We start from the raw sequence: 144,179 nt of genomic DNA, 5'->3' as shown, positions 1-144,179 counted from the left end.
GAGTATAGGACTAATGGACTCACTTAGGAGGTGGAGGATTCTTGGTATTCTCCCCTTTGTTATAATTTTTTTAGCACTCCTTTGCTTCATAGATGGTATAATTGTATATAACATAAGGGATCTCCATGTGGGACCTATTCCTGGGTGCAATTACGGTGTCACTCCCTGGGGTTGGCCCCCTTTGCTTTCTAGGCTGTGGTCAAGACTACAATCTTGCAGAAATGCACCTTCGATATCATGTTTTGAGAGTGTCCCTCTTAAATTTGAGCTTATTGTTATATAAGGCCTCAGTTTTAGACTCCTTTCTTGAAGAGGAAAACACTTTTCAGAACTTAATTAAAACCATTGTAAATACTTTCAGTTTAACTAACTGATGGATTTGTGGGGCGGGGAGGGGGTGGCTCAAGGATTGAGCATGTGGCCATGGGTGCTGGTTCCACTTGAAACTGTTTGGTTATTGAGTAAGAAGTCCTTAGTACATAGTGGAACTGGATTTTGGAATGGGAAGGAAGAACACCAATGGACACTGGCAGAATCTGTGACAGGGAGATATTGCCTTAACCAAACTGGGAAGGGACTTGGACTTAGGACAAAGTAGTTGCAGGTGGACTTTCTTTGCTAAGGATGACAATATACAATTAGTTCCAGATTGCAGTAGGTACCAGGCCCTTGTGATAGGAACTGTGTACAATGTAATGATGGCACCTGAGTTAGATATCATACTGGGTTCTTTATTATCTTTTGGAGTGCCTGAAATAGAGGTGGAGAACCTTGCATTGAGAGATGTAGCTGGGAGGAAGGGCCACAATTGTGGAAATGCCAGTACAAAAATGATGAACAGATGAGGTGTGTCAGAGGCCCTCTAGGGGATGAGGAGATGCAGTATTACCCTGTAACAGAGTATAATCAGACCAGGATTTTCCATAAAAAGAATCCGGCTCTAAAAGGGCATTATTGGGTATGTGGGCAAACAATCTATACACACTTCCCACTAAATTGGACAGGGATCTGCTATATAGGATTAATTAGACCTACGTTCTTTTTCCTCCCAGATCAAATAGGAAGTTCTTCAGGTGTTTAATTATATGATGTCATAGGAAACCAGAAATGGGCTATAGATACTTCTCTAATGATGACTGGAGATGCTAATGTTTGGGAGAATGCCTCGCCCCCACAAAGGATATTTAAGGAGTATGATCCTGATACGTGGGCACAAGATGGAAGTTGGGGATACAGGACACCAATCTATATGTTAAATAGAATTAGGCCGTAGTGGAGATTATAATTTATCAAACGGCAAAGGCACTGGACTTATTGGCAGATGAGATCACCCAAACTAGGGAAGCTGTACTACAACACAGATTAGCGTTAGTTTATCTGTTGTCTGTGGAAGGGGGTGTTTGTGGAAAATTGAGTTTGTCCACTTGTATGAAAATCGATGACAGTAGAAAATTGGTGAAGGAGATCACTTCAGAAATTAGAGAAATAGCCCATGTTTCTGTCCAGACTTGGAACTCTCCCTTTAATACTTCATGGTAGTCTTGGTTCAGAGGGAGCTGGTGGCATCAATTAGTGTGGTACGGACTTCTAGTATTAGGAGTCTTGATAATCCTCCCTGCCTGTATGCCATGCATGATATGATTGGTTACTAGTACAGTTCATAAAGTCCTCCCTCAAGTACTTTTGGCTGAAAACCAAGCCTAAATGCTGATGTTAAGGAGAGAAGGTTGGACTTCTGTGAGCCAACATAGTGGAGATGAAGAAATTGACAGCATTGTGAAGAATTATTACAAAAATTCAAACAGAACAGGGGATAGAGTGTGAAAAGTCAGCAGAGAATATAATAAATAAGAGGAAGGATTGTGAGGGGCAAAAGTGCTAAATTAGTGTAAGCCATAGGCCTCAGTTTCTATTTCTCAAGAATCAGGTGAGAGTGAGAACCCAGATCTCTGGCTAGAAAAAATTATGTCACTCTAAACATATTAGATGTAAACAAAAACAGACACTCCTGGGAAAGCTTAGGTATACTCTCTTTCTCTTTGGACCATCAAGTTTGACCAATTGTAAAAGTCAGCAGAAAAGAGGAGGGGAAGGGGGTTGTGGTTTTTCTGTTTTTTTAACCCTGCTTCAGCTTCTGTAATTTGGCTTTTCCTACTCTCTCTCTCTCTCTCTCTCATAGTGAGTTAGGAATTGCCCCACTTCTTGCAAGAACCGAAATAAATTTTAACTCTTTGCTGCCACTTTGAAAGGATGCTGAGTAGTCATTTTGGGTTAGGGTCTCAATACCCCGTACATACCCATATCCTTTAGGTTCATTCTCTTCAAATATATTCTACCATCTAATTATCCTTAGAGAAACAAAGTTCTAAAGAATTAGAAGTTTTATATCTCCCCTTTAAGCATTGTATGTAATTTGAAAGTTGACCAACATTCCTTTCAAACAGTTTTGGTTTTTCATCCCCTTTTCATTTACTTTTTTTATATAACACTTCAGTCATGTTTTTGGTGACTGAATTCTCTGTTCAGTACTGGTCTTTGTGTCAAGATATTCTGGAAGTCCTCTATTTCATTGAACATCCATCTTTTTCCCCTGACAGTATATGCTGAATTTTGCAGGGTAGAACATTCTAGATTTTACTCCTAGGACCTTAACTCCTTTAAATATGTTATTCCAGGTCTTCTGATCCTTCCGTGTTGAGACTGTGGTAGTCTGATTGTTTCCCTTTGTCTTTCATTTTTTCCCATTTTTCTTCTTCTCTTCTTCAGTTTTTAAATTCTTTTATAAGCTCTTCTATGAGCTTTTGTACTTAAGTTCAATTTATAAACTGTTTTGAAACTTCTCCTGTAGTGATTTTTCACTGCTTTCTTCTTTAGACATGGCATTGCTGTCATCATTGACTGTAAAGAAGCTTTCTATAGGGAGTATTCTTTTAGCTTTTTCGTTCATCTTTGCTGTTTTCGTTCTGCCCCTGGGGTATATGGAGTATAGATCTAAGCTTTTTTTTTTTTTTTTTCTGGGGCTGGGATCTGATTTCTGGCTTGTTTTTGGCCAAGATGTTGGCTTTACAGTCCAGACATTGCCTTTGCAGGAGTTTTTGTTCTTTCCTTTATATCCAGGTTCTGACAAAACAGAGGATTTTTCCCAACCCAGTCCTGTTTTTTACCTTGGTGTTTTCATGGGTCAGACTTTGTTTAGGGTTTGCATTCTCCCTGTTGATTTGCTATGTAGCTGCGGGGGCCTCTGCTGTTGTTAAGCTGTTGGAACTTGTATTACATTATGGTTATGGGCTTCCTGCTGGCTTTTCCCACTCTCCTGCCTTGTAGACTCTAGTTCCTCCTTTTCCCCCCACAGAGACAGACTTTCATAGAAAATCCTCCATTTGAACACTTCTTTGAATCTTCAATGAGACCTTCAAGGTGTCTCGATATTTCTTCTTCTGACTGCCTTGTCTTGTAAGTGCTTGTCCTGTGTGAGTTCTCCATAAAATGGTTTTTACCAAAAACATGGAAGACACTGGCACAGGACTGTCCATCATGGCATGCCCTACTCAGTGAGGGTATTGCCCTTTATAAGAAAGGCAGAATTGAAGCAGCTCAAAGGAAATGTGACATCCATAATTTTCGAGTACCCATCCCATTTGTTCACCTGGGCTATTTGTGCCAAACTGTGGTGGAGCAGTCTGAGCTTATATTGATCTGATCAGCCACAGTTGGACACCCTGTAATTTATCTCAAACATAGTTATGTCATTTTGGTCTTCTTCTTCAATAATGAAGGACAAGAATGAACCAACTAACACTTGATTGTAAGGAATGGGAGACACTGTATTTGGACCATCTAGCATAGGATGTCATGGTACTAAGTTTTATGAGTAAGGCAGGATTAAATTGAGTCAAAGGAAACTGAGACACATGAATTAAGCACCCTAGATTTTCTTCTGGGCTTTTTTCTCAAGAATAATAGTGTCATCTTTTCCAATGGAAAGACCAGAATCAACAGCCTCTAAATTCAATCTCTTCAAATATATTCAACCCTTTAAGCATTCTGAATTAAATACAATTTTCAGGAGTTGCAAGTGTTATATCTTCCCTTTTAGGGTTGTATGCGATTTGATGTTCTTGACTGCCATTTGTTTTGTTTTTGTTTTTTTTTTATCCTGGAATCTCTTTCGGGAGGAGTTCTATGTTTTCATTCAAAAACTATTTTCACTTCTTGCTCTAGCAGATTTGGACAAGTTATCCTGGACAATTTCCTGAAAGATGTTTTCCAAGTTCTTATTTTGATCTATACTTTCTAGAAGTCCAACAATTCCTAAATTATCCCTTCTGGATCTATTTTCCAAGTGGTTTGTTTTTCTTAAAAGGTATTTCATGTTTTCTTCAATTTTTTTCAGCCCTTTTTACTTTGAAGGAATCTTGTAGTCTTGTAGATTTATTGTTTTCTATTTGTTTAACCCTAATTTTTAGGCTTTTGTTTTCTTCAGTAGCTTTTGTGTTTCTTTTTCTAATTGATTAATTTTACTCTTTACTGAGTTGTATTCTTTTTCTAGATAATTATTTTTCATTTTAAAGGAATTGATTACTTTGGTCAATTTTTCATAATTTTCCTGCATTACTCTCATTTCTTTTTCCATTTTTCTTCTACCTCGCTTTTTATTTTTTTTTAAATTATTTTTTAAGGGAGGCTAGGTGGCACAGTGGATAGAGCACTGGCCCTGGAGTCAGGAGCACCTGAGTTCAAATCCGGCCTCAGACACTTAATAAGTACCTAGCTGTGTAGACTTGGGCAAGCCACTTAACCATTTGCCATGCAAAAAAAAAAAAACCCTAAAAAAAATCTTTTTTAAGCTCTTCTATGAGATTTTGGATTTGAGTCTAAGTTTGTAGATTTGTTTGAGACTTCTTTGGTAATTTTTCATTGTTTTCTTCTTCTAACATGGCATTGTTATCATGTTTATCTGCATAGTAGCTTTCTGTAATGAGTGTTCTTTTAGCTTTTCTGCTCATCTTTATTGTTTGACCTCTGTTCCTGGGATATAAGGAGTATAGATGCAAGCTTTTTTTTTATGCTAGGGATGGGGTCTGATCCTTGGCTAGTTTTTGGTCAAGATGTTGCCTATGCAGTCCAGGCCTTGCCTTTGCAGAGGTTAATTTCCTGCTTTCTGCCTAGGCAGTGCATTGTCACAACTCAGTCCTGTCTTTTGCCCCAGTGTTCAGAACCTTCCCTGATGACTTGTTATATAGCTGCCAGGATTTATGCTGTTGTCAAGTTTTTGGGACCTGGACATGCATTGTACTGTGGCTAAAAGTCTCCCCCTAACTTCCTCACTCTCCTGCCTAGTTGGACTTTACTTCCTTTTCCCTCGCAAAGAGACAGACTTTCACTGAAAATCCTCCAGGATGATTAACATTGAAAATTCTTTGGATCTTGTCATTTTTTGGTAGAGAGGAATCTGGAACTTTAATGTCTGTGCAGAGACTTTATCTAGATTTGTGTAGGGAAAAGCTCTAGGAGCATGTTAGCTTCATGCTGCCATCTTGGCTTCATGCCACCATCTTGACTCCACCCTGGAAGTCTCTGACTGCTTATTTATAATATAGTTTTAGATCTGGTACAGGCAGGTCACCTTCATTTGCTATTCTGTTTTGAGAAATGATAAATAGAATTCCATCAGTAAAGAAATTACATGAGCAGTTGCAAAGGAAAAAATGTATTGTAAAAATATAATAGCAATGCTATAGGATAATCAGTTGTGAATGACTTACCCTTTGTCATCATTGCTATGACCCAAGACAACTGTGAAGGACTTATGGAAAAAATTCTATCTGTTCCAAAGATAGTGTTAATGGTGTCTGAAAGCAGATAGAAGCAAAATATTTTTTAACTGTATTTTTTTTAGGTTTCTCTTTTCTTGGGTGGTGATTATGTTGATTCATACAACATGACTACTGTGGTAATGTTTTTCATAACTACACATTTCTAATCTATAACAAATAACTTGCTTTTTCCAAGGAGGGCATTGGGGAGGGAAGAGTTTTAAAACTCATGATTTTATTTTTATTTATTTATTTAATTTTTTGCAAGGGAAATGGGGTTAAGTGGCTTGCCCAAGACCACACAGCTAGGTAATTATTAAGTGTCTGAGACTGGATTTGAACCTGACTCCAAGGCTGGGGCTTTATCCACTATGCCACCTAGCTGCCCCTAAAACTCATGGTTTTAAAAGCAAATGTTGAAATTTGTTTTTGCTTGTAACTGGAAAAATAAAAATAAATGCTATAACACAACATTCCTTTGAGTTTTTATTTTGGAATCTCTTTCTGAGGGTGACAAGTGGATTCTTCCAAGGACTATTTTAGCTTTTTTGTTTTAGATATCAAAGCAATTTTCCATGATAATTTCCTGAAAGAAATATCCAGACTCTTTTTCTGATTGTGATTTTCAGGTAGATTAATGATATGTAAATGCTCTCTCCTGAATCTATTTTCCAGGTTGAAATTTTTCTAAGAGGTCAATTTTCCTAAAAAAGGTACTTTTCATTTTCTTTTATATTTTGGTTTTATTTGATGGAATCATAGAGCCATGAGATTCCATTTTTCCAATTTTAGTTTTTGGGTTTTATTTTCTTCAGTTAGCTTCTGTGTTCCCTTTTCCAGTTGACTAATTTCACTTTTTCATATAGCATTTCGTCTAAACACAGCCATCTTTTCTATGCTCCAAAGGTGGGCTCCTGTTCCCTTTCAACTACAACTACTTCTGTATAACCTGGAATATCTTTGATTAGTTGTTCAGTTTTCCTCCCAAACCTAGCCATTAGGCATTTCCATTGTTTCTGCCATGTTAGTCATCTCCAAGGCTCAAAGTTGGTGCTGTGAAGTGCTCTCAGTCAGTCCCCACTCAGGGTCTACATGTTTCTCCTTCTGTACTTCTAAACTTCCCAACACTAGAAAATGACTCTGAAACTTTTTGTTTATTATCTAACTCAGATTTCAACTTGACATGGTGTTTAAAGTTGTTCAGTGGTGTAGTTTTGGGAGAGTTTGGTGAAAATGCCAACAGCTCCATCACTGTGACTCCTCCTGGTTATTACTATAGAACTGAATATTTGTAGATTAAAGTCTATGCAGGATCAAAAAGAAATGAAATTACCTAGCCAAAGAAAAAAATACATTCCAAGAGCAGTCTACATTATTCTATCATGATCATCATGATCTAGAAGAGAGCATGATAAAGATTTTTCTCACACTTCCTTTATTACTCCAGATTAGGCATTGAAGGAAAGGAAAAAAAGGAAATAAGCATTAATTAAGCTACTTTGTGCCAGGTTTTGTATTAAGTGCTTTTATAATGTTAAATCATTCAATCCTTAAAATAATTTTGATTCATGGAAGCTATTATTATCCCCATTTTTCAAATGAGGAAATTGAGGTAGTAACATAATGAGGTTATATAACTAGTTTGGGTCTAGATTTGAATTAAAGTATTCTTGACTCCACTTCCATTGCTCTGTTCACTTGCCTCCTACATCAAGAGAAAGAAGCAACTACCTCAGAAATCATGTTGTCTAATCCTCTTATTTTAAGTTGAAAAACATGAGAACCAGGAAAAATATATGATTTGTTGAGGTGCAAATAGGTAGTAAGTATCAGAAATTAAATTTGAACTCAGTTCCTTTGACTGGAGAGTCAGAGCTTTTTCTTCTACACCATATTGTTTCCTTCAATAATGAATTACCTCTTTTTCTAGATATAATAAATAAAGTAGAGTGCATACAATTTATTCAATAGTCAGTTACAAGAGAACTGTAAATAAGGAGTTTTATAATTGACAGAAATAGGGAAATTCTTACAATATCATACAATTGGACTTGAACAGAAAAAAAAAATTTAAAACAAAGACCGGTGAAGACATTTCTGACATGAGAAAGCAGGGGTGTCAATCACATCTATTTTTATGTGTATTGCACTTTAGAGGTTAATTAAAAATTGAAACTTGAGACAGAAATGGGCACTTACATGAGCTAGTTTTTATAAGAGGATTTCAAAATGATTTAAAAGAACTTGCTGTCCTTGAGGGGGACAAAGTTTTGTTGTTGTTATTCTCTCTCTCTCTCTCTCTCTCTCTCTCTCTCTCTCTCTCTCTCTCCTCCCCTTCCATCTTTCTCTCTCTTCTTCTCTCTGTCCATCTTTGTCTCAATCTTTTTATCTCTTCCTTGATCTCTTTCTCTGTCCTCCTTCCCTGTTTCTTTATATTAATCTCTCTCTTTCTATTGCTGTCTCTATCAAACTCTTTCTGTCTATGTTTTTTATTTCTGTTTTTCTCTAATCTATTAAACTCTTTCTCTCTTTTTCTTTCTCTGTTTCTCTAGTTGTCTCTATCTCTGTCTCTGTGTTTGTCTCTCTCTCCATCTTTATCTCTTTCCTTTTATCTCTTCCTCTCTGTGTGTTTCTGTATATCTACTTGTCTCTGTGTTTCTTTCCCTTCTTTTCTCTGGGTTCTCTGTCATCTCTCTCTGTGTCACTGTCTCCATCTCTCTGTCTCCTCCTTCCTCTCTGTTTCTGTCAATCATTTTGTTTCTTTTCTCCTTTCTTTTATGGTCTATCTATCTCTGACAATCTCTTTGTGTTAAAAATAGGATATCTGGAAGGATATTCACACTATTTTTCGTGGATTTTTTTTTATTTCTTATGTGCCTAATGTATTTCAATCATTATAAATACAAAACCAATAAATGAAACTGGCCTTAATTACAAGGTATTTCTAACATTTTATGACAGTAGGACATAAGTAATTATATACTAAATAAATGAAATGAATAAAAATATGAATAAATACAAAGTAGTTAAGTAAAAGATTTCAGATTATGAGAAGATGGAGTAATTTTCAATGTGACTGGAAAGCTATATTGTGTCATATCATAAAGAGTTTTAAAAACTAAATTTAGGGTTTTATACTTGATTCTAGATGCAATATGAAACCACTGGAGTTGTTGAGTAATGGAATGACATTGTCAGATCTAAATTTAAGGATAATCAATATCTAAATGTAATAAAAATTTGGTAACATTATGGAGGGTGGATTATAGTGGGGAGAATGTTGCAGCCCTACTTTTATATACACTTTTCCTACAAATTATTACTATTTAAACCAGTCCAAATCTTTCCCAGTTCTGTGTGTCTATACCTTCATTGACTAATTGCTATGAACTTCAATTGTTTTTCCATATTTTTCTTCTGTTTAAAAATATTATCTTTTTTTTCATTAATTATTTAAACTTTTTTCTAGTTAATGAATTTTTTAAAGCAATTTAATTTAATTTATTTTTTTCCACATTAGCATAATAGTTATGTTGTAAAAGTAAACCTAATCCCTCCTCCACAAAAAAGAGAAATCACCAGAAAAATATAATGAGAGAAAAAAACAATTCTTCATTCTGTATTCAGATATTATCAGCTCTGTCTTTCGGATGAATAGTATTTTTTATCATAAGTTCATTAGGAAAAAATGCTTCAATATTTTTCCCACAGTTGCTATTGCTAGTTGTATTTCCCTCCATCCTATTCTCCCCTACTCCTATTTATTCTATTCTTTCTCTCCTTTCTCCTTGTTCTTCCACAAGTGTGTTGTTTCTGATTACCCTCTTCCGTGATCTTCCCTTTTTTTTTTTACCATTTATCCTCACCCTTCCCCCTCCCCATGTCCTGTTTCTCCTAACCCTTTCTTCTCCCATTTTCTTTTATGGTAAGATAGATTTCTATACCCAATTGAATGTGTATGTTATTTCCTCTCTGAGCCACTTCTGATGCGAATGAAGGCTCACTCATTTCCCCCTTTCCACTCCATTGCAAAAGTTTTTTCTCTCCTTTTTTAAGTGACATAACTTAGCCCATTCTACCTCTCTTTTTTCTTTCTCCCAGTATATTCCTTTCTTGCCCATAACTCCTTATTTATAATATCTTAAACCTTCATATTCAGCTCTCTCTCTCTCATACCTCTTTTTATATATGCTCCTTCTAACTGCCCTAATAAATGAGAAGAATTATCAGTATCATCTTCTTATGCAAGAATATAGGTTCAACATCATTAAATCCCTCATAATTTGCTCTTCCCATCCATTCTCTCTCTGTTTCACCTGAATTCTATAATTGAAGATCAAACATTCTGTTCAGCTCTGGTTATTTCAATCTGAAATTTGGAAGTTCACTATTTCATTGAATATCCATCTTTTCTACTCAAAAAGGATATTGAGTTTTACTGGGTAGTTGATTCTTGGTTGTAATCTAAATTCTTTTGCCTTGCAGAATATCATATTCTAAGTCTTATGAGCCCTTATTGTTAAAGTTACTAAATATTGAATAAGCTTGACTATAGCTCCATGATATTTGAATTGTTTCTTTCTGACTGCTTGTAATATTTTCTCCATGATTTGGGAGTTTTGGAATTTGACTATAATATTCCTGGAAATTTTTATTTTGAGATCTCTTTCAGGAATGTGATTGATGGATTCCCTCTATTTCTATTTTGCTCTCTACTTCTAGCATATCAGGGAAATGTTCCTGGAGAATTTCTTGAAAAATTAAATCTAGGCTCCTTTCTTGGTCTTCACTTTTGGGTTGTCCAACAATTTTTAAATTATCTCTTCTGGATCTGCTTTTGAGGTCAGTTGTTTTTCCAATGAAATATTTCACATTTTCTTTAAATTTTTCATTTGTCTGGCTTTATTTTATTGTTTTCTTGATTTCTCACAAAATCATCAGTTTTCCTTAGCTCCATCCTTTATTTGAAGTATTTATTTTCTTCAGAGAACTTTTATATCCCCTTTTCCAGGTGGCCAGTTCTACTTTTTAGGGTATTCTTCTCCTCAATAATCTTTTGAACAAAAGCCATTTGACCTGAACAGGTTTTTAAGATTTTATTTTGTTCAGTATTTTTTGTAATTCCTTGACTAAGCTCCTGACTTAGTTTTCATGATTTTCCTGTATTCCTCTCATTTCTCTTCCCACCTTTTTCTCTACCTCTTTTTGCTTTTCAAAAATCTTTTTTTGAGCTTTTCCATAGCCTGCCAATTCATATTTTCCTTGGAGTCTTTGGATACCGAAGCTTTGACTTTGTTGTCTTCTGGGAGTATATTTTGATCAAGGAACCAAAGTAATTGTCTATGATTAAATTTATTTTTCTTCTCTTCTTTGCTCATTTCCCAGCCTATGATTTGATTTTAACTCTTTGTTAAGTTGAAGCTCAGCTTTCATGGTGGAGGACATATTGTCCCAAGATTTTGAGTGTTTTCGCAACTGTTTTCAGGGACACCCACAGGGACCTCAATTCCTTCAAGGTCTCTTGAGAGTCTCTGCCTGTTCTCCTCATCTGTGCTCTGTTATGGCTATAAAGTTCGACTGGAGTTCTAGGTTTTGACCTGCCTCTGAGTATGGGTAAAGTCACAGAGGTATGCCTCAGGGAAACCTAGGAAAGAAACCTCTGTAGTTTTCCTTAAACTACTTACTGTCCATGGACTAAGCTTTGGAAGCATCTGCTGGGTAGTTCCTTGCTGGGTAACTCCACAGACTTTCTCCTGGTTCCCTGGATGGGGCTTCATGGAGGCTGGCATTTGGACTGGGCTCTGGGCTCACTTCAGTGTGTCAAAGTTTTCCTGTTGACCTTCCAAGTTGTCCTTGACAATCTTTGGGCTGAGAGGTCAGGAAATTGTCCTCACTGCCATGAACCAAGGCACTGACAGGAAGCAAGGCACCCTGTAGGCTCTTGCTGGATGGTTCGAGTTGGTTTGTTCAAATGGCTGGCACCAGTTGAGCTGCACTGTTGTCCTTTCTAATACCGGTTTAATAGACCTTCCCCATGGATCTTCCAAATTTTCTTGGGCTGGAAAATTGTTTTACTTGGTCTTTCTGTGGGTTTTGACACTCTAGAATTTGGTTTAAGTTGTTTTTTAGAGATACATGGAGTGGTCTGGAGGAGAGCTTCCAGGATTTCCTTCCTTCACCTGCCATCTTGGATACCTTAATGAATTTTCTTTTACTAAGTCAAGAATAAATTTTTGAAGTCTTCAAGTAATGCCTCCCTTTACCCTGCCCAATTCCAGGATTTCTTTTTTTGTTTGTTTATACACTGATATGTATATAGGCACAATACATATAGTCACACAAATACACATGGCAAATATTCACATGTACATGAACGCACAAATGCATACAAATAAGATTGCTATATTTATATTTAAAGTGCAAACATGTCTATAATATACATTAATGCTGGAGAAAATACAGTAACTATAGTAAAAAAAATTTCTATGAATCTAATTGGAGCTAAGAACAATCATGCAAATAAATTGAAAAGGGATATTTCCTGATTTATATAATACAAGTCTTAACTTGGCAAAAAACATGCTGTTTTTCTGGGGTTCAATCAATCAATAAATAGAATTAACTTGTGATAGAATGTTGTACATTTGTGGTATTTGGAAAAAAACATTTAATGACACATTGAGAAACAGTAAGAAAACATTGTGTAACAAAGTACTTGGTCAGAAATGAGTAGCGTTTTATATACTATAGCAAAATCACTGTATGTATGATCTGATTTTTAATTGCTTCAGAAGTAAACTTACAATGCTTCAAGCACTGACATGCTTATTGTCATGGAAGAAAAATATATTTGCAACATCACTGGGAAAATATTGACTTCTTAAGGCATCAATAAAGAATTTTAAGGACAAATTCCTTGATGTCCACAAAGGGACTCACAAACCATTAAGTAGGAACTACTATTTTAAGAGGACTGTATTAAACAGATTAAAATATTTCACTAATAATTTTAATCTAAATTTCTTAGTAGCTTAATGGAAAAGAGAAATAAACTGTGGGTTTCATTTTCTGACAACAAGAATAAAAAGTCAAAACAAATACTATTCCTGGAACTAAATTCAAACAGGAATTCATCCTATTGATCTTTGCATAAAGGCCATTCAATGAGAAGGTGGATACTGTCTTTAAATACAAATTTATAAAAGATTAGGTTTTGTTCAACCAAATTACCTTTTACAAGACAAAAATTACAAATAAAGAAAAATATGATTTTATTGTAATCACTATGAAAAGAGAGCTAAAGATGACTTTAGACAAAAGTCTTTTGACAAAAGTCTTCAGACAAAAAGACTTTAGACAAAATGATTTTTAGACAAAAGTCATAACTATTGTGAAGTGATTGGGGCTTTATCAAAAAAGTTTAGCCTTCCTTTCTTCTTTGGTCTCCCCGTTAGGTCATCAGCTGGTACTCTGTAGGTTTCTTATTCACTACAACCCCCATCAATTTCACTTTCTTGCCTAGTACTGGATGATTGACTAAGGAGTATCTCACCAACTCCCCTACTCAGTAAACTCCATTGACTTCCTATTACCTCCAAATTGTTGCTGTTCAGTTTTTTCAATCATGATTGGCTCTTGTGAATCCATTTTGCAGTTTTCTTGGCAAAGATACTGAAGAAGTTTGCCGTTTCCTTCTGTAGCTCATTTTTACAAATGAATAACTAGGGTCACACAACTGAGGCTAGGTTTGGTGAATCATCCTAATTCCAATATATATGCTCTACCCACTGTACCATGTGCCATGTGCCATCATCTCTAAGAACAAATATAAAATCATCTCTTTGGAATTCAAAACCCACTAAAACCTTCTCCTACCTTTTTATTTACACCTCTATGTGTAACTTCTTATTTATTCTTCTCCATATTTCATTACTATGGAATATGTATATCCTTTCTCATTTTTTTATCATTGATCTCTGTAAAATGAGAAATGGGATCTTTGAGTCAGAGTATATGGAAATGTTACTACTGTTCACGAATAATTCTAAATTTTTTCTAAGCTTAGACCAATTCACATTTCCACTACTAGCACATTATTGTGTCTATTTTCTCAACTTCTTTCAGAATATTGAAATTGAATATTCCTAATTTTGTATTCACTTCCAATATTCTGAATAAGTCAAATTTATAGTTATTTCAATTTTCATCTCACTTATTAATGAATAAGAGGAAAGTTTCCTGCAATTGATAATGACTTGTCATTGTTTTTGGAAACTGGTTATTCATTTTCTTTGAACACTTATTTGTAGGATGATAAATTTTGTTTTTTTCATATTTCTTCATATCATAAATAACTATATAAATTTGTTACTTTCAGAAGTCCCCCTGACCAAGAAATCACCTTTATTTTTGCACTAACAGATGTTCATCCTTACCTAAACTTGTTAACCATCAACCAAATAAATTTACTGATTTGTCTTCTAAACTATATGTATATATCCATGCCGCAATCCAAATATAGTTTCATACCCTAACTTGATATTGAGCAGGGAAAGATTAAAGAGAAAGAAAATCTCAAAGGTGATGCATTAGTCACAGCTTATTACTTCAAATATACTTTTGACAAAGATATAAAGGAAAATGAATTTAAAAATAGTTGTTCTTATCCATGAGAAATTCCTTCTCATAAGCCCAAAGTTGCTTCTGGGTCATGACTTCCCTCACTCTCTACCCAGACACTAAAACTAGTGACCCTGTGGTGAGAGACTACATAAACCAATTACAAATCCCCAATACACTCTTTTATGACTTGTTTTTTTTCAATTAATCCTTCCCCTCCTCCAATTAGAAAGAAAAATAGAGGGAGATGCTGTTACTTCCAATGCTTTCAATTTCTAGGCATTTCATATGCTTTATGTAATATCATATAGAAATTCATATAACTGAACATATGGAAGATTTGAATGTAATAGAAAAGCTCTAGACAAAATAAACATACACAATATCTAAAGTTTAATTCAACTTCCCTTCTCCCAAAATTACCTCAAGAAGTCCTGAAATCATAAGTTTGAAAGCAAATTCCTTTTGCCCAGCTGCTACACTTTGGAGAGTTGAATGGTTTGACTCAGATGATAGAAAGAAATAATGAGACCTCTAGTTCTTTTCTATGTCAAAAGTCCATGTCAGAGCTCCATGGGTTTAAGTGCCAGTGAGGTGTCACATTACTATGTCTATTCAAATGTTTTAAAAGTATATAAATATGAAAACTTGGTTGCAGATGGGGTGAATGTGAGTTGTTTTCAAGATTAAAACTGTATTCTCTGATCCCAGAGGGTATTACTGGTAGCACTAGATGAAATGTTAAAGAAGATTCTCTCTTTACCTTGATCCTGGAGCCATTTCTACAATAGTCTAACTCAAATCAGGAAAAGGGAAAAACAAACAAACAAACAACAATGATCCTCCCCCTCTCTTTGTGTCTATTTTAGGTAAATAAATTGTTATTTACAATATAACTGTATAGAGTATAACTGTATAGCCATTTCCAACAATATTTAATCATTAAAAAATCAGCCTTAAACAGTAGACAAATGCCAGGAAGTAGGAGCTTCTGACCTGAACATTTTTGCCTTCTTTCCTTCATTCGCAGGATGAACATGGTTGATTAGGTTGATTTATTTTATTTTTTTTTATTCTCATTTTGTACAATTTTTTTACATTAATAAAATGTTCTTGTTTAAGAGTAAACAAAATACCACCTTCCCCCCATAAATATAGACTTGTTTGAGTAATAAAGTGAAGGGGAGAGGAAAAAACTAAAATAAAAAAATAATAGTAATAATTGTAGGTATGGCCAGGTGGCACAAGGGACAAAGCACCAGCCCTGGAGCCAGGAGCACCTGAGCCCACATCCGGCCCCATAGACCCAACAATCACCCAGCTGTGTGACATGCAAGCCACTCGATCCCCACTGACCTGCAAAAACCAAAAAGAAAGAAAAAAAAGACCCAAAATAAAATAAAATAGTAATAATAGTAGGGGTGGCTGGGTGGCAGACAGAGCATTGGCCCTTGAGCCAGGAGCACCCAGGTCCAAATCCGACGTCAGATACCCAACGATCACCCTGCTATGCGTCTCCAGGCAGGGCACCCAGCCCCATTTGCCCTGCACCCCTCCCAAATAATAATAATAATAATAATAATAATAATAATAATAATAATAATAATAATAATAAATGTGCTTCAGTCTTTGTTCCAACACCAACAACTCTGTCGTGGGCAGATCACATTCTTTATGATAAGTCCATCGCTAAAGTTACTTCCATATTTTTCCAATGTTACCATTGCTGATTGCAACTCCCTCCTTTCTTATTTCTCCACTACCATGTACTATATTTTCTCTCTCCTTTTACTCTGACTCTGCTGTAGGGTTGCTGAGTGGCGCAGCAGACAGATCCCTGGTCCTGGGGCCATGAGGCCCTGAGCCCCCATACCTCCCCTTAGGCCCAGCATCCACCTGGTCCTATGGTCCTGGACAGGCCATCCAATCTCAGCCCCTTGCAAGAAGTAAAAAAGAAAATGTGTTATATCTGACCACTCTCCCCCCATGGTCCATCCTCTCCTCCTTTATTCACATTCCCACCCCTTCCCCCTGCTCCCCCCTCCTTCTTACTCCAGATGTCTATACCCCATTGAGTATATATGCTGTTTCCTCTCCTAACCACCTCTGATGAGAGCAAAGGTTCCCTCATTCCCCCTTGCCTCTCCCCTTCCATATCATTGCAATAGCTCATTATAATAAAGAAAAATCTTATTATATGAAATATCTTGGCCTATTCCCCCTCTCCTTTTTCTTTCTCCCATTACATTTCCCTTTTTTTTTTCTATTGACTCCATTTCTACACCATATTTTATCTTCGAATTCAGCTTTCTCCTGTGCTTCAACTATAAAAGCTCCCTCTACCTGCTCTATTAACTGAGAAGGATCATATGAGTATTATCAGTATCATTTTTCTATGCAGGAATACATGCAGTTCATCACCATTAAGTCCCTCATATTTTCCCCTTCTCCTCCACTCTCTATGCTTCACCTGAAGATCAAACCTTCTGTTCAGCTCTGGACATTCCAAAAGGAACATTTGAAATTCCCCTGGTTCATTGAAAATCCGCATTTTTCCCTGGAAGAGGACATTCAGCCTTGCTGGGTAGTTTCTTGGCTGCATTCTAACCTCTTTTGCCTTATGGGATATTATATTCCAAGCCCTACGAGCTTCCAATGTAATTGCTGCTAAGTCCTGTGTGATCCTGACTGCAGCTCCACGATCTTTGAACTGTGTCCTTCTGGCTGCTTGTAATATTTTCTCTTTGACTTGGGAGTTGTGGAACTTGGCTATAATATTCCTAGCAGTTGGTTTTTTGGGATCTCTTTCTCAGGGGGGATTGGTGGATTCTCTCCATTTCTATCTTGCCCTTTGCTTCTAGAATATCAGGGCAATTTTCCTGTAGTAATTCTTTGAAAATGATGTCAAGGCTCTTTTCCTGATGATGAGATTAGGTTGATTTAGTGAAATACTTGCATTATTTTTTTTACACCTTATGCTAAATGATCAGTGTAAAAGAAAAAATGAATATATATATATATATTTATTCCTTTATAGTTTTTTGTTTTATGAACTATATTTACTTCGAGAGATAAATCTCTGTGTCTGTTTCTGTCTCTTTTTGTATCTCTGTATCCCTTTTTCTCCATCCCTTTTTCTGCCTTCCTCTTTTTCTTTACCACTATCTCTCTCTGTGTCTCTCTGTTTTCTCTCTGTGTAATCCATCTTATCTATCCATTCTTCACCCCTGTGTAAATTTTACTTAGGCAACATCTTTTACATCACTTCTGTACATATTGAATGCTTAATAGTTTTTTTTTTTTTAAAGTAAGGGTACCAGGCAGAACATGACTTAGATACTTAGAAAATGATTCCGAAAGGGTATTTCACAACAAATGTAAATGATAGTTTTCAATTCTGCTTTCCAGATTTTTAAATGAATGGAAGAAATGAGCTTGAAATGGATCAAATCTGTAGCTACATAGATTTTGCCTTGGTTTAGTCCAGGGGAATTGAACTTGGTAGTAATGTGATATCTCTTCCAGCACTGTCCCACAAAGTAGGAAAATTGAAATGACAGACCATTTTTCCTCAGTCAAATGTTTGCCTTTATTATTATAAAATGCTAGAATGTACACACACACACATATATATGTCTATATACATACAAATAAGCATGCTTTGGGGGAACATTTTATAATATACTTTAGACATTTTCCACTCTATTGGGTCTCCATGCCTTTGTTTGACTAAAGATTTTTCTGTAGAATAGAACCCTATTAGTTATTTTATTAAAAAAAAACATAGCAGAAGTCCTTAGTTCTAATTTTCCTCTGTGACTTCATTCAACAGATCTAGTAATTTTTCAGCATTGAGTTATGGCTTTTTACCTCATTCACCACATATGTTAAATATCAACTAGTGCCAAAGGCTACTTCTTGGATTTCTTCTGTAAATTTCTAATTTAGGAAATTGAATGTAGCACCGTTCTTTTCCTATTTTACACATTCAATGCTTTTGTTCCTTTAAATTCTCAGGACCATTCAAGGAAATTTCCAAGATTTTTTGGTCACTTTGGTCATCAAGATTGAAGTTAATTTGCATTTATACCCTGATATAAGAGAGCGATACTTCTTGAAAATTTATATACATTGTTTTAAAGACAAAAACAAATTCTCTCTTAAGTCTTCCTCTTAGTACCCCTTCTAGCCCAATTCTAAAACTACAAAGCTGTGAATTTTTTCTTTTCTAATATCCCACCATTGTTTCCCTAATTTTGTATAGTAAGATTAAGAAGTTAATCCATTCCCAGAGAAAAGCTAGGAAGACAGAATAAGAGATGGAAAATCAGAAGATAGATAATAACAATACAAATAAAGTAAAAGGTAAGCAGAATACTTAACCAAAGCATCAATCCTCATTTCCAGTTAGAATGACAAATAAGTTTTTTGTTTTGTTTGTTTTTCAAAAGACATATGTGTTCTACTGGGGAAAATCTTCCCCTCCTATGTAATGAGAAAGATAATTATAATTTTTCATCATAGATATGGTATAAGATAAGGAAGATTTGAGTTAATTATTGTTCATTATTTTTATATTTTTTAGATTTATAACAAGTGAGACAACAATGAGGAAATTCTTCAAAGACTTCTGTTTCCTGAAATGAAGGCTGAAAATCTTCTGTGTTATAGAGCATCATAATGACTACCCTAGTGTAGTTAATTTTGTAATTATAATTTTGTACTAGAGAGTGAAACTTCCCTCCCTCTCAATTTTCTCAGTTTCTGAATCTAATGCCAGTTTGTATATAAAACTTGTTTGTGCAAGAAGTATGTGAAGCTTGTGAGATAACTGGGCAAGAACATTTTTTTGTTTTGATTCTTTCATCTGTGTAACTTTAGGTATGTCAATTCACTTCTTTGCATCTCAATTTCCATAACTCTGTTCCTCTTAACCCATTTTCCCCATAAGAACTGTGGATAAGGGCACAGAAATAATATTAATTACACATCAAAATGGCTAAAGCATATAAGGAAAAAAGGTATTGTATTTTCTTGATCCTTTTTGGTGACAACAAACTTGCTCTTATTTGAAAAATCGCTTACATTTTCTATCTAGCTTGGGTTTGCTGATTGAAATGATCTATGTGACCTGTTAAAAATTGTTACTGGTGTTTATATATATATATATATACATATATATATATATATATATATATATATATATATATATATATACATAGCTATAGATTAGATAGATAGATGGATAGATAGATAGAAAGATATATAGACAGATATGAATATATAATCTTCTCTAGGAAATACATGTACTCAAATCTGGTTGGATAGTGGGCTTTAAGATAAATTTACTCATTACTTAAAGATGACAATGGGATAACAGAGTCCTGGATTAGAAAGCAGACAATGTATGTTCTACTTCTGATTCAATTAAATTTAAAAGCATTTCTTAAACCCCTACTATATCTACTGGACATTGAAGTTACAAAAATACTAACAACAAAAGCCCTTACCTATCTAGTTTCTAGTTTCTGATAGTATACAATATGTGCATAGCCACCATAGATAAATCAATACTAAGGGTGAAATAATTTAACTACTCAAATAACACAATCTTCTCTGAGTAAAATGCAGAATATTCGCATTGGTATGAAATTCACATTGGTATGAGAACAAAACATAAAAGTTCTAAAAAATTTTAAGTAGTATTATTATTTACTGAAATCCAACAATAACATCATTCTGTAATTGAAACTTTTAAGAACTGGAATGAGTTATAATTTTTTTTTAGGTTTTTGCAAGGCAAATGGGGTTAAGTGCCTTGCCCAAGGCCACCCAGCTAGGTCATTATTAAGTGTCTGAGACTGGATTTGAACCCAGTTGCTCCTGCCTCCAGGGCCAGTGCTTTATCCACTATGCTACCTAGCTGCCCCGAGTTATAATTTTTTCAAGTAATATTTTTTCTACTTCATGAAATCTAAGGTTCCTGTTTTTGGAATAAGGGCTCACATATTCTTATTCAGTTAAGATTATCAATGGAGACTTACTATTTCTAATCCACATTACAACTTTTAGAATTTTCTACAAAATCTTCCCCTTATAAATCAAGTTATAAACTTTATGATCTACAATAAAAACAAGTAATCTAGTAAGCATCCAAAAAGGGACAAAATCATTACATAATTCACTAACTTTTAACAAGAAAAAAACAAATAATTAACAAACAATATAAGCAATATTTATTCTTTATAGGTTCTCTTCTAGGTTGCTTTTGCCTCTCTCCTCCCCATATTTCTTCTATTCCCCTCCCTCTCTTTCATCTCCCTGTCCACCTACTTCCCCCATTATATTCCACAGATTCCATTTTTTCCATCACTTCATATGGGTTCTTTCAAACTTCCTTTTGCATTTTATGTTTACTTTTAATGGTAATGATAATAATGTTAATAGCTAATATTTATATAAATCTTCAAGGCTCATAAAGTACTTTAATGATAATATCTTATTTGGTACCAGTTTATTCCATTACATTAGCATACTACAACTAATTTGGTCATTTAAAATTATTGGATATATAAATCCCTTCTATTTTTTCTTTTTCTGAGAGAGCAGTTGTGGATATTCCATATAAGAATATCATAAAAAAACATTTATGTCATTTTTTGGAGAAAGTTGTTGGGATAAACGCTTACTCAGTTTTGTGACACTCATACACAAAACCATATTGCTCTTCAAAATCTCTTCTCCAGCTTGCAGAATGTATTAGAGATCATATATGATCTCTAACATATACATATATCAATATTACTATTCAGTAAACACATATTAAGCACTTCTGTTATATGCAGAACACTGTGTTAAGTATCAGGAACTATAAAGCCAAAATATGAAATAGTTTCTGCCCTTTAGAAACTTTCATTATCCTAGGGAGATAACATAGAAACAAAAATGTGTAAATATAATTGAAGAAAAAATGAAGAAGTGAAGGAGCACTAATGACATATTCCACCAGCAATAGACTTTGTTACTTTTTTGAATATTTTTGCCAGTCTGCTGACAAAGTGGAAACTCTCCTCCCCCACCATAGACATAAAGGAGAAACAAAGAGCAAAACACCTGCTGAAAATTTTTTTATCCAGCTTCACTCATTGTCACGTCATTGTCTGGTCTAGAACCGTGGTGTTAAAGGCAAATAGAAACCAACTATAAAGATCCCTGTAGGCAACATATTGACTAGGAAAACATTCTCTGTGTTCCATTGTATTTTTTTTTTTATTTTGTTAGATATTTCCCAATTACATCTTAATTTAATTAGAGACACACTTGGGAGTATTGATGGTCAGGGATTAATGTCTTAGGTCTAGAGCACCTAAATCATCAAGGCAGAAGAGAGAAACTAGAGAAGGCAATGTATCACACTTCTTGAAAGTAATTTGGAACAATGCCCTAAAAGCTATTAAACTGTCTTTTATCTCTATGAATGATACCACTATGAGGCCTATTCCTCAACGAAATCAAGGAAAGGTGGAAAGGATATATATGAATAAAGTATTTGTAATTTACTACAGTTTCCATTGTGGCAAAGAGCTAGAATCTGGGGGGTGGTGAATCAATTAACAACTGACTGAATAAATTATGGAATTTGAATGTAATTGGAGAATGTTATGCTGTAAGAAATAATGAAAACTATAAACCGATAAAGACAGAAGAACAATTTATGCAATCATAACAGTAGAATAAATAAAAACTACTTTGAAAGACTGATCAATGCAATCATTAACAACCATTCCAGAATACTGATGCTGAAGTATTCTACTAACCACCTGATTTAGATATCATTGACTCAGAAAACCAAACCATACATGCATACAAACATGCATGCTCACATAGGAAATGGGACATAGTCAATTTGGGAATTTATTTTGCATATTTTTTACAAGAGTTTTCTTTATTTCAGTGGAAAAGAGTAGAGGAAAGAAAAATATTTTTAACAGTTGAAAAAATAAAATTCAATAAAATATATCAAAGGGTACTGGATCGGGGACAACCAATATACATTTAGTTAACAGCAACTGACTAACTAGCAGTTCAACTTTGGGGAAAATCACTAAATCACTGAACTTCTATTTGCTCATCTTCAAAATGAGGGGTTAGATTAAATGAACTCTCCAACCATCTTTTAGTTTTAATATGATCTGATTATAATTGCAAGCTCTCTTGATCACAAGGATGAAATAAAGGTAAGACACTCTTCTAGAATTCTATTCAAATGTAGAACTTAACTTTATACATTTTCTACTTTCTAAAAAGAATTATCTTTGTTATCAGAATTAAAAAAAGAATAGCTGAACTTATTATTTTCTGCTAAAACCAATCCTGTCATTATATTCTAGGATAGATCTGAAGGAAACATCATTCTTTCTGACACCTAAGCTCAAATATCTGAATCCTCTTTAGGACATTTATTCTTTCATTTTACTCCATGTGCTATTATTATTGAACCAATTATTCATGTCTAATTCTTCATGAGACTTTGAATCCTTACATTCCAGGTCCTTCAATCTCTCAGTATATCTCAAAGTCTGTCAAGGATCACACTCATTGTTTTCATGGCACTATCTAACTTCCTCATTCTCTGATGTTCTTTTCTTTTTGCCTTCATCCTTTCCCAAAATCAGGGTCTTTTCTAAAAGTGGCATCTTCTCATAATGTGACCAAAGTATTCAATCTTTAGCTTCAGTTTTTGACCTTCCAGTGAATAGTCTAAATTTCTTTAAATATTGACGGATTTGATTTCTTTGATATCCAAAAATTCTCAAAAATCTTCTTCATCACCATAAATCAAAAGTGTCAGCTCTGTGATGCTCTGCTTTCCTTAAAGTTCAGCTCTTACCACCATATACTACTACTGGAAAAAACCAGAGCTTTGACTATGTGGACTTTTGTCAGCAAGGAGACATCTCAGGTTTTTTTATATTTGCTTTATTTTCCTTGAAAGGAGCAAATCTTTTAATTTCATGGTTGCAATCCCTGTTGGCATAGATCTTTGAGGCCAAGAATAGAAAATGTGAAATGGCCTCCATTTTTTTTTCTTCCTCTATTTTTCAGGTAAAGATGGATCAATTTCCATAATCTAGTTCTTTTTTTTTGACGTTTACCTTCATCTAACTTTTATATTCTCTCCTCTTTCACCTTCATCAAGAGGTGAATGCTTAATTCTTCTTCACTTTCTATTATCAGATTGGTATCATATGCATATTTGGTTATTCATTAGAGACTGTTGATACTTTTCCTGGAAAACTTAATTTCAATTTTTGACTCATTCAGTCTGGCATTTTGAATGATATACCCTGCATATAAGTTATTTAAATAAGATAGAAATATGAAACCTATTCTCCTCTTCCAATTTTAAAACCAGTAAGGTATTCCATGATTGGTTCTAACTGTTGCTTCTTGGCCCACATCCAGTTTCCTCAGAAGACAAGGAAGGTGATCTAGTCCTCCCATCTCTGAGAACTTGCCACATTTTGTTGTAATTCACACAGTCAAAGACTTTGGTGTAGTCCATGAAGCAGAAGTAGATTTTTTTTTCTGGAAATCCTTTACTTTCTTCCTAATCTAGTTCTGGCAATTGGTCTCTAGGTCCTCTGCCTCTTGAAAAATCAGTCTATTCTTCAATACATATTGCTGAAACTCAAAATTAATTGAATGTTGTACTTCAGCCATAAAAAAACTAATGTGATATTAGTTTCCTCAGAATCAGAATCTTGGTGGCATGTTAAATGAACACAATTGTTTGGTAATTTCAACATTCCTTGGCATTGTCCTTTAGAATTGGGATGTAAACTTATCTTTTCCAATGTAGTGGTTACTTTTGAGTTCTTCAAAATGACTGGCATCTTAAGTGTAGCATTTTAATAATAGCATCATCTTTTAGAATTTCAACTAATTCAACTGAAATCCCATCACTTCCACTACCTTTAGGATTAGCAGTGCTTCCTAAGAGCACTTGATTTCATTCTCCAGCTGTAGAACAGCAATATACCATAGTAGTTATTGGCAACATTAAGATCTTTCTTGTAAAAATACCAAAGAAAAAGATCAGGAAAAACATATGACTTTCTTAGGATGTTTTACAAATGGGTGAGGAAAGAATCAAATGAAAGGGACAAGATAAAGAGAAATATATGGTCAACAGAATTCAGAATTCCAAAGAATGGCAAGGAAAAATAAGGTTTTCTTAAATGGCTAAAACAAATAAGTAGAAGAAACCAACAGAATGGGAAAGACAAGAGACTTTGTCAAGAAAAATAGAGACATCAAGTATGTATACTCAGAAAATTACCTTGATGTTTAAAATTCATAATACTCTCATATATGTTCTTTTGCATATGTTATCAGCTGTTGAGTAAAATGCTGTTCCAGGCTAATGGTGATGAGGGATGGAATTATAGAATCTCAGAGTTAGAGCATCAGAAGTCATCAAGTCCAACACAAACTTGAAAACAAAGTCTTCCACAAGGAACCTGGTAGCCTAATGGATAGAGAGTTTAACCTCTCTTTGAAGTCAGGAAGACCTGAGTTCAAATTTAGCCCAGTTGTGTGTGTCACTAAACAAGTCACTTAATCTCTGATTTCCTGGGTTTCCTCAACTATAGAACAGGAATAATAATGGTATTTACTTTATATGATTATTGAAAGATCAGTCAAAATATATGTAAAAGAACTTGCCTGACCCACAGTAGGTACTAAATAAATGCTTATTACTTCCCTTTATACAAGGTGCCAAGAAAGAATCATGCAACTTTTTCTGGATGTCTATCAACAACAGGGAATCCAATATCTCTTTAAACAATGTTTAATAAATGTTTGACATAAATGATAAAAAATTCTTGCTACTAAAAAGTAGCAGGAGTAGCAATGCAAATCTGTGGTGAAAATTCTGACTTACTGTTTAGCTGTATTACTGTTCAGTTGCAAAGGGATGATGTAAGGGTAGTCATTATTTGAACAGATTGCCTTTCACGGTCTTTTTTTTTGTAACAAATTCAGGACACAGGGGGCAGTATAGATAGACAATATTTCATCTAGACAAGATCTAGGAATCTACAAGCTCAAAATGAATTGAATGTTGTACTTCAGCCAAAAAAGCTAATGTGATATTAGTCTGTATTAAGAGAGGCAGAGTATTTGACTAGGAGAACTGGTGATCATATTTCAGTATTTTTTGACCATAACAGGCATCTTGTGCTGTATTATGGGTTCCATACTTTAAGAAGGACATTCGTAAGCTGGAATTAATCCAGATAAATGCAACCAAGAGGCTGAAGGGTCTGAAGATCATGTCAAAATAGAATGAATGGTTTGCTTGGAAAAAGGAAGATTTATAGTCCGCTTAATAGTTCTGTTCAAGACTTTGAAGAGCTGTCAAGTCAGGGCTGAATAAGGAGCAGTGAGTAAATGTTGCCAAAAGGTAACTTTAGGCTTGATCAAAGGAAAGGCTTAATAGCAATTAGAGCTCTCCATAAATGGAAAGGGCAATCTTTGGAAAAACAAGTTTCTCCTGCAGTGGAATTCTCCAAAGCTTGGATGCCCATATTCCATATTTGTTGTAGTGATGGGGGCTTTCTTATTCAGGTAGTGATGGGATTAACATACCTCTTTGATCACTTATAAATCAAAAATTATGTGATATTTATACAGAAAAAATTTCATAGAAAGAGTGGCTAATGTCTCTGATATATGAAGGGCAGCCTTTCAGGACAGTAATATGGGATTATAATTTGATAAGAGATAGTATTTATATATCACTTTAAGGTTTGTAAATTGCTATTATACATTCTATTATGTGAAAGAACACCAAAACTTTAGAGGAAGAGAAGCATATGTAGAATCAGAGTTGGTGGTCTATTTTTTTTTTCTTTTTCTCAATCAAAGCAAGAAAGTTGAGTGTAAAAAAATTATATAGGTGCTATTGACAGAAATGTTCTATTGTATCTCTTGGAAAAAAATGGTAGTTGTTTGCATTTCATACAGTCATAGATTTAGATTTAGAAAGACTTTAGAGACCAAAGAATGAGTCCATTCCCATAATTATACAGATAAGGGAATTGAGGTCAGGTGATTTCTTCAGGGTCACATAGCTAGTAATTGGAAGGGGAATGTTTTGAACCCAGGTCTTCCTAGCATTAAATGCAATGTTCTGTCCTTTTTACCAACACGATCTTCAGGATATGATATAGATAGAATAGTAAATCAATAGCGTGTTTTGATTTGTCTGTAGAAACAATTGTGCTAATGCCATAGGCTTAAAAATGATCTTAACTACAGTTACCATGGGGTATGAATTCCAAGTAATCTAAACCTAATTGTTTAATAAGGAATTCTTTATTTGAGGCAATAAGATGTTCCTATTCCCTAAATCTTTCCTGATGCCTAAAATTTCACAGAACCAGAAAATTGAAAGAATCATCAACGGCCATGTAATACAACCTATAGCTGAAACGAATACTAATAACATACCTTATAAGGGTTTCTGGGCTCTTCTTGAATTTCATCATTGGTTATTTTTTATTTTCATTAGCACAAAGTAATTTCATAAAATTCAAAATCACTTATTAATTCATGTTTCTATCTTTAAAATCTTTGTGTGAATTAGTTTAGTAGTCTAGACAATGCCTCTTCTGCTTCCACTGGCTAGATGCCCTTGATCCGGGATCACTGCAAATTTACAGCAGATTAGAAGGAAAAGTGGACTTAAAAAAAGTTCTAGGAGAAAGGCTGAGGAAAAAAGACTTAACTCTAGAAACTAACAGACAGATTTGCCTTGTAATCTCTTCTCAAGGGCAGAAGGCACCTGGAAAAGAATAGAAAGGCACTAAACATACATTTTACAATTCTGCCTAAAACCATCTCTGAATAGTCAAAAGTTTTCTTTTGAAACAGTAATGTGATAATTCCTCCTGAATTTTGCTACTTGTAACAGATGTTCATCAATTAACAGTGAACTTAGAAAAGATATATCGTAGACCCTCATATCTATTAGGAAATAACAACATTATTCATAGCCATAACATGGCATCAATCTCACTAATAAATGAATGCCAACACAACGAATGTTGTTATGGAGGTGAGGAATTACCATAAATGTCATCACTCACTTGGTACCCAATTTTATCAATAACATTTACATTCAAGTCTTAGAATTAAAGGACAAGACCAGTTCATCAACAACCAAAGATTTAGAGTTTATCAATTCATGGCACTTTACCACCATGTATATCAGAGTTGTACCTGTCTGGAACATGGATAGCAATGGGAGTCACCAAAATTGCTTTATGTTGACATATTGACAACTGCATATGTACATGACTTGCATTGCTTTAATTGTTGCTTTGATATTTTATTTTGTGATTTTTAGAAATCTTTTTTTTTTCATAAGAAGTAATAATGTCATCTTGCACATACTATAACTTCTTCAAGTGTAAGGACTCTGGTTACCCTTTAGTTAGGTTAACCCCACAGCAGTTCTGTATGTAATTGACATTTTGAATTTTGAATTAATCTGTAATATCATCAGTATAATTACTCCCTCTAGTGATGTTAATCCCCTGCCATCTGTGTCTGCCTATCTTTATATCCTACTCATGTAATATTACCCCTTTCATGAAATACTACTGGATAACTGAAACAGAAAAGCCATAGTATAGGTTTGTTTAAGACATAGTCTGGTAAACAAACAACTAAATGGTTATATATAGAGATAAATGCATAACTAGGTAAAGAGATAGATGATTAGATAGATAGATAATTAAAAAACCCAAATAAGTAGATAAACTGATAAGTAGATATTGTAGTATGGTCAACCGATAAAATTAAAAATCAAAATCGTTTTAACCAAAAAATCCTATGTATTCAGATGTCATCTAGTCCATACCCTTCATTTTACAATGAAAAAAACTGAGAAACAAGAAAGTTTCCTTACTTTCTCACCACAGAGCCAATATGAGTTAAAGATAGGTCTAGAAATCATGTCTTCCTAGTGCTTGGTTCTTCTTATTTAGTCATTTGATAAAAACTCAAAATTTAAAGAAGTGATTCTATGGAATACATTATTTAGGTATCCCTTAGTTTAACATTTGCATAGACAGACTGACTTAGCACAGCAAAATATAGCTAGGCACATGCTGGTTTCCCCTATCTCCATGGGCATTGTCTCACACAATTCATTGTGACCAGAAGGAAATGGAGATGATGCTATGCAAAATAATTCTCCATAATAGAAAATCGACCATGTGTTCCGTTGTTGGATTCCTACTGCCATCTTTGTGAAAAGGAAGCACATCATCATTGTTGCCCAAGAAAATGTGCTGCTATTGACTGTAATGTCAGAATTCTGAAATTAAATTGGAAGATTGTAGGTAGTGCTGCAATTATGATTATCTCTCAGTGTGAAAATTTTCTAGTTTGTGGAAAAACGGTAGATGTGTATGCATACCCTTACATAAAATAAGAATTATTCATTTTAAGCTAGAGATTAAGTACTCAGAAATAATCCTTCAAAATAGATTAAAAAGCCAAATTGAAACAGATCAATTAAAAGTAGAATTGAAAAAGAAGAGAGTCCTATATTTATTTTAGCAACTTAAATTTAAAGCAAATACAGGGGCAATCAGGTGACAGATAACAAAAAGCATAAAAGATAATAAACCTAGTCATGTAGTTGAATTCTGCTCAATTGTACTTTAAGGGATCAAAAATTAATTTTTCCACCAATTTCTTTGTATTTCTTAAGATGTTCAAGTAGGTATCACCACCTAACCTTATTCAGTCCAAATATCACATTATACAAATGAATAAAAATTTCCCCCTGAAATTTTGTGGAAGTTTTGTGACGATTGTGGAGAATATCTTAGCATATATGCTTCAAATAACATCACATGGATATACAGAAACAAGAGCATTGATGGATGGATAATTGATGGAGTTATGCATCATGTCAAAGTGAATAGAGGACTTGCGAAAAAGAAAGTTTGGGTTCAAACCCTGACTCTGACATTATCTAAATAACTTTGGCCAATAATTCAAACTTTATCATTATATATGTTAACTTAGAGGGAGTGTTTATCCATGTCAGGTGAGGGAATTTCTATTCTGGAAAATTCTATACATAGATGAACTCACAATTCCTAACAAAAAAGAAGTGTTCTAGAAAGATATCCTGATAAAGTGTTAATCAGTAATATGAATTACAATGCTACTTCTGACATTAGTTGTGTAATGACTCACTTCTTTAATCCTAAGGCAGTTCTTCAGGACGAAGTTAATGTTTGAATTGTTATGGTCTGGTTGTGAAACGATGGTGACAATTTCTTATATCTATGAATTCACAGATCCTTGACATATTAAGCAAAGAAAGAATTCTAGATTGGTAAAGAATCTGGGTTTACATTGCTTCCTTTGCAAAATAAAGGGTAAGAGTTTGGACTAGATTATTTTTGATGTTCCTTCTATCTCTAAGAAACTTATAACATCTTTTCTAATTCCAAAAATGCCTGCACTTTAGAGCCAATTCTAAAAGAAATTGTGATAAAATGTTATAGGAGAAGAAAGTTAGCATATCATATTCCACCTTCATCTTGAAGCTGCTTCTGCTTTAATATAGATTCATGGTAATACATATAAGTAATTCTTAAATATTTAGAAAAGTGCAGAGCATTCCCTTGGTCAAGGCAATAAATATTTATTAAGCATGAATTTTGTGCCAGAGACTTTGTTCTAGTGATTTATCTCTTTAGATATTACACAAGGTCACACATATTTGTTCTAGTTGAATGTCACTTGTAAGGGGTGGGTTTGATGCAGGCATACTTTTTATTCAGGTATGTTGTAAATAGTTGAATTGCTAAAAAAGCAAGGTTTTCTGAGTCTTAACCTCGCATGGATATGCAATTGTGTGTATATATTGTGCACATGCATTTTATTTATTTCTAAAGACTCTGCCCATATCTTAGTTTATCATATGAGGATGTGTTGACTTGAGTGATCTGCAAGATACACCAAGTTGTAGGGGATCCCTCAAAGGTGAAACTTTTCTGTTGCTTCTAGGTGACCAGTAAATTACACCAACACATTAAGAGACCAATATGAAGCTGCAAGGGAGACAAAGCTCATGCTTTGCTCCAGTCACAGGAGAATCAAGTCCTGACTTGGTTGCCTTTTTACTACTTCATGTTAGGAGGAAAGGAATAACCTAATACTCATCCTTTCACAGATCTAAAATGTTGTCTCACATTTAAGTGTCACAAGGTAGGTAAATTGCACCTGTTTCAGTTACTCTATCTGGAGAATAGGCAGTGGGGATATCAATGACAACTTTCATCTGAGCACGATTGCAATAAGAGAAGGAATTTTCATTGGGCAAAAACACATGAGAGACTCCACACAGCAATAATTTCTCTTTTTTAGGGTGGAAGAATTACAGAAATTACATAATAGAGAAGTTTCTGATGAAGAGATCTATATAGAAAAGGGCAGCTGGGTACATAAAAGTTGTTCATGTTTACTAGCATGTAGAGTTGGGGCAGTCTACGAAGCTTTAAATATTTTTCTTTTTCATAAAGAAAATGAATAAACATAGTACATCTGCTTAATGTGACTATGTGCTAAAACAGGCCTCACTATGGTGCCTTCTTCAAAATTAACAAATATGGGCATAAACTGTTAAAGGAAAGTAATTTCATTTAATTTACTGCATTTCATTTGTTTAACATGGTGTGTATAGTTGATGTTCATTTTGTTTGATGACTTTCTATAAATCACTCTGCCATTTGTATCCAATGTCTGCTTACCTTGAAAATAGATTTTTTTCCATGAAGTTTTTTTAGTCTATATCTTCATTTTTTAAGGGTGGTCATAGATATAAAAGTGGATTTATGTATATTTCTTAGTTTAAATAAGTTTGATCAAAATATTTAGGAGTAGGAGAAGGAAATAGGCTTGTTTTGAGAAAGAAATAAAAACTTAAAATATATGGAGCCTATTAGAAATGCTGCATATACTTTTATAGGAAAAAAGGTTCTTCAGAGACCCATCATTACATAATTAGTTCATTTCAATATTTTAGGCAGTAGATGAAATTCTTATAGTAAAACCCTTTAATAGAATGTCTTTGTGACAATTTGGGAAGAAATACAATTCCTAATTCTATAATTACAATGCAACAGTATGAAGCAGAATGAAGTGTTTCTATTCTCACTTTTTTTTTCTGACCAATATTCTCTCTTATTTTCTTATGTTCAACCAGGGGCACATACTATGTGTTTCAAGATGTTTAAAGCCCCTTGGGAACCTATGTAGCCATGACACTATCAGAATTTAATACTGATTTAATGGATAGTATTCAAAATCTAATTTTATTTCCTTTAATGGCATTAAAATTATAAAATAATCATCTGGAACCAGTACAATTTATATTTTAATTATTTAATACACATCCCTCTTGTATATACATGACTTTGACAGTAATTTGTTAAGTGGAATGAAAAAATTATTTAGGTATAGTTTCCTAAGATCCTAAAATCATTGGTCCAGCATAGGAAGGAATTTCAGAAATCAATGTTTTAGTGATAATAATAGTGATGATTAATTTTCCCCAACAGTAATTTTCAATTGGAAAAATGGGACACCTTTGGGGATTTTAAATTTTGCCCCACATTTCCCTGGTGCCAAACATTTTCTGAATCAAAGATGTTGTTAAAGGTTTGTGAGAAAAGCATAGACCCATAAGATGATAGAACCAGCTACTTGTATATTGTTGTAATATAGGAAAATTCATCCCTTTGATTTATTGACAGATTCTGAAATTAACATGCTCTTTTTCTTCTTGTTTTAGTTAAATGATATGATAGTTTATGCTTGGAGGGAAGGTAAAGAAAGAAGAGTGGGAGAGAGGGAGGGAGGGAATGGAGAGGGGTGGGTAGAGAGAGAGAACGAGGGAGAGAGAGAGAGAGAGAGAGAGAGAGAGAGAGAGAGAGAGAGAGGCAGAGAGATACAGTGAAAGAGAAGAGACAGAGGTAGAAACAAAGACAGAGACAGAGAGAAAGAGACAGAGAGATAGTGAGATAGAGAGAAACCTTTTTTTTTGTCATAGTACTAAGATATGTTCCTAGCGGCTTAAGGTTCAATATTTAAACTAAGGAAAATTAATCACTAGTATTCTTATCACTAAAACATTGATTTCTGAAATCCCTTCCTGCTCTGGATCAATGATATTAGGATCTTAGGGGACTACACCTAAATAATTTCTTCCTTCCACTTAAGAAGTTGAAGAATTTGGCTTGGCAATTATGACATTTCCAGGACAGTATTTCTTGGATCTAATAGGCTCCCTCCCTATCTTGCACTCTACCTTTACCTTCCCTCCCTGCATAACCTATCATATCATTTAACTGAAACAAGAAGAAAAAAGCAGCATATTGATTTTAGAATCTTCCAGGAAGTCAAAGGGATGACAGAGAGAGAGAGAGAGAGAGAGAGAGAGAGAGAGAGAGAGAGAGAGAGAGAGAGAGGAAAGAGAGAAAACTTAGGTTGTTGCAAATAATGAATTGTTCCTCCAAGGAGTTATGGGTTTGGCTAAGAAGTTCCTCTCACACATTGGGACATATATGGACTGAAAAACCATCTTGCCCCAGGTATAAGAAAGCAATATAAGATCAGTAGATAAAGGAAACAACCTGTCAATATTGTCTAAGTTTTGGGGACCATAAATCCATTATTCTCTTAAAAACATATTGACCAATAAAAATAAATTTGAGGATTGTTGGTGGCCATAATAATAATGATGATAATAATAATAATAAAAACACTAATGTATCATATCTCTATATTTTTCAGTTAGAAACCTTTTCATGTCATGGTGCTAAAATATATTCCTATCAGCTTTATTAAATAGGATGGATGTTAGTATTACCACTTTATTGATGATAAAACAAGGTCAGTAAAGTTCAATAAATTACCCAAAGGACCAAACTGGTTGGTTATTAGTGGAATCAGAATTTTAATGTGGGTCTTCTGATTTTCAGATGTGTATTCCTCATACCATTTATGTAGATAAGACATTATTCAATGATAAATCTTTAAAAAAATGTGTTCATAAGTATTTATTATGCCACACAGGTGAAAAAGGGAGGCAAGCAGAGATAATACAAATATGAAGTAACTATGGAATATAACTAATGATGGGATCTATATTTTCTCTCTTAGATATAGCCTGGAATATACAAGTAAACTGGGCACTGATTTGAAAAGTTTGAGAAGCATTAAATATGGGAGAATGTGTTCAAAGGATGAATTTTTATTTATTTCAGAATTTAGTTTGCCCTTTTCCCACAGTTTTCCATTCATTGCACTTGATCTTCAATAAATTCTTTACTAACATTTTAACACCTTTTTTACTGTTTTATTTTAAAAGTAAGATTTACAGGAAGGTAAAATTCCCCTGGAGGGAGAAAATGGGCTCTAGTTTCAATATTTAAACTAACTTTCACTTGCAGGAAAAATTACAAGTCAGAATATCTAATAAACTTATTTAACATCTATATGAAGCAAAGATGTTAAAATTTATTCCTCTACTGTTCAATTTATTGGGAATTCATAAATTTTTCCCCTTTTTTATGAAAGCACCATTTGATCTTATGCATGTGAATCTCAAATATTCAAAATGCAATTTGGATTTCCAAAAGTCTTCCAATTTAGCTGCTTTCTCAAATCTCTGAGCTGAAGAATTTGGCTTGGTAATCATGACATTTCCAGTACAATATTTCTTGGATCTAATAGGCTCAAAATATTGTAAGAAAAGCTTGTTCATAATATTCTTTAAATCACTCATCCAAATCTTTTAGCATTTTCAAAGGGCTCTATTCAGATTTCTCTAGAAAAACTGTAATTAAAAGCAAGTTTCTCTTTACCCATATCACTGCACATGACGAACTCAGAGCCATATTCCTGTGTCCTGACATTTGAAAATGTTTCCTGAGCCTTATCACTTCCCATAGTTTTCTATTGTGTCCAGCATTACTGGATGCCTACCCAATTAGAGTCTGGACTACTCTTCTCTTAGTTACTATCAGTTATATATCATTATATCACAATATTGGCTATAGCTCACTGTAATCACCTAATAAAAATGTACAATCAGAAAGGGAGAATGGGCTAACACAGGATTAATTAGAAATATTTGGAGAGTCTAATTGAATAGATAGGGTGAGTCCAATGACAGCAGGTTATTTTCCCAGTAGCAATTCTTTCTATTTATTTAACTGCAAGCAAATAAGTCACTGTAGCATATGTTAGTCTGACTCCCACTGAAAGGCATGTGTAATGGCTTCTGTAATCCAAATGGAATTCTGTTGAGTAAACATACAATGGAAAACTAAAGCATCTTTTGCAGAAACTTCATTTGAAGTATGTGTTCTTTTTGCTGTATCTAAATAATACTTGTGGGTTATGATTTACACAGGTGGTTTTGAGTAATGGCATTTTTTTCCCCTGGGGGAAGCAAGACAGTTGCTAAGGGATCATTGCTGTGGTGTTGTTTTTGAAGTTTACCTTGCTTCCACACATATTTCTGTTCTACATATCCACACTCCTGAGAAGTCTATTGGAGCACATGTGAAATATGAGTGAATATAGATTTTATTTATGACCCTACAATTCATTTCATATTTCTGAGCAGCATTATGAGAGAATTCTAGTCTGTTTCACTATTGCAGACGAAGGTGGGGGAGGTTTGGGCAGATGAAGTGGAGTCTCGTGTACTGTGTCATGATGACTGGCTGCATTTGCTTATACAAATCCATTATATTTGATGACTGATTGAACATAAACTTCAGTTAGACCCTTGCTGCTGTGAAAATATTCTTTCATTCTTTCATACTTTGTATGGTATCTATATCATGGGCACTAGCATCTATTGAAATATGCTTTCTTCTTGAAGTGACTACTATCCCTGATCTTTGCTTCATAGTCTCCTGGCAGTGTCTGCCATGAGCAGCTCATGTTGTTACATGGTCCAAGGGTCCCATTGTGGAGATGACATTCTTTTTGGAGCCTTCTTTCAATCCTTATTGACCAGATCATCTATTCTTCCAATACAATCACATTAAAAGTCTGACAATCCTCTTGTTTTGTGCTCCTACTTTGTATCCTCCAGCTGAATGTAAAACAAATATAGCTAAAATTTTGAGTATTTAAAGAGAAAAACAAAAACCAAAACAAGCAAACCAAACAAGTTATGATAAGGAAAATTTTATCATTGTGCATAATTATATGTATTTATAATTAATATTTGAAGAAAGCATTAAAAGTTAGCAAAAAGGTTGACTTGATTATTATACCCTTTGATTCTTAAAAATTGTTGGGAGGTAGGCACAATAGATATGATTTTCCATATTTTTAAAATGAAAGAACTGAAACTCAGAGAAGTAAAGTAATATGCTGATAAATTTATAGCTAGTAAATATCAGAAATGGGGTTTGAAGTTAGGTCTTTTTGACCCAAAGTCTGGCACTCCTTTACATCATGATTCGTATAAGTAGTGCATGATCACTAATATAAATATATGGTTTTGTTTTCTTTTTTGCATTGCTTTCTTTAGTTCTATTCTGATAATTTAATGAAGGAAAAATGCAGGAGTCTGCTAATTTGATCAAACCTGCTATTTTTCTTTATTATTGTTTTATTTTCCTCTTTTCTGCTCATGATCTTCAGTTGACTTCATACAGATGTTTGAACAGGGAGATAGATTTGTGCACTTTATAATACAGGTTACATCCCATTACAACCAAGGCCAGAAGATTGTGAAAACTCATTTGTTGTGTTGGACAACATAACATCTAAACTATTTCAACAGTTAATCATTAGTTTAAAAAAGATGACCTTTAGATGGAAGTCTTCAATTTCATCATGATACAAAAATTTTCATTATACTGATATTTGTTGTAATGACTCATATTACAAATATGGACCATGGATTGAAAGGCAGGTTTACTTGATCCTTAGATAGCAATTCATCTAATTTAGAGTTCCAATATACAACGGAACTGTGGTCAAACAGGTCAGAGCTCTTAAGTTGTAAATCTACTATTACTCTTTAGTCTGACATTCTCTATTTGGCACATTTCTTTATTATTTTTCTCTTTTATGATTATGAGATTGAATTTGACTTATTATAATTTTGCTTTTTATTTTTGTCCATATTCCCAGAACTCCATCAGTAATCTAGTAGATATGGATATATAAGCCAAAGCTCAAACAAAATAGAAATGCTATATACTTCTAATTATATTAAGTATACACTAAGAAATTATAAAATATAGTGAAGAAGAATTTCATTACTCTTAGAAAAACTATATAATTCTTGTTATATTAATAATCAAATAAAAATCTTATTGATTACTCTTAATAAGACTTTGGTATTAAATATATAGAAAAATATAAAATTATATATATATATATGTGTGTGTGTGTGTGTGTGTGTGTGTTTTAGATGCATATAATCACAACCAATAGATAAGTAGTCAAAGAATATGAACAAATAGTTCTTGAAAGAAGACTTGAAACTGTTAAAATCACATGAAAGTATTTCAAAACATTATTAATAAGATAAATGAAAATCAGAAAAATATGAGATTTCACTTCATAAACAGCAGATCAGCAAATTTTATCTGTACTTCTAAAGATGGAAAAGGGGGGGAAGGCAATGTTGTAAAGGTTCTAAGAAAATAAGCAGAGCATTAATGTATTGTTGGTGGAGCTGTGAATCAGTACAGTCATTTTGGAATTTGGACTATTTCAAATAAAATGATTAAGGTGTCAATTCCTGGAAGTAATTAAGAAGTCATTAAAAAAAGATATCCCTATTTACACAATAATATTTATATTGATACTGTTTGTTATAGCAAAGAGTTGGAAATACTCCACATCAATTGAGGAATAACAAAACAAATTGTGGTACATGAATGTAATAGAACATTGATGATGTTGTCAAATTGTAAAGAAAATCCATGACTCAACAAGATATATGTGAAGACACCCCACTCCTTTGCAGATGTGGGAAAGAAACATGAGTGTTGTACATTGCTCTTATTTTTAGAATTTTTAAAATATATTGATCAATAACAATTTTCCTCTTTTTTCCTTTCTGATTTTTTAAAAAAATAACTATTTGTTATATTGGATCATTCTTAAGTAGAGGAAAGAGAAGAATATGGGGAAAACATTTAAAAGAAATCTATACATTTCTGTCAGTGAATTAGAATGTTTTCCATACAGAATCAGTCTTGAACTATAATGGAAGATAGCTGGAAATGTGTGTCAACTAGGTGGAGAAAATTATTTTAAAAATAAAAGAGAAAGGAATATAATATATTGGAAATTGATCTATAAAGAATAGTAAGACTATCAATGTTTTACTCAAACATCTATTTATTTTAAACAATTTAGTCAAATCAATATTGAGTTGAGTCAGAAAGCAATCAGATCAATTGACATCAACAAGACAAAAATACTTGACTGCTGAGTAAACTGAAAATTTTTCAACTGGGTATCATTTTACCAATCTGATACAATCTTGACTGCATTATTTTAATGATATGTATCTTTCATAGGCTATACTTAAACAGGAAAAGGAGAAAATAAAGGAGGACAATTTAATTGTAAGGGTAAATCCAAGAATATAGTTGGGTCAAAAATTAATTTTAATTTTGGGAAGGGGAATTTTTTAGTTATTCCAGTCATGATGAGAATTAAAAATTACTTGAAATTGTGCCACATCCTAAATTTTATATAAATACTTTACTTACTTTATCTTGTAGCATTTCAAGAAGATGTTTCTTAATGGTTTAGATGTATGTACTATTAGTATTTTCACCCATGTCTGGGACATGCTACTGCTTTAAAGTATGTCATGTACTGACATATTTTTAAAAAATAACTTAAATAAGAAACTAAACAAAACAAATACTGTTAAAAATATTGCATCCTCCCAAACTTATTTGTTTTAAACCTATCTATATTTCTTTTTTCAATTTTTTTTAGGTTTTTTTTTTTTTTTTTTTTTTTGCAAGACATTGGGGTTAAGTAGCTTGCCCAAGGCCACACAGCTAGGTAATTATTAAGTGTCTGAGGCCAAATTTTATCTCAGGTACTCCTGACTCCAGGGCTGGTGCTCTATCCACTGCGCCACCTATCTGCCCTTAACCTATCCATATTTCAATCCAGCCCCATCACAATAGTAGTTTTAGAATAACTTGTTCTTCTGAAGAAAGACCCCTGGGAGTCCTCTGGGCAGTGATGCCCAGTTTCATAGTGAATGGATTGTATAAACATGAAGTGTGGATGAGTGAGAAATTTGTGAATAGGAATTTCCCTTGTATTGGATTACTATATCTAAGGATTGTCTAAAGTACCTAAGTAGGTGCCTATTTGAACAGTTATCAAGCTTGAGTTAATGCAAAATTGTAAGATTCCTGCTGACTCTGATAAGACTGGCAGGCACTGGTGTGCAATATTAATGGGACATTAAAAACTGATCATCACTGGAACTGATAAAACTCATGTACTGAATTTGATGGTATTTGTCAATTCAACTTTTCTCTAGTTTTCAGCACTTTGGAACCCTTTTGATTAAACTGCTTCACAGATTGCTGTTGCAAAAACCCTTTTAAATTTATCTCCAACTAGGGCAGTAATTAAGTGCAGAGGACAATTTTCTTTAATTGATTAACACACTTTTCCTGCTATCTCTCATCATAGTTTAAGGTTTATGACAGAAAATGGTGTTGATTATGTCTAATGATTCTGTATGGAAAATATTCTTCCTTACTGGCAGTAATGTAGAGATTTTCTTTTAAATATGTTTCCTCTAGTCTTCCCTTAATCCGAAACTGATTTTAGATTCTTCCTGTGTGACTCAGGGTAAGTCACTTTACCTTGTTTGCCTTGGTTTTCTCATCTGTAAAATGTGCTATAAAAGGAAATAGCAAATCACTCTTGTATATTTGCCAACAAAACTCCAAGTACAGTCATAAAGAGTTGCTTATGACTGAAAAAAACTACAAATCAACAAAAGCAAAATTTTCAAAGAACTTGATTCATCCTCTTAGATTTCACCCCATTCTAGACTTAAGCCTAGAACCTCTCACCAACTCTAAATATTTTTTTTTCTGGAAAGAATTTCTGGCATCACGTAGATGCTCAGAAGATTTATTTTTCATTTAAATCGTCGAACAGAAAGAAAACTGTGATTGAAATTTATCTAAAACTCAAACTAAGTGTTTATACCTAAGTGAACTAGAATAAAGTTTCTTCATTGGGGGGGTCCACCACATATTCTCTGGTGATTTGTAAATAGATTTCAGGGATTTAATGTTGTGGGTTAGACAAATCTACATCTTTATTTTTCAACAGCTTCTAACTAAAATTTAATATTCCTCTTAATTATTGAAAATATTATTATTAGAAAAGACATACATTTTTTAGACAGGGATTTCTCTCTCTCTCATTCTTTCTCTCTCTCTCTGCCTGTCTCTCTGTCTCTCACACACACATACTTGCAATCACACATATGTAACCACACATACAAACAGAGCTACGAACCATTGAGCTAGACGGTCTGTGTGGATGGTGACGATATTATAGTACAAAATTTGCTTTGACACTTTGACATAAAATTGACAAGCTAGGGATATGCAGAAATTTGAACTAAGTAGGACAATAAACAGCAAATTTACTGTGACAGGTCCTAAGAGAATTTTCAGTGGTAATCTCAAAAAATTATAGTTAGCATTGAGAATTTTAATAATCTGGATCTTGACACTTCCTTATAGATGTGCACAGATACTAAAGGAACTGTTCCAGTGACCCCCCAGAATTTATGTGTTTGTCTTTCTTCTCTAAAGTTTTCATCAAATAACTTGGTATTACATATGAACTTATCTGCCTGCTTAAATAGAAGTTGAAAGACAAGACACATATCATTTGATTCAATTTCACTGGGATAGAAAATTCTTGCATCAAGGCCAAAAGAAAACCAAAATCAAGGCATCTTGGTGCTGAAAAGGAATAAGCACAGGCTTTACTTGCCATAGTGGCTATTCTACTAGTGATCTACCTGAGGTTTTAGATACCAAATCATTGGCTTCAAGTGAGGAGGAGCTGCACTAACTCACTCTCTCCTCCAGATCCGTCTGGGTCCTGTGGCAGATATGAATTAGGTTGGACTATAGATGATGTTGAATGCAAGGCAATTAGGGTTAAGTTACTTGCTCAACGTCACACAGGTAGTAAGTGTTATGTGTCTGAGGTCAAATTTGAACTCCTGTCCTCCATGATTTAGATACCAAATTATACCAAATTAGGTACCAAATTAAATTAATCGCCTGGGTAATGATATCACAGTGTTGGAAGACAAGTGGCAGTCATGAGCTCAATAACTTTTTTCCTAGCCATCACTTATTCTTTCTGTAATGCTTGTCTCAGAATCTGAGGAGCTCTGGCAGTCACTGGTTACCATAATATGCTGTCATATGATCCATGCCTTAAGTCATCCTGTCTATAACTTGGGCAATCTTTTCCCCAAGAGAAAAGAGAAGGAGCTCAAAAATAAATACACAAATCAGATAAATTGTCCCTGATATTATCTTTCTTAAGCCTTCCTTCTTAGCTTGCTGATCTATTAGCAATAGTCCTGTATGGGAGGGGGTAGCTAAATGGTGTAGTGGATAGAGCACTTGTCCCTGAGTCAAGAGGACCTGAGTTCAAATGTGACCTTAAAAAAATTATTACTTACTTAACTGTGTGACCTTGAGCAAGTCACTTAACCATTTTGGCTAAAAATTCCTGTGTGAGCATCCATATAGGTCTTTCTCATGCTTTGTTCCAAAAGGGCAGCTAGGTTAGAGCACTGGCCTTGAAAACAAGAGGACAGGAGTTCAAATTTAGCCTCCGACACATAACACTTACTAGCTGTGTGACCTTGAGCAAGTCATTTAACCATAATTGCCTTGCAGTCAACGTCATCTATAGTCCAACCTAATTCATATCTGCCACAGGACCCAGATGGATCTGGAGGAGAGAAAGAGTTGGTACAGCTCCCCCTCACTCAAATCCAGTTCATCCCTGATGTGATGGTCTTCTTTGAGAATGAAGAGCAAGCATCATCATCATCACTTTCTTCTGATAAATAGTAAAAAGCTCAGTCTCTACGTTTATCATGTACTAACTCATCTAAATGTACTACCTAAACACACAGAACCTTAAACACTTTATCAATCTCAATCTCACTTCATTTAACTGGAATCATTCTGACTTCCATTGCTTCCTACAATTAAATCCAAGGACTTGCAATCCCTTGCATTTCATTGAAGGCCCCAGGAAACACATCCAACTATTCTTTTCCCATCCACTTTATCTCTAACAATCCTAAACCCCTGAAACCTCTCTGAGTGATCTCCTCTTGGAGATTTGTAGGAGAGGGATACCTTTGAACATCCAGACTATGACTTTTGTATGATGAACTTTGCCCTTTTAGACAACAAGGGACTATTAGATTAGACTAGTCTGGTGAATCTTTATCCCTGGGGTGATGGAGGTTGGGAGAGAAAAAATTAATTGATACCCTGCAGACTTGCTCTAATTAAAAGTTGTTTGTTTACTCTTTTCCTTTTCCTATGTGCACAGTAGACAAGATTTTTTGTTTGTTTGTTTTGGGTAGAATAGTCACCCTGATTCTCTCCTTTGGGATCAGAATAAGAGACTAAATCATAGAGTTGGGACACTAACTTCAACTACCCAGAAACACAAATCCCCCAGAGTCTAGTTTATCTTTTGAACAAGATGAGACAAGTAGAAGTATAAAAGGACATGTGGACATGCATAATAATAATAATAATAATAATATGCATATAAAAGACTAATTAGAGGGCTTCCTAGGTTGTGAGAGAAATATATATATATATGTATATATATATATATATATATATATATATATATATATGTGCTGGAGGTAACTGGAACAGTTCCTTTAGTATCTGTGCATGTCTCTCTCTCTCTGTACACACACACACACACACACACACACACACACACACACACACATATATTTATATAAATGGAGATAAACCAATCAATGTTAATAAAGGGGACGTTTCTAATAGTGATCTACAGAACATCATTGCAGTCATTATTCTATTCAACATTTCTATCAATGCCTTGAAGGGTGATGTGAATGACAAGCTGATCAAATTTGTATTTGTCAGAAATCAGACTGATCTAGTTAATATTAACAGAATCCAAAAGTCTTGACAAGTTGGAATGATGGGTGGAATTTTTAGATAAAATTCCTCGGGAATAAATGGGAAGCAAGTAAGCTCAAAATACTAAAGGTACAATCAGAGCACTGAGAAAATATGACAGCAGCAGTTCATGTGAAAAAATAAAAGATTTAGGGTTTTAACATGTCTGCAAGCTCGATATGAGTCAACAGTGTAATGTGGCTACAAGAAAAGCTAATCTGGTCTTAGGTTTTATTAGTACAAGTCTGACATCCAGGACAAAAGGAGTCACAGTTACACTATCTATTGCACAGGTCACTCTATATCTGGTAAATTGTGTCTCATTTTGGCTTTCACATTTAAGGGAGTCATTTAAAATACTGGGCATAGAACTGTACTAAGAAAACTAATAGGAAGGAGAAGTTGGTTTTTGTTATGTGGAATAGAGAAAATTTCTTCCAAAAAAATCAATAAAGTTTATGCATCAGAGAAACTACTTAGAAATATGCCACTTTCTTGTAACTATTGTTTTAATTGCATTAGTCATCTTTTAGACCTGAAATTTAAAGATGTCAAAGCTTTTCTATAGCCTTTTGTATGGACATATTTTAACAAAATTGATTTTTTTGATGCTCCTTGAATGTGGTACTCTGGCTCCCATCTCCAAGGTTCTGCATAGACTATCTTCCACACTTGAAATGCATTCCCCTCTCACCTCCATTTTTTTTCAAATTTCAACCTTCCTTCAACATCTGCCATTATTATCACATCTTACAAAAGGCCAATTCTTTTATTGTGAATTATTAGTGCCTTCTCATTGGGAAAGTATTATGTTCTACCTATATTTTGTATTTTCTTATCTTTTTATATATTATTCCCTTTAATACAATGTAGTTCGTGGGGCAGCTAGGTGGTGCAGTGGACAGAGCACCGGCCCTAGTCAGGAGGACCTGAATTCAAATCCGGCCTCAGACACTTAATAATTGCTTAGCTATGTGACCTTGGACAAGTCACTTAATCCCATTGCCTTAAATAAAAAACTTGAAAAAATTAAAATAGAATGTAGGTCCCTTTGAGAAAGGGACTATTTTCTTTTTATATTTATATTTCTTTTGTATTTAATAGAATGGGAAGAAATTGAGGATATATTAATCAAAAATGTTAGCAGCATATGAATATTTTTCCTTCCCTTTTTAGATATCCCATCATTGTAAAGACTTTTGTACAGAAATTGATGAAAATATTGTATGGATTTAGAAAGCTTTTGGGGGCCATAATAAGTTTAATGAATTTCTTCATGTTGATATGTGGTTAGAAATTAGAAAGGAACCCCAAACTTCCTGATTAGAATCTTTTCCATCAACCATATCAATTTACCTTTCCTTTAGGAATGATAAATAAAGAAATTTCTCACTGATTTCTAGTTTAAGCCATAAATATTTGTGGCAAAATAGCTAAAATACTGGAGTCAGAAAGACCTAGGTTCATGCCTCATTTCATACATTTTTTAGCTGTTTAATCTTTTTGAGACCCTTTTTTCCTAATTTAAAAAATGAGAATAGTAATAATACTTCTTCAACTGATTATTCGGGGCTTGAATAAGTTAATAAATATATTTATATATATATATATATATATATATTTTGTGAATTTTAATATTCTTTACAGGGTGGCCTTTAATAAAATGTATTAAAGCTTTAAAACCATACTAAAATTTTTCTAACACTCTATAAAAGTGAATTATCATTACTTTTATTGATGTTTAAATTATTTTGTGATTTTAAGATATTTGAAAGTCAATCAATCAATTAACACATATTTATTAAATACTATGTGCCAGGCATTGTCTATGAGACTGGAGATACAAGTACAGAGATTAAAACAACCTCCTAATCTCAGTTAGTTTATAGATAAAAGGTAAAGAAAACCTGAACAACAGCTGTTACTTATGTGAATAAAGAGTAAGGCGTTAAACTAAGAAATTTTGAGGTGCTAAGTGATTGTTCTTTGGGATTGAAAAAGAGTAATGTGTTGAGGAGGCATACAGGATAGAAAACCTGGGTATCTAGAAGGATAAAGAAAGAAGTTAGGAACAAGGGTGCTTTGTTCTTGTGTTTTTGTTCTGTTTTGTTTTAAAATGGTTTCCATTTTAGGCATGCTGAATTTCAGATACTCGCGAAATAGTCGGAAAGCATATGGTGACATTAGGACTGGAACTCAGGAGAGAGATGATGGTTGGGATGAGGAGTCATCAGTAGAGAGATAATTTCCAAATGGGAGCTGATGAGATCACCATGATGCAATGCATATAGAGAAAGGAAGATGATTAGGGCAGAATCTTTGGATTGAGTCATGCATAAAATTCAGGAAAGAATAAGAAGGAAGGATTAGATGGACTAGAGGATTACTAGAATATAGCAATCAATTGAAAATTTAGGGAGGAAATAATATTTGGGACAAGAGGTGGTGATAAGTTGTTTAAACATTTCCAATATAAAGATGTCAGTTCATTAACTGAATTTGAACCACAGAGGAAGGTTTAAAATGTCTTGCCCTCTGTATCATAAGAAGCTGAATCTCCCCCTTGAACATAGTAGGATTTAAATCTTATAACATGGAAAATTCAATTCCCTTTAAGAAGATCTCTTCTACAATATGTTCCATTAAAGGTTCTTTATGAGTAAGAGAGTCTTTAGCTGTTAGAAGTATATTCATATTTTATATTCATATTCCATGGAGTATTAAACAGGAGATATAGTAGTGCATTAAAATATGGAATAATAAATACTTTTAGAATTATGGCAAAATCAAGGAGAACACTGGCAAATTGTATTAGGTTATGATGCTTATTGTCCCTCTGCTTCCATTCACTGAGATGTTCTCTCCCCTTCACCTGAACCCCATCCTTTAAACACCTCAATTTTGGTTTAGCATTTTATTATTCCAAAAAAGCCTTATGAATTCAGAATCTTTTGACCAAAAATCATGATTTGTTTTAGTAAACTATTTAACCACAGACAGACAGATGCCAAAATGTATGCTTTTCTCCTAGAAAACTGGGCTATATATTTACTGAATACAAGTGATTAAAATATAAATTGGTTACCCTGAGAAAATTTTAAAGAGAAATCATCTACTTATTGATTCCATTTATTTATCAATAATTCATTAAATCCCTACCACAAGCAAAATATTATACTGGAAAAGAGGGGTGATATTCACACTCTATCTTTGTAGTCATTTTTTGCCTTGCTCTCTGACATTCTTTAATCAGTGACACCAGTTTTGTGATACTGTTCAGCAGTTCCAGTCATATCTGACTCTTCATGACCCCTTTTGGTGTTTTCTTGACAGAGTTACTGGAGTAGTTTGCCATTTCCTTCTCTAACTCATTTTACCTCAATTGTAAACTGAGGCAAACAGGGTTAAGGGGCTTGCCCAGAGTCACAAAAATATTAAATATCTGAGACCAGATTTGAATTTAATTCTTTTTGCCTCTAGACCCAGTATTCTTTTCACTGGTCTCCTGGTTATTCCACAAACAAAGGACTTTACCTCTAAATTCTGGCTCTTTTCTCTGACTATCCCACATGACCAGAAATCTTACTTCATCTCTGCCTACTGACTTCCTTCCCACAAGTCGATTAATCAGTAGAAATATATTAAGCTTACAATATATTAGGAGGAGATGGGAAAGACTTCCTCTCTGTGTTTTGTGTGTGTGTGTGTGTGTGTGTGTGTGTGTGTGTGTGTGTGTAAGAGAGAGAGACAGACAGAGAGTTAGAAACAGCAACAGAAACAGAGATGTGAGAGAAATATTTTAGTTGTGACTGAAAAGAAGCCTAAAATGCCATCACTAAAACTCCTTTCCCAGCTACTGTCAATTCTAGTACCTTCCCTCTGTTAATTATTTCTAATATATCCTACATATAGCGGGTTTCTTTGGGTATTTCCCATTAAATTGTGAGCTCTTTGAAGGCAGGGGCTATTTTCTGCTTTTCTTTGTATTCCTAGAACTTGTTACAGTGTCTTGATACTTCGTTGTTATTGTCCAATTGTGTCCAACTCTTTGTGATCCCAAGATCATAAGAAACCAATGCTGTCCCCAATGCTGGGGTTTTCTTGGCAAAGACAAGGAATGTTTTTGCCTTTTTCTTTTCCAGTAGACTAAGGCAAATAGAGATTAAGTAACTTGTCCAGGATCACATAAGTAGTTAGTAAATGTCTGAAGCTGGATTTGAATTCAGGTCTTCCTTACTCCAGTCCAGGTGCTCCATCCACTTGACAGTTAATAAATGTGTATTTTATACCCCTCCATACTCACAGATACACACACACACACACACACACACACACACACACACCTCTTATAGCTTATCTTCATGGCTGTTATTCTTTAATCTGTCATATTTCTAGGTTCAACACTGATAAACCTAAAGCACTGAACTTGATATGTTATTCCACTGCTCAAGAATTGTTTGACACTCCTAGATTTCTGAACCCTTCACAATCGGAATTCACCTATCTTTCTAGACTAATTTCACTTTTATTATCTTCATATACTAAATGTTCAAAACTGATCTACTTTCTAATCTTCATACACAGCATCATTATGTAACTCTTGCCCACATTCTAAAAGTCATTAAATCCTCTCCCCTCATGACTGTTATACTTTCCCTCATCACCTGTTGCAGCCCTTGCCTTTTTTCTTTTTTTAGAGGTCATTCAGTTTAATTCTTATTTTTCAGATGGGGAAATACATTACTAAAATATTCTTATTTAAGAGCAAACATAATACCTCCTGCCCCCAAAAGATAGACCTGCATGAGTGATAAAATAAAGAGAAAAAATTAAAATTAAAAATAAAAAAAAAATAATAATAATGGGTGCAGTCAGGTGGAGCAGTGGATGGAGCTCCCAGCACTGAAACCAGGAGCACCAGAGCCCAAATGTGGCCCCAGATACCCAACAATCACCCAGCTGTGTGGACCCAAGCAAGCCACCCAGCCTCATTTGCCCTGCAACCCCCAAATAATAATAATAATAATAATAATAATAATAATAATAATAATAATAATAATAATAATAATAATAATGATGATGATGAAATGTGCTTCAGTCTGTGCTCCAACACCTCCAGCTCTGTTATGGGCAGATCACATTCTTTATGATAAGTCCATCACAAAAGTTATTTCCATATTTTTCCACCACTGCCATTGATGATCACAACTCCCTCCATTCATACTTCCCCACTACCATATACTATATTTTCTTTCTCCTTTCACTCTGTACCTATTCTTAAATGTGCTGTAGGGTGACTGAGTGGCGCAGCAGAATAATTCACTGGCCCTGGTGCCAAGAGACCCCAAGCCCACTTACCATCCCTAAGACCCAGCAACCACCCAGTTCTGTGGTCCCAGACAGGCCATCCAATCCCCGTACTTTGCAGGAAGTAAAACAGAAAATGTGTTATATCTGACCACTCTCCCACATGATCCATCCTCTCCTCCATCACTCACATCCCTCCCTTCCCCCATCCCCCTTCTTTCCTTCTTAATCTAGCTGTCTATACCTCATTGAGTATATATGTTGTTTCCTCTCCTAGCCACCTATGAAGAGAGCAAAGGTTCCCTCATTCCACCTTGCCTCCCCCCCTTCCATAACATTGCAATAACTCATTGCAATAAAAAACTTATTATATGAAATATCTTAACCTATTCCACCTCTCTTTTTTCTTTCTCCCATTATAATTCCCTTTCTTCCATTCACTCCATTTTTACACCATATTTTATATCTTCAAATTCAGTTCTCTCCTGTGCTTTATCAATAAAAGCTCCTTCTACCTACTCTATTAGTTTTTTTTTAGGTTTTTGCAAGGCAAATGGGGTTAAGTGGCTTGCCCAAGGCCACACAGCTAGGTAATTATTAAGTGTCTGAGACTGGATTTGAACCTAGGTACTCCTGACTCCAAGGCTGGTGCTTTATCCACTGTGCCACCTAGCTGCCCCCTACCTGCTCTATTAAATGAGAAGTTTCATATAAGTATTATCAGTATCATTTTTCTATGTAGAAATACATGTAGTTCATCATAATTAATTCCCTCACAGTTTAGCCTTTTCCTCCATTCTCTATGCTTCACCTGAGTACTGTATTTGAAGATCAAACTTTCTGTTAGCTTTGGCCATTCCAGCAGGAACATTTGAAATTGCCCTGGTTCATTGAAAGTCCATATCTTTTTCTCAGGAAGAGGACATTCAGTTTTGCTTGGTAGTTGATCCTTCTGGAATATCTATCTATCTATCTATCTATATATATGTATATATATGTATACATATATGTATACATATATATATATATATATGTATATTCCAAGCCCTATGAGCTTTTTTTTTTTAGTTTTTGCAAGGCAATAGGGTTAAGTGGCTTGCCCAAGGCCACACTAGGTAATTATTAAGTGTCTGAGGCCATATTTGAACTTAAGTACTCCTGATTCCAGGGCTGGTGCTCTATCCATTGTGCTACCTAGCTGCTTCCCTATGAGATTTTAATGTAGTTGCTGCTAAGTCCTGTGTGACCCTGACTGCAGCTCCGTGATATTTGAATTGTGTTTTTCTGGTTGCTTGTAATATTTTCTCTTTGACTTCAGAGTTCTGGAACATGGCTATAATATTCCCGGGGGGTTTTTTTTTTCTTTTAATTTCTTTCTCGGGGAGATCAGTGGATTCTCTCAATTTCTATTTAGCCCTCTGCTTCTAGTATATCAGGGCAATTTTCCTGTAGTAATTCTTTGAAAATAATGTCAAGGCTCTTTTCCTGATCATGACCTTCAGGTATTCCAATAATTTTTAAATTATCTTTCCTGAATCTGTTTTCCATATCAGTCATTTTTTCAATGTTTCACATTTTCTTCTAATTTTTCATTCTTTTGGTTTTGAAGTATTCTATCTTGATTTCTTGTAAAATAAGCAGCCTCCCTCAGTTGCCTTCTACATCTGAAGGATTTGTTTTCCTCAGAGAGTTTTCTTATCTCTTTTTCCATCTGGCCAGTTCATTTTTATAAAGCATTCTTCTCCTCCACTTTGTGAACTGTTTTATCCATTTAACCTATGCTAGTTTTTAACATGTTATTTTCTTCAGCAATTTTTTTGATCCCCTTGACTAAGCAGCTGATTTAGTTTTCATTTTTCTCCTGCATCTCTCTCATTTCTTTTCCCAATTTTTCTTCTATCTCCCTCACTTGGTTTTCAAAGTCTTTTTTGAGCTCTGTTATAGCCTGAGTCCAGTTTCTGTTTTTCTTGGAGGCTTTAGATACAGGAGCTTGTTCTTCATCTTCATCTTCTTGGAATCATAGTCAAAGTAGTTCTCAATGGTGTTCCTCTTTTTTCTCTGTTTACTCATTTCTCCAGCCTGTTCCTTGTTTTGGGGTGCTTCCTGAGGTTTTGAGTATTATTGCAAAAGGATCTCTGTGTGTGAGGCTCTGTCTTCCCTCCTGGTCTGTTAATGATGGCAAGCGTACCCCTCTGTCATGGGGCTGAGGTGAGGGGGGGCCCTGTTGTTCTATGGGGTGCTTAGACTGCGATCAGCATCTGAATGTGGTCAGAGCCCCAGAGTCCTGTTCCAGGGACAAGAGGACAGACCTTGGTAGTCTCTCTCCACTCCCTGACCTAGGCTCACCATTCATATCTGGGGGCTCCTGCTTACCAGCTCTGCCTGATTCCAGTTCCTGGATCTGGGCTGCCATGGCCACACTGCTCACTGAGTGCCCTGAGGGCTTGGCTTCATGGCTCACTCTGGTAGAAGTCCCCCCCTCCGCTGATCCCCAAGTTGTGCCCAGTGCTCCCCCAGCGTGTAGGTCAGGAAACTGCCCCCGCTGACATGAGCCAAGGCTCCCAGCGTCCTAGGCCTGTCTCTGGGTTGCTATTTTCCAGGTTACCTTGAGCTGGAGAATTACCTCACTGGAGTTTTCTGTGGGTTCTGGTTCTTGAAAATTTTGTTAGAGTCCTTATTTTATAATTTGGAGAGAGTGCACCTAAGAGATGATTCTCTCCTGTCACCACCTTGGCTCCGCCCCCTCTGCCTTTTTTCAAGGCAAATATTAAATTCAATCTCTTTCAAAAGACTTTTGTTGATCTCCTGCTAAAGTACTTTTCTTTCCTAAAATTAATTTGCATTAGTTTATCTATTTATATGAAATTTTCTCCAAAATCCAAAAGAAATTCAGAGTAGCTCTTGAATTCATTTTCTTTCTTTGTCTTAGAATTACCTGTGCCCTGTACATTGCTTATCACATATTAGGTATGGAAAAATACTTCTTGAATTTAGTTGAATCAAATCAGAAACAAGGCATAGTATATATACATCACATCCCATTTCTGACACACATTAATAGACCACACAAGTCAAGTAAACTTCTGAGTCTTAGGCAACTCTTTAAGATTATACAGTTTGGGCTGGCTAGGTGGCACAGTGGATAAAGCACTGGCCCTGGAGTCAAGAGTAGCTGAGTTCAAATCCGACCTCGGACACTTAATAATTACCTAGCTATGTGACCTTGGGCAAGCCACTTAACCCTGTTTGCCTTGTAAAAACCTAAAATGAAAAGATTATACAGATAGAGGATTTTTTGGATGTTATTGAAATAAACATACCATAACCATTATGCAGAAACATAAGAAAGGTGCTAAACTATAATTTTTTTCTTTCTTTTCCTTCCTTCCTCCATTCCTCTCTTCCTCTCTCCTTCCTTCCTTTCCTTCCTCTCTCTCTCCCTTCCTTCTTCTCTTACTCCCTCACTCTCTTCCTTCCTTCCTATCCCCTCCCTCTCTCCTTTCCTCCCTTTGTTCTTCCCTCCCTTCCTTCCTTCATTCCTCCCTCCTTTCCTTCCTTCTTTCCTTCCTTCCTTCCTTCCTTCCTTCCTTCCTTCCTTCCTTCCTTCCTTCCTTCCTTCCTTCCTTCCTCCCTTACTTCCTGCCTTCTTCCCTGACTTCCTTTTCTTTCTTCTTTCCTTCCAACCTCCCTCCCTTCATTGAGGTGGAATTTTGCTGAATTAGAAAAGTTACTAAAAGGATTGAATGGGATAAAAAAACTATATTGTGAAGGACAACTTTACCAGAAATAATGTGTGTATGTGTGTGTATTTGTGTGTTTGTGTTTGTGTGTGTGCCTGTGTTTCTGGTTCTTCCTCCCATTCCAAGTCTATTTTTCAATTTTTTCCTTTCATTTCATTTTCTTCAGGGATTATAAGAATAAATATATTAAAAATAAATATTAAGTCATTGTTCTAAGGAGACATAAAGATCTGGGGAGATTGGGGTAGGCATTAGATATCATGTGGGAGGTGATATTTTAATCTAAAATATATATATATATATATGTATATATATGTATATGAATGCATACATATGTGTGTGTGTTTTGTCAGTAATTGTTGTCTTAGCAAATTATCTGGGGCAGCCCAATTAGTATATGTGAGAGATAAAAACTTGAACTTGTTACTTCCTTACTCCAAGATCGACTCCCTCTTTGAGGGAGTTCTTAATTCTTAACAGTATTCATTGCAAGTATATTGAATTTTTTCATGCAAGTTGTTGATATTGTCATAATGCTTCAAGGCTTATAAAGATCTCCTTCTATTCCCACAATGCTCTGTGATGCAGGTAAAGAGATAACATTGATAAAAGGACTATAACAACAACAGTCTTGACCATTATCATTCTTTACCCAGAACATGGAACTCTCACAAATGCATGGACACAGTCAAACAAACTAATCATTGACCAACAATGGATGACACATGAAGTCTGGTATCATGCTGACATGCTGAACTTGTGTTTATTTGCAGTTCTGTCTTTTAGCTTTAGGGATGAACCGATCCAGTCATCCTTGAAAGCACCCTACCAGCAGGTTACTTCAGTCACAGTTATTTCCCAGATGTCTACAAGGATATTATTTTGTTTGGGATTGATTTTTTTAAGCTTGTCTTTTAACCATTCCAACTGAGTGCCCAATGTATGACTAGCTTCTTTCTAGTACCCAGATGGAGACTGGGTTTTCAATTGTGACTCATGGGTCTATCTGTATATCATCATGTTCTGTGCAAATCTCAATGCCCCATTCATGTATAACTGAGATGTATTTAGATTAGGAAGCTTCCAAAAGAAGTTCATGTGTGGCTTTCAAGGGACTTGTAAACTTAGAGAGTAGTATTGGAAATAATTTATTGTATCTTCATTCACCTTTTCACTTCAAAGTTTCCCCTCTCCTAGTTTGATTATATATGGACTGATCAGATCAAATGATAATAGACATAGATCTAGATATTACCTCAGGTTCATGGAGTACAATCTCCTTATTTTAAAAATGATATTGCTGTGCTAAAGAGATGTTAAGTGAATCTTTCATGGTCATACATGTATCTTAGTAAGAATCAAGGTAGAATTTGAACTTATGTCCTCTGCCTACATAACCAGTCCTCTTCACTCCCCAGACCCTACTATAATGCACAGGGAAACTGCTTTAGCTCATATTTCAGGCTTTCATTCTGCTTCTGCTTCTTGCATGGGTTGGAAGGATTCTAATAAAAAAATAGATAATAGTATACCCACATAGGAAAAAATTATGCCAGATGTTTTATTTTCAATATTCAGCAGGATGGTAGTTTTGTGTGTGAGGGAAAACCTATATTACACCACTCCATTTTTTATTATTTACCTGAATTCAATGATAGGTTTTATAGCAGGAAGAAAAGTAATTTAATTCTTACATCCAAGCATTTTCATGGTTTCCTTTATTTGAATTTTGCTTCCTGAGTTTGTTTTCTGATTTGTTTGGCTCTCAATAAACATACATTTTCTATTAGCCTTCTGGTGCCAAAAAATGAATTTCTAAACACTCCACTCCAGCATTAAATGCTATGGCTGGTTTGTTTCTCATCCTGAATGCCAAAGCAGTCATGAGAAGTCAGAATTCTTAACAATTCATCATTAAACTAACATGGGAAGTCTGGGACACACAATCAAGTAACAGAGTTGTAATTGCTATAAATTGCATGAATGTAAAATGGTTGGCTAGAGTCAACAAAAATGTGAGTGGGAGTAACTCATCTCCCTCTATAGCCTTTTGTCCCCAGAAGGGTTTCTTGTCATTTTGGCAATGGTTGACAGGAGTCAGTTGAGCTTTGACATGTATTGTGGCTCATGTAAGTGTTTTTGACATAACTGACATAGTCCTGGAGGGTTTTGACAAGTTTGTCAACCTAATGAATGGGCAACTGAGCTTTAAAACCACAGTAAAGGTCTTGTAAGTTGTTCGATGGAGGGTGAAAAATTCAGGTAACCTAATGATAGTTTCAGATTTATTCTGCTTGTCTTAGAAAACTGTTGCTGATGTCACTTCATAGGGGGTGGGTGGAAAGGAAAGACAGGAAATGGCTTTGAAAAAATATCAATCTTTATGATTATAATATGTGTTTTAGGCATTTAAAAATTTTTTGTAACATCTATCTTCTTATTTGTTACTCTTTTACTAGGGTAAATTCGGCAATAAAACACTTATACTATTTTAGGCTTCAGAGATGATACCTTCCTGATTTCATCTAAGAGGATTAGGTTACTGAAATGGAACAATACTGCTTCAGTGAAGGGCATTTTTAAAAAAACAATTATATTTGTTTTGGGTTTGAAATGACGAAGGTGGCAGTTGAGATGGGGGGTTGGGATTTTATACTGATCTATGATAATGCACTATAACACTATGTTATGATCATCAGCAGCAATAAAATTCAGACTTATTTGTGTGTAGGGTGGAACAAATATGATAATTGCATTTAATCTGCAAAGGATCATTGCCCTCTAGGTATTTCCTGTCCTCTTAGTGACAAACCACAGTGGTAAGCCTTTTTGCCATAGTGGTCTATGAGAAGTATGAGTGATCAAACTAGATCAGAATTGAAACATTCTATATATCTCACTCTCTGAGTACAATTTAATCACTAAATAACACCTCTTTGGGCAAAAGTAATCAAAGTGGGGCATTTTTACTTGTTTTGGCTATATATACTTTTATGAACACTGTAAAAACAACATTATAGTTAGGGTTCTACTTTTTCATTGAGTAATTAGGAAGTTTACTCATTGATTTCTGAAACACTATTTTTTCATTGATATAGTATAAAGACATGGAAGTATGCAATTGCTTTATTTTAAGCTAGGGATAGGGACTGTATCTAAGATTTCATTGAAAAAGAGGGGTATTCTAAATGAGAACACATCTGCTAATACAATCAGGACCTTCTCTGCAACTTATAGTCTTAAAGGTTTGACTGGGGTCCTGAGAAATCAAGTAACTTTCCCAAGGGCACACAACTAGTAAGTGTTAGAGATGGGCAATGAGCCCTAATCCTTCTGAATTTAAGGCCAGCTCTTGATCCATTATGCCATTCTACATGATGTTGAATTTATTATGCTTAGAAAGATAAACATGATCCTGCCACTTAGCAGAGCTCTTCCAAGGAGCATCACTAGTCAATGGATTTCTTTTGCTTCACCTCTTCTCCTGGAGGAACTGATGTAAGACAGCCTGAGATGCTTCAAACCATGCCAGTTACTACTTTGCTCAAGGATCAAAGTGCTGAGTATTGAAACCAAGGGAAAATATAGATTAATTCTAGAGTATAGGAATAAAAGGGTGAGACCTGAAATTATAGTTGAGGACTAGTAGTCCTGGAGGTAGCAGTAATGACATCCTAAATATTTTAATACCCAGGTTGTGACCTGTACCTAAATTGTACTGAAGGTGATAAATGAAGGATGTTTTAAAGCTATGAGCAGAAAATTCAGATATACAATGGACTAGGGTTCCTAATAAAGGATAAGTTAAGTTGGCAATTTGTTGTCTTAGATGTTATCATAAGGACCATCTGAACTGCTTTAGCAGCAGCTCTTTGTGGGGCCCTGAATAGGGGAGGACTTATTCCATTTTTTTCATAGAGGTAAAACCTCCTTGATGTGATCAAAGCTCTAGAAAATGCATGATGATGTTCAGGAGCAGCATTAACCATAGTTATTTAGGAGGAGTTGATATCTTCAAGAAATATCCAGATATCCCAGTTGGATCTTCGCTGTGAGCATTGAACCTTTTTGGTGTTATTGTTGTGGTATATCTTGTGTCATGGATGGTCAGGCAATGCAGTCTATGAACAAAATTTTGCAACTGAGATATAGATTCATGCTTTCCTAAAAGAATGTAAAATATGAGAATGGAAGTGAATCAAAACTACTTAAATGAAAATCCCTACAGGTGTGGGATATATTTATAATTTGTTACAATAAATTTAACTATAGTGATTCTATTTTTAATCTATTGAATGAGATTTATCAGTTCTGATTTAGAGTTGAATGACAACAAAGGATTCCGGACATAGTGATCCTTGTAGACAGTAACTCATGTTGTTTTTGTATTGTGGTAATATATTAGCCATATCTGACTCTTCACGACCTCATTTGAGGTTTTCTTGAAAAAGATACTAGAGTGGTTTGATATTTCCTTCTTCAACTCACTTTATGGATGAAGAAACTGAGGCAAACAGAATTAAGTGTCTTGCTCAGGGTCACACAACTATTAAGTATCTGAGGTCATATTTGAAACTCAGATCTGACTCCATTCTTGGTGCTCTATTTACTGGGTCACCTTGCTGCAACTGATATGGTGCTAATGATTTTGGTTGTCAGAAGACAGTGTCACTCTGAAATTTCACTGATATATGTAATCAAAACTAGAATTTGCTGAAGAATAAAAAACTCACTAAATTTATTTTTGACTTAAGTTATGGTTATCTGAAAACATCCAAGGAAGCTAGAAATCTTTCATTCTACTGCATCCATAATTTCTTAAAGGTGGCCTTGATTTCCAAATAGCTTCTTTTAGTAATATGTTTTTTTCAACTGGGATGTTGCACTTAAAATTGCTTCCTTTTGGAGATCTATTTAAATCCCCAAGTAGGAAATGACTCTCCTTATTCCTCCAAAAATGCTTAGAATTTCCCTTTAATATTTTGATTTAGCTTTTTCACCCCACCCCCGAAGTTTCAAATGATTGATATACAAACGATTTGTGATGATTATTCCAATAAAATATATAAGCTGGCTCAGATCCTAGGAATAAGTAGGGTAATTTGTATCATGCATTTTTTAGAATCAAGAAGTGAGCAACAGCTCAAAATAAGAGAAAACTCATTCAGAGTTCAACGTCCACCCAAACAAAAATCTTCCATGCAAACTTCTCAAAAAGTTCTGGTATAGTTTAAAAATATATTAAGACTAAAAAAAATTTTTAAAAAATGAAGGTAGCTTCTCAATCCTTCCTCAAATCTTCTCTTCATCAAGAAATATTGCTATTTCAATTAACTGAGTCTTGAAATGCCTTATTTACAATATCCTCCCCATTCTGGTTGAACTGCTTCATATTGGATCCAATTTATTAATAATATTTGTGAGGTCCATGTGGGCACAAGGTATAGGGACAACCCATAATTTCCTTCTATGAATGTAATTTGGCAACTTTTCAGCAATTTATTGTCCTAAAATAATACCAAGATCATTCAAGATTAAATACCTTCCCTAGAACCACACAGTCAGTATGTAGTGGGGGGGGGTAATTTGAATTCACACTTCCCTCTCACTAGGTCTGGTTTTTCTCTCCACTAAGCCCAAGCACAGAATGAAACAGAACACTCTAGATGTTTCTGAACAGGTCCATGATAATACTGGTTTGTAGTCTCTTTCATGCTTGATGTTATTCTTAAAATGTTAGCTTTTTAGTTTTGTACTTACATCCATCTCACACTGCTCAATTCTTGTAAGAACCTGACTTCAAATCTCACTGATAATGTAAACTCCCTTGAATAATGGAAACTAGAAATGAAGTGCCAACTATTCCATGGAAACCTTTGTACATGGTACTCGGCCATCCCTAACATATTCCATCTTTGTTCTCTTTCTATGTATTACCTGATCTGATCTGGGATTGGTGCAGAGATTCATCATATCATTCTGTCTTCCTACCATCAAGGACTAAGTCTTGTGAGTAAACTTCACAAAATGACTCCATTAACCCAACAAATCTTAACAAACCCACTTGTACTTAGTGCCAAGCTGACATAGGCCCTTTTTACTTTGGTCTTAGTATTTTTCAGAGGATCTGTGTTCCTACAATTGGCATATCAAAGCAGAACAGATTAACCCCATTACTTTTAATCTCACAATTGCCATGGCTGGCAGGATGATCTGGACCTCTATAAATCTTATGTCCTTACAGTAGTTCAATAAAATGTTGATTTTTTTTCACGTGATAAGCTTCCTATCTTTGTCTCCATCATATGTGTGATTTTGTTAGTTGATATCTAAGACTATATTTTTCCTTTTAATATTTAATTTGAATTAAGTTTTGTTTTTACATTCTGTCATTGCATATGCTGGCTAGTCTTGGCTTTGTGTCGTTCATACAAATTTACTTATATTTTATACTTTTATAATAATAATAATATTAACTAACATATAGCATTTTAGAATTTGCATGATGATTTTTGTGTTTTTGATCCAAAAATATCTAAGACTGCTTCAAAGTGTTGCATACATTGAACACAATAAGGATAAGTACAGATCTCAATGATATTTTTCTATGTATCTACATCAAGGTGAAATAAGTCCAGTAATTATCATTTTTGGTCTAATCTTTCAATGGGTTTCAAATCTGCATGATAATAACTATACTTACTTTATGGTTATCCACTTCATATCTCTCAATTTAGTTCATAAAGTATCATGAGAAATTTTAGAATCACCCATTTCATATTTTCTGACCACATAATGGCATTCTATTACATTCATATACAGGATACAGAGTAGGAGACTTATTTGGGGACAAAACCAGCACAGTAATTTGTTTTGATTAATTTTGCATGTGTGTTGCAATTTTGTTTTTCTTTCTTTTTCCCCTAAAGAGGAGGAGGATAAAAAAAGGAGAAGAGGAAAAAGAGGAAGAACAAAAACAAGAGAGATTTTGATAAATTGAAGAAAATGAAATTCAATTTTATTAAAGGTTTTTTTTAAACGCTTCACTTCATTTCAAGCATACTAAGCATAGAACACTGTCTTTGACTGAATACGTTGTGGTATATTATTGTAATAGAATAATTTTGTGCAAAAAACTTATGAGTTCATTGATTTTTAGCAAAACGTGAATAGACTTGCTTGAAATAATGAGCAAAATGAGCAGAACCAAAAGAATATTATATATAGTAACAATATTGTCTTAAAAATAATTTTAAGCAGCTAAGTTATTCTGCTTATTATAAATACTCTAACTATAAAGGAGCTATGAAGGAAAACATTAACTGCATATAGAGAAAGATAAACAGGATGATTTTATATACATATGTTTGTGTAAATGTGTAGATATTATATACACATATATATGTCTAATGATAACTATCTCTAGGATAGTGGAGGGAAAAAAGGGGAAAATTGATTTACATGATAACTTTAATATATTGAAAAGGAATAACATGTTGTACACAATAGATTTGCAGTATCATATCACAATCTTTTAAAATTTTCTATATTTAAATATTATATATAATGTATAAAATGTTAATATACAATAATTTATGTTCTAATAAATAATTATGTATTATTATGAAAATTATTATTATATTTTATAAATTAAAAATAAAATAAATAAAATAAAAAATAACTTCAAAGTATTCAAGATCTCATCAATGTGGGCATTTATCATAGTGATTCAGAATTCAATCTATCTATAAACTTCATCATAGATACTTCTTGCTCATGGCTTTCCATACATAGACTTCAAATTTTACTAAATGTTTTGAGAATTTGATTTATCTTAACATTTTATAGAAAGAAGAAAATGATCATTTAGTAAATGCCTAGGTTTTCCAAGGTGGAGTCGACATGGTGGAGGAAAGTTAAGAAACCCTGGACCTTTTCTCAAAATAATTTTGAATGAAGTTACTAAACACCCTAAAGTGACAGAACTGATAAAAAACAGAAAGAACTTGCTTGTTATGTGGATAAAAAAGGAGTATATCTCAGTATAGACAAGAGAACTAGGGAATCATCAAGAGGCTGCAGTGTAGCTAAGGTGTATTTTTTTTTTTTTTTATAAAATAAAACAATCCAAGCACAGCAGTAAGATTTTCAACCCCAGCTCAGAGAACAAGATTTCAAACCCTGGAAAGTTTCGCTGATGTTGGGTTACCCTAGTAGAGGGAACAAAGCAGGAATACCAGAAATGCCAGAGCAGAAAGCCATGGACCCCAGTCCCAGGGGAAAAAAGGGCTTGGAACTAAATATCCTATACACAGGAACAAAACTAAACTGACAAAAATGACCAGAAAAAGAAACAAAAAAGTCCTAAGTATTGTTAGCTGTTCTTCTGATAGGGATGATAAAAATAGTCTCAGAAAAGGAAAGCAGTAACAAATGCCTGCATGCCAATATTCTTAGGAGTTGATGAACAAACAGATCTCTTGGAAGAGGTCCAAAAAAGGGTTTTTTTTTTTTTAAATCAAGAAGAGAGGAAGAAGAAAAGCAGAGAAAAGAAATTAGTCATGCAGGAGAATTATGAAAAATTGACTGAAGAAAACAATATCTTTAAAAGCAAAATTGACCAGCTGGAAAAAAATAACCAAATGGAAAAAGAATCAAGAAATCTAAGTGAATAAAAAAATCTTAGAAACTAGAATTTTTCAAATGGAAAGGAATGATTCTATGAGACAACAATATTCCATCAAACAAAACCAAAAGACTTAAAAAAAATTGAAGAAAATGTAAAATAACTCCTAGGGAAATGACCAACCTGAAAAATAGATCGAAAAGAGATAATTTATGAATTATTGATGTACCTGAAAGCCACAATCAGAAAAAAAGAACCTAAATAATATCATGCAGGAAATTATCATGGAAAACTGCCCTAATATCCTACAAGATAAAATAGTCCTTGAGAGAATCCATTGATCACCCCTAGAAAGAGATCCCTAAATAAAATCTCCAATGAATATTATAGGAAAATTTCAGAACTCTCAACTGTAGGAGAAAATACTGTAAGCGGCCAAAAAAGAAGCAATTTAAATACCAGGGAACCACAGTTAGAATTGTGTAAGAGTTATCAAATTCAACATTAAAGGAACTGAGGGCCTGGGATATGATATTCTGGTGGACAGAAGAGCTTGGATTATAACAAAGAATCAACTACTTTGCAAAATTCAGCATATTATTTCATAGGGAGAGATAAACTTTCAAAAAGATGACTTTCAGGGGGTGGCTAGGTGGTGTAGTGGATAAAGCATCAGCCTTGGAGTCAGGAGTACCTGGGTTCAAATCCGGTCTCAGACACTTAATAATTACCTAGCTGTGTGGCCTTGGGCAAACCACTTTAACCCCACTTGCCTTGCAAAAAAAAGGATGACTTTCAAACTTACCTAATCAGAACTGAATAGAAAATTTGATCTTCATATACAGGAATAAAGAGGTAAGGAATGGGATGTTAGTTATTCTTAAGAAATATATCTCTCTCAGAACAATTGAAAAAACTTATTTAGAAAAAGATTGTGACTATAAATTATTGTGATGTGATCAAACTTTTAGCTCTTGAGTGATTTTGCTTTACATGAGAATTTTATTTCTATAGAGAGTAGTTGGAAAGAGGGTGTGGTATAAATTGATTATAATTTGGTTTATGATTATGATTCTTCAGAATTGTATTTCTAATGGAACAATATAGGGGACCATACTTGGACAGTGGTTGTGGGTGTGAAGTGATTAAGAGATAATGTTGCTTATAAAATAATTAGCCCTTGAGAATTTTACTTTTATAAGGAGAACTAAAATGATCGTTTCTTGTTTTTTTTTTAAGGTTTTTGCAAGGCAAATGGGGTTAAGTGGCTTGCCCAAGGCCACACAGCTAGGAAATTATTAAATGTCTGAGGCCAGATTTGAACCCAGATACTCCTGACTCCAGGTCCAGTGCTCTATTCACTGGGCCACCTAGCCACCACAAAATGATCCTTTCTTGATAAAGGTTGTGGATATGATAGTTTTAAAATAATCAAGAATCCAAAAGTATTTTATTCGGAGAAGGTAAGGTCTTAGAGGATCAATAACATCTCATGAAAATCCAAAATATCTATTAAAATAGAAAGAAAGGAGAGTGTGAGCTCTAATTAAATCTTAATCTCAACAGATTTGGACCAAAGGGAGAATATTTTAACTTCCCAAATGGATTTTAAAATGTGTCCTATCCCACAAGGAAATGGGGTGGGGAAGGGGAATGGAAAGAAGAAGAAAATGATAAAAGAGAAGGCAAAAGTAAAAATAAAGATAAAGTTAAATAGAAAGGAAAAAATAAAAAGGAATGGGAAAAGGAAAGGGAAACGAACTAATAGAAAGAAGGACTGATCTAGAGGTACTGTGAAATCAGAAGCAAAACATTAATTAGGAAAGTTAACGTGAAAGGAAAGAGAAAAGTATAAATGGGGGAAGATTGAATGGAAGGAAATTCAGAGTTAGTAATCATAACTGTAAATATTAATGGGAATTTTTTTCTTTTTTCTCATGTTTTTCCTCTTACTTATAATTCCTCTTTCACAATATGAGCAATATCAAAATATGTTAAATCTGAGTGCACATGTACATTTTTAGAGGATTGTTCACTGCCATGGCAAGAGGGGAAGGAAGGGTGGTAGAAAAAATGTGGAAATTATAAATTTGCAAATGGATGAATTTTGAAAATCACATTTGTATTAAATTGGAAAAATAAAATTAAACTTAAAAAGAAAGTCATCATATGGAATGGTCATCAAAAGGCTTGCATTAACTGCTGCTGAGTGAAATGAGCAGAGCCAGAAGAATATTATACACACTAACAGCTCCATTGTGTGATGATCAACTCTGGCAGATCTCCTCTCAGCAGTACAATAATCAAAGATAATTCTAAAGGAAATGTGATGAAAATTCCATCCAAATCCAGAGAAAGATTTATGGAGTCTGAATACAGATAAAAATATACAATTTTATAATTTTAAAATTAGTTTTATGTACTATATTTTCTCTCTCTCATACTTTCCTCCTTTTCAATTTTCTTTTTCTTTCACAAAATGTTTAATATGATATTCTTTTAACATAATTATAAATTTATAAGCATGTTAGATTTTTTTCTATAAGGGGGAGGGGACAGGGAAGGGAGGGAGGGAAAAAGGTGAAACTCAAACCCTTACAAAAATGTTTGTTGAAAACTAAAGAAAAAAATTAAATGCTAAATTTGTATCAGGAATTATGTTAAATGCTTTACAATTATTTAATTTGATTCTCATACTAACATTGCGAAAATTTATGGTTATAATATACTCATTTTAAACAGGAACTGAGAGAACTGAAAGAGAGGAAAGTGACTTACTCAGGATCATGCAGCTATGGTGTCTGTTTTTTCAGGCCACCATCTCTCTCATCTCCCCCCTTGAGAACTGACCATCTCTTTCGTTTCTCAGCTTTACTTGGACAGCTTTGTGCAGTTCCAGGCCTTCATTGCTCTTCCAGGGTAACTCCAGGCTGGTCAACTTTGGGTGTGTGTGTGTGTGTGTGTGTGTGTGTGTGTGTGTGTGTGTGTGTGTGTGTGTGTGTGTGTGTGTGTGTGTGTGTATCTCATTCATAGCAAGGAGTACATTTTTTTATTTATATCACCATATTTAGGACAGCTCTTAACACACACACACACACACACACACACACACATATATTCTTAATAAATTTTCTCTGTCTCTGTCTTTCTATGTCTTTTCCTCTAACTCTGTCTCACCTGTTGGCAACTGTGAAAGCAGTGGTTGGGGATCTGCAAGTTCAACAAAAGAGGAGAGCATGGTTCTTTGTCAGCAAAAGCAATAGGAAAAATCAGGAAGAGAAATCCAAGATATATATTGGTTTCTAGTAAGTAACAGGTAGGATTTCTGAGTTCTGTTTATAGTTTGCCAAGATAATTAAAATCAATAAAGTCCCTGTGCCCAGAGGAGCCAGGATCCCATGGCTTCACTTCTGATTTTTTCTAGGTTTTTTACAAGGCAATGGGGTTAAGTGGCTTGCCCAAGGCCACACAGCCAGGTAATTATTGAGTGTCTGAAGCTGGATATGATAATCTGATGTAACATTTCATATATATATATATATATATATATATATATATATATATATATATATATATATATATATATCCTTTCAATCCTCAAGAGACTGAAATTGTGTGAAATATATTCTTAGAATTTATTCTGATTTTTTAATATATAACATACTACATAACTGAAATGTATTAATTGGTAAAACCTAAGATCCAATGAAGGTGACTCTCTCCCCCAAAATGATTTTAATTCTGCCTTTAATTTAGCAAATAAATCTTAGAATTGTTCTTGATTTACATCTCAATCACCCCCACTTCTGAGAAAGGACTCTACACTGTAAGGCCTCTGGTCTTTTTTGAACACTTTTTTGTCCAGGCTCACAAGAACTAGTGAGTTTAGTAAAAGTTTGAGACAAGATTTAAACTGAGGTCTTCTTAGTCTTAGACATCTAGGAAGCAGATCTATAAGTGTTAGCTTGGAAAATATAAACCATGTAATAGGCATAAAAACCTGATAATCAAATGCTGAAAGGCAGAAATATTAAATGCATGCTTTCAGATCATGATGCAATAAAAATTACATTTAATAAAGTATCATGGAAAGATAAAATTAAAAAAATGTTTGGAAACTAGATAACCTAATAGTAAATTAAAAAAAATGTTTGGAAACTAGATAACCTAATAGTAAAGAATGAATGGATCAACCATAGCAATAATCAACAATTTCATCTGAGATAATGACAATGATGACATCATGCCAAAACTTATGGGATGCAGCCAATGTAGTTATTAGGAAAAAATTATATCTCTAAATGCTTACATGAATAATTTAGAGAAAGAGGGGATTAATGCATTGGGTGTGCAATTAAAAAAAGCTGGGAAAAGAACAAATTAAAAATCCCCAATTAAATGTCAAATAAGAAATTCTGAAAAATCAAAGGAGAAATTACCATATTTCCCTATGTACAAGACACACTTATCCAAAAAATTGGGAGTCTAAACACTGGGAGCATCTTATACAGTGGTAGATTTTTTTACTTGTATTTCCCATGTTTTGGCCCTTGTCTTTGCATTCATTATTTCCCATTTGTTACCAGTATATTAGGTTACATTTTACCATGTTCTTTCCAGAAATGACTCAGAAAAGATTTTCATGCAGTGCTGAATTCAAATTCAAAGTGACCTAGTTTGCAAAATTGAATAGAAATAGGGGCAACTAGATGGTGCAGTGCATGCAACACCAGCCCTACAGTTAGGAGTACCTAGCCATAATTACCTAGCCCTGTGACCTTGGGCAAGCCACTTAACACTGTTTGCCTTGCAAAAAAAAAAAAAACCTATAAAAAAGTGAAAAGTAATCATGCTGCTGAATGCAAGTCTGGTCTTCCTCCAACTGAGTAAAAAATCCAAGCCTGACTACAAGGAAGAAAAAATTCTACTGAAAATGCCCTGGCAGAAGAAGACCATGAGTAGAAATTCAGCCAATTGGCTTGAATTTGAGAGGGAATTGAGAGATGAATTGAAGATCAAAGGACCAATGGAATACCTGTGTCCACAAAGATGGTTCAGCATGAGGCAAGAAAAATTACTGATGAAAAGAAGTGACTGAGTTCAAAGGAGGACAAAATTTGTTCTTCAGGTCCATGAAATGGAATGGACTTAGCAGGTGTACACACACACCAGACTTGCCCACAGAGTGCTTGTGGTCAACCACAGACCAGAGCATGGCCAGGAGAACAATTAGAGCCTCTCCTAAGACAGTGATTCATCATTAAACACAGATGATGATAAGCTAATGGATGGTATGAGGGAGTTGTATGAATTTTATGATGATAAAACTTGATTTCAATAACTTTATGTAACACATTTTTAAAAATTTGGGCCCCTTTTTTATACATGGGGAAGATATGGTAATAAAATTGAATGTAACACTATTTGGATAATCAATAGTACTGAGTAGATTTTATGAAAAAATAATAACTAAACCTTTGGTTAATCTGATTAAAAATACCAAATTATCAATATAAAAAATGAAGCAGGTGAAATGACTACTAAGGAGAAGGAAATTAAAGAAATACTTTGTAGCAATTTTGCCTAAGTGTATGCCAATAAATTTGACAACTTAAGCAAAAGAGCTGAATGTTTTCAAAGATTTAAATTGTCTAGATCAATAGAAGAGGAAATAAACTACTTAAATGTAGTATTATACCATATCAGAAAAGGAAATTTAACAAGTCATCAATGAACTCTCAGAAAAATCTCCAGGGTCATATGAATTTATGACATTTAAAGAAGAATTAATTACAATTCTATATAAATTATTTGAAAATATAAGTCAATTGCTAAATCATGGAATCAAAGATTTAAGTTTGAAGTCCCCTTAAAGGCTATTGAATCCCATTTCCTCAATTTAAAATGAGAAAACTGAAAATGAAAGAGAATAGGTAACTTGTTCAAAGTCTCACAGCCAGCAAGTATTAGGGCCAAAATCTGAACTAAGGTTCCTAAATTCTAAATCCATCATATCTGTCATTTCACTTGAATATATTTAAACATAAATTTAATATCATTTACTCTTAAAAGTATGACTTCTTGCTTAATAGAAGTTAAAAATATTACTTTATTATCATGCTGATTGCATATTCTTTTCCTATATATCTTTGATGATTTTAAAATATATTCCAATTAATCTCACCAAATGATATTTATTTTTGTTCAAAACAGCGGGTATTTAACCAGGAGTCTCCTGATCATTTGTGAGGAGGATAAAAGAATGCTGTCAGTCAGAAGTGGGGAGAAGAGGGAGATTATTTGCCAGTTGTCACATCTTCCTCTCTATATCCATCTGACATTTAAATCCCCAAGTTGTGAGGAGGGAGCAATTGACATACTAGTTCATGATTTTCTGGTTGTAATGCTACCAGTAAAGAATGAATGAGGAAAAACTGTTAAACTTTCCTTTAATATATATTTATGTTTGTATATGTAGATATATATATATATATATATATATTTATCTACATATATATAACTGCACATGGATATATATATATATATATATACATATATATATACATACATATATATATATATACACACATATGTAACGAAAAAAGGTATAATATAAGAATGGATAGATTGATACTGAAATAAATATGCAAGAAAATATAGACCAAAAAATGTTTTCTCCTTAAAACACAACTTGGGAAAATATAGAATTATATATTTTTTCTTTTTTTATATATATTTTGTTTTCCACTCATATAAATAGTAGTTACTATCTATCATTTTTTGTAATAAGGCTATCTGATAATCTTTATATTGTTTCCATGCTATACATTGATCAAAATTGAATGTGTTTAGAGAAAATAACATATACTTGAGAAAGAAATAAAATATTAGAGAGAACATAATCATGCAGTACATGAGACAACTTTTTAAAAAAATTGAAGGTAATAATCGGTGGTCTTTGATTAAATTCCACAGTTCATTCTCTGAATACAAATTGTATTCTCCACCATAGCTATCCTGAAATTGTCCCTGATTATTCTACTGATGGAATGAGGAAGTATATTAAAGTTTATTTTATATCCTATGATTCTGCTAAAGTTACTAATTGTTTCCAGTAGTTCTTTAGATGGTTTTTAGGGTTCTCTAGGTATACCATCACATCATCTGTAAAGATTGAGATTTTTGTTTCTTCCTTTCCAATTCTAATTCATTCAACTTCTTTTTCTTCTCTTATTGCCGAAGTGAACATATCTAATACAATATTGGATAGTAGTGATGATAATAGGCATCCTTGTTTCACTCCTGTTCTTACTGGAAATCCCTAAAGTTTATCCCCATTGCATACAATGCTTGTTGATGGTTTCAGATAGATATTGCTTATCATTCTAAGAAACAATCTATTTATTCCTATGCTTTCTATTGTTTTTGGTGGGAATGGATGCTGTATTTTGTCAAAGGCTTTTTCAGCATATCTGTTAGATTTGTTATTGATAAAGTCAACTACACTGCCAGTTTTCCTAATATTGAACCAACCTTGCATTCCTGGAATAAATATACTTGGTCATAATTATTACCCTAGTGATAACCTGCTGTAATTGCTTTGCCAAGATTTTATTTAAGATTTTTGCATCCATATTCATAGGGTATAGATTTATGATTTTCCTTCTCTGTTTTGACTCTTCCTGGTTTAAGTATCAGCAGCATAATGATGTCATAGAAGGCATAGGGTAGAGTCCCGTCTTCACTTATTTTGCAAAAGAGTTTATGTAGAATTGGATTATAGAATTATATAGAATTATATAGAATTTTTCCTTAAATGTTTTATAGAATTCACTTGTGAATCCATGTATCCCTGGAGATCTTTTCTTAGGGAGTTCAGTAATGGCTTGTTGAATTTCTTTTTCTGAGACAACTATTTAGGTATTGATTTCCTTTTCATTTAACCTGGGCAACTTATTTTTTGTAAATATCCATCCATTTCACTTAGATTATCAAATATTTTGGCATATAGTTGGAAAAAATAGTTCTGAATTATTACGTTAATTTCTTCCTTATTGATGGTAATTTCACCTTTTTTATTTTTATACTAGTAATTTAGTTTTCTTCTTTTTTAAATCAAATTTACTTCCAAATTACCATATACTTTTCTATCCCCATTCAATTTTCTCCAAAGTTCTATAATGTCTAGATTTTTTCTAACATTTTATTTAACTCCACAATATTTTTGTTTATTTTATGTTTATATTTATCTAATTCTGAGAGAGAGAGAGAGAGAAAGAGAGAGAGAGAGAGAGAGAGAGAGAGAGAGAGAGAGAGAGAGAGAGAGGTTTGAGGGGTCTCCCCTGTCTATGTCTTCCTGTAACTCTTTCAACTTCTCATCCAATATTTGGATGCTATACCACTTACTTGGTGTATACATATTTAGTATTGAAATTGTTTATTTTCTATGGTATGTTTTAGGAGGATATAGTTTCCTTCCTTATCTCTTTTAATGAGATCTATTTTTTGCATCTACTTTCTGAGATAAGGATTGCTATTCCTGCCTCTTTCACTTCAACTTTAGAATAATATATTTCATTCCAACCTTTTATCTTTTCTCTGTATATATATATATCTCTCTCTGCTTCCAATAAGTTTCTTATAAGCAGCATATTTGAAGGATGATAGTTTTTGGTCCAGTCTGCTACCCACTTACATTTTACAGGAGAGTTCATCCCATTAACATTTAAATTTATAATTACTAACTCTTTATTGCCTTCTATGCTATCTTCCCTATTATTTATTTTTCCCTTTTTCACCTTATCCTTATTTCCCAGTATTTTGCATCTGATTACCACTTTTTTCAGGGTGTTTGCCTTCTTATATTCAAACCCCTCCCCCCTTTCTTTCCTCTTTCCCATTTCCCCTCCTTCCTTACCCTCTTTCTGTTAGTTTCTCTTTTCCTCCACCTCCCCCCTTCCCCCTTTTCCTCTCTTAATATTTGAAAGGTAAAATAAGTTTCTAAACTTAACTGAGTGTTCATATGTTAATACTTTTTTGAGGCAAATCTGATGAGAGTAAAATTCAGGTGGTTTTCACCTCCTGCCTTCTTGTCTTCTCTTACAATCAATCTCCTCCATCCTCCCATATCATTACTGCCCCCTTCCCCCTGAAGGAGATATTATTTCAAAATAATTCTATCAGAGTTATGGACAAGTCTGTTCCTTCTGGCTGAATTTATTCTCTCTAATAAAGTTACAATCCTCAAGAGCAATGAGAATCTTTTTCCCAGGTGGTGATATAGCCAGTTTCATCTTATTGGATAACAGTTATTTTTCTTTTCCCTTTTTTACCTTTTTATGTATCCCTTGTGTCTCCTCTTTGAAGTCCAAATTTTCTATTTAACTCTGGACTTTTCATCAACAAAAGATGAAAGTCTTCTATCTCATTAAATGTCCATTTTTTCCCCTGAAAATGAAAGATCAATTTTGCTAGATTGTGAATTTTTGGCCCTATTCCAAGCTCCTTTGCTCTTCAGATATCATATTTTAGGTCCTTCTATCCATTAATGTTGATCCAGCCAGGTCTTGATATTTACTGTGACTCCTTGGTATTTAAATTGTTTCCAATTGGCTACTTGCAGGATTTTTTCTTTTTTTCTTATAATTCTGGAGTTTGGTCACAATATTCCTTGGTGTTTTCATTTTGGAATTCCTTTGAAGAGAGGATAGCTGTATTCTTTCAATAACCATTTTGCCCTCTGGTTCTATGATATCAGGGCAATTCTCCTTCATGATATAGTGAAGTATGGAATCCAGGCTTTTTTTCTGCTCAATATTTTAAGGGAGCCCAATGATTCTTAAATTCTCCCTTCTAGATCTATTCTCCAGGTCTGTTGTATTGCCAATGAGGCATTTTACATTTTCTTCATTTTCTAAAATTTTGTTTCATAGATTCTTGCTGTCTCATGAAGTAACTAGTTTCTCCAGATTTCAATCTCCTTTTTTGTAGAGAAGAATTTTCTACATTTTTGGTTTTTCAATTCCTTTTTATAATTGATTAATTTTATTTCTGAAGAAACTTTCCATTTACTCACTTGTCAGTGGTGATTTTGAGAAATATTTTTGCACTTGTTCAATTGTATTTTTGCTTTCTTTTTGCAAGATAATAATTTGCTCTTGCTGCATCTTAATTTTCTCTTGCATTTCTTTTACAAAATTTTCCAACTGATTTTTAAACTCCTTCCTGATCTCTTGTAAGAAGTCCTTCTGGGTTGGAGACTAATGCATATTGTCCTCTAAAGTTCTAGTTTTCTTTGAGTTAGGATCCTTGTTTTCAAGGTAACATTCAATGGACCCTGCTTTACTCTGACCTTTATTTTCATAGGATCTTGTATTGGAGGAGGGGTTGGTTCACAGACCCTTGGTGTTGAGATCCATAGAGGCTTAGATCACTGGGTTTAGTAACTCCAAGTTGGCTGGCCAGTAGGGGATGCTAAATGCTTTCTGGACAGTGTCTGTGGACTTGATTAGTTGCCGACTCCTTAGGCCTGGTGGTAGGAATAGCAGTGGGATTTTTGGTTATCCTCAAATAAAGTAAACTGGGGCCTCAGGCTATGTACAATTAATCTATGTATTCCTCAGTTAGCATTTGGGGAGATCTGCTGCCCACACCTGAGCCTAGGGGTGTGGGTTGAGCTGTCACTATGTTTGTTGTAGGAAGAGTCACTTTCTCCCACAGGAATGGTGGGGGGGAATCAATTGGAACCATGAGGATGTTACTGAAAACACTAGAACTGTCACCCCTGGTCTTCTAGATCAGCTGAACTGATGTAATGAATGTCTTTCTGCCATGTTGTAACTCTCCTGCCCCACACAGTAAATGCTTCTATGCTGGAGTTCTCCCTTCTGCCTAGCACACGGCAAAAGCTTTCACTACTTTTATCAGGTGAGTCCTGGCCTCACCCACCTGACCCTGTGCTGCACTCTGCACCTGCCTCACCCACGCTCCACTCTGAACAGACTGTGGTAGATGTCCTATCCTAGGTTCTTCTCTGCCTTCTGTGGATGAAAATTTTGTTAAGAGACTTGGGTCATATTACTTTTTTTTCTTTTTTTTTTTAATTTATTTTTATTAAATATATTATTTGAGTTTTACAATTTTCCCCCAATGTTGCTTCCCTCCTCCCCAACCCCCACAGAAAGCACTCTGTCAGTCTTTACTTTGTTTCCATGTTGTACCTTGATCCAAATTGGGTGTGATGAGAGAGAAATCCTATCCTTAAAGAGGTAACAAGATCAGACAATAAGATATCTGTTTTTTTCTAAATTAAAGGGAATAATCCTTGTACTTTGTTCAAACTCCACAGCTCCTTATCTGGATACAGATGGTACTCTCTTTTTTCAGACAGGCCAAAATTGTTCCCGATTGTTGCACTGATGGAATGAGCAAGTCCTTCAAGGTTGAACATCATTCCAATGTTGCTGTTAGGGTGTACAGTGTTTTTCTGGTTCTGCTCATCTCACTCAGCAACAGTTCATGCAAATCCCTCCAGGTTTCCCTGAAATCCCATCCCTCCTGGTTTCTAATGGAACAATAGTGTTCCATGACATACATATACCACAGTTTGCTAAGCCATTCCCCAACTGAAGGATATTTACTGGATTTCCAATTCTTTGCCACCACAAACAGGGCTGCTATAAATATTTTTGTACAAGTAATGTTTTTTACCCTTTTTCCTCATCTCCTCAGGGTATATACCCAGTAGTGGTATTTCTGGGTCAAAGGGTATGCACATTTTTGTTGCCCTTTGGGCATAGATCTAAATTGCTCTCCGGAAGGGGTGGATTAGTTCACAGCTCCACCAACAGTGTAATAGTGTCCCAGATTTCCCTACATCCCTTCCAACAATGATCATTATCCTTCCTGGTCATACTGGCCAATCTGAGAGGTGTGAGGTGGTACCTCAGGGAAGCTTTAATTTGCATTTCTCTAATAATTAATGATTTAGAGAATTTCTTCATATGGTTATGGATTACCTTGATCACATCTGTAAAGTGCCTTTGCATATCCTTTGACCATTTGTCAATTGGGGAATGGCTTTTTGTTTTAAAAATATGACTCAGTTCTCTGTATATTTTAGAAATGAATCCTTTGCCAGAATCATTAGTTGTAAAGATTTTTCCCCAATTTACTACATTTCTTTTGATCTTTGTTTACATTGGTTTTATCTGTGCAAAAGCTTTTTAATTTAATGTAATTGAAATCATCTAATTGATTTTTGGTCATGTTCTCCAACTTTTCCTTAGTCATAAACTGTTACCCTTTCCATAGATCTGACAGATAGACTAGTCCTTGCTCTTCTAATTTGCATATAGTATTTTTTTATGTCTATGTCCTGTAACCATTTGGATCTTATCTTCATAAAGGGTGTGAGGTGTTGGTCTAATCTAAGTTTCTTCCATACTAACTTCAAATTATCCCAGCAATTTTTATCCAAAAGGGAGGTTTTATCCCAATGGCTGGACTCTTTGGGTTTATCAATCATCTCCTGCTTTTACACCTAGTCTATTCCACTGGTCCACCACTCTGTTTCTTAGCCAATACCAAACACTTTTGATGTCTGATGCTTTATAATATAATTTTAGATAGTGTAGGGCTAAGCCACCTTCTCCTGCACTTTATTCATTAAGCTCCTGGCAATTCTTGACTTTTATTTCTCCATATGAATTTACTTAATTTTTTCCTAACTTGTTAAAATAATTTTTTGGAATTTTGATTGTTAGGGCACTAAAGAGATAGTTTCGTTTTGGTAGAATTGTCATTTTTATTATATTACCTCTACCTATCCATGAGCAGTTGATATTTGCCCAGTTATTTAAATCTAATTTAATATGTGTGAGAAGTGTTTTATAATTGTTTTCAAAAAGATTCTGAGTCTGTCTTGGCAAATAGAGTCCCAAATATTTTATATTGTCTGAGGTTACTTTGAGTGGGATTTCTCTTTCTAGCTCTTCCTGCTGTTTCTTGTCAGACATATATACAAAAGTTTTTATTTTTTATGAGAGTTTATTTTATAACCTGCAACTTTGCTAAAATTGCTAATTGTTTCCAGTAGTTTTTTTAGATGATTTCTTGGGAATCTCTAGGTAGACCATCATGTCATCTGCGAAGAGTGAGAGTTTTGTCTCTTCCTTCCCAATTCTAATTCCTTTAATTTCTTTTTCTTCTCTAATTGCTGATGCTAACATTTCCTATAAAATATTGAATACTAGTGGTGATAATGGGCACCCTTGTTTGACCCCTGATCTTATTGGGAATGCCTCTAGCATCTCCCCATTGAATATAATGCTTGTTGATGGTTTCAGATAGATACTGCTAAATATTTTAAGGAACAGTACATTTATTCCTACACTCTCTAGTGTTTTTAATAGGAATGGATGCTGTATTTTGTGAAAAGCTTTTTCACCATCTACTGATATGATCATGTGATTTCTGATAGGTATGTTGTTAATATACTTGAGTATAATAACAGTTTTCCTAATATTGAACCAAATCTGAATTCCTGGAATAAATCCTACTTGATCATAATGTATTATCCTAGTGATGACTTGTAATCGTTTTGCTAAGATTTTATTTAGGATTTTTGCATCTATATTCATCAGGGAAATAGGCCTATAATTTTCTTTCTCTGCTTTAACCCTTCCTGATTTAGATAACAGTACTATATTGGTTTCATAGAAAGAGTTAGGCAGAGTTCCAACTTTCCCTATTTTTTCAAAGAGTTTATATAGGATTGGAACCAATTATTCCTTAAATGTTTGGTAGAATTCACTTGTGAATCCATTAGGCTCTGGAGATTTTTTTTTTAGGGAATTCAGTAATGGCTTGTTGAATTTCTTTTTCTGAGAAAGGGTTCTTTAGGTATTTAATCTATTCTTCATTTAACGTGGGCAACTTATATTTTTGTAAATATTCATCCATTTCACTTAGATCATGAAATTTATTGGCATAGAGTTGGGCAAAATAATTTTGAATTATTACTTTATTTTGGTGGTGAGTTCACCTTTTTCATTTATGATACTAGCAATTTGGTTTTCTTCTTTCTTTTTTAAATCAAATTGACCAGAGTTTTATCAATATTATTGTTTTTTTCATAATACCAACTTTTGGTTTTATTTATTAATTTGGTAGTTTTTTTGCTTTAAAGTTTATTAATTTCTCCTTTAATTTTTAAAATTTATAATTTGGTATTTAATTGGGGATGTTTGATTTGTTCTTTCTCTAATTTTTTTAGTTGCATATTTAGTTCATTGATTTCCTCTTTCTCCAATTTATTCATATAAGCATTTAGAGCTATAATATATCCCCTGAGAGTTGCTTTGAATGAATCCCATAGGTTTTGGTATATTGTTACATTATTATCATTATCTGGGATAAATTGGTTAATTCTTTCTATAATTTGTTTTTTGGTCCACTCATTATGTAAAATGAGGTTTTTCATTTTCCAATTTGTTCTGGGTCTATATCCCCTTGGCCCAGTATTGCATATGACTTTTATTGCATTGTGATCTAAGAAAGATGTATAAACTCTGCCTTTCTGTAGTTGATCATTAGGTTTTTATGTCCTAGTACATGGTCAGTTTTTGTGTAAGTTCCATGGACTACAGAGAAAAAGGTATATTCCTTTCTATCCCCATTCAATTTCCTCCATAAGTCCACCATACCTAATTTTTCTAACAATCTATTTACCTCCCTAATTTCTTTCTTGTTTGTTTTATGATTCGATTTATCTAGATGTGATAAAGGGAGGTTGAGGTCTGATACTAGTGGAGTTCTGCTGTCTATGTGTTCCTGTAGTTCTTTCAGCTTCTCCTCTAAGAATTTGGGTGCTGCCCCACTGGGTGGATATATATTCAATATTGAAATAACTTTATTGTCTATGGTACTTTTTAGGAGGATAAAGTTTCCTTCCTTATCTCTTTTAACACTATCTATTTTTTGCTGCTGCTTTGTCTGAGATAAAGATTGCTACCCCTGCTTTTTTACTTCAGCTGAGGCAAAATATATTTTCCTCCAACCTTTTACCTTTACTCTATATGTATCTCTCTGCTTCAAATGAGTTTTTTGTAAGCAGCATATTGTAGGATTCTGGTTTTTAATCCGCTCTGCTATTTGCTTCTGTTTTAAGGGAAAGTTCATCCCATTGACATTCAAGGTTATGATTACTAATTCTTTATCGCCCTCCGTGCTACCTTCCCTCTGTTTGTATTTTTCCCCCTTAACCCCCTTTTATCCATATTACCCAATCTTTTGTTTCTGAAAACCACTCCCTTCAGTGTGTTTGCCCTCCTATATCACACTGTCCCCTTTCTTTCCCCTTTCCCATTTTCCCTTGTCCCTTCCCTTCCTTTTGTTATTTCCCCCTTTCTCCCCCACTCCCCTTCCCTTTCTCTGTTCCCTCCTCCCCTTTCCCCCTTTTAATACTTGAAAGGTTAGATGTTTTATAAGTTAACTGAGTATGTGTAGGTTGACTTTAAGCCAAGTCTGATGAGACGAAGATTCAGGTGTTTGTCCTCTGCTCCTTTCTTTTCCACTATTACAATAGGGTTTTCCTATCTCCTAGTGTAATGAGACTTACCCTATTCAGTCCCCTCCATCCTCCTGTCTCTTTCCTGCCCCCCCCTTTTTAGGGAGGTAGTGTTTTTTTAAGATCATTCCATTTAAGTCATAGAAAATTCTGAGTGTCTGTCCTTCTAGTTCTGTATATTCTATTGAATAGAGTCAAAATTCCTGAGAGTTATTAGAGTCTTTCTCCCAAGTGGAGTTAAACCCAGTTACATCTCATTAGATAGTATTCTCATGGATAGGTCATGAATGTCTATCATTTCTGGCTAGGTGTATTCTCTCTGTTAGAGTTACATTTGTCAAGGTTTATGAGAATCTTCCCCCACCTCCATGCTGGGATATAGCCAGTTTCAACTTGCTGGATTGCATTTTTTTTCCTTTTACCGCTACCACACCCCCCTTTTTTTTTTTACTTTTGCATGTGTCTCTTGAACCTCCTGTTTGATGTCCAAATTTTCTGTTTAGCTCTGGTCTTTTCATCAGAAATTTTTGGAATTCTTCCATTTAGATAAATGTCCATCTTTTTCCCTGGAAGAGAATGCTCAGCTTTGCAGGAAAGTAGAGTCTTGGCTGCATTCCAAGCTCCCATGCTCTTCAAAATATCTGGTTCCAGGCCCTTTGGTCCCTTAAAGTTGAGGCAGCCAGGGCCTGCATGATCCTTACTCCTTGATATTTAAATTGTTTCTTTCTGGCTGCCTGCAGGATTTTCTCTTTTATCTGATAGTTGGAGCTTGGCCACAACATTCCTTGGTGTTTTCATTTTAGGAGCTTTTTCTGGTGGGGTTGATGTACTCTTTCAATAACTACTTTGCCCTCCGATTCCATGATATCAGGGCAGTTTTCAATCACTAGATCCTGTAATATCAAGTCCAGGCTTTTTTTCTCTTCATTGTTTTCAGAAAGTCCTATAATTTTCAGGTTGCCTCTCCTCGATCCATTTTCAAGGTCAGTGGTTTTGTTGATGAGGTATTTTACATTTGCTTCTATTTTTTCTGTTTGTTGATTTTGTTTAACTGACTCTTGCTGTCTCATGGAGTCATTAGTTTCTGTAGACTCATTTATTTTTTGTGGGGAGGAGTTTTCTTCTTTAACCTTTTGCAACTCCTTTTCCAATTGGTCAATTCTACTTTTGAAAGAGCTTTCCATTTGATCAATTGAGGTTTTGAGAGAATTAATTTCTTTTTTGCATTAACTCAATTGAGGATCTGATAGAACTATTCTCATTTTGTAATTATCCAATTGACAATCTGAGAGATTTATTCTCCTTTTGTTTTTGTCCAATTGCACTTTCTAAGGTTTTGTTTTCTTGTTGCAAGGTATTAATTGTCTCTCCCAATTTTTTAAGCTCCTTCCTTATTTCTTCAAGGAAGTCTTTCTGTTCTGGAGACCAGATTGTATTCTCCTCAGAGGTTCCAGGTCTCTCTGAGTTGGGGTCTTTCCCTTCCAGGAATTTTTCTATGGATCCAACTTTCCCCTGACCCTTCTTCATTATGCTAAGACCATGACTTGGGGTGGGGTTGGTTCAGCTGTGCTTGGGATCGCTAAAGGCTTTACTCAGTGCAGTTTCTCTGGCTGGCCCTTAGGAGGTGCTGGTTGACCTCTCTGGAGTGTCTGTGACCTTGGTTGAGAGGCCTTCTCCCTTTGCCAGAAGGGAGGAGTTGGTGCTATTGAATTCTTTTGCCTTCAATCAATGGTGGGCTTTACCCTGGCCTGAGGTCATTCCTCAGCTGAGCTGGTTCTTCTGCTCACACACCTGGGCCTCAGGCAGAAGTAGTTTACATTTCTTTGTTTGGGAAGAGGCCTCTGCAATGGAGGTGTGCACTCAGAGTTTCTCAGACTGAGGAGCCTAGGGATGTGTCTGCAGCTCTCCTGCACCAGAACTCTTCCCCCAGCCTGGTCCCCAAGCTCCAGGGGGACAGCACCAATGCCAGTGCCTCTGCTTCCCCATGGACCGAAGCACCTTTCGTTCAGCCCCACTGCTGATCCAGCAGGTCCGGCTCTCTGGCCCTCAGACTCCTGGTTCCAATTCAGCTGTTTAATCTGGCTGATCTGGGGCTGATCCTCCCTCTGAGCCCAGACTTACCTGCCCCAATTCTGCCAAGGCTGCTGCGGGAGACAAATCTTGAGGTATATGTTCTTTCTGCTGGCTTTTCTTTCTGGGTTTTGTGGGTGGCATTTCTTTTGAGAGGTTTGTTTCATGTGATATATGGGGAAGAGATCAGGAGACTTTAGAACTGTGCCTGTCTTCTCTCCACCAACTTGGCAGGAAGTCAGGAAGACTTCTCCATCCTGTTACTACTGAAGGAAAGTCAGGGGAACATCATACAGTGCTTGGCTTCTCTCTGCTATCTTGGCTATAAAAGTCCTAAAATTTATAATTGTTTCAGTAATGTTGCTATTGCTTGAAACATATTTCTAACTTCTCTTTGGAAATTGCCTTCAGAGTTGATGAAACATCTGTTTAATATGCTTAAATATATAAAATATTTATTATTTGAGGACAACTTTTAGAAAGAATTAATCCATTTTAGAGCAAACAATAATATTGTAATCATTTATTATCATTTTTCTCAATCCCATAAATCCACAAGGGAAATATTATTAATTTTTATTATGAATTAATAAACTAAAGCTTAGAGAGTTAGATAATTTGTGAAAAGTAATTTGTCAATTATAATTGAAGATAGAGTTCTAACCCAGGACTTCTAATTCCAAAGCGAATGTCCTTTCCAGTTTATTCTGTCATTATAAATTTGTGTAGTCCTACTTCTTAAATCCTCTTAGAGCTATAATAGCATAAGACTATAGATCAGAATTGGCAGATAACCTTAGAGGATTTCCGTCAAACTTTCCCTTTTTATAGATGAGGAAGATGAGACATAAAGATGATATTGTCTACAATGACATAGTTTTAAGGGGCAGAAACCATCCAAATGCAGTACAGTCTCTATTCTATCATGTCTTCTCCTGTAAATAATAAGAGTTTGCCTATAAAAGTAATGAGAAGTATTTTCTTCTAAATATGTGAACATAGGGCCTACATTAATATTAACTATCTTATCAGGTCTGAGTTAACTAAGTCAAAGCTCATCAAAGGTTTCTTTGAAAAACATGTAAGTCAAAAATAATTTAAAAAAAGAAAACAGAAAAAAAGACAAAAAAGAAAAAACATGCAAGTCAAAGTCTGTTACTTTATAATCAAATTTCTTCTTAATCAAAGTTGAACTTGACTTTAAAATCTTATCTCATAATGCTAATATTTCAGAACTCTCAGTTTCACCAGACTAATATATTCATTGTCAATTTCTTTTCCAGTAAAACTGAAGTAATGGCTATTCCCCACATAAAACATTCGTTTAATGATGGAAGTATCTTTGTATTTCCACAATGTCCAGACTTTTTTTCTTGTCCTCTCTGTCTTCCTCTTTACTTTACTTTCACTTTACTTCTCCAACATCTTCCTCTGACAAAATCCTCAGCTTCCTTCATCTCACATATCAGGTACTTCCCACTAAATAAAGCTTTTCTGGTTCTTTCCAACTGCTTACATTCCCTTCTCTTGAAAGTACTTTTCATTATTTTCAATATATTTTGTATTTAGTTCCTTATGTGAATGCTACATACTCCCTGAGAATCTTAATTCTTTGATGACAGAAACTATTGCAATTCTTTCCTTTGGATCCCTTGCATCCTGCACAACACCTTTTATAGTTACCTTAAAATGCTTGTTAAACTGTATTGCTTCCCATCTTCACTTCTGTCTTTGCTCCCTGCCCCTCTCCTCCACTGCAGAATTTCTTTCTCATTGCTCTTTAATTATTTATATCCCACTAATACATGAAAGTTCAGACAAAGTCCTACTCCCCCATCCATGAATGATCTTTCTTTTCTGTAATTATGGTGGATCAGTCATTATAACTTAAGTACTATGATTCATTTTAAATTTTCTTAATCTTATTTCTGATTTATTGGATAAGACAAGCATTGCTATAACAAAAAAAGACCATATTATTATGAACAACTTGTTATTCCATTTAAATATATAATAAAGTTATCATGTAAATTTATGTTTCCCTTTTTTGCTTCCCATTCCCTGACCCTAGAGATAGCTATCATTAGATGCAAATATGTGTTCATGTATGTGTTTCTGGGTGTGTATGTGTAAAATAACTCTATACATAATTCTGTTTATCATTTTGTTCTCTGGATGTAGTTAGTGAAGTTCGTGTCTTTATATGTTATTTGTGCTTTATTTGATTATTTATAATAGTCAAAATTATTTATTCATTCAAAAAAGTTCTTAAACAATATTGCTATTATTGTATACAATGGTCTTTTGGTTCTGCTCATCTCACTTTTCATTATTTCATGAAAGTTTTCCCATCAAAATGATGGGAACAGATATTAAGATTATTAACTTCATTTTTTCTTTCTTTCTGTTTTTACAAGACAATGGGATTAAGTGACTTGCCTAAATTCATACAGTTAATAAGTATCAGTTGACTGAGATTGGCTTTGAACTCAGGTTCTTCTAACTCCAAGGCTGATATTCTAACCACTATGCCCTGAACTCATTATTTCTTATAGCAAAATCACAATCATATACCAAACTTGTCCAACCATTTCCCAATTGACAGATATCTCCTCATTTTTCCAGTTCTTTGCCACCACAAAGACAGCTGCTATAAACATTTTCAAATATTTAACTCTTTTCCTTTCTCTTTAATTATCTTTGGAAATAGACCACGTAGTGGTATTGCTGGGATATAGCATATCTAAATGCCTATAGGTCTAGTATTTTTTTCAAGATTTTTTGGGATGGAGTCAGTAAACACATTCCACATAGACAATAAATACTGTTTTCTCTCAGTGTTGAATAAATTTGAACTGTTAAAACTTTGCTGTTATTGCTTTGAAAGGCAACAAAAGGCTGCTGAACTGATTTCCATTTGGGGTAAGAGGTTTATTCATTTTGCTGACAGCCAATCACATTGTGATATTCATAATGGTTGCAAAGGACTCTAAATACTACTGTTTCTACTTTGGAAAGCTAATTTGAATCCTCACAGGTAACCATATTATTTAGAAATGGGCAGTTTCTTCTAAAGTTTTAAGTCTTTCTGGGCTCTTTCATATGTGTCCTAATTCTAAATATATTGTGCTTTGTGGATATTTGCTACTGCTCCCATCAATCTGTTTTGACTGGTAATAACAATAGCATTTATTTATGTCTTCAAGGCTTGCCAAGAACTTTCCTTATGTTATCTCATTTGATCCTCACAAGTCCATGAGATAGTATTTTTGAAAAAAAAAAAGAATTTTTTTGCAATTTGTTCAGGTTATTTTTATTTGTAATATGTAAAGTGTCAAATTGTTACAAAGACAAGTTTGTCTGTTTATAAAACCCCCTATTTTGTATAAATCTGCGTGTACTCTGTAACTGATGTAATTTCTTTTCTTTCCAAGCATTTACTTCTTTCCTTTCCCTCACTTCCCAATTTGTACTTCCCTAATCCTAGTTGAATAAAGAAAAAAGAAAATAGTAATTATGCATAGTTAAGCATAGTAAATCCCCTTTGTCATTCCTAGAAATGTTTCATTTTTCATATTTAATATAGTGCCTATTTTTTAATATACTTACTATTATTATCTTCATTTTATAAACGAAGAAACTGAGGTTGAAAGATGTTATGTAAATAAGTATCTTAGACAGGACTGAAAGTCAGGCCTTTCCTACTCTAAATCAGAGCTCTATCTATTTTGCCAGTTAGTTTCTGGCAATAGAAGTCAGAAGCCCTTTTGATGTGAGGAAGAGAAGGCTTAGTGGGGATAATATGGATAGGGATAGGAGAATGGTAGCTGTCTTCAAGAATTTGATAGGCTATCTTGTAAAAGAATTAGAATACTGCTTTTGAACCAGATGACAGAAGTAGTGGCAGATGTTGAATGTTGCAAATGACAGATTTAGCCTTGTAGTTTTGATGGGTTTGGGGATGGATGGGGTAAAGTCATAACAATTAGAGCTATCTAAAGTCAGAATAAGCTATATCACTTTAGTTTAGTAAAGTTAAACTTTACTAGAGGTTTTTCAGGAAATGAAAACTGAAAATTTGTCAATTGTGTTATCACGATTCTTCCACCCTCCTTTCCAACCCCCTCCCATTAGCAACAAACAGTCAGATCAGCATTGTACATACATATTTTGATAAATATATTTACAGATTAATTATTTTCAGTATGAGGAATTAATATTAAGGGAAAGAGATGCATAAGAGATAATTTTTATAAAGTGTTACTCAGATTATGAAGGGTTTTGTGTGTGTGTGTGTGTGTGTTTGTGTGTGTGTATGTGTTTTGTATTTGTTCCTCTCAATGGGGATGACTAACATAGTCCATAGCTCGTGTAATAGGGTTGTCCTAGCTCTCTGAACTGCTAAGAGGAGCTGTTTCCACAAAGGTTGTTCATCTCAAAATGTTGTTGTTCATATGTACATCGTTGTCTTGGCTCTACTCCTTCCATTCAGCATCAGATCCCATAAGTAATTCCATGCTTCTCTAGACTCCGACCATATGCAGTTTCTTATAGAATGATAGTATTCATGTACCATAACTTGTTTAATCATTCCCCAATTGGTGGGCATACATACAATGAATTTCAAATTCTTTGTCACTGCCAAAAGGTCTGCTATGAATATTTTGGAAAATATAGGACTTACCCCTTTTTTATAATTTCTTCTAGTTATAAACCTGGAATTGGAATTGTTAGGTCAAAGGATATGAATAGTTTCATAGTTTTACGGTATAGTTCATTGCACTCCAGATAGGTTGACTCTGTTCACTGATCCTCCAGCAATGCATTAATTTCTCAATCCTCCCACAACCTCTCCAACATTGGTGATTTTCCCTTTTTCTCATCTTGGCCAATCTGATAAGGGTGAGGTGATATCTCATTATTATTTTAATTTGCATTTCTCTAATAAATAATCATTTGGAGCATTTTTTCACATGATTGCATATAGTTTAATTCCTTCATTTGAAAACTATCTTGTAATATCCTTTTATCATTCATAAATTGGGGAATGACTTGTGTCCTTATAAATTTGATGCAATTCTCAATATACTTTAGAAACGAGACCTTTTTACTAACTACTAGTTAGGAGAATTGTTTCCACAGCTTTCTGTTTTCTTTCTAATTTTTGCAGCATTGATTTTATTAGTGCAAAAATATTTTAATTTAATATAGTTCAAATCATTCATCTTGCAGTTTATAATGTGTTCTAATTCTTCTTTGATCATAAATTGATATCCTTTCCATAAATCTGACTGATTAATTTGTCTGTGGAGTCAAACTTTATTTTTGAATCCTATACCCATTTTGACTTTATTTAAGTACAGGGTGTGAAATGTGGAGCTATGCCTAACTTTTGCCATCCTGTTTTCCAGTTTTCACAAAAAAAAATTTGTCAGATAGTGAGTTCTTATCCCAGAAGCTGATGTCTTTGTGTTTGTCAAATAGTAGATTGCTGTAATCATTTATTGTGGTTTCGTTTGAACCTATCCTAATTCATTGATTCATTATTCTATTTCTTAACTAGTACCAGGAAGTTTTGATGACTGCCATTTTATAGTATAGTTTTAGATCTAGTAGAGCTAGGCCACTTTCCTTTACATTTTTTCATCAGTTCCCTTGCTATTCTTGCCCTTTTGTTGCTTCAGGTGAATTTTGCTATTTTTTTCTAGCTCTGTAAAGTAGTTATTTGGTAGTTTGGTGTGGAACTGAAGAGGAAATTTAATTTGGGTAGAACTTTTCAATTGTTCATTGTTCAATTTGTGTTTATACAATTTCTGGGTTTGTATTGGGAGGTAGATTCCTAAATATGTAATTTTGTCTACAGTTATTTTAAATGGAATTTCTTTTAGTCTATCTCTTACTCTTAGGTTTTGTTGTTCATAGATAGAAAAGTTGATGATTTATGTGGGTTCATTTTATATCCTAACATAGTGCTGAATTTGTTAATTGTTTCAAGGAGTTTCTTAGATGATTATTTTCCAGTTCTTCAAGTATATCATCATATTATCTGCAAAGAATGAAAATCTTGCTTCCTCATTTCCAATTCTTATTCCTTCAATTTCTTTTTTCTTTTATTGCTACAGCTAGTATTTTTAATACTATATTGAATAGTAATGGTGACAATGGGCATCCTTGTTTCACCTCTGATTTTATTTCAAATGCTCTGAGTTTATCCCCACTCCATATAATATTTGTTGAGGGTTTTGGATATATGCCATTTATTATTTTAAGGGAAACTCCATTTATTCCCAAACTTTCTAGTGTTTTGCTTAGGAATGGATGTTATACTTTATGAAAGGCTTTTCCAGCATATATTGAGGTAAATATATGAGTTTCTGTTGGTTTTTCTATTTATATGTTTAATTATGTTGAGTGTTTTCCTAATGTTGAACCATCTCTCCTCTAACTTGCTATTGTGACATTGTTAAAAATGTATTTATGATTTTTCATCAATAATTATTTAGGGAGATTGTTCCATAATTTTCTTTGTCTTCTTTAGTTTGATACCACATTGGTATCATAAAAGGAGTTTGCAGAACTCCTTCTTCTCTTATTTTTAAAAATAGTTCATGTAAATAGGAATTAATTGCTTCTTAAATGTTTGGTAGATTTCACTTGTAAATCTGTCTGGATCTGTAGCCTGTTTCTTAGGGAGTTTATTGATAGGTTCTTCAATTTCTTTTTCTGAAATGAGGTTAAGTAATTTGAGTATTTAAGTACACCCTGAAATGGAGCTATTTTAGTAACCCCTGAAATGAGGTTATTTAAGTAATTTATTTCCTCTTCTGTAAATCTGGGCAGTTTGTATTTTTATAAATATTCATCCGTTTCAATCAGGTTATCCAATTTATTGTCATAAAGTTAGGAAAAGTAGCTCTGTATTATCTCTTTAATTTCTTCTTCATTGGTGATTAGTTTTAATGCTGGTAATTTGGTTATCTTCTTTTTTTAAAAAGCCGATTAATCAAAGCGTTGATTATTTTATTGACTTTTTCATAAGACCAATTCTTAATTTTATTTTGAGATCAATGGTTTTCTTGCTTTCTCTCCCTTGATAGTCAGAATTTCTAAATTGATATTTATTTGGGTATGTTTAATTTCATTTTTTGTTACTTTTTTAGTTGCATACCCAATTCATTGATCTCCTCTTTCTCTCTTTCATCCTTATAGGTATTTAGAGATGTAAAGTTTCACCTCAAAACTGATTTTCTGCATCCCATAAATATTTGCATGATGTCTCATTATTATCATTTTCTTGGACATAATTATTGTTTATTTCTATTATTTGCTGTTTGACCTACCCATTATTTAAGATAAAGTTATTTAATATCTAATAGTTCTTGGCTTATCTTTCCATGGCCCTTTATTACATAAAATTTTTATTTACTCATGGTCTGAGAATGTGTATTTATGATTGCTGCCTTTCTGTATTTGATTTTAAGATTTATTGTGTACTATTACATGGTCAGTTTTGGTATAGGTGACATGTATTGCCAAGAAAAAAAGGTATTTTCTATTCCCATTGACATTTTTCCAGAGTTCTATCTTATCTAAGTTTTTCAGGACTTTATTCACTTTGCTAACTTCCTTCTTGCTTATAATGTGGTTAGATTTATCTAGTTTGGACAGAGGGATATTGAGGTCTCCATTTACTAAAGTTTTGCTGTCTGTGTCTCCTTGTAATTCATTCAACTTTTCCTCTAGGAATTTGGAAGCTATGCCACTAGGTATATACATGTTTAGCAATTATATAGCTTCATTACCAATGGTGTCTTTTAAGAAGATGTAGTTTCCTTCCTTATCCCTTTTAATGAGATTAAATTTTGCATTTACTCTATATCTAATTAGGATCACTACCTCTGACTTTTTTTTTACTTTAGTTGAGGCATAATATATTTTTCTCCAGACTTTTAGGTTTACCCTGTGTGTATCGCTCTGCTTCAAATTGTAGAACTCTGGTATTTAATGCATTCTGTTATCCACTTCTGTTTTATGACCGATTATCCCATTCACATTTCCAGTTAAGATTAGTAAATCCTTCTATGCTATCTTTCTCCATTTATATTTTTCTCTTTCATTTTCTGCTATTCCTCCTCAACAAAATTTTACTACCTTTCCTTTTTGACTTTTCTTTTAAAATTTAACTTTTTAAATTTCCACTTATATCTTCATCTTGCCTTTTATCAGTCCCTTCTTCTCTTCTCTTTCCCTTTCCCAGACCCTACTTACCTGTAGATTAGGATAGATTTTTAAATCCAATTGGCAATGTATCTTAATCTCTTTCTCTCTTTCTGGGCCAAATCTATTGAATAGAATTTACTCAGCATACACAGTCTCCTTTCATTCCCTCTAAAATTCTAAAAAATTGTGCCTCTTCACTTGGTATTATTTTTTATTCTAGTACTATTAATCAGCTATCATCAATCACAGTTTGATTATTTGATTGCTTGATAGGCTCCTATTGTTATAAAGGTATCATCACAGATTGCTTGTTTGAATGCTTCATAAGCATCCTTGTCTCAAATTACATTAATTTATAATCATAATTATTTTTTACCTTACCCCCTTTTTAAGTTTCTTACAAATGCACACAATTCTCCTCATGAGTCAAAGTATCATCCAATGCCATAACATTTCATGAACAATTTGTGCTCCTCCCTAGGCCTATTTTCTTTTACTTTATCCCTCTCTATGCCCCCCACCTAGGCTCAGGGTATTTTACCCCTTGTTTAGTGAAGCAAAGTTTATTTTCTTTCCCACATTATCTCCCCGCTCCCCACTCAGGGTATTTAACTCCTTGTTAAGTGAAGCAAAGGTTAGATCAAACACTGATCTGATTAACTCCAAATATATTAAAGATATCTAAGTTTTGGAAAGCTCTGGAGGTCTTACCTGAGAATTTTATGAATGATTCTAAGTTACAGAGACACTGACTCAGAATCTCACAGTTTATGATGTTTAAAGGGGTCTCAGTACTTGGAATCTCTGGAGGTCTCAGCTGAGAACTTTATAAATGATTATAAGGAAAGTAAAATTAAAGTGGGTCAAAGGATAATAAGAGACTTAAATTTTAAGTTAACACCCCCGTTTTTCTTCAGGGCTTTTTTTCTCAAACATTGTGATGTTATTTTGGACTTCTTCAATGAAGAGCTAAGATAGAACTATAGACATGTCCTTTCCATCCATTCTCTTCAGTTATATTCTACCCTTTAATTATTTTAAGAGAAGTAATGTTCTAAAGAATTCGAAGTGTTATATTCCCTTTTAGGTTTGTATACAATTTTATGATCTTGACCAACATTTGTTTTGTTTCATTTTTCCTTCCCCTTTTCATTTCCCTTTTTTTAAAATGCAACTCTTGAACCATGTATTTGGTGATATAATTCTCAATTCATTTCTGTTCTTTGTGTCCAGAAATTCTGGAAGTCCTCTATTTTGCTGAATATCCATTTTTTCCCTGACAGTATATACTGAATTTTGCAAGCGATCCCAGGTCCTTTGCTCTTCAATATGTCGTATTCCAGGTCTTCCTATCCTTCATTGCTGAGGCTGTTAGGTCCTATATGAGTCTGATTGTGCTTCCTTTGTATTGAGTTGTTTTATTTTTGCTGCTTGCAATATTCTCTCCTTCATCTGAGAGTTCTGGAATTTAGCTATTATGCCCCTTGGAGTTTTTATCCTGGGGCCTCTTTCTGGAGGGGTTCTTTGTTATATTGTTCTCTTGTTCTAGTAGATTTGGGCAGCTTTCCCTTATAATTTCTTGCTTGATGTTATCCAGGTTCTTTTTTTTTTGACCTAAGCTTTCTGGTAGTCTGACAATTCATAGATTGTCTCCCCTAAATCTATTTTCCAGGTCATTCATTTTCCCCAAAATTTTGTTTGACAGAATCTTGTTTTCTTTTAGGTTCCTTGGTTCCTATTGGTTCAATTCTAATTTTTAGGGTTTTATTTTCTTAAATTAGTTTTTGTGTTTCCTTTTCCAGTTGGTTATTTTCATTTTTAACAGAATTGATTGCTTTGGTCAACTTGTCACATTTTTTCTGAAATGAATTTCATTTCTTTTTTTCCCATTTTTCTTCTTCTTCTTCTCTTCTTTGGTTTTTAAATTCATTTGTAAGCTCTTCAATGAACTTTTGTATTTGAATACAGTTTAGAAACTGTTTTGATACTTCCCCTGTGAGTAATTTTTCATTGCACTCTCCTTCAGACATGGTATTGCTGTCATCTTTATCTGTAGTTTTCTATAGTGAGCACTCTTTTATCTTTTGCTCATCTTTGTTGTTTTAGCTATGCTCCTGAGGTATAGATTCAAGATTTTTTTCCCTGGGGTTGGGGTCTGATCCCTGGTTTGTTGCCTATGCAGTCCAGCTCTTGTCTTTGCACAGGTTTTTTTTTTTTTAATTTTCTTTCCTCCTTTATGTCTAGATTCTGAATTTTACCCCCATATTCTGGGGGTTCAGACTTGGTTTGGGGTTGGGATCTTCCCTGCTGTCTTTCTTTCTAGGTGCCAGTACCTCTGCTGTTGGCAACCTGTCAGGACCTGGATTGCACTGTAGCTAAAAGGCTCCTCTCTAGATTTCCTGCCTCCTGGATTCTACTTCCACTTTTTCCCCAAAGAGACAGACCTTCACTGAAGATCCTCCCCAATGTCTACAGTTGAAAATTCTTAGAATATTTTTCTTTTTTTCAGGTGGGATCTTTAACTTGAATTCCAGAATAGATGCTTCATTTATCTTTGGTAGAGAAAAGCTCTGGAAGCATGTTAGCTTCATGCCTCCCTCTTGGCTCTGCTCAGGAAGTCTCATATTCACAAAATCTTCAACTTGACTTTATAAGGTCAACTAATTCTATCTTCTGCCTCCAGGGCTGTACTGTAGACATTCATGGTCTTTATTGACTATAATTTGGACTGATAAAACTGACTTCTTTATTTCTTAATGATTCTCTAGCATCCTCCAAGGATTCTGTAGAGATCATTTACAGAAGTCCTAACTTGTTATTATCCCACCTAAATAATTAGAAATTAAGTTATATTATTGCTCCTTTTGTATATGTAGACAGGTTATGAAGAAACTCTAAACTAGTTTCTTTGAGGAAATTAGACACCAGTGGGATTAGAATCAGGAAACTCTGAGATTCAGACAAGAATTTTACTCCAGACACTAATGGTATGTCTTTGGCTAAGTCACTTTATTTTTTCTCTCTAGTTTCTTCAATTGTAAAGTGGAGTTAATAACATCACACAAGTTCTGGAGTAGTTGCAAGGTTTTGTATTTGTAAAGAAGTTTTAGTTCCTGGCATATAGTAGTTTCTAAATAAATACTTGTTTTCTTCTTTCTATTATTTAGATGGCCTTTGTTATGAAGACTACATTGACTACAGTTTTTTTTAAGAATATGAGGGTGGAGAATGACCTTGTAGGATAAACTGAAGTTTTATCCAGTTTTCTTGGCATCTAAAAATTGCTTTTTTTTAAACTTAAAAATTTTCTTAAATTTAAATACATTATTCTTTGTTTTGATATTGCTCTTTAATATATGCAGTAACTTTTTCTTCTTTGATTCCTCTTCAAATAGCATATTTATATCCTTTGAACTTGTCTCATCCCCACCTACTGTAGTGAGGCATTATTTTTTTTGAACTTAGAAAAAACTTTGTTTACTTAGTATCTCTTAGCAAGTCACTTTCTCAAAACCTTGCATTATTTTTATTTGACCTTTTCTGAACTTTCTCTTGTCTTTTCACATCTATGATGACCATAGTTTTTTATTCTAAATACAGTTTTTCCAGTGCTTTATAAAATACAGATATTATCTTTCCTTAAAACATATAGCTATGAGTTCCTATCTGAATATGATTGATATTTTACTGGATATTTTAAAAAAGTAGTTTTTGCTTGAGGTGCACTTGAATTTTTCTGGGTCCCAAATATCATTGATAGAGAATTTCTAGTGTAGAAACATGGTCCACAGATGGAGATTAGAAGTTCAACTGAAATTTATAAGTAAAGATTTGTCTAGGGACAATGTATGGTTAAATCATTTGCCAATGGTAATATAAATCAAAGGAAAGATATAATTTCTTGTTATTAATAGATTATTTTTCATTTACAAATTACTTTGAAATCAAGAAATCCTAATGCAATGAAAATTCCTAGATATGAATATGTAAGTATATATGTCCATAGATATATCCATTTCAAGTATTTGATATTGATTATCTATATTCAAATACTGTATTTCCCCATGAATAAGACATACCCTTGTTCAAAAAAATTGAGTGTCTAAAAACTGGGATCATCTTATACAGTGTCTATCGATTATTTTACTTGTATTTCTTGCTTTTTCGTACTTGCATTCATTATTTCGCATTTGTAACCACTGTATTAGGTTGCATTTTGCAATATTCTGCCCAGAAAAGATCTTTGTATAATGCTGAATTGAAGTTAAAAGTGATCAGCTTGCAAAAATGAATGGAAATCAAGCTATTGAACTTGTCTTCCTCCAACTGACAGTCTGAGACTATCTACAAGAAGAAGAAACCCTACTAAAAACTCCACAACAGAAGAAGTTCATGAGAGAAAAGTCAGCAAAACGACCTGAGTTAGAGAGGAAATTGAAGATATGGATTGAAGAACAAAGGGCCATTGAAATTCCTGGGTCCACACAGATATTTCACCATGAGGCAAGAAGAATTGCTGATGAAAAGAATTTACTGATTTCAAAGGAAGACAGAAATGGTGCTTCTGGTTCATGAACCAGAATGAACTAGACATGTGTACATGCATCAAACTTGTGCAAGAAATGTTTGGCTGTGCTGGTCAACCACAGACCAGAGTTTAGTCAGGAGAGTAGTCAGGAGAGCAGAGAGTGATGTGTCATCAAACATAGGTAAGGACAAGCTCACTGATGGGAATTTTGTCATTGATGAGGAGTTGTATGGATTTTATGATGAATACTTCTTGAGTTCAATAACTTTATGTAGTACATTTTTTTTCAGATTTGTGCCCCCAAAATTAAGATGTGTCTTATACTTGGGGGAAATATGGAATTTGAAACATCAGATCTCTTTTAGGCACAGCTTGCATTCTTTCTTATATATGTATTGTTTCTGTTTTTGCTTTTGCAAGGTAATGGGTTTAAGTGACTTGCCCAAGGTCACAGAGCTAAGTAATTATTAAGTTTCTGAATGCAGATTTTAACTCAGGTCCTCCTGACTCCAGGGTTGGTGCTTTATCCCCATGCCACTTAGCTGCCCCTTATATGTGTTTTTTAAATTTGTTTAGATTTTTCTTTGCTTTTAAAGATTACCCAGTGACTTCTCTCTTTTCCTTCTTTTTTGCTTTGACTTTCATTTCATTTTTTTTATTTTTACTTCCTTTCCCTTCCTTTTCTTTATTTTTCCTTATTTTTCTTCACTTCATTAGAGATAGGAATCTATAACAAAAGGCATCTGTGAGCTGATTTAAAAAAATTACTTTGATAACTGTGTTTCAACTTTATTTAGTTTCTGTTATAAACATATATTTTGTTTAATGCCTGTAATGCTTTTTTTTCAGAAAGGGCTCCATATATCTGCCAAAAGCATCCTTGCTGCAAAAATCAAAACTATCTTTTTTTTGCCTTCTGTCAACTTCTCTACTATTTGTTCTGTAATGAAATTTTCACTTCTCTATAATTTTACAAGATATTTTCTTTTTTGATCTTCTACTTAAAAAAATAAAAAATAATGGGGTGGCTAGGTGGCACAGTCGGTAGAGCACTAGTCCTGGAGTCAGGAATACCTGAGTTCAAATCCAGGGCCTCAGACACTTAATAATTATTTAGCTGTGTGGCCTGGGGCAAGCCACTTAACCCCATTTACCTTGCAAAAACATAAAAAAATAAAAAAAGTGTCATTCTCTATGTTTTTAGATATATAGCCTGCAATTTAATTTATCATAAAAAACAAGGCTATTTACCTAGTGAAGAATGGCTCAATTTTTATTAATTTGAATTAGTTTTTTATAAATCTTGGATTTGAAAATTTCAGCAGGAAAACAGTGAAAATATATTATTCTAGCAAATTTTAACTCTTTTAATTTTTTATATTTTGTTTATGCCCCAATTTAATGTAATCAAAATTATATTATTGCTCCACATAACTAATATCTGTCAGACTTATTTTCATTTTTTTCAGAAGTTTTTGCCAACCAGTAAGGGAGCTCTGAATTTTTGAACATTATGCTGCTTTTTACTTTCTGCCTAATCTGCACTAATGATACGCTTCTCTTACCAGCAGCATTAGTGGGTATATTGTTGTTAAGGTAATGATGATGGTTTGAATTGTCTTGTGATTACTGATTCCTTTCAGTCACTCAGGCTAAATTGATGTTTCAGGTACAATAAGTTGCCTTTCCTATTTGTAATATTTGCTTGGCAGAGGGTAAGCATATCTATTTTTTTTTTTTAGTTTTGCATAAGACATTGGGGTTAAGTGACTTGTACAAGGTCACACAGCTTGGTAATTATTATGTGTCTGAGACCAGATTTTAACTCCATTTTTCTAGGACTGGTGCTCTATCTCCTGCATCACCTAGTTGCCCCTATGACTATTCTTTTTTTCCTAGGAGTTTTGCACTCAAATGATGGCTGTGATGTATGAACAGGCAACAGGGATAGTGATTTTGTGAAAGTGGGGACAGGTGATGCTATCATTCCCAGGACTGCTATACCTTTCTACCTATTGATTGCAGTTGATCAGAAGTTATGGATGGCAATGAGGAAAGGGGGCCTGCTTCCAAAATGATTTCAACCCCCCTTGTGTTTATGACTTTGAGGGCTGGATTAGAATCCAGTCTAGTCATTTAGTGAGTTACTGCTATTTTCAAATCTCTTGTGATAATGATTCTGGCAAGTTCTCATTAATGTTTAAAGGAAAGTGATGGTCAAGGTTTTGGTAGTACTTTGACATGTTTGGCAAATAATATCTCCTGTCTTTTTTACTGGTTCCCTTAAAAAAGGATGCTTCAATTTTCATTTATTAATTGGATATTTTTCTTTCATTTCTTTTGTTAAATTCTCCTTAGATATTGAGATTAGTTTGGAGTTTAAATTTTTTCAATTGTTGTTGCATACTCTGTTTATTAGTTTATTATTTTTCACTTTTGTTGAGAAAAGCATTAAAGATATTCACTTATGCATTTTTCCCTAAACAAGAATGCTTTAATTATATATAATTGATTATAATTTTCTTTGATGAATTTTTTTTACTTTTTGAATGACCAGTTATTTTGTTCACCAATTCTTTATAATTATCCTATTTAATATCTAATTACTTTAAAAAAAAATTCTCAGAAGCTTTTTTGTAAGTATAATTGGTATTACATTGGAGTCAGTAAAGTATTTTCAGTATTTCTCCTTTGTTGTATTTTTTTTAAAAGGCATATAATTAATTTTTTGGAAAATTGTTGTGTCTAACTGAAAGTATAAAAACATCTTTCTTTTCCTATTCAATGATCATTGGGGGTGTATCACTTCTAATTTTGCTTGATTTTTCAAGTTATTAACTTCTTCCTTATTTGACTTTATGGTAAATTTGTCTATATTGGATCGAAGAACAGTGAAGTCTACTGTTATTGTGATTTTAATATTTCTCCCTGAAATTTTATTTTTTCATTTAAATTCAAATACTATGCTATTTATTGCAATAAGTATATTTGTATGTGTATGAATAGGTATGCACATATATAGATATATATCATGTTTATTTATTATCTATGGTGCTTTCAAGCATGATGCAGGTTTTCTTCCTATTGCTTTGATCATATCATTTTTTTTACTGATGTCCTTATTGAAACCATGATTAATAACTCTATCTTAAAGAAAAATCATCTGAACCTGAATAGACTGAGAACAAACTCCTAACTTTTGATTGATTTTTAGGTTTCAAATGTATTTCTTGGAATAAAATAATTGTTAGAATCTGATTTGTAATCTAAGGTTTTTTCCTCCTCTATTTTATAATTGAATTTATACCATTTGTATATAATCACATATTTCCCTAAATTATGCCATATACTTTCTCTCTCCTTTTCCCTAGCATCCCCCTCTTTACAGAGTGAAAAGAAGTGAAAGGGGAGTTTGCCTAAAGCTATTGAAATAAAAAGGATTAGATCTAGTCCAATTATCCCATTTATTTTCACTTTGACCTAATCCCAAGCATAGGTTTTTACATATTTCTTTTCCATTTTTCCCTCCAACATCCCCTACCCCAGCACTGGAATTCATTTTGTTTATATCTACCCTCACCTTTTTCTTTGATTTATTCTTATGACTACTGCTATCATTTTTGTTTTCTTTTTCCCTCTAATTGTTCATGCCTATTTCCCTGATAAGATTTAGATCTATATTGATCAATATATAAATCACTCAGTGTTTTCTTGTCTCCTATTTACACTTCAAAATTTCAATTCAGTTCTAAATATTTTATCTAGTAAGATCAGAAATTCTCTCTTTCACTGAAGGGTTTTTTTTTTTTTTTTTTTTTTTTTTTTTTTTGCCATGGCGTAGTATATTCAGTGTTGCCAGATGGGTAAGTCTTGGTTCTTGGTTGTTGGCATTAGGAAGTTCAAATGAGATATTACTAAAGTTACAATACCTGGTACATAAAAAGCATTCAATAAATGCTTATCTCTTCCACTACTCTATCCCTTGATAATTGTAACTATAAAGTTTCTTAATCCCAAATGCAGTTCCTGATTCTTTTTTTGACTACAGAGAAATATTTTTTTCATTTGATCCGGAACTTTGAAATTTTTGTCATTGGAAATCATAGAAATAAATAGACCATTCCTTAATGTGTTAATTCAGAATTATATAGAATGAAGTTATTTAGGAAGCCACTAACAATAAAGGGGCAAAATACTATTCTTATTCCTATTTAATATATTACCAGAAATAGTAACTATATCAATAATAAAAGAAAAAGTAATGGAAAAATTATAGAAAAAATATAACTTTTTGCAGATGAATTAAGTTTACTACAAACACCATAGAGAATGAGTGAAAATTAATTTAAAAATAATAGCCACAATACAGTCTTATGATATAAAATGAATTCATATTCATTTTCACCTATTACCAACAAAACACAAAAAGACAATATAAAAATATAAATTTATTTTAAAATTACTAAAGAATATATAAAATACTTTACCTACCAAGAATCACACAGAAAGTTTATGAATAAAATTATAGAACATTCTTTATAGAAATAAAGAAAAACCTAAATAATTGAAGGAATATTAACTGTTGGAGTAGGATAAATCCATATGATAACATCACAATATTACTTAAACTAATTTAATATATTTATTGTTTGCCATGTTAATATATTTTTTTAGGTTTTTGCAAGGCAGATGGGGTTAAGTGCCTTGCCCAAGGTCACACAGCTAGGTAATTAGTAAATGTCTGAGATCAGATTTGAACCCAGATACTCCTGACTCCAAGGCTGGTGCTTTATCCACTGTGCCACCTAGCCACCCACCATGTTAATATAATGGCAAAATATTTCTTTATTTTGAAAATGAATTAATTTATTTATTTTCCCAACTACATGCAAAAGTCATTTCCAACATTCATTTTTTGAAAGATTCTTAATTCTAAATTTTTCTTTCTTCTCCCCTGTTTTCATTGGCAGGAAGTAATATGAAATAGGTTATATATGTATAACTTTTTAAAACTTATTTCCTTATTAGTCATGATGAAAAAAAGAATCACTCTAGCAGGTCCACCAAATTCAGAAACTATATGAAAACAATGACAAAACATTCTCAGACTAATAAAATCAGATCCCAACAATTGGACTAATGTCAATTGTTCATGATTAGGTCAAGCTAATATAATGAAAATGAAAAACATACTAAAATTAAATTACATATTCATTGCCATCCAAATCAAACTTCTGAAGTAAAATTTAAGTGGACTAGAAAAAATAGTAACAAAATTCTTCTGGAGCAACAAAAAGTCAAGAATGTTTTGGAAATTAATGAAAAAAATGCAAAAGTAGTTGTCATAGATGTACCACATCTAAAACTGTATTATAAAGTGTTTGGTATTGACTAAGAAATAGAGTGGTAGATTAGGGGACTATATGAGATACAAAAGAATCCGTAGTTGATGACTAGAACATGTAGTCTTTGATAAACCCAAAGTCTTCAGCTTCTAGGATAAGAACTCAGTCTTTAATAAAAACTGAAAGGAAAAGTGGAAAACAGTACAGGAGAAACTAGACATAGCCCAACATCTCACATCCTACATATTCAGATAAGGTGAAATGGGTATAGAATTTAGATGAAAAAGGTTATGATACCATAAGCCAATTAGGAGAACAAGGAACAGATTGTTTATCAGATATATGGAAAGGGTAGGATTTTAAGACAAAAGAGGAGAAACAGAACATTTTGAAATATAAAAAGGATAATTATGAACACATTACATTGAAAAGATTTTGCACAAATAAAACCAATACAACTAAGATTAAAAGAAATGTAGTGTTAGGAAAATAATTTTATAACTAGTGATTCTGATAAAGGACTTATTTGTAAAATATATAGAAAACTTAGGCAAATTTATGAGAATACAATGCTTCCCAATTCATAAATAATTAAAAGGATATGAACAGCTAAACACAATTATAAAGCATTTCTCACCCAAATAAAGTCAGATTTAAATATTTGGAAAAAATTGTTAATTGCTCAGGGTGAGGTCAAGCTAATATAATAAAAATGACAATTCTGCCCAACTTAAATTACTTATTCAGTGTCCTATTAAACAAACTACCAAATGATTATTTTACCCAACTAAAAAACTTAATAACATCATCTGGAGTAACAAAATGTCAAGAATTACAAGGGAGCTGATAAAAAAATATGTAAGGGAAGGTGGCTTAGCTCTTCCAGATCTAAAATTATACTGTAAAGTGGCAGTCATCAAAACTACCTGGTACTGGTTAAGATATAGAGTATTGTATTAGTGGATTAGGATAGATTCAAAAGAAACAGTAGTAAATCTACTACAGAAATCTACTGTTTCACAAAGCCAAAGACAATAGCTTCTGGAATAAGAACTCACTATGTAACAAAAAAATGTTGGTAAAACTGTAAAAATAGTATGACAAAAACTAGTCATAGATCCACATCTCAAACCCCCCCGTACCAAAATAAGATCAAAATGGTTACAAAATTAAGACTTAAAGGGTAACACCATAGTTAAATTAATAGATCAAGAAAGGCACTATCAAATCTATGGGAAAGGAACAAACCTATGACCAAACATAAATAGAGTACATTTTAAACTTCAAAATGAATGATTTTGACTCTATTAAATTAAAAACTTTTTGCATGGGGACAGAGCCAGGATGGCAGCAGGAGAACAGCCTCTCTTAGGTGTTCTATCCAACATATTTAAAAAAAAACCTTAAAATTATGACTAAATTTTCAAGAGGTAGAACCTACAGAAAGATCCAGTGAGGCAATTCTCCATCCCAAGCTAACCTGGAAAATAATGGAAAGGCTCTGTTCCACCGAGTTGGAGGGATGTCACCACACTGGAGTGAAAGAGCTTCAGCCTACTGGGAACAGTCCCAGGATACCTAGGGCCCTGGTAGTACTGGCTCTTAGCAGCAGAAGCAGATTCCTGATCTGCCACCCCAGGGAGCACCAAGCACAGCTTGGAAGATCAGCAGGGAAAGCTGTGCCAGAACAAACAGAAAACCCTGGCCAGTGTGTCCCTCCTTAGCGTGGCTGAGGCCCTCAGTGCAGCCCAGATCCCAGGAACCAGAAGCAGGTCTGTGGAGCCACACACCAGGAGCTGCCCAGCAGCAACTCCCTAAAACCTCAGACCACAGAAGGTAAGGGAATAGAAGGAGACTGCCAAGGTCTGTCCTCTGACCCTGGAACAAGAATCTGTTTTTGACCATATTCTAAACCTGGGTGCAGTCTTGGGCCCCAGAAGTGAGCTTGTGTCCATTCAACAGACCAGGAGAACAGTCAGAGCCTCACATACTGAGGTCCTTGATGGTGTTTTCCTAATACTCAAAAGCTCAGGAAGCACCCCAAAACCAGGCACTGGCTGGGGAAATGAGTAAACAGAACAAAAGGAACCTGATCAAAGACAATTACTTTGGTCCCATCCCATGAAGAACCAAAAAAAAAAAATACAATCTGAAGATGAGGAATCCCAAGCTTCTGCATCTAAAGACAAGAAATATAGAAGTTGACAGAGATCAAAAAAGATTTTGAAAATCAAGTGAGGTAGAAGGAAAATTGAGAAATGAAATGAAAGAGATGCAGGAAAACCATGAAAACAAAGTCAGCAGTTTAGTCAAGGAGATCCAAAAAAAAAAAAGCTGAAGAAAATAACATATTAAAAACTACTTTAAGTAAAATAGATAAAACAGTTCAAAAAGTTATTGAAGAGAAGAATGTTTTTAAAAAGCAGAATTGGCCAGATGGAAAAGGAGATAAGAAAGCTCTCTGAGGAAAACAAATCCGTCAGATATAGAATGGAGCTAAAGAAAGCTGATGACTTTGTGAGAAATCAAGGCACAATACTTCAACACCAAAAGAATGAAAAATGAAGAAAATGTGAAACATCTAATTAAAAAAATTGATCTGAAAACAGCTCAAGGAAAGATAATTTTAAAATTATTGGGCTACTTGAAAGTAAAGATCAGGAAAAGAGCCTTGACCTCATTTTTAAATAAATTCTATAGAAAAATTGCACTGATATTGTAGAAGCAGAGGGTAAAATAGAAATTGAGAGAATTCACCGATCTCCTGGAAAGAGATCCAAAAAAAATCCACCACCAGGAATATTATAGCCAAGTTGCAGAACTCCCAAATAAAGAGAAAATATTACAAGTAGCTAGAAAGAAACAATTAAAATATCATGGAGTTACAGTCAGAATTACCCAGGACTTAGCAGCATCTACATTATGGACTCTCAGGGCATGGAATATAATATTTGGGATGGCAAAAGAGTTTGGAATGCAACTGAGAATCAACTACCCATCAAAACTGAGAATCCTCTTCCAAAGTAAAAGGTGGACTTTCAGTGAAACAGTGGAATTTCGAATGTTCCTTTTGAAATGAGCAGAACTGAACAGAAAGTTTGATCTTCAAGTATAGGACTCAGGTGAAGCATAGAGAGTGGATGAGAAGGGCAAATTATGAGGGACTAAATGATGATGAATTGTATGTATTCCTGCATGGAACGATGATACTGATAGTACTCATATGAACCTTCTTATTTAATAGAAGAGTTAGAAGATATGGCACATTAGAGAACTGAATTTGAAGATTTAATATATGCTAAAATGGAGTCAATGGGTGAAAAGGAAATGTACTGGGAGTAAGAAAAAGGAGCGATAGAATAGGCTATAATATTTCATATAAAAGATATTTCATGTAGCTTTTGCAATGGTATGGAATGGGGGTAAGGTGCGGCAGAATGAGGGAGCCTTCATTCTCATCAGAAACAGGTCAGAGAGGAAACAGCATACACACTCAATAGGGTATAAGCATCTAGAAGAAAAAAATAAGGAGAGATGGGGGACAGGCATAGGGGAAGGGTGATATATGTGATAGAGAAGGTAGATCATAGGAGAGCATAGTCAGATATAACACATTTTCTTTTTTACTTTTTGCAAGGTGGTGGGATTAGGTGGCCTGTCCAGGACCAGGTAGTTGCTAGGTCTCTGGGGTGGGATGTAGGCTTGGAACCTCTTGAATGCAGGGCCAGTGCTCTGTCTGGTGCCCTGTCCGCTATGCCACTCAGCTGCCCCACAGAACTTTTCTGAAGAGGGAAAGAGTGAAAGGAGAGAGTAAATAAAATTGACGGTTGTGGGGAAGAATGGATAGGCATAAATACAATCAGCAACAGTAACTGTGGAAAAATATGGAAATAACTTCTATGATGGACTTATGATAAAAATGTGATCCACCCAAGACAGAGCTGATTATATCAGAACACATACTGAAACACATTTTTTTCTTTCTTTTACTTTATTTTTCATGAGGTTTTATATTTTTGTGGGGGAGTATTATGTTTACTCTTAAGAATATTTTAGTAATGTGTAAATTAAAGGAAATAAAAAAATGTAAAAAAAGTTTTTATACTAATAAAATCAATGCTCCCAAAATTGGAAAGGAAGCAGAAACTGGGAAACAATCTTCACAACTAGTTCCGATAAGAGTTTCATTTCTAAAACCTAGAGAATTGTATCAAATTTATGAGGTTACAAATGATTCCCCAAATGATAAATTCTCAAAAGATATGAAGAGACAGTTTTCAAATGTAGAAATTAAAACTATATAGAATCATATGAAAAACTTTTCCAAATCATTATTTATTAGAGAAATCCAAATTAAAATAATTCTGAGATATTACCTCACACCTAATCAGACTGGCTAAGATGAGAATAAAAGGGAAAATGATCAATATTGGAGAGATTGTGTGAGGATTGGGACATTAATTCTTTACTGGTGGAACTATGAACTGATCCAATCCTTCTGAAGAGCAATATGAATCTATGCAAAAAGGACAATAATACTTCGACCCAGTAATTCCAATTCTAGACCTATATTCAAAAGAAATCGTAAAAAAATGGGAAAAGTCCCACATGCTTCAAAATATCATAGCACTTCTTGTAGTGGCAAAGAATTAAAAATTGAGGGGATGTCCATCATTTGGGGAATGGTTAAACAAGTTGTGGTAGAAGAATATTATGGAATACTATTGTTTTATAAGAAACCATAAATAGTGAGATTCTAGAGAAGTATCAAATGGCTTAGGAGATCTGATGCTGAGTGAAGGCAGCAGAACCAAGAGAACAATGGACCTATTAACGATAACATTGTGCAATTTAACCCTGATGGATTCAGCTCCTCTCAACAGTTCAGAGAACTAGAATAACACTATTAGAGTAGTTATGGACAATTCCATCCCCATCCAGAGGAAGAAAAACAAAACAAAACAAAATCCTTTAGAATCTGATAAATGTTTCATTCACTTTTAAATAAAAATCTGGTATGTATTTTTCCCTTAACCCTAATTCCTTACAATGAAAATATCTAATCTGTAAACATGTTCAAAATAAGTTTATATGTACAATATTAAATTGGCTGTTTGCCACTGAGGAGAGGGAGGTGGAAAGGAGGGTGCAAGGAAATTTTGTATTTAAAATATCTATATCTATATATATATATGTATATATATGCATATGAATGAACATTGAAAAACCTTCATAATTTGTATTTGTAAAAATAAAATATCAGTTAAAAAGGATACAAAGGTAGATGAAAAAATTAAAGTTATCTATATTAATATGAAAAAGTTCTATATCATTATTGATTGGAGAATTGAAAATTAAAAAAAAAAAACTCTGAGGTCCCACCTCAAACCTATCAGATTGGCCACCACGACAAAAAAGGAAACTGACCAGTGTTGGAACTGATATGGAGTAACTCAGAAAGTTGTAAACTGATTCAACCATTCTGGAGTGCAATTTGGAACTCTATCCAAAGGGCAATAAAACTGTGTATACCCTTTTATCCAACAATACCATGACTAAATATGTATGCTAAAATTATCACAAGAAAAGGTCAAACATTTTCAAAATTTCTTATAGCAGCTCTTTTTGTAGAGATGAAGAGTTGTATATTGAGGGGATATCCATCAATTGGGGAAAAGCTAAACAAATTGTGATATATTAATATATTAGAGAATATTCTGTAGGTACTGATGAGTCACCAGACTAGAAAAGCCTAGAAAGGCTTGCATGAACTGATGCTGATTGAAATGAACAACGAGTAATCCTACTTTCAACATATTGTACTCAAAGAGGGAATAACATACATTCCAAATTGGATTAAAATATATCATACCCTACATGGAAGTAGGAGGAAAAAGAGAAGAAAAGGAGAAGGGACTGATAAAAGGGAAGGGGGGGGAAAGGGAAAGTAAAGTTAAAGTTAAAATTAAAAAGAACAGTTGAAGGGGAAAGGGAGCAAAGCATTTTTGAGAAAAGGAAAGAGAAAACTGTAAACAGGGAAAGATTAAGAAGCTTAAATGTAAATGGGAAAGGGAGGAAGTCTAGTTTCCCATAAATAATAAGCTGATAGAATGAAATAAAAACAAGAATCCTCCAACATGTTGATCACAAGAAACACATTTGAAGCAGAGAGATACACAAATGGTTAAGGTAAAAGAGTGAAGCAAAACATAATATTCTTCAAATATGTTTACTTCAGCAGATATTAAAAAAGATCAGAGGTAGCAATTCTGACCTCACAAAGCAAAAGCAAAAATAGATCTCATTAAAAAGGATAAGGAAGGAGACTACATCTTCTTAAAAGGCACCATAGACAATAAAATTATATCATTATTAAACATATATGCATCAAGTGTTATAGGATCCAAATTCTTAGAGGAGAGAGGGAGACAGAAAACAAAACTATGGTAGTGGGGGATCTTAACCTCCCTCTCTTAGAATTAGATAAATCTATAAAAGAGAATGAAGGAAGGTGAATGGAATTTTAGAAAACTTACTTTTGAAAAACCTCTGGAGAAAACTGATGGGGGTAGGAAGGAAAATATTTTTTTCTCTGCAGTTCATGGCCAAAACTGATCATGTATTAGAGCATAAAAACCTTACACTCAAAGGGAAAAAAAGGCAGAAATATTAAATGACTGATTTTCACAAAATAAAGCAACAAAACTTTATATGTAATAAAGGGCTGTGGAAAGGCAAACCAAAATTTAATAAGAAACTAAATAATCTAATTATAAAGAATGAGTAAATCAAACAACAAATCATGGAAATAATCAACCGTTTCATCTAAGACAATGACAACAATGGGACATCATACCAAAATTTATGGAATGCAGCCAAAAAACTTCTTTAAAAAATTATTTATTTTCAGGGTGACTAGGTTGCACAGTGGATAGAGCACTGGCCCTGGAGTCAGGAGTACCTGAGTTCAAATCCAGCCTCAGACACTTGATAATTACCTAGCTGTGTGGACTTGGGCAAACCACTTAACCCCATTGCCTTGCAAAAAAAACCACTAAAAAAACGAGACATTTATTTTCATTCATATGTAAGCAAATAATTTTTTATTAACGATATTATTTGAGTTTTACAATTTTCCCCCAATCTTGCTTCCCTCCCCACCCCCACCCCACAGATAGCTCTCCCTCAGTCTTTACTTTGTTTCCATGCACAAATATTTTTAAGTTACAAAATTTCCTTCCATTCTCCCTTCCTACCCCTCTCCCCTCAGTAGTGAACAGTCAGGTTGGCATTGTACATACATACTTTGGATAAGCATGTTTACATATTAGTCATTTGGATAAAAGGAATTAGGATCACAGGAACGAGATGTATAAGAGATATTTTTTTATAAATTCTGAGGGGTTGGTATTTTTCCTTTCTGTTTTGTTTTGTTCTATTTTGTTTTTCTTCCTCTGGATGGGCATAACATTTTCCATAGCTGGTCAAATAAGGTTGACCTAGCTCTCTGAAATGCTGAGAGGAGCTGCTTCCATTAAGATTGATCATCTCACAATACTGTTGCTAATATATGCACTGTTTTGCTCCCCTCACTTAGCATGATATCCTATAAACAATTTCATGCTCTTCTAGAGTCCAACCATTTATGGTTTCTTATAGAACAATAATATTCCATAACAGTCATGTGCCATAACTTGTTTAGTCATTCCTCAATTGATGGGCATCACCTCAATTTCCAATTCTTTGCCACTACAAGAAGAGCTGCTACACATATTTGGAACATGTAGGACTTTTTTCCTTTTTTATAATTTTTTTCTGGATAAAGGTCTAGAAATGGAATTGTTGAGTCAAAGGGTCCAAATAGTTTTATTGCTCTTTGACATAGTTCCATATTGCTCTCCAGAATGGTTGCATTTATTCATATCTCCACCAGCAAAGCATCGATATCCCAATCCTCCCACAACCTCTCCAACATAGATCATTTCCTCTTTTGATCATCATGGTCAATCTGATAGGTGTGTGGCGATACCTCATTATTGTTTTGATTTGCATTCCTCTAATTAATAATGAGTTGAAACATTTTATATGATTATATATAGCTTTAATCTAATAACACTAAGAATTGTTTTTATGGAAAAAACCCAATAAAATAGATAAACATTAAGTTAATCTGGATTTAAAAAAAAAGAGAAAATAAAACCAAATCACCAGTTTCAAAATGAAAGCAGTGAATTCATCACCAATGAGGAGGAAATTACAGTGATAATTCTGAGCTATTTTGGACAACTGAGTTCTAATAAATTATGAAATGGATGAATATTTCTAAAAATATAACCTACTCATATTATCAGAAGAGGAAATAAAATATTCAAGGACCCGAATTTTGGGTAAAAAATGAAGAAATCATCAACAAACTCTAAGAAAAAAAAGTCCCTGGAGCCAGTTGGATTTCGAGTGAATACCACTGAGCATTTAAGGAACAATCAAATCTAATTCTACATAAACTATTTTTAAAAAATAGGAGAAGAAATAGGTCTTCTAAATTTCCTTTATGACATCAACATGGTACTGATACCTAAACCAGGAAGAGCCAAAGCTAAGAAAATTAAAGACCCATCCCCTTAATGAACATTGATGTAAAATTTTTTAAAAAGTCTTTGACAAATACAGCACCCATTTCCAGTTAAAAAAAATTAGAGAGTAGGGGTGGCTAGGTGGCATAGTGGATAAAGCACCGGCCTTGGAGTCAGGAGTACCTGGGTTCAAGTCCGGTCTCAGACACTTAATAATTACCTAGCTGTATGGCCTTGGGCAAGCCACTTAACCCCATTTGCCTTGCAAAAAACCCTAAAATAAGTAAGTAAGTAAATAAATAAACAAACAAATAAATAAATAAATTAGAGAGTATAGGAATAAATGGAATTTTCCTTAAAATAATCATCACTATCTATCTAAAATCATCAAAAACATATGCAATGGGGATAAATTAGGAGAATTTCCAATAATTTAGAGTAAAACAAGGATGTCTATTATCACCACTACTGATCAATATAGTCTTAGAAATGTTAGTTTTAGCAATAAGAAAAGAAAAAGAAAATGTAAGAATTAGAATTGGCAATGAAAAAGCAAAATTTTCATTCTTTTCAGGTGAATTGGAAATGGAGCAAAATTTTCACTATTTCACTCTTATGATAGTATACTTAAAATCCTAGAAAATCAACTAAATATTACTTGAACTTTTTAATAAGTTCAATAGGATATAAAATAAACTCACATAAATCATCAACATTTCTATACATGTAGAAAAAAAAGCTCAAGGGTAAGAGATAGAAAGAGATATTCCATTTAAAATAATGATAGACAACATAAAGTATTTAGGAATCTCCTTTACAAGACAAATTCATAAGCTATATGAACACAATTTAAAAAAAAAGCTTTTCAAATAGGCAGACCTAAACAATCAGAAAACATCAATTGCTCATTCTTTGTTCAAACCAATATAATAAAAAATGACATTTCTACCCATATTAAATTACTCATTCAGTAGCATACCAAACTGCCAAAAAAACTAGAAATAAAAAAATAGTAACAAAATTCATTTGAAGCAACAAAAGTTCAAGAATATCAAGGGAATTGGGAAAAAATACAAATCTAAAACTATCATAAAGCAGCAATCATCAAAACTGCCTGGTATTGATTAAGAAACAGAGTAGTGGACTAGAGTAGTTACAAAAGAAGCAGTAACAAATTACTATACTAATCTACTATTTGAGAAACCCAAAGAAGTTTGCTTCTGGGATAAAAACTAATTATTCGACAATAACTGCTGGGAAAACTGGACAATTGCATGGCAAAAAGTAAGCATAGACCTACATAGCACACCCTATCCCAAAATAAGGTCAAAATAAGGTATTGGAGTTAGTCATAAAGCATAACACCAGGCCAATTAAGAGAACACCAACTAGACCAATTAAGAGAACAAGAAGTAATCTATCTGTCAGATCTATGGAAAGGGGGAAAAGTTATGACCAAGTGAGAAATAGAGAATAACAATTGCAAAATGGAAGATTTTTGACTAAATTAAATTAAAATGTTTTTTCACTCATAAAACCAATGTAACCAAGATTAGGCAGAAAATAAAAAGCTGGGAAACAATTTTCATAGTTAATATTTCTGATAAAGAACATTTGTAAAATACAGAGAGAACTGAATCAAAATTATTAAGTTACAAGTCATTCCTCAATTGATAAATTATGAAAGGTTTGAACTAAAACTTTTCAAATGAAGAAATTTAAACTACATATATATATATATATATATTCATATGAAAAAATGCTATTCTTGATGAGAATAATGCAATTTAAAACAACTATGTAATACCACTTCACACTTATCAGATTGGTTAAGATGACAAAACAAAAAGATCAGTATTGGAGAGTGTGTGGGAAAATTGTTACATTGGTGCACTGTTGGTGGAGTTGTGAATTGATCCAGACATTTTGGAGAACAAGCAGGAACCATTGGCCCAGCAATATCAATACTAGTCCTATAACCAAAAGATATCATAAAAACTGGGAAAAACTCACATCTTCAAAATATCTACATCAGTTCTTTTTCTAGTTGCAAAGAATTAAGAAATAAGGGGACGCTCATAAACTGGGCAATAGTTGGACAATTTATGACATGAATGTTATGTATTGTTCAATAAGAAATCATGAGTAATTGGACTTTGAAGAAGCAAGGGAAGAATTACATGCTGAGTAAAGGGAGCCGAAAAGAGAACATTGTGTACATTAACAACAACATTTTGAGATAATTAGCTATGATAGATGTAACTCTTCTCAGCCCTTCATAAATCAAGGACAATGCCATCCAAATCCTGAGGGGGGAATAATAAAGCCATGGAATCTGAATGCATCTATGTTCACTTTTTCAAAACATCTCTTACATTTTTCCTTCCTTTATCATGTTTTTTATTAGTTCTAATTTTTCTTTCTCAAAATGATTAATGCATAAATACATTAAGCACAAATGTACATATACAAATACAACTCTTACCAGACTATTTGCTACAATGGGGAGGGGAGAGAGAGAAGGGTGGTTGGTAGAAAAATGTATAACTTGGAAATTTGAAAATGGGTAAATGCCAAAAATCTACCATTGCTTGTATTTGGAAAAATAAAATAAAATTTCTTATTTAAAAATAGTTTCACTTGACACTCTCCCGGCCCCAAACAGAGCAAAACAAAACAAAAAGAAAGTCTTTAAACTGTAAGAAAGAATTTTTAGATTCTGGAAGGATAAAGAAGCAATTAGGAGTGATAGAGTGGGAGGTGATACAATTCAAGCTCTGTTTTAAGAAAATTACTTTAGAGACTCAATGTAGGCTAAATTGGGGAGGGGAGAAGTTTGAGACAGATAATTCTACCTGTAAGCTATTGAAATGGTCTAGACATGCAGTATTGAGGGTCTGCAACAGAGTGGTGGTAATTAATACTCATGGAGAAAAGGGAGCATATTTGTGATATATTGTAAAGGTGAAATCTACTGGCCTTGGCAAAAGATTGAGTTGTGAGTGTGAGGGTCCTGTCTTCGACATAAAAATGGTCCTGCTTTCAACAGAAAGATGGTACGGCTTTCAACAGAAATTGGGAAAGTAGACAAGATGGGAGGAAATATGGGGAAAGATATTCAGTTTCATTTTGGCCTACAGTTTTGTAAAGGCCTACAGTTCAAGATGTCTGAGAGATAGTGAGATATGTAAGACTGGAGGTCCACAGAGATGTTGGGGGCAAGACAGGTAAATTTGAGAAACATTCACATTGAGATGAAAATTAAATCCTTGGGACTCGATGTGATCACTAAGGAGAAAAGTCTCAACACTTTGTACCACTTACCAACATTAACTCCAAATGGATATGTTATTTAGAAACAAAAGATAACATAAAAAAGAGAGAGAGATAAAAAAGAAATTTCTTTAACATCTCTAAAGAAAGAAACCATTTCCAAACAACGAAAAGATATTGTCATAGATAAACTGATTACAAAAAATTGATGAGATTTTGCAGAAACAAAAGGCAGTACAGCTAAAATGAAAATGATAAGAAACACAGATACCTGAAGGAAAAAAAAACCCTGCAGTATATTTCCGCAACAGTTGTCTCATTTTCCAAAATAAATAAAAAATAGTTTAAGTTGAAAATAAGTATCATTCCCAAATAGTGACAGAATATGAATAGTCAATTCTCAAAGTAGAATCTTTAAGTTGTCCACAGCTATTTATATGAAAAGATGCTCCAACTTCCCTAATATTAGAGAAGTGCAAATTAAATCAAATCTCTGATTCTACTTCTGTAAGATCAGCAAGATCATGAGAAAGGAAAAAGGCATGTTGGAGAGTTGCTGAAAGCTGACACATTCATACATTGTTGGCTTAGTTGCAAATGGTTTAGCCAGTCATTCTGGTTATCATTTGTAATAATTCCCCCAAAGTCAATAAACTTCACATTGGAATATTAATACTTCTGCCAAGAACCAAAAAGAGAAAAAAAAGAGGGAAAGATTTAATATATGTGTGTATATATGTATATATATATATATATATATATATATATATATGTGTGTGTGTGTGTGTATATGTGTACATATATATATATATATATATATATATATACACATATGAACAAAGAACTGAAAAGTTAGGAGAGTAAAATTATTTGGACATGAGTGACAAATTTATGGTATATGAATGTAATAAAATGGAAAATGTCAAAGATTCTGGTGAAGATTTGTATGAACTGAAAGAAGGTGAAGTTAGCTAAACAAGGATAACAATTTCTAGAATAAATAAAAAAATAAATAAAAGTAACATTGAAAGATTTAAAAACTCATATCAATGCAATGACTAAGTATTATTCCAGAGTATTGATGATGATGTAAGTCACCTCCTGAAAGAATGACTATGAATTCAGGATGCAGACTAGGACATGTGTTTTACATGGATAATCTTGAAATTTAGTCTGCTTAGCTATGCAAGTTTATCACATGCATTTTCTTTCTCTTGTTTTGAGTGGAAATGATAGGAGAGAGAAAGTAAATGTTAATATAAAAATAAAATAAACTATTCGTTTACATATCAACAAAATCACAGTTTCAACATGCTTATTTAGCTTATTTTCAATCCTCAGAATCAGAATTGTGGAACAAGATCCATGCAAAGAGAAGATTAGAGGTATATAATGCCATGACAAAAGAATGGTATTTGTCATTTTGAAAGAGATAGAAAGGCTATTAAAACACAAAAACTCAAAATGCACTACAGTTTATGCTCATTCAGTGTAGGGCAAATAATAACTTTATCTATCCTAGCAGTTTAAAACATTATCCCAAAGTTGCTATATAAAGAATTGTAATTGTTGTGTTCCATAATTAACTTAGACATAAAATATAACCCAAGTAGGTTCTATATGTACTGTTTTCAAAGGAGAGGAATTTGTGATTTTATCCAAAATAATTAAAGTATATCATTTTGATGCCTAAAGAGGTTATATTTTGAAAAAAAAATTTATCTACTAGCATAAATTAAGTACATAATAGATGACAAGTATTGTTCTAAATACTGGGATTATAAAGAAAAAACAAAAGCATAAAGCAAGAAGTCCTTGTATTAATGACTTGGGGAAGACAACATACCAACAAATATGAAATATATATATATATATATATATATATATATATATAATTTATATCTATCTATCTATATCCATTTATCTATCTATCTATCTATCTATCCATCTATCTATTTATGTCTATGATAAATTAGCAGGGAACAGTCTCAGAGGGTAGACACCAAAAGAAGAGGAATTGGAAAGGCTTCCTATTAAAGATAGAATTTTTGCTGAGACATAAAAGAAGTCAAAGAATCTGGAAGGTGGAAATGAGGAGGAAGTTCATTCTAGGAAAGGGAAATTGTTATCAGTAAAGTTTCTCAGAACTGAGGGTCAAAGTATCAGATGACATGAAAAGAAAGGTGACCAGTGTCACTAGATTACATGGATGAGAGTGAAGTCTAAGTTTGGAAAGGGAGAAAGGGTTCAGGTTATGGAAGACTTAAAGCCAGAGAGTTTGTATTTAATCCTGGAGGTAATAGGAAGCCATCAAATATGATCGTGTAAGAAAGTTACTTGGTCAGACTTGTACTCTAGGAAAATTAATTTGACAGAATAGAAAATGAATTGGACTGGAGACTTGAGTGACACAAATGCACAAGCTTTTGCAATACACAAGCATGAGATGATGAGGACCTGTACCAGGGTATTGGCAAGTATCAGAAAAGGGGGAGGATATGAGAGATATAATGAATATAGAGAAGTTAGGACTTCGCAATTTATTGCATATGAGATTTGGAGTGAGAAAAAGTGAGGTATCAAAGGATGGCACCAAAAGATTTGAGAGTTATCTGTATAGAGATGACAGTTGAAACTATGAGAATTTTTGACAAGTCTAGGAGAGGCCAATGAGGAACACCTGAGATATAACCTGGATTAATATTCAATGAAGGGTGCATATACTATTCAGACAGGTTGGGAAAGAAGCAAGGGAGAATGTGTATGCATGTGGTATCCTTATGAGAGATAATGAAACCAAGTTGTAAACTTAAATGATATGGAGATTCAATTATTCACCATTAGGACATAAGACTTAAAAGGGACATTTAGTAGACATCAAATCTAAATATTTAATTTTACAGGTTAGAAAACAAACACTGAGGGTTACAATTAGTAGAACTAGATTTCTAAATCCAGTTGTCTGACATCAAAGCAGGCACTCTTTCCCACATGACACATTACTTCTCTAATGTACATTTCTGTCTCTGTTGAAAAATAAAAGCAGTAATGGTTTTAGGTCTCTTCCAAATATACACAAACTATTTACCAGTCTAATATATTTTCTTAACTACTGTGCAGGAAGCAGGAAGGGAATGATATAATATCAGCTTTCTTAACTAGTCCCCGAGTGTGTTCTATTTCTTGGACTTCTGTTTAAGGAGAAGAAAAGAGACAGTTGCAAAAATTTTTCTAGTGGAAAGGTTTATAGTTTGCTTTTGAAATGCAAATAATAAAAAGTATAGGGACACTTTAAAGGAGCCTCCTTGTTTTATGTCTCTTAAACTATGAAAAACACTAGAGTTTTATTTTAATTGACATAAATTTTGTCTAAAATTCCAGTTAGGAAGACTAAAACCTAGTAAAACCTGAAGCTTAATATTGACTTTAAAGAAATGTTAGGGGATTTTTAGTGTTGCTATAAGTAAAAATAATAACAAATATTTGGTAATACTGTTATGTAAAGGTAGATGGTAAGGGAGTATTGGAAAAATAAATCTAATCAACTTTCAAATTGTTTCTGCTTTCTTAACCAAAAGTAATTAATTTTGTCCTGAAAGAGAAGAACAATAAGGATCATAAGTTTAGGTCTTGAATATCCACCTATTCCAACTTAAAAAAAAGTAAATTAAGGGACATGGTCATTAAATTACTTGCCCAAGATCACACAGGTAGTGAGCACCAGATGTTGGATTTGAACCTTGTCTCTGAATCCAAATTCTGTGATAGTTACACTACACCAAGAATTTAATTATGTTCACTTTTAACAAACACTTAGTAGGTGCCAAGCACTGAAATGGTGTCTAGGAATTCAAAATTAAAACAAAATAAAATGTTCCTTGGCCTTGGGTATATAAAACATTATTGAGGGGAAAAGAGAGCTGGAAACTGAATTAATAGGAACACCTAAATGCTCTTGATGAAATGAGGTTACCAAGAAGAGATATACGACTTCCTGGTGAACTGAAAGATTAGACCATGTTTGTCAAACTGTTTTTGATGACCAGAAAAATCACAGAGAACAGGAAAGGAACTGTTGTATTAGAGATATCATAACAATTCCTTTACTTCTTCCTTCTCTCTCTCCCTCCCTCCCTCCTTTCCACCATCACTTCCTCCCTCATGTTTTCCCCCTCCCTTTCATCCTTCCTCTCATCCTTCCTTCATTCCTTCTGTCCTTCCTTCTTCCAACCCTTCTTCCATTCTTCCTTCTTTTCATGCTCCATTTTGTCCTTCCTTCCATCCTTTCTTCCTCCATTCAATCTGTCTTCCTTCTGTCCCTTCCTTGCTTTTTTACAAAGTTAATATACACTCAATCTCATCATAGAAATTCCAGATTTTGGTATAGAAGAGTTGAAATCTGTGTTTATAATGGAGTACCCTTATTCATGAAATTACCTTGAAATATAAGAGAAGTATTAGGCTAGTATAGAAGAGAAATATAGTTTGTAGAATGTGTATACAAGTAATCATATAATATTGTTATTATTAAAGGTGTAAGATGTCACTGGTATGATCTTATATTTGAGAAGAGGACTTCATAGACCAAATCCAGAATATTGATTTATGTATTGATATAAACCTGGAGAAAGATCTCTATAATAGTGTCACAAAGTTTTGTTTTCAAAGTGTAAAGCAAAGGGAACTATGATATATTTCTGAAATTTATGTATAAGACAAGTCATGAAGAAGTTTATATAGTGGTTACTAGTTAAGAGCCTAAGAAAGTTTGACAAACTAGAACTGGTAATCTGGGCTAAAACCAGGGGTATGTAGGTAAATGTTTAACAGCTGCCTGTAAAAATATATGAATGACACCCTTTACAATTTGTATGCATTATTTGCACCTTGCTAAGTGTAGATAATCAGAAAAAAACAATAAAGTGAGCTTCAATTCAGAGTGTTTGGTTATTTCATAGGTCTAAATGTTTATATTGAAAATTTTACAAAAATTGAGCCTTTATTCATGGTGTTTGCTGATTCCTCTGGTATTGGCTGATATTGAAGTTTTAATTATCAGGTCTTGAGACTCCATTTGAATTGATTTCAGTATTATCCTTGCTAAATATAAAAATGAAATTCCTTAAATACCTTGATGGATATATTATTTCACCAATGAGAGGTAGTCATTCATTGATAAATATGGAAACCTACTTATAAAATTTAGAATTCTCTGATTCTGATTATGTTTTTCCATGACTGCTCTATAATGAATGTGTACACAATGCAATGGAGACCTTCCTCTAAGATATTGAATGGTTTGTGGATACTATTTAAAAATGCTTGTTAAATTAGATTGAATTGAATTGATGATATTTGTCCATCTCTCATCCCTCTATCTCATTGCATAATTCTGTCAATTTCTTTTTTCATTTACATATCTTCTTAGCATCATCATCTTTTTAAAATGGCTTCTTATATACAAATCATTTTATGCAGCACGCTGCATGCTATTAAGGCCTTCCAGTTATCTTTTCTTTGCTATTTTGTTTAACTCCTAGTTTTGATATTTTGAACATTTTATTGCTCCTAGGTTTTCATCTAAAAAGAGAGCATCACCAGGAAAATATTATTAGTAATTCAATTCAATCTAATTTAGCAAGCATTTTTAAAGTACCTATAGTGTGATTAATAAAATCACTATTATTATGCTGGCTTCTCTGGATATATGAAGACCAAATTAAATATTTCACAGTCTCAAAGGAGTTTATATTCAGCTGCAATGAGGGAAAATATATATAGTAATAAATTACACTTGAATTAACTAATTACAAAAGAGGAATAAAAGGATGGAAGGATGTTTCAAGGTCAGAAAACTGCAGGAACTGAGGAAAGTTCTAGGGTTGGAAGGCAAATGAGTCATAATGAAGAAAAATATATATAGTCAGAACCACAGTTATGAGAGGAATGAATCATGAACTGACTTGATCCCTCCGCTGCTTTCAAGTAGTTTACATTCAACATGGGGATATGATATATTCACAATTAAGTAAAAGCAAAGATTTATAAAAGCAAATAGACCATAATTGGGAGGGGAAACCACTAACAATTAAGAGAAGAAACAAAAAAATTTGGAAAAAAAGGTAGCACTAGGGAATACATTTAGGTAGATTCATGATGGTAGCATAAAACTAGCATGCTCCCAGCATGTTTCCTAACAATACTTTAAATGAAACCTCTACATGGACCTTAAAGTCACAGAACCCAACAAAAAATAAAAAAGAACTCATCTCAAGCTATAATGAAGGATTTTCAATGAAGGCCTGTCTCATTGAGGTGTAATGGGTATGTTTATATAGGAGAGTGGGACAGTAGGAGAATTTTAGCAGTAGCAAAGTTCAAGTCCTGGTTCAACAAGCCAGCTTGATAGCAGGATAGCAGGGAGGGTCCCAACCCTAGACAGGTCTGAGTCCTGAGAATGCTAGAGCAACAGACAGAACTGGGTTGTGAATTAACCTCTGCATAGGCAAAACCTGGGTATAAAGAAGAAAATAATCCTCTGCATGGGCAAAACCTGGACTGCATAGACAACACCTTGCCAAGTGATAAGCCAGGATCTCCACACCAGCATAGAAAACTTAGGGCCATACTCCATGTACCCTAGGAGCACATCACAGTTATCAAAATGAGCAAAAAATCCCCCCAAAGTGCTAACTGTAGAAAGCTTCTATTCAGATAGATGCCATTTCAATAGAAGAAAGCAGTGACAAATTGCCTATAAATGAAATCTCATAATAGTTTGTGAATTGGTCTCAAATCCATAACCACATGGAAGAGTTTAAAAAGAACTTTAAAAACTAAAGATGAGAGGAAGAAAAAAAAACAACAAATAAATGAGAACCATTGCAGAATTATGAAATAAATTACTGATGAAATCAATTCATTTAAAATTAAAAACAATGTATCTCATCAAAAAAATAAAATTGACCACCTAGAAAAATAATGCAACTCATCAAAAAGTAAAATTTATCCAAATAGAAAATGAAAACAATACATTTAAAAACAAAATTATTCAACTGGAATAAAAACATAATATCTAGATGAATAAAATAAAACCCTAATAATTAAAATTGGAAAAATGGAAGCTAATGCCTCTATGAGACACTAAGATTTAATCAAGTTAAACCAAAAGACTGAAAAAATTGAAGAAAATGTAAAATACCTTTTAGGGATAACAAACTACCTAGATGATAAATCCAGGAGCAATAATTTATAAACAGTTATTATCCTACCTGAAAGCCTTGATAAAAAAAAGAACTGGAAAATATCTTCCAAGAAATTGTCATGGATAAATAACTAATAATCTAGAAGAAGAACATCTCTGAAAGAGAAATCAGAATAAAACCTCCAAGGAATATTGTAGCCAAATTCCATAATGTTTAAAAAAGAGAAAATACTGTAAAAAACTAAAAATGAGGAATTAAAATACCAAGGAAGCACAATCAGAATTATATAGGACTTATCAATGTCAAAATGAAAGAATCAGAGATCCTAGAGTAAGATATTTGTAATTACAACCAAGAATTAACTACATTACAAAATTGAGCATATTCTTCCAGGGCAAAAGATGAACATTCAGTCAAATAGAGGACTTTCAAAATTTTCTGAGAAAAAACTGAATAGAAAATTTGATCTTCAAATACAAGACTCAAGACATGCAGAAAATCGTGAACCAAAAAAAGAACAAAATCATTAGACAAGAGCTTAAAACTATACATCCCTATAAGGGAAGATACTTTTAGCTCTAGAGAATAATATTTCTTTTAGGATAGTTAAAAGAAACATACTTAAGGAGAAGATATGAGTATAGGATGACCATGAAAGTATTGTGCTTTTAGGCAGTACCTTAGCTAATGAGGCACAAAGACATATTAAAGTCGAGGGAAAGTGGAGAGCATGTGAACACTAGTACAATCTCCTTTCAACACATTTGGACCAAAAAGGGAATAAAAATATATCTATCCTACCCTTCAGTTAAGTAAAGAGGGAAAAGGGGGGGAAAAAGGGGGAAGAAGGGACTAATAAAAGGGAAGGTGAAAGTAAAAGTAGAGTCAAAGTTAAAATTAAAAAGAAAACTTAAAAAGAAAAGGGTGAGTGAAACATTGATGAGATAGATAAAAAAAGAAAGGAAGAGAAAAGGATAAAGGGAAAGACAGTATGGAGGGAAATACAGAGTTAGTAATCTTAACTGTAAATGTGAATGGTATGGTCTCTTCCACAAAACAGATACAATGGAATAAAAATCAGAAACCTATAATATGTTGTTTAAAAGACACATTTTTGAAGGAGAGAGATACACACAGGGTAAGGTAAAGGCTATAACAAAATATATTATGCTTCAGAGTGTAAAAAAATCAGGGTTAGCAACTCTAATCTCAGTCAAAGCAAAGGCAAAAACAGATCTCATTAAATGGGAAAAGGTAGGAAACTACACCTACTTAACAGGCACAATAGGCAATGAAATAATAACATTATTAAATGAATATGCATAAAGTATCCAAATTTCTAGAGAAGTTAAATGAATTACAGGGAAACATAGACAGCAAAAGTATAGTAGTGGGGGATCCCAACCTCCTCCCTCAGAATTAAAGAAACCTAGCCACAAAATAAACAAGTAGAAATTAAAAGTGGACAGAATCTTAGAAAACTTAGGCATAATAGAACTCTTGATTCAACTGAATGGGAATAGAAAGAAATATACTTTTTCTCTGTAGTACATGGAACCTTTACCAAAAGTGACCATATACTAGGGCATAAAAACCTTGTAATTAAATGCTAAAACGTAGAAATGAGGAGGAAATTAAAGTGATAAATCTGAGTTATTTTACCCAACTCCATGCCAATAAATTTAATAATATAATAATCTGTGATAAAATGCATGAAGAATTTCAAAAAAATAAGCTACTAGATTAGTAGAAGAGAAAATAAATTCCTTAAATATTCCAATTTCAATTCCCATTTGAAGAATCCATCAATCAACACACTAAGAAAACATATCCAGGCTCAGATGTATTTGTAACTGAATTCTTCCAAACATTTAATGAAAAATAAATTACAATTTTATGTAAACTAGTTTTAAAAATAGGAGGAGGAGTTCTACCAACTTTCTTTTATGACACCAACATGATGATAATACCTAAATCAGGAAGATCCAAAACAAAGAAAATTATAGAACAATCTTCCTAATGAACATTTATGTAAAAATCTTACCCGCATAAATCATCAGCATTTCTGTATATGAACAACAAAGTCCAAGAGTAAGAGAAAGAGAAATTCCATTTAAAGTAACTGCAGGCAGCATTAAATCCTTGGGAATATACCTCCCAAGGCAAACTCAGAAACAGTATGAACAAAATTCCAAAGCTTTTTTTCATACAAATAAAGACAGGTGTTAACAATTGGAAAAATGTCAATCACTCTTGGTTACATTGAGCAAATAGTAAATATGACAATTCTACTCAAATTAAATTACTTATTCAGTGCCATACCAATCAGTCTCCCAAATAACTATTTTATTGAGCTAGAAAAAATAGTAACAAAATTCCTCTGGATCAACTAAATGTCATGAATATCAGGAGAACTGACAAAAAAATGTAAAGAAAGGTAACTTAGCTCTACCAGATCTAAAATGATATTATAAAATGGCAGTCATGAAAACTTCTGGTACTGGTTGCGAAATAAAGTAATAGATCAGTGAACTCAGATAAGTTCAAAAGAAACTCTAGTAAATGACTATAAAAATTGACTATTTGACAAACTCAAAGACATTAACTTCTCAGATAAGAACTCACTATTTGACAAAATTTTTGGGAAAATTGGAAAATAGTATGGTGAAAACTAGGCATAGACCCACATCTCACACCCTTTATGAAAATAAGGTAAAAATGGGTACAGAATTCAGACATAAAGAGCAGCACCATAGACCAATTAACAGACTAAGAAATACTCGATCTTTCAGATATATGGAAAGGGGAGAAATATCAAACAAGAAATAGAGTATATTATAAATTGCAAAATGGAAGATTTTGATCTATTAAATTAAAAGTTTTGCACTAATAAAACTAATGCTGCAAAAATTAGAAGGAAAACAGAAAACTGGGAAACAACTTTCACTGCTAAGAGGTTCTGATCAATGTCTCATTTGTAAAATATAAAGAAAATTACATCAAATTTCTAAGGTTACTTAGTCAGTCTCCAATTGATAAATGGTCAAAGGATATGAACTGGCAGTTTTCAAATGAAGGAATTTAAGTCATATCTAATCATATGAAAAAATACTACAAATTTGCAATTTAGCTACATTAGCTAATTAGCAAATGTAGCGATTAGAAAAATATAAATTAAAACAACTAGGTGATTTCACCTCATACCTATCAGATGGGCTAAGATGACAAAAAAGGGAAAATGATCAATGTTGGAGAGGTTGTAGGAGGATTGGGACATTAATGCATTGTTTATGGAGTTGTAAACTGAGCCAACCATTCTGGAGAGCAACATGGAACTAGGCATTAAAAGAAATAAAACTGATCTTACACTTTGAACCAGCAATTTCAATGCTAGTCCTATATCCAGATGAAATCTTAAAAACTGAGAAGGTTCCCACATGTTCCAAAATATTTATAGAAGCTCTTTTTGTAGTGGCAAAGAATTGGAAACTGAAGGGGTGCCCATTTATTGGGGAATGGCTGAATAAGTTATGGCATAAGAATGCTATGGAATGCTATTTTTCTATAAGAAACTCTGAATGGTCACAGTCTGGAGAAGCATTGAATGAATTATTGGAACTATACTGAGTGAAGGGAGCAGAACCAAGAGAACATTATACACAATTACAACAACTTTATGAGTTGTTCATCCTTGATGGATATAGCTCCTCTCAGAAGTTCAGAGATCTAGGACAACCCAGGGAGGCCTATTATGGACAATGTTATCCACAACCAGAGGATGAAAAACAACACAAAACAAAACAAAAGAAAACCCTTACAGAATCGGAATGAACACCATATTCACCTTTTTAAAAATTTCACTTTTATATTTCTTTCTTCTCTCAAGGATTTATTTCTTTTCCTTTAATCCTAATTCCTCATACTGAAAATAACAAATATGTAAACATATTTAACATAAATGTGTATGTACATTTGTTGCTCAACTGTTCTCTGCTGAGGGGAGCATGAGGTGGGAAGGGAAGATGAAAGAACATCATGCAATTTAGAAATATGCTTGAAATAAAAAACAAAAATATGGTTGAATGTGGGAAAACTTTCATAACATGCAATCTGAAAAATAAAATAAAATAACATTTGAAAAAAATTAAAAAATAAAAATCTAAATAAAATTTTAGCACAAAGATTACAACAAGGTATTACTAGGAAGTCACACCATGATCAGGTAGGATGCATACTAAGGAGTCAGGGATGGTTCAGTTTTAGAAAAATAATCAACATAATTGACCATACCAATAACAAAATCAACAGAAATCTTATGATAATATAAGCAGATGTTGTTTAATACTTTTGAAAAAATACAACACACATTCTTATTAGAAAAAATACTAGAGAGTGTGGAAATGGAATTTTCCTTAAAATAATAATCTGTATTCATCTAAAGCCATTAACAAACAATGTATGTAATGGTAATAAACTAGGAACATTTCCAATAAGATCAAGGGAGAAACAATTATTCCTGTTATCACCACTTCTATTCAATACAGTGTAAAAATGGTAACTTTAGCAATATAAGAAGGAAAAGAAATTTAAGGAATTAGAATTGTCAATGAGGAAATCAAAGCTTTCCCTCTTTGTAGATGATATAATGGTCTACTTAGAGAACCCTAGAAAAAAGCAACAAAAATATATTTAAAACAATGAAGAACTTCAACAAGGTATCAGAATATAAAATAAATCCACATAAACCATTAATATCTCTATATATGAACCACAAAGTCCAAAGGCAAGGGATAGAAAGAAAAACTCCATTTAAAGTAAATGTAGACAAGATAAAATATTTGGGAATTTATCTTCCAATACAAATCCAGAAATTATATCAATGAAATTATAAAACACTTTTTACATAAATAAAATCAGATCTAAACAATTAGAAAAACATCAATTGCTCATGGTTAAGTGAGTTAATATGATGCAAATTACATTTCCAACCAAATTAAATTACTTATTCAGTGCCATACCAATCTACCCACAAAAAAATTTTACAGAGTTAGAAAAATAGTAACAAAAGTCATATGGAACAAAAAGTCATAAGTATCATGGGAATTGATGAGAAAAAAATGCAAAGGATGGTGGCCTAGCTGTAGCAGATCTAAAACTATATTATAAAGTGGCAGTTTGGTATTGCTTAAGAAATAGACTAAAAGACCAGGGGATTAGATTTGGTAGAAAAGAAATAATAGTAAATGATTAGTCTACTGTTTGATAAACCCATAGACATTAGCTCTTGGGAATAGAACTCACAAGATAGCAGTATCACAAAAATTAGTCACATTTTAATACCTATACCAAAATAAGGTCACAATCCACAAAGGATTTAAATATAAAAGGTGATACCATAAACCAATTAAAGAGTAAGAAAGATGGAATGCATCAGATCCATGGAAAGAGGAGAAATTTATGACCAAAGAAGAAATAAAAAACATTATAAATTACAAAATGGATGATTTTTACTATATTAAGTTGAAAAGCTTTTGCAGTGATAAAACCCATGTATACAAGATTAGAAGGAAGGCAAAAAAGCTGGAAAACAATTGTTAAGAGCTAGGGTCTCTGATAAATAGCATTTCCAAGATTTTTAGAAAATGGAATCATATTTATAATATTGCAAGTAATTTTCCAATTGATAAATAGTCAAATGTTATGAACTGGTAAATTTCAGATGAAGAATTTAAATATATATATATATATATATATATATATATATATATATATATATATATATGTATATAGTCACATGAAAAAATGTTCCAAATCATTACTGATTAGAGAAATGTAAATTACAGCAACTATAAGGTATCATCTCACACCTATCATATTGGTTAAAATGTCAAAACAATAAAATGATCAATGTTGGAGAGACTGTGGGAAAATCAGGATTTCAATGCACTGTTGGTAGAGTTATGAACTGAGTCAGTCATTTTGGAAAGAAATCTGGAACTATGACCAAAGAGCAATGAAACTGATTATACTCTTTGACCCAGCAATAATAATACTTGACCTATATCCAAAAGAAATCATTTAAAAAAAAGAAAAACCCTCACATGTTATATCAGCTCTTTTTGAAGTTTCAAAGAATAGGAAAATTATGACATGAACATTAATTGAGAAATGACTGAACTAGTTGTAGTATATGAATATTATTGGAGTACTACTGTTTTATAAGACAACATGACTGTCTCTTCCAGTCAAGATGGTAGAGAGAAGCCCCACACTGTTTTAAGCTCTCTTGGTTTTCCCTCAGAATCATCAAGAATCAAATCTCTCAAAAAGATTTTGAATTGACAGAACATGCAAAAGAACATAGAGAAACATATTCCAGCATTTCTGTCACAAGGGAGCATGGGCATACCTAGGGCAGAGATCAGAGACCCAGTACATGGGTGACAGTTTGATTCGGGGAACTAACCTGAGATATTTGACTGTGGTAGCTGAAGCCTCTGCAAGGCATGAGGCAGGAGAACTGGCAGAGTTCCAGCTTTGCTGCCCAAGAACCCACTCAGCCTGTGTGACTGGTCTGAAGAGCCCAAAACTTGAGACCCTGGTATTCCCAGAAGATCCCTTGATATTCTATGGCAGGCCCTGGCCATTCCCCAGAATAAAAAGAGAAACAACTCTCCAGGTATTCTCACTTGGGTTCTAGTGTGGGTGATGGACTTCCTAAGCACTGTCTATTTAGAGAGACTGTCTGGTGTATCCAGCCCTAACAGCCTAGTGCAGCTACTGTGGGGACAGGTCAGATCCAGCCCCAGGCATAAGAAGTAAGCTGCTGACCCCTCAAAACAGACAAATCAGAGAAAAACCTCCAGAATTCCTTATTGGTTGGTCCACTAAATAACCTCCTGGACTTCCTAAGCAAGGTCTCCAGGGTTCTTAACACTGAAGTTCAGTGAACCAGATTCTCCTCCAATACAAGATCCTAAGGAAAGTTAACATTCCAAAATGAAAAAAAAAAGTCAGCACAAAGCTATGTCTATTATGTTACCTGGGAGATAAAGATATTAACTCAGAAAAGGAGAGAAAATTCATGATATTTGAAGCTTCAGAGGAGAATATGCATTGGCCTCCAGTCCAGAAGGAATTCTTAGAAGACATTAGAAAGGAGTTTAAAATATTATAAAAAGCAAAATGAATGATTTAGATTATATGAAATTAAAAATGTTTTGCCCTAATGAAATCAATGCTGCCAAAATTAGAAGGAAAGCACAAAGTTAGGAAACAATCTTCACAACCAGGAGTTCTGATAAAGGTCTCATTTCTGAAATAATATAGAGAATTGCATCGAATTTATAATATCACAAGTCATTCCCTATTTGATAAATGATCAAAGGATATGAACATATGGTTTTCAAATGAAAAATTAAAGTTATATATATATATATATATATGTATATATATATATATATAAATCATATGAAAGATGCTCCAAATCACTATTGATTAGGGAAATGAAAATTAAAAACAACAATGAGGTATCATTTCACACCTATTAGATTAGCCAAGATGAAAAAAAGGGAAGATGATCAATTCTGGAGAGGTTGTGGGAGGATTTGGATGTTGTGAATGAATCCAACCTTTCTGTAGAGCAATATGGAACTATGCCCAAATAGCAATAAAACTGTTCATCTCCTTTGACCCAGCAATTCCAATTCTAGGTCTATATCCAGAAGAAATTATAAAAAATTAGAACATCCTACGTATTCCAAAATATTTATAGCAGCTTTTTGTAGTGGCAATGAATTGGAAATTGTGGGAATTCCCATAAATTGGGGAATGGCTAAACAAGTTTTAGTACATGAATACTATGGAATATTATTGTTTTATAAGAAACCATAAAGGGTTGGACTCCAGAGAAACATTGAATGCTTTATGGGATCTAATGGTGAGCCAAGGGAGTAGAACCAAGGAAAAAACGTACACATCAACAACAATATTATTAGATGTGAAACTTTGATGGTAGTGGCTCATCTTGGCAGTCCAGAGATCTAGGACAACTGTATTTGACTGCTTATGTATTATATTATCCCCCATTACAGGTAGGAAAACAAAACAAAACAAAACAAAACACACAGACAAAAACCCCAACCCTTCTGAATCTGATGAACACTTTAAAAAATTTATTTGTTATGTATCTTCCCCTTAATTCTAGTTCCTCATGCCAACAATTACTAATTTGTAAACATATTTAACAAAAAAAGTATGTAATATACAAAAAAGGAGTTTAAAATCAAATAGAAAAATTGGGGAATGAAATGCAAAATAAAACTAACATCATGCAAGAGAAAATTAACATCTTATAACAGACAATGGTAGAAGAAAACAGATCCTTTAATTTGAAAAAAGAAATACAAAATGCAAAGGTATAAATGAAAAAAAAGAAAATAGTTCCCTTAAAAACAGAATTGGACAAATGGAAAAAAGATAGCAAGTCCTTTAAAAATAGAATTGAACAAATGGAAAAGGAAATATAAAAGCTAAATAGAAAAAAATATATATGCTGAAAAATAGATTGGAACTAGTGGAAGCTAATGATTTCATGCAACACCAAGAAATTATAAAACAAAATAAAAATGAAAAAATAGAAGAAATGAAAAATACTTTGTTGTAAAACACCTGATATGGAAAACAGGTCCAGGAGAGACAATTAAAGAATCTTGATCATAAAAAGATTCTGTCCTCCCTTCTTCAGGATATATAACAGAAAAGTGACCTGATAACTTATAACCAGATGGCAAAATAGTCATTGAAAGAATCAATCAATTACCTCCTGAAAGGGTTCCCAAAATGAAAACACCAAGGAATATTGTGACAAATCCTCAGAATTATCTAAACAAGAAGGACATCTCAGCAAATGAACCAAAAGAAACAATTCAAATACCAAAGAGTCATAGTCAGGATTACACAGGTATTGAAGGAACTAGAGTATGATATTCCAAAGAGCTAGGGAGCTTCAATTACAATTAGGAAAGAACTACTCAGAAAAACTGAGACTTCTCTTTCAGGGAAAAAGATGGACATTGAATGAAATATGTGACTTTACAACTTTCCTGATGAAAAGACCAGAGCTGAACAGAAAATCTGATCTTCAAATAGGAGATTCAACAGATACATGAAAAAATAAACAGGAAAAAGAAAAAGACTGGTTACATCCCTACCTGAGAGAAAGATTCACATAACTCTTGAGAATTGTAACTCTATTAGAGGGGAATATACTTTGGCTAGAGGTATGGACATCCATGGTCTGTCCATGACTTTAATGGGAAGATTAAAAAATTGATAATTAAAAATGGGGTACTGCAAAGAGATGGGAGAATGGGGGTGTTTGAATTGGGTAAATTATATCCATGAAGCAGTGCCAATGACCTATTGCAAAAGAGGTAAAGAAGGGTAGATGTGTGAATTTCCCGAATCTTTCTCTCAGCAGATTTGGCTAAAAGAGGGATTAACAAAAATACACACATACACATACAGACACACACACACACACACACACACACACACTCAACTGAGTTCAGCAATTTGTCTCACCTTCCCAGAATTAGGAGGGAAAAGTGAATAATGAAAGGAGGGACAGATAGAAGAGAGTAAAGGAAAAGGGGAAAGAAAAGGGAGGGTGGTAGGTAGAAGAGGAGAACACACTGAGGGAGTTGGTATTCAGAAGTAAAACACTGAGGAGGCAGGATAGGGTGAATGGAGGGGAGAATGCAAATGGAGAAGAGTAAATTTTGAGAGTAATAAAGAGTTAGTAATTACAATTGTAAATATGAATGGGAAGAACTTTCCCATAAAACAGAAGTGGATCGCAGATTATATTAAAAACCAAAATTCAACAATATGCTGCTTACAAGAAACACATTTGAAGCAGAGAGATACCCAAAGAATAAAGGCTGGAACAGAATATATTATTCTTAAATGGGAAAAATGGGATTAGCAATTCTTATCTCAGACAAAGCAATTGAAAAAATATATGTGATTAAAAGGCATACATCCTCCTAAAAGGTTCCATAGACAATGAAGTAATTTCCATACTAAACATGTATGCACAAGCAAAATTTCATCCAAATTCTGAGAGGAAAACTAATTGAGTTACAGGAAGACATAGATAGCAAAACTATATTGATGGGGACCTCAACCTTCCTCACTCAGTATTACATAAATCTAGCCATAAAATAAACAAGAAGGAAATTAACTTATCAAGGCAAAAAGAATATTAGAAAACTTAGATATGATTCAACTCTGAAGAAAATTGAATGGATATAGAATGAAATATACCCTTTTTCTGGGTGCATGACACTTACACAAAAATTGACCATGTATTAGGGCATAAAATTTCAAAATAAAATGCAGAAAGAAAAATATTAAATGGATCCTTTTCAGATCATGATTTGATAAATATCACATGCAATAAAGGACCATGGAGAGAGAGATCTAAAACAAGTAACCTAATTTTTAAGAATTTTTAATTATCCTAATTTAAAAAAAATATGAGTGGCTCAAATAACAAAATATTGAAAGATTAAAAAATTCCTTCCAAGAAAATGACACTAAGAATGTAACATACCAAAACTTACGATTAGTCAAAGCAGTTATTAGGAGAAATCTTATTTCTCTAAATGCTTACATGAATAAAATAAAAAGGTCAATGACTTGAACATGCAACTAAAAAAGTTAGAGAAAGACCAAATTAAAAATCTCCCATTAAATAAATAATTAGAAATACTGAAAATTATGGGTGAAATTAATAAAAATCAAAAGCAAGAAAGCTATTGAACTAATAAGAAAAGTCAAGAATTGGTTTCATGAAAAAAATCAATGAAATAGATGAATCTTTACTTAATTTGATTAAAAGACAAAAAAGAATAAATCAAATTACTGTATCAAAAATGATAAAATTGAATTCACCACCAATGAGGAGAACCATTTCCTCCAAATGGTTCTCAATAAATTTGGCAATCTAAATGAAATGGATAAATAGTTACAAAAATATAAATAATCTAGGTTAAAAGAAGAAGAAATTAAATACTAGAATAATTCTATCTCAGAAAAAGAAATTCAATAATTATTGTTGTTGAACGGCAAGCCATCAGTGAACTCCCTTAAAAATATCTCCAGGGTCAGATGGATTGCCAAATAAATTCTACCAAACATTCAAGTATCAATTATTTCCAATTATACATAAACTATTTGAAAAAATAAGTGAAGTAGGAATTCTGCCAAATTCTATGACACCAATACAGAGCTGATTTCGAAGCCAGAAATAGTCAAAACAGAGAAAGAATACTATAGATCAATTCCCCTACTGAATGTGAACGCAAAAAATTTAAATAAAATATTAGCAATGATAACAGCAAGTTATCACTAATTTAATAACCTATGGTCAAAATGGGTTTATACTAGGAATGGAGGGTTGATTCAATATTAGGAAAACTCTCAGCATAATTGACTATATCAATAATAAACCTAAGAGAAGTCATAACATTGTCTCTGTAAAGGTTAAAAAAGCTTTTGACAAAATACAGTACCTATTCCTACTAAAAACATTAGAGAATTTAGGATTAAATGGAATTTTCCATAAAATGCTAAGCAGTATCTATCAAAAACCACCAACAAGCATTATTATGCTATGGGGATAAGTTGATGGCATTCCCAAGAAGATCAGGGGCGAAACAAATATAACCTTTATTACCAATATTAACTCTAAATTGTATTATAAATGTTAGCTTTAGCAATAAGAGAAAAAAATAAATTGAAGGAATTCAAACTGGTAATGAAGGAAAAACCTTTCACTATTTTGCAGATAACATGATGGTAAACCCAGAGAATCCTAGAAAATCATCTAAAATTACTAGAAATGTTGAATACCTTTAGCAAAGTCACAAAATATAAATAAAATCACATAAATAATCAGCATACCTAGATATTACTAGCAAGATACAGCAGTGAGAAATAGAAAGAGAAATTCCATTTAAAATAACTGCAGGTGGGAGGGAGGAGGGTGGAGCGAAGTTGGCAACAGGAGAATTCTCTCCTAGGTATTCTCTCCATATTATTTCAAAAATCTTAAAATTATGACTAATTATATTTTCAAAAGACAGAACCCGCAGAAAGATCCAGTGGGTAAATTCTTCATGCCAAGGTAACCTAGAAAATAGTGCAAAGGCTCCACTTCATGGGGTTAGAGGGGCGGCCCTCCAGAGTGAAGAAACTTCAGGCTCCCAGAAGCAGCCCCAGGTTGCCTGGGAGCTGGGTTTCACAGCATCGGGGGCAGTTTACTGACCTACACCCTGGGGAGCACTGGGCACAAATTGGAGGATCAGTGCAGGGGCCCTCTGCCAGAGCAAGCACACAAAGCCCAGGACCTCAGAGCAGTTGCAGCAGTCAGGGTGGACAGCTCAGCAACAGTGGCTGCAAGGCAGCCCAGATTCAGGAAGCTGATGCAGGTGTGGAGCCAGTAACCAGGAGCCAGCAGGCACCTGATCCTTGAGTGCTCAGCCCACCGAAGGTAGGGGAGTGGAGAGAGACTTCTGAGGTCTGTCCTCTGTACCTGGAAAAGGACTCTGGGGCTCTGACCACATTTAGATCCTGATCTCAGTCTAGACCCCCAAAGAACAGTTGCCCCCCCACCTCAGCCACGTGGCAGATGGGTGCACTTTTTTGTCATTCACAGACCTGGAGGGAAGTCAGAAATTAACACACAGATCCTTGGCTGGGGGTGGGATGGGGTGGGGGGGTGGGGGTTGTCCCAATAATACTCAAAAACTCAGGAAGCACCACAAAACCAGGCACAGGCTGGAGAAATGAGTAAACCCAGAAAAAAAGAGGACCACCATTGAGAAATACATTGTCTATCATCCCAAGAAGGGTCAAAATACTCAATCTGAAGATCAGGAAGTAAAAGCTCCTGCATCTAAAGACTCCAAGGAAAACAGAAATTGGGCTCAACCTATGACAGAGCTTAAAAAAGATCTTGAAAATCAAGTGAGGAAGATAGAAGAAAAATGGCAAAAGAAATGAGAGAGATTCAGGAGAAACATGAAAAAGAATTCAGCAGCTTAGATCCAAAAAATGCTGAAGAAAATAATATGTTAAACACCAGCACAGGTCAAATGGATAAAACAGTTCAAAAAGTTATTGAGGAGAAGAATGCTTTAAAGAGTGGAATTGGTCAGATGGAAAAAGAGATAAGAAAAATCTCTGAGGGAAACAAATCCTTCAGATGTAGAATGTAACTAAAGGAAGCTGATTAGAAGTTAAGACACAATACTTCACCAAAAGAATGAAAAATTAGAAGAAAATATGAAACATCTCATTGAAAAAATGACTGATCTGGAAAACAGATTCAGGAAAGATAATTTAAAAGTTGTTGGGATACCTGAAAGTCATGATCAGGAAAAGATTCTTGACCTCATTTTTAAAGAATTCCTCCAGTAAAATTGCCCATATATCCTAGAAGCAAAGGAAAGAATAGAAATTGAGAGAATTAACTGATCTCCCTCAGAAACAGATTCAAAAAAATCAACCCCCAATGAATATTATAGCCAAGTTCCACAACTCCCAAGTCAAAAATAAAATATTTCAAGCAGCCAGAAGGACATAATTCAAATATCATGAAGCTATAGGCAGGATCACATGGGACTTAGCAGCAACTACTTTAGGGGCTTGTAGTGCTTGGAATATAATATTAGGGAAGGCAAAAGAGCTTGGAATTCAACAGAGAATCAATTACTCAGCAAAACTGAACATCCTCTTCCAGTGGAAATTACAATTATTCCTGTTAAAATGACCAGAGCTGAACAGAAAGTTTGACCTTCAAATATAGGAATCAGGTGAAGCATAGAGAGAGGAGTAGAAGGGTAAAATATGAGGAACTTAATCATAATGAACTGCAGGTATTCCTGCATAGAATAATGATACTGCTAATACTCATTTAAAACTTTTCGTTTAATAGAGCAGTTAGAAGGAGCTTATATAGATGAAGCACAGGAGAGAGTTGAATTTGAAGACATAATATATTGTAAAAATAGAGTCCATGACTAAAAGGGAAATGTACTGGGAGTAAGAGAAAGGAGAGGTAGAATAGGCTAAGATATTTCATAGAATAAGATTTTTTTTTATATTGCAATGATATGGAATGGGGGAAGGTAAAGGGGGATGAAGGAACCTTTGCTCTCATCAGAGGTAGCTCAGAGAGGAAATAGCATATACACTCAATGGGGTAATAGGCATCTAGATTTAAAAGGAGAGAAGGGGGACAGGGGAATCGGGGAGATGTGGGTGATGAAGGAGAGGGTGGATTATGTGGGAGTGGTCAGATATAACACATTTTCTTTTTAACTACTTGCAAGGGGATGGGATTGGGTGGCCTTTCCAGGACCACGAGGCCTGGTGGTTGCTAAAGCCTTAGGGGTGGTATGTGGGTTCAGGACCTCTTGGCCCCAGGGCCAGTGATCAATCCACTGTGCCACTTAGCTACCCTACAGCACAATTTAGACGTGGGGTGGAGTGAAAGAAGAGAGAAAACATAGTAAATGGTAGTGGGGGGTGTGGATGGAGGGAGTTTCGATCAGCAATGGCAATGGTGGAAAAATATGGATGTAACTTTTGTGATGGGCTTATCATAAAGAATGTGATCCACCTGAGGCAGAGCTGGTGGTGTCAGAACCCAGAGTGAAGCACATTTTTTCTCTTTACTTTCTTTCTCAGGAGGGTCCATATTTTTAGGGGGTATGGGGTATTAGGTTTACTCTTAAACAAAAATATTTTAGTGATGTAAAAAAAAAACCTCCATCATTTGTTCAAAAATAAATAAATATATAAATAGATAGAGAGATAGATGAATAAATAAAATAAAATAAAATAGCTGTAGGAAACAAAATATTTGAGAGTCTACCTATCAAGGTATCCTCAGAAACTATGTACACAAGTATAAAATACTCTTCACACAAATAAAATCAGATCAAAGCAACTGAACAGGATTCAGGAAAAATATAAAATTCAAAATAAATAAAAATTTTAATAAAAAAGAAAGAATAAATAATTAGCCAGATGTGAATTGTTCATGGGTTGGACAATATTATAAAAATGACAGTTCTACCTAAATTAAATTCCTTATTCAACATAATACCAATCAAACATTGAAAAATTACTTTGGTGAACTAGAGGAAATAGTAACAAAATTCGTATGGAAGAACAAAAGTTCAAGAGTATCAAGGGAATTAAAGGAAAATGCAAAGGAAGACAGTCTAGTCATAACAGATCTAAACGGAACAGTGTTCTAAACAGAACTAAACAGAACAGTTTATACATTCCTCCAACTGATGGGCATCTCCTCAATTTCCAATTCTTTGCCAATACAAAAAAAAGAGCTGCTGTGAATATTTTTGGATCATGTAAAATTTTCTTCATATTTTACAATTTCTTCTGGATATAGTCCTATAATTGGAATTTCTGAGTCAAAGAGTATGAAGAGTTTTATTGCTCTTTGGATATAGTTCCATATTGCTCTCTAGAAAGTTGGATTTATTCACAACTCCACCAGCATATATCAATGTCCCAATCCTCCCACAACTTCTCCAGCAGTGATCATCTTCCCTTTTACTCGTCTGGGCTAATCTAATATGTATGAGATGATACCTCATTGTTTTTTTTTATTTTGCATTTCTCTAATCAATAGTGATTTGGAGTATTTTTTCACTTGATCATATATAGCTTTAATTTCTTCATTTGAAAACTGTTCATATCCGTTGACCATTTATCATTTGGGAACTTTTCTTTTGATCTTGTGTTAGAGTGACTTAGTTTGTGAAAAAGCTTTGCAATTTAATGGAATGAAAATGATCTAGTTTGTTTTTGATAATGTTCTCTATTATATCCTTGGTACTAAATTGCTACCCTTTCCATAGATCTGACAGTTCAACTATTCCTTGTTCTTCTAGTTTGCTTAAAAAATTGTCTTTTATGTCTAAATCCTGCACCCATTTTTTTCTCTTATTGGTATAAGATATGAGATATTGGTCTAATCGAAGTTTCTGTCATACTACCTTTAAATTTCCCCAATATTTTTTATCCAAGACTGAGTTCTTGTCCCAGAAACTGCACTCTGGTTTTATCATACAGCAGATTACTAAATTCATTTTCTGCTTTCTCTTTTGCACCTAGTATATTCCACTGATCAACCACTCTATTTCTTAGCCTGTACCAGATAGTTTTGATGACTGATTCTTTATAATTTTCGATCTGGTAAGGCTAAGCCACCTTCTTTTACACTTTTTTTTCATTAAATCTCTTGGTATTGTTGATGTGCTGTTTCTCCATATGAATTTAGTTACAATTTTTTTTTTGTAGCTTGTTAAAGTAATTTTTTTTGAAGTTTGTTGGCATGACACTAAATAAGTAGTTCAATTTAGGTGGAATTGTCAATTTTATTATAGCACCTTGGCCTATCCGTGAGCAGTTGACATTTGCTCAATTATTTAAATCTGATTTTATTTGTGTGAAAAGTGTTTATTGTTGTTTTCATAGAGTTTCTGAGTCTTCCTGGGCACGTAGATTCCCAAGTATTTTATGTTATCCAAAGTTTTTATAAATTAAATTTCTCTTTCTAACACATGCTGCTGTAAACTGCTAATAATATATAGAAATACTGAGGATTTATGTGGGCATGTTTTATACCTTTTTCTTTGTTAAAGTTGCTAATTGTTTCCAGTATTTTTAGAGGATTTTTTTAGGGTTTTCAAGGTATTCCATCCTGTCATCTGCAAAGAGTGAGAGTTTTTTCTTTCTTCCCAATACTAATTCCTTCAATTTCTTTTTCTTCCCTTATTACTGAAGTTAAAATATCTAATACAATATTGAATAGTGGTGGGGATAAAGGGCATGCTTGTTTCACCCCCTGATCTTACTGGGAATGGCTCTAGTTCATCCCCATCGAATATAATACTTCTTGATGATTTCAGATAGATACTACCTATCATTCTAAGCAACATTGCAATGATCCCTAGTGTCTTTAGTAGGAATGGATGCTGTGTTTTGTTAAAGGCTTTTAAAGTATCTATTAACATAATTATATATGATTTCTTCTAGGTTTATTATTGACTTAGTCAATTATAATGACAATATTCCTAATTCTGCTTGGTCATAGTGTCTTATCCTAATGAGAACTTGCTGTAATTGCTTTGTTAAGATTTTATTTAAGATTTTTACACCCATTTTCATTAGGGAAATTGGTCTATAAATTTATTTCACTGTTTTTACTCCTCCTGGTTTAGGATTAGCACCATATTGATGTCATAGAACGAATTAGGGAGAGTTTTGTCTTCATCTCTTTTCCCAAAATGTTTATATAGAATTGGACAATGTTCGATAGAATTCATTTCTGAATCTCTCTGACCCTGGAGATTTTTTCCTTATGGAGTTCAATAGTAACTTTTTGAATTTGTTTTTTCTGAGATAGGGTTATTTAGGTATTCAATTTCCTCTTCATTTAACCTGGTCAGCTTATATATTTTTAAATGTTCATTCAATGCATTTAGATTATGAAATTTATTTATATACAATTGGCAAAATAGTTCTGAATTATTACTTTAATTTACTTATTGGTGGTGGGTTCACCTTTTTCATATGTGATACTTGTAATTTGGTTTTCTACTTTCATTTTTACTTCAAATTAAGCAAAGGCATATTTATTTTTTCCATAATACCAACTCTTGGTTTTATGTATTAGTTCAATATTCTACTTGCTTTTGATTTTATTAATTTCTCCTTTAACTTTTAGAATTTCTAATTTGGAATTTAATTGGGAGTTTTTAATTTTTTCTTTTTCTATTTTTTTTAGTTGCATGCTTAGTTCATTGGTTTTGTCTTTCTCTATTTTATTCATGTAATCATTTAGAGATATGACACATCCCCTAATTACTGCTTTGACTGTATCCCATAAGTTTTGGTATGTTGTCTCATTATTTTCATTGTTTATGATCATTAATTGTACCTATATTTTGCTTTGTGATCCATACATTCTTTAAAATGAAGTTATTTATTTTCCAGTTAGTTTTAGGTCTATCTCTCTATGTCCCTTTAATTCATGTGATTTCTTTTTTTTTTTTTTTTTTTTTTTGCATTATGGTTGGAAAGTATCCACTATTTCTGCCTTTCTGCATTTGAGGTTTTTATGCTCTAGAACATGGTCATGTTTTGTGTAGGTGCCATGTACTGCAGAATAAAGGTATATTGCTATCTATCCCTTTGCAGCTTTCTCCAAATATCTATCGTGTCTAGGTTTTCTAACATTCTACTTAGCTCCTTAACTTCATTCTTTCTTATTTTATGATTAGATTTATCTAAATCTGAGAGAGGGAGATTGAGGTTTCCTATCAGTAGAGTTTTACTGTCTATATTTTCCTGTAACTCATGCACTTCTCCTCTAAGAATTTGGATGCATACATAATTAGTATTAAAATTCTTTCATTGTCTGAAGTATCTTTTAAGAAGATATAGTTTCTTTACTTCTCTTTTTTAATGAGTTCTATTTTTGGAGATGCTTTTTTTTTCTCCAACCATTAACCTTTACTCTATATGTACCTCTCTCTTTCAAATAAGTTTCATGTAAGCTGCATATTTTAGGATTCCGTTTTTTAATCCACTCTGCGATCCACTTGTGTGGTATGGGTGGATTCATCTCATTCACATTCAAAATAATAATTATTAACCTCTTTGCCCTCCAAGCTATGTTCCTTCTGTTTGTATTTTTCCCTTTTTTATCTTATCCCATTTTTTGTGTCTTTTGCTTCTCAATACCACTTACTTTAGTGTGTTTACCCCCTTATAATCAATTCCTCTACCCTTTCTTTCCCCTTCCCTTCTGTCAGTTCCTCTTTACCTCCCTCCTCTCCTCTCCCCCTTTTCCTTCTTAATACTTGAAAGGTAAGATAAGTTTCTAAACTTAACTGAGTGTGTATGTGTTAATCCTTCTTTGAGTTTCTTGCTTATTCTCGTCTTCCTTTCTTTTACAATAGGTCCTTTGCACCTCTTCATGTGATGTGATTTACCCCATCCAATATCCTCCATCCTCCCATCTCTTTACTGTCCCACCTGTTAAAGGAGATTTTTTTAAATAATTCTATTAGAGACATGGACATTACTTCTGACTAAGTTTATTCTTTCTAATAAAATTACAATCCTCAAGAGTTATTAGAATCTTTCTCCCAGGTGAGAATATAGCTAGTTCCATCTTAGTATATAACACTTTTTTTGTCTTTTCCCTTTTTTTTGTACCTTTTCATGTATCTCTTGAGTCTGCTGTTTGAAGTCCAAGTTTTCTATTCTTTTCATTAGTAGAAGTTGTTATCTTGTTAAATGTCAATCTTTTCCTGTGGAAGAGAGAGTTCATTTTTTCCAGATAGTGAATTCTTGGCTGTATTCCAAGCTCCCTTACTCTTTGGAACATCGTATTCCAGGCCCTTCAATGCCTTAATATTGATGCAGCCAAGTCCTGTGTAATCTTTACTGTGGGTATTTTGTATTTTAATTTTTTTCTGGCTGCTTGTAGGATTTTCTCTTTTATCTAATAGTCCTGGAATTTGGCCACAATAATCCTTGGTGTCTTCATTTTGGGATTCTTTTTACATGGGGATCGATGTATTATTTCCATAACTATTTTGCCGTCTACTTCCATGATATCAGGGCAAATTATTATCACTATTTCCTGAAGAATGGAGTCCTCAATTTTATTTTCTGAAGTATGGAGTCCAGGATTTTTTCTCCTCAATGTTTTCAGGAAGTCCAATGATTATTAAATTTTCTTTCCTGCATCTATTCTCCAGGTGAGTTATTTTGCTAATGAGGTATTTTGCATTTTCTTCTATTTTTTTCTTTTTTTCTGGCTTCGTTGAACAGATTCTTGTTGTCTCATGAAATTGTTAATTTCCACAGATTCCAATCTTTGTTTAGAGAAAATTTTTCTTCATTAACTCTTGCATTTCTTTTCCCAGTTTTTCCAATTGATTTTTACCTCCTTCTTGATCTTTTATAAGGCATCTTCCTGGGCTGGAGACCAATTTATATTCTCTGAATTTCTAGTTCTCACTGAGTGAGGATCCTTGTTTTCAAGGTAATTTTCAAGTTACTCCCCTTTTCACTGGTTTTTCTTCATTTTCCTAAGATCTTCTGTTGTGGGAAAGGCTGATTTCCAGACCTTTGTAGCTGAAATAACTGGAGGCTTTGCTCACTAGGCTTAATAACTCCAAGTGAGCTGGCTTGTAAGGGATGCCAGATGCCAGATGTAATTAAACTTTAACCTTGATTAGTGTCCCACTCCCTAGCCTGGGGGGCTGAGAGGGGGTCAATGGATCTGTGTTTTCTTACAACAATGTAGATTGTGTTCTCAGCCTATATAGATAATCTACATACTCCTCAGTCAGCACTGGGTGAATTCTGCTGCCCAAACCTGAGCTTAGGGGCATGGGGGAGCTGTTACTGTGTTTTTTATGGGAAGAATAACTGTTTTTCCACAGGATTGGGGGGGATGGGACTCAAATGGAAATAATAGGACTTCACTGAAAACATGTGGTCTCATGGCTCTGCTCTTTCAGATCAGCCACATTGATCAGATTGATGTCTAGCTGCCATTCATGCTGGATCTCTCACACCTCCACTGGTGTTCTCAGCTTAGTCTCCTGGCCTCAACCTGAGCTGCCTCTCTGCAATCTGCCCCCAGCTCATCCAAGCTCTCCTGTGATAGACTTTGTTGGTAGATGCTCTTCTCCCAGGTTCTTCTCTGGGTTTTGTGGATCTAAATTCTTTTAAGAGACTTGGTTCATGTTAGTTATGAGGGAAAGCCAGGAGAACTTAAGTTCCTGGCTTCTTTCTACCATCTTGGCTGGAAGGCCAAAGAGATTTTTAAAAGAAGACCTATAGGTGAAAAATTATTTTTCCCAGCTTTTTTTGTAGTGGCAAGAGTTTGAAATTGATGGGATGTCTATTGATTGGGAATGCATGAACAATTTTGGTATATGATTGTCATTGAACATTAGTTTTTTAAAAGAAATGATGAGCAGAATGATTTCTGGGGAAAAAAAAACAACTGGAGATTATTACATAAACTGATGAAAAGTGAAGTGTACAGAACCAGAATATTTGGCACAGTAACAACAATATTATATAATGATCAACTCTGAGTGACATAGCTATTCTAAAAATATAATTAATAGAGCCTGAATGCAGATTGAAGTAAATTATAAAAATTATTCTTTGTTTGCTTAATTTTTTGTTTATTTTTTGCTCTTTTTTTGTTTTTTTTTTGCAACATGAATATCATGGAAATATATTTTCCATGCTTGTACATATATTATCTATATCAATTCTCTTGCCATCTCAAGTAGATAGTACAGTATGTAAGGAGGGAAAGGATTTGTAATTAAACTTTAAAAAAATATAAGTTAAAATGTTTTTACACATAAGTGGAAGAACATAAAATGTATTTGATTGCTATTTTTGATAGAAAAATGTTAGCATCTGTATTAATTCATTGAATTTTTAGCAAGATTTAGTTTACTTACTTATTCCTTATAATTAATCTGTTTTTGCATTTTTTTTCATCAGCAATGGTGTTAAGTAGCTTGCCCAAGGTGACACAGCTATGTAATTATTAAATGTCTGAGCTCAGATTTGAACTCAGATCCTCCAGATGCCAGGGCCAGTGCTCTATCTACTGCACCACCTAGCTGACCCTGTTTTTACTTTTGTTTGTCTGAGATCTTCCTATTTCACTTCATCCAAAGCACAAAGATTTTGTTCCTTTCTCTTACTTTAATTCTGTGTATGTCTCTTTTTTAAGTAAATGTTGCTCAATTCTGGTTTTTAATACATTCTTCTATTTGATTCTATTTTATAGTAAGTTCATCCTATTGACAATCATTTATGCCTACTAAATATGCATTGTAATCCATTCTAGTTTTTTCTTTCTCTTTTTAACTTGTACCTACTCTAAAGTTCTTTACTTCTGAACACTCCTTTCCTTTATCTCCTCTCTTTTCCCTTATTGCCTTCCCCTACTACTTCCATGTTGCATGAGACAGAGTTATATAGCCAATTGTGGTGTGTGTGAGTGTGTGTGTGTGTGTGTGTGTGTGTGTGTATTTGTGCATTTTTAGTCAAAATATTTTGGAGGCATCCTTCTTCTTAGAACTAAAGTCCAGCAAACAGGAATATTTCACCCTCTGGCAAAGTCTGTTGCTCTAACTAACACAAGTTGTTCATTGAATGTTTTAAGATATTCAGCTCTCTCTATTTTCCAGGGACCTGAGAGTAAACATTCTTCACATTTCTTGACATGTTTGCAATCCCTGTTTCTTGTAGTGCAATCTTGTTTCTCTAATGGAACTCAGCTTCTGTACCCCATCAAGTAATCATGACTCCCAAGACTTGTAAAAATCAGCTTTAGAAGTGTTCTTACAGGAACCAGGAATGTCAAATATAGACCTGTCATGGATATAGCAAATCAAATTCGAAAAAATGATTGTGTCATGGTCCAGCCCACTAGCGATTCGTGTATATAAATTCTGTCTTTCCTCAAATAATATAAGCCCTTCTTCTCACTAGGAAAACTTTCAAACCCACAAGTATCATTTTCCTCACTCTGAAATTAATTAAACGGTATGATCCCTTATTCACCTGCCTCTAGTCTACTCTCCACAACTCTATTCACAATTCCAGTTTGGTTATATAGATTTGTGTGTATGTGTGTATAGATCTGTATATACGCATATATGTTTTTCTAAATATGTATACAAATATGAGCATTTTATATATATATATGTAAATATACATGTATATATATGTAAATATACATGTATATATATATATATATAGTTCTCTCTTTGAACCAATTTAGATGTGAATGAAGTTAAAGTCTTGTGAACTCTACCCCTACCATTCTCCCCTCTACTGTAAAAGATCTTCTTTCTGTGTATCTTTTATGTAAGAATTCATTTTGAGACACTTCCGGCCAAGATGGTAGAAAGAAGACAGGCACAATTCTAAAGTCTCCTGATCTTTCTCCATCTGTCACATGAAACAAACCTCTTAAAAGAAATATGACCCACAAAACCCAGAAAGAAAAGCCAGGAGAAAGAACATATACCTCAAGATCTGTCTTCTGTAGCAGCTTTGGCCGAATTCAGGCGGTTGAGTCTGGGCTCAGAGGGAGGATCAGCCCTGGATCAGTCAGAATAACAGTTGAATTGGAACCAGGAGTCTGAGGGCCAGAGAGCCGGACTTGCTGGATCAGTAATGGGGCTTGAGAAAAGGTGCTTTGGTCCTCGTGGAAGCATAGGTGCTGGTGTTGGTGCTGTCCCCCTGGAGCTTGGGGACCAGGCTGGGGGAAGAGTTCTGGTGCAGGAGAGCTGCAGACACCATCCCTGGGCTCCTCGGGTCTCAGAAACTCTGATTGCACACCTCCATTGCACAGAGGCCTCTTCCCAAATGAAGAAATGCAAACTACTTCTGCCTCAGGCCCAGGTGTTTGAGCAGAAGAACCAGCACAGCTGAGGAATGACCTCAGGGCAGGGTAAAACCCACCATTGATTGAAGGCAAAAGAATTCAATAGCTCCAACTCCTCCCTTCTGGCAAAGAGAGAAGGCCTCACAACCAAGGTCACAGACACTCCAGAGAGGGCAACCAGCACCTCCTACTGACCAGCCAGAGTAACTGCACTCAGTAAAGCCTTTAGCGATCCCAAGTCCAGGTGAACCACCCCCCCCCCCCCCCACCCCCCCCCGCCAACTCAAGGTCTTAGCATAATGAAGAAGGGTCAGCAAAAAGGTGGATCCATAGTAAAATTCCTGGAAGGGAAAGACCCCAACTCAGAGAGACCTGGAACATCTGAGGAGAATACAATCTTGTCTCCAGCACAGAAAGACTTCCTTGAAAAAACAAGGAAGGAGCTTAAAAAATTGGGAGAGACAATTAATACCTTGCAACAAGAAAACAAAACCTTAGAAAGTACAATTGGACAAACACAAAAGGAGAATAAATCTCTCAGATCATCAATTGGACAATTACAAAATGAGAATAAATCTCTCAGATCATCAATTGGGCCAATACAAAATGAGAATAATTCTCTCAGATCCTCAAATGAGCAAATGCAAAAAAAATAATTCTCTCAAAACCTCAATTGAGGGCAGCTAAGGTGGCATAGTGGATAAAGCACCAGCCTTGAAGTCAGGAGTACCTGGGTTCAAATCTGGTCTCAGACATTTAATAATTACCTAGCTGTGTGGACTTGGGCAAGCCACTTAACCCCGTTTGCCTTGAAAAAAAAAACCTAAAAATAAAACACTCAATTGCTCAAATGGAAAGCTCTTTCAAAAGTAGAATTGACCAATTGGAAAAGGAGTTGCAAAAGGTTAATGAAGAAAACTCCTCCCCCCAAAAAATATGGAGTCTACAGAAACTAATGACTCCATGAGACAGCAAGAGTCAGTTAAACAAAATCAAAAAATAGAAAAAATAGAAGCAATTGTAAAATACCTCATCAATAAAACCACTGACCTTGAGAATAGATCGAGGAGGGGCAACCTGAAAATTATAGGAATTCCTGAAAATATTGAAGAGAAAAAAAGCCTGGACTTAATATTACAGGATCTAGTGATGGAAAACTGCCCTGATATCATGGATTCAGAGGGCAAAGTAATTATTGAAAGAGTACATTGATCCCTACCAGAAAAAGATCCTAACATGAAAACACCAAGGAATGTTGTGGCCAAAGGCCAGAACTAACAGATACAAGAGAAAATCCTGCAAGCAGCCAGAAAGAAACAATTTAAATATCAAGGAGCCACAGTAAGGATCACACAGGACCTAGCTGCATCAACTTTAAGGGATCAAAAGGCCTGGAATGAGATATTTCGAAGAGCATGGGAGCTTGGGATGCAGCCAAGAATCTACTTTCCTGCAAAGCTGAGCCTTCTCTTCCAGGGAAAAAGATGGACATTTAACAAAATGGAAGAATTCCATAAATTTCTGATGAAAAGACCAGAGCTAAACAGAAAATTTGGACATCAAACAGGAGGTTCAAGAAACACATGAAAAGGTAAAAAAATAGGGGGTGGGGCTGTGAAAGGGAAAAAAATGCAATCCAGTAAGTTGAAACTGGCTATATCCCAGCATGGCGGGGAAAAAGTTTCTCGTAAACCTTGAGAAATGTAACTCTAACAGAGAGAATATACCTAGCCAGAATTGATGGACATTCCTGACCTGTCCATGAGACTACTATCTAATGGGATGTAACTGGCTTTAGCCCCACTTGGGAGAAAGACTCTAATAACTTTCAGGAATTTTGATTCTATTCGATAGAATATACAGACCTAGAAGGGACATACACTCAGAATTTTTTATGAATTAGATAGAATGACTTAAAAAAAAACACTACCTCCCTAAAAAGGGGGACAGGAAAGAGACAGGAGGTGGGAGGGTATTGAATGGGGTAAATCTCACTACACTAAGAGGTACAAAAAAACTATGGTAATAGTGGGGAAGAAGGAAGCAGAGTAGAAACAGCTTATTCTTCTTCTCATCAGACTTGGCTTAAAGTCAACCTACACATACTCAGTTAACTTATTAAACATGTAACCTTTCAAGTTTTAAAAGGGGAAAATGGGAGAGGGGATGGAGAAAGGGAAGGGGAGTGGGGGAAATGACAAAAGGAAGGGAAGGGAAAAACGGAAAGAGGAAAGAAAGGGGAGAGTGTGATATAGGAGGGCAAACACACTGAAGGGGGTAGTTTTCAGAAACAAAAGACTGGGGATTATGGATAAAAGGGGGGGAAGGGGGAAATACAAACAGAGAGAAGATAGCACAGAGGGCATTAAAAAATTAGCAATCATAACCTTGAATATGAATGGGATGAACTCTCCCTTAAAACAGAAGCAAATAGCAGAGTGGATTAAAAACCAGAATCCTACAATATGCTGCTTGCAAGAAACTAATTTGAAGCAGAGAGATACATATAGAGTAAAGTTAAAAGGTTGGAGCAAACTATATTTTGCTTCAGCTGAAGTAAGAAAAGCAGGAGTAGCAATCCTCATCTCAGACAAAGCAGCAGCAAAAATAGGTAGCGTTGAAAGAGATAAGGAAGGAAACTTTATTCTCCTAAAAGTTACCATACACAATAAAGTCATTACAATATTGAATATTTATGCACCCAGTGGGACAGCACCCAATTCTAAGAGGAGAAGCTGAAAGAACTACAGGAAGACATAGATAGTAAAACTCTAATAGTGGGAGACTTCAACCTCCCTCTATCAGATCTAGATAAATCGAATCATAAAACAAACAAGAAAGAAATTAGGGAGGTAAATAGACTGTTAGAAAAATTAGATATGGTAGACTTATGGAGGAAACTGAATGGGGATAGAAATGAATATACCTTATTCTCTGGAGTACATGGAACTTATACAAAAATTGTCCACGTACTAGGACATAAAAACCTAATGATCAACTGCAGAAAGTCAGAAATAGTGAATAAATCTTTCTCAGATCACAATGCAATGAAAGTCATAGGCAATACTGGGCCAAGGGAATATAGACCCAGAACAAATTGGAAACTGAATAACCTCATTTTAAAAAATGAGTGGACCAAAAACAAATTTTAGAAAGAATTAACTATTTTATCCTAGCTAATGATGATAATGAAATAACATACCAAAACCTATTGGATTCATTGAAAGCAACTCTTAGGGGATATATTATAGCTATAAATGCTTATATGAATAAATTGGAGAAAGAGGAAATCAATGAACTTAACATGCAAGTAAAAAATTAGACTATGAACAAATAAAAAATCCCCAATTCAATAACAAATTAGAAATGGTAAAAATTAAAGGAAAAATTAATAAAATTCAAATAAAAAACTATAGAATTAATAAATAAAACCAAAAGTTGGTATTATGAAAAAACCAATACAATTGATAAGCCTCTGGTCAATTTGATTAAAAAAGAAAGAAGAAAACCAAATTGCTAGTATCATAAATGAAAAAGGTGAACTCACTGCCAATGAGGAGGAAATTAAAGTAAAATTTCAAAAAGTTATAAAATAAACTCTCTTAAATCCTCAACTTTTTTATATATGTCTAGCAAGAAACAGCAGGAAAAACTAAAAAGAGAAATCCCACTCAAAGTAACCTCAGACAGTGTAAAATATTTGGGAGTCTATTTGCCAAGACAGAGTCAGAATCTTTTTGAAAACAATTATAAACACTTCTCACACAAATTAAATCAGCAAATATCAACTGCTCATGGATAGGGAGAGCTAATATAATAAAATGACAATTCTACCAAAATTAAACTATCTGTTTAGGTCCCTACCAATCAAAATTCCAAAACATTACTTTAAAGAGTTAAAAAAAATGTAAGTAAATTCATATGGAGAAATAAAAAGTCAAGAATCCTACCCGATCTAAAATTATATTATAAAGCATCAGACATCAAAACTGTTTGGTATTGGCTAAGAAACAGAGTGGTGGACCAGTGGAATAGACTAGGTGTAAAAGCAGGAGATGATTGATAAACCCAAAGAGTCCAGCCATTGGGATAAAAACTCCCTCTTTAATAAAAATTGCTGGGATAATTGGAAGTTAGTATGCAAGAAACTTAGATTAGACCAACACCTCATACCCTTTATGAAGATAAGATCCAAATGGTTACAACACATTGACATAAAAAAACAATACTATAAGAAAATTAGAAGATCAAGGACTAGTCTACCTGTCAGATCTATGGAAAGGGGAACAGTTTATGACTAAGGAAGAGTTGGAGAACATCACCAAAAACCAATTAGAAGATTTCGATTACATTAAATTAAAAAGCTTTTGCACAGATAAAACCAATGTAACCAAGATCAAAAGAAAGGTAGTAAATTGGGAAACACTCTTTACAACTAATGATTCTGACAAAGGACTCATTTCTAAAATATATAGGGAACTGGGTCATATTTTTAAAACAAAAAACCATTCCCCAATTGACAAATGGTCAAAGGATATGCAAAGGCAATTTCCAGATGAGGAGATCAAAGTAATCCATAGCCATATGAAAAAATTCTCTAAATCATTAATTATTAGAGAAATGCAAATTAAAGCTTCTCTGAGGTACCACCTCACACCTCTCAGATTGGCCAGTTTGACCAGGAAGGATAATGATCATTGTTGGAAGGGATGTGGGAAGTCTGGGACACTATTACACTGTTGGTGGAGCTGTGAACTAATCCAACCTCTCCGGAGAGCTCTTTCGAACTATGCCCAAATGGCAACGAAAATGTGCATACTCTTTGACCCAGCAATACCACTACTGGGTCTATAACCTGAAGAGATGAGGAAAAAGGGTAAAAACATTACTTGTACAAAAATATTTATAGCAGCCCTTTTTGTGGTGGCAAAGAATTGGAAATCCAGTAAATGTCCTTCAAGTGGGGAATGGCTTAGCAAACTGTGGTATATGTATTTCATGGAACACTATTGTTCCATTAGAAACCAGAAGGGATGGGATTTCAGGGAAACCTGGAGGGATTTGCATGAGCTGTTCCTGAGTGAGATGAGCAGAACCAGAAAAACACTGTACACCCTAAAAGCAACATGGGAGTGATGTTCAACCTTGAAGGACTTGCTCATTCCATTAGTGCAACAATCAGGAACAAATTTGGCCTGTCTGAAAAGGAGAATACCATCTGTATCCAGATAAGGAGCTGTGGAGTTTGAACAAAGTGCAAGGACTATTCCCTTTAATTTAGGAAAAAATCAGATATCTTATTGTCGGATCTTGTTGCCACTTAGACTTCTCTTCTCTTTAAGGATATGATTTCTTTCTCATCACACCCAATTTGGATCAAGGTACAACA

This window comes from Macrotis lagotis, chromosome X (genome assembly GCF_037893015.1).
Source record: "Macrotis lagotis isolate mMagLag1 chromosome X, bilby.v1.9.chrom.fasta, whole genome shotgun sequence".
Lineage (NCBI taxonomy): Eukaryota > Metazoa > Chordata > Mammalia > Peramelemorphia > Peramelidae > Macrotis > Macrotis lagotis.
Note: the sequence above shows the minus strand (reverse complement) of the source record.